A 144,179-nucleotide genomic window follows, 5' to 3' on the forward strand; every position below is an offset into this window, starting at 1 on the left:
TTATTATTTAATTAGTAATCTGCCTTTATGCCAATTAAACAGTTACATGTAAATAAATATACAAATAAATAGGTCTGTGCACCCGCAGAAATATTGGATCAATGCTGCTCTGATAACAATATGAAAGAAAAATATCAGACAGGCCAATAGAACCTTCCCAACATTATAGTTGTTCGATTTGTATTGACCCAATTATTCTTGGGAGCCAGTTTGGAGGGAGAGTCTCTCAAAGTCAGCCCCAGATTTGGATTTAAAGGACTGCACCCCCAAAATTGGGGGTGGGGGCCAAGGCAACCCACCAGGAAGCACCCACTGGGCCAGTAGGTGCTTGCTGGGGGGGTATCTTGGCCCCACCCCTTGATTTTGCAGGTGCAGCACTTAAAAACTGGGTCTGAAACCTACTCGGAGACAGAGTGGCAAAAGGAACCCCCCAGAAAGCACCCAGTGGGCCAGTGGGTGCTTCCTGAGGGATGACTGTTGCCCCTACATCCCGATTTCATGGATTCAGTGCTTAAAACTGGGTCTGAAGCTGGTTTTTAAGGAGGTGAGGGCAACAGTAATCCCTCAGGAAGCACCCACTGGCCCAGTGGGTGCTCTCTGGGTGGGTTCCTTTTGCCTCCTACCCCTCAGTTTCGGGGTGGGGGTGCAGTCCTTCAAAACCAGCCCTAAGCTGGCGTGGAGAAAAGTCTCTCCAAGCAGCAGGGACTATTTCCCCCCTAATATTATTATTGGAAATGGAAGGATTTCCAATAGGATGGCAGGGATTTTAATTGGAATTCTGACTGTCGGGGTTCTCTGCCGTCCTATCAGAAATACTTCTAAGAATTCCCAGTAATGGTCATATCAGTTGAATATTGCCATCAGACTGTACGATTGCACAGCTCTACAAATTACCAAAGCCTCAGTTTAAATGCCTTTTAAAGATATTGATGGAAGTGTGAGATAATTCACACTTTAATACATTACTACTGGTAGTACTTAATAAACAAACACTGCATTCTTTTTTATCCTCCTCCCCTCCACCTTCTTGTTATACTAACACACCAGAACCAAAATAGCCTCAAACAATAAACAAGCGTGTTTTAAATGCAAAGCCCTAATGATTATAATTGGCCCTTAATGGATTAAATGACTGAAGACTTTTCTATTTACTCTAATTAACATTTGTAGCCCAAATGATAAGAAACATTTGGAAGTATTATTACAAATATTTTTTTATTATGAATTTTTATATACCACTCTACCTCAAATTACCTCAGATATTGCTGGAAGGTTGTCCTGTGGTATCTATAAGGATCTGAAACACTGTCCATCCAAAGCTGGCAGTACAACTATAAGTCCCCACCCAGGTTTCAGCAATTAAATTTTAATGTGTTTTTAACAGATTTTAAAAAAATCTTTTTATGAATTTTAAATGTCTTGTGTTTTATGTTTTAATTCTGTACACCACCTCGAGATTTTTATACAAGGCGGTATATAAATTCAATAAGTAAATAAAATAAATAAATAAATTACTAGGAGTGAGCTGAATGTTCTCTAGGTTTTCAGTTTAAAAGTTATGATTTCCATGTGAAGGAAATCTACACACACACACACACACACACACACACACCTTCCTTAATCCTACTTGTTTTGTGGTGGTTCACTCCTGTTCACAGTAACTATTCCCTCTTGCCACTTCCAATTTTATTCTCTACAATTTCTTCTCTACAAATTATCCTAGCCCATCAGGCATCAAATATTAGAAATGATGATATCACAATGCTATATAGCCAATCAGATTTGGCTGTTTGCTGACGTTATGGAGAACAAATGAAGCTTATTTACAGTGAGAGCAATGAGTCCTGCATAGGCCATATCGGTAATTGAGCAAATTAGGGATCACAACACAAATAATTTCACAGACCTTTTACAAGTGCAAAAATGCATCAAAATAGGGTGTCAGCTTTCAATTCTAATTATCCCCCAAAATGCTAAAGTGAGGACTCTTTCAGTTCTGAATTACTTTTTTCAAGAGTGGTGTGGTAGTTTTGTAGGAACAGGGACCAGTTTTTGATTATTGATGTGTTTCCTGTCCTGATCCCTATTCTTAAAAAACTACCACATCACTTTAGCTGAACAATTACTTCTAAACATTGTTGTTGGTCTTTATATCCTGCTGCTGTTCCCTGTGATGACTGGACTTGCTCCAGCCATCTGCAACCCAAGTCCTTCCACTTCTTGCTTGCCTTGCCTGTTTTACCTCAAATGGCATTTTTGTTTCTGCACTCAAAATGGATCATGTCCTCTGTCTTCTCCTCATAAAATCAATACAGGTTCTATAATGTGATGATTCTCTTTATTAGCAGGGGGAGAGTAACTGGCCCTATCCTCTCCGAGCACAGTACTTCCAGTGACTGTTGCTGGTGTCTATCATGTTTCTTTTTAGATTATGAGCCCTTTGGGGACAGGGATCCATTTTGTTTATCTTATTTATTATTTCTCTGTGTGAACCGCCCTGAGCCAGTTTTGGAAGGGCAGTATAGAAATCAAGTCAATCAATCAATCAATCAATAAAATACAATGACTTGACCTGATTGGCTATGGTCATTTTTACTAGTCACACCATGAATTCATTTTTGCTCACAGTGAACAGTTTCTAAATGCAATAGTGGGCGGTGTATTGAAAAGTAGAAGAGAGCCATTTTTAAACTGAACACACTTTCTGTTCAATGTGGCTCTTCCATGTATTTACAACTGAGGTGAAGAAATTCAGATACCATGTTTACAGCCAGAAATCAATCATATCATTTGGCCCTATGGGTTTGTTTACTGTAAATGGCAGGCATGGCGGGGGGGGGCAGAGTTAACTGTTTGTCCCCATCATGTTCCTGATTCAGATCAGGAACCCAGTACATATGTTATATATCTCAGGAGGGAAACTTCCATTGATATCAATGGGAGCTTCCCTCTGAGGGAAAATGGCAGCTGTGCGGAGGGGTGATTTGGACTGGGACTATGATGGGGCAAAGGGTTAAAATTCCCCGTTCCATGCCACAATCTCGATCTGCATCTGTTCCTATGGGGGGAACATCCATATTATATTCCATAAGCAGCATCTGGAGACATAACATCTCTAAATATTTTTGCTAATCTTATGAAATTCTATTGCCTTTCCATAAAATTTCTCAGATATGTCATCTGAGGAGAACCTCTCACATTTGTTCTGAATGTTAGTTAAAATGTTGTTGGCAACTTTACTAACCTACTATAGAACAGTGTCTGACAAATGATCTCCAGCTTGGTCCACAATGCTTCTGCTTACCTGAAGGATGCATTTCCCTTTTATAGGTCTAATTCTTGCACATTATTTAATGTTTAGCTTGCTATTTAGTTATATATCTTGCAGTAAAGTCTCTGAGTGTCACTAAGTGAACAAGGTGATGTCACGACACTACTAGCTGGGGGAAAGTGACAGCAATGTCAATGAATAAGTAACTTTTTTTCCAAGGAATTCCGAAGTATCATTGGACAAGGGAGGCGTTTCATTACTAAACAAGCTTGTGAAAACCAGCAAGTAGTTTCAGCTACAAGCACTAATCAAGAGTGAAGTGAAAATAATTGTAACAACAGTGCTGGTTTGGATACTAAGGGACACATTGCTGTCTACACGTTCTACCACTCCTCCTCCTCCTCCTCTTCTTCTTCTTCTTTGCATTGTCCAATTAGCATCCAGAATCTGACATAATTTTCTATCACATGACAGGATAGGATTGAAGTCACTCCTTGGAGGACATGAGTTTCAACTGGCAGAGGGTAAAGGATGGATAATGAACTGAAGCATTTATTTTGTCAGGACTTCAGCTTATCATTTGTTAGAAAGCATCATCTAATGAATGCCACCCACACACAGCAGCTGTGTCACTGGAGATGATGCCAGTTTCTGACTACTATTGTTTAATTCCCACTGTCATTTACTGAAGAGAAATAGATTGCTTTACATGTCAGTGCATATGATTGCCATAGACATGGCTTTTATTTAATGATCACATATGCCTAACTATGCACACATTTTATCAGAATATGTACTGTTTCATCTGTGTGGGTTGTTGGTTTTTTCCTATTTTTATTTGAAGAAAGAAAGTAAGTTGTCTGGTAACTCAGTGAATTAGTACTGTCTCTTTATTTGAGTGACCACAGGTATGATTTTTCACAGTGTGTGTGGGGGGGGGGGTTCTATTGATGGAGTAAAATGATAGCCAAAATGGAGGTTCTCATAGATACATTTTAAATACCAAGTATATTTTATAGTAAACAAATAATAAATGTTCTCCACACTAAAGGGACTCATGCCTTAGAGAAGCTGAAACTCTGAGAACCTGTGGTTTCCTGAAATTAGCACATGCAAAGCAGTTTATGTAATTTCACTAAATTTGCATAGCTTTCCTGACTAACATGAGTTCTGCAGTTACAGAATGTGAAAAAGGTTAGAGTTGTCCTCTAGGCCCAGTCTCTGCTTTATACTGTTACCTCTGGAAAGGTTTGGATCTCTTACCAATAATATGAAGGAAAGAGTGAGATGTAGGAAAGTCTGGGTAACTAATCTCTCACTTTTTACTACTGCAATGAGTAAGGAATAGAAGAGGTGCCACTGCACAGACATTACAAGGGGTACTAACTAGCTAAAGATGGGATGGCCTCGGAAAAAAACAACCAGGAAAATGCTGGTTTTTTCCCTAGTTTTCCCAAGGTGCCAGAGGTGTGAAAATAGGAAAATTGAGAAAACTGCTTATGAAATATTTGCTCTTTTACAATGATTCATGAAATGTCTTACAGTGCATGGTTTTAAAATATTGTTATCATTTCCTGTCCATTGCTTTTTATATATGTAATATGAAGGTGTTTAATGAAAGATAGCGAACTATTTTAGATAATTACAATTTTAATCATGTCTAATATAGAGTTATACCGTATATAACTCTCAAATCACAGACACATTTTGGCCTTTGCCCCTCAGAGGATTCACTGTCATCTTTGCTAGATGAATACCCAGATATAGTCCCTGCCTAAGGCACTTCTTTCCTTGAGAATGGTTGCTCTCACCCCAGCCTTGCTCTTTAATCTGGAGTGCTGGCTATACTATCCTCCTGATTTGGCCCCTGCTCATCTTGGAGATACTCTCTCATCTCAAAGAACAGTGACACCATGCTTCACTCTCCTATAGGGAAACAAGCAGCAGCATACTTCCCTGACCGCTTGGGTGAAGGGGGTTAAAAGAAAGTCAAAAGAGGCAGTTGCTGCAATAAGCTTGTTATGAGTAGCAAAGGCTCAGGAGATACCTGAACATTTAAATTGGGTAGCTTAGAACCTGCTTCTTCCTGGTTTCATTCCATCTGACTTTTACACCAAGATCCATAGAAGGAAGAGGAGAAACTACATCTTACATAACATTTCAACTCCCCCCTGCCTATTTTTCAACAGGAAAAATATCAGATATGTTCCAGATACCTCAGCTGCAGCAGCTTGCAGGTAGATTTCTAGCACTACATATGTTTTGCACTGTTGTTTTGTCTACTGTGGGCTCTGCCCAGATCTGGCAGAGAAGAAGTGGGCCCTGTTGACCCTTTAGCATGGGTATTGGTTCAGAATGCCCAGGGGTGGATTGCTTCGCCCAATTCCCCTGTGGCCATAGATGTCTTTGTCAGCTTTTGGCCTCTCCCTGAAGGGCCCAGGATTTTCCCACGTAGGCTACTGTCCATTAATCTCTGGCCACCACTACCTTGAAACAGGGTGGAGCATCCTCCACAGCCCTTCCAAGTTCTACCCCTTCTCTGCAGCCAAGCCTTTATTACTACTTCATAGTTAGCCCCCATATTCCCCATACCTTTCCTGGTCTCCTGTGGCCTCTCCCCTACCTCCCCTGAGGGCTCAGTCCCCACCTGCTTCCAGCTGTACCTTAAGGCTGCCTCTGCCTCTGGCAAAGGACTGGCCAGGTGGGAACATCTTCCACTCCAGCATGCAGCTCAGGAAGTAGCTGCTTGTTTTGATGGCTCCCCACTCTTCCCAATTTTCTTGCTCAGCATCTCTGGCAACTACCAGATCTTCTCCTCTTCCTGCTGCTCTTCAACCCTTCACCCAAGTATTGAGGCTCTCAGGGTGGGGGCTCATCCCACATGTACTTATTACATTTTAAAGTTTAAATACCTTAGTTTTATTTTTAAAAAGAAAAATCTTATGTGCTAAATAAACTGTACACCAGGGTTGATTTGATTTAAATAAAATTGATTTAAATCACAATTTAAATCACGTTTTAAATCACTTCACAGAAAGATTCAATTTTAATGATTTTAATCACAATTTAAATTACTAGTCAGGAAGAGTCTACTTAATCATCTTTTTCTATAGAAGTACATTCTTGTTGTCTAATATAACCTTAATACATATTTAGAGATTGAAGTAGGTTTCACTTTTAGAAAGTAGGTACACATAATGCTGTTTCATTCGGGCATCCAGGCCTTGCATTTGGTTGCTGCACTGTTTGCATTTCACACACATGCCTTTCTTACCCAAAGGTACAGGAACGTCATTAAAATATTCCCAAATGGGGACTCTCTTATGGCCTGCTGACATGATAGATGTTTCCCTTCTACAATGGAAAATAAACTTGGAAAAAGCTTCCTCAGGATTGCATGAATATACCTGCCCAGAGCCTCTGGATAGGGCGGTATAAAAATATAATAAAGAAATAATACATTCTGTTCACCTTTGGTTTCACTTTCTATTCCCCTCCCAATCCCATGCATTTATATCCAAACTCCTCCTCCTTGCTCAGATCTACTCCATCCCCCCCAAATTCTCCATTCATTGACCTTTGTCTTTGCATTTTATGGAGGGGAGGGAGCAAAGGCTTGACTGTGTGTGTGTGTGTGCTGCACATACACCATCTGCAGAATAGGACTGATCAGGTCTGTTATCTCTCACCCCCACATACTTCTGTTAACATATTCATAGAATATAATTAGAAGTTAGGATTAATATTCATGATGATATCTTTGACCTAGGTTCATTTTGAATGGTGTTTTAAAAAATCAATTTAAATTAAAAATATCTGATTTAATTTTTTTTTAAACAATTTTTTTCAATTTTAAAATAATCAGTTTTATCAATCCCGCTGTACACAGTTCGTTTTGTATCTTTAAAACAATAAAGTAAGTTTAAATAAAATGCATAAATAAATAAATTAGTCAATGTTTCCCCCCCAAATTCTGTTACCCTTTAAAAGGGGTGTGTGTGTCCCCATGGCTTCAAAATTTCTAGAAATTTAACATCTTTAATACTAGTCCTTTTCTTCTGCTCCAGACAATGGTCTGGAGAATGATTGTGGGTGCTGGCCCTGCCACCAGCTCACCATGTGTAGAGTAGAAAATAGGAAAGGACTCTACATGCTTACAAATGTACATGTATAGCGTCTATATGTACAATTGAGAACCAGGGTCCCCAGTTGTACATAGAGCCCTTTCTTGTATTCCACCCAAAGTGTCTAAATTGGAGGTAGATCAGGAGCAGTTCCATGAACCTCAATCCCACTCCATTCCACATGTTGATTCAATATGTGGACTCATGCACAAGACTAGTGCTGTGTTTATAAAGAACAAATACTTTGGCAAACATCCAGCATCCTCTTCATAATATTAGGTAGGGTTTCGTGTTTTGTATTTTTCTGTTTCAATTTGTACCAAATCTGAATCAACCCCATTTTGTATTTTGTCCAAAATTAAGCCTTCTGAATCACCCCAGTTTTGTTTTGTATACGAATTAATCCGAATCCGAATTAATTCAGATTTAAAAATGGGTCACATGGTCAAAAGAATGGGTGGGGGTTATAGTGCCCAATGAGTGGAAGCTACCACAAATATTTCAAAGGAATTGGGCAAACTGCTGGTTTTTGGTGAATTTTTAAAGTTTGCGCATCTTTCAGATTTTCCCCATAGGCTATGATGGAGGTTTCAGAGTAAGTATAGCTTCATGCGGGTGGGGGGAAGGGTGGCCCAGAGTGGAGTGTGGTTGGTGGTAGTGCCCAGTTGGTACAAGGAAGCTACCACAATTTTTTCACAGGAATTTGGCAAAGGGCTGATTTTTAAAGAATTAATGAAGTTACGCGTCTTTCAGATTTTGCTGATAGGGTATAATGGAGGTTTCTGTAGTCCCATAACTCAACTTGAGGGGGCACTGGGGTGGCCCAGAGCAAGTGGTGGTGTAGTGCACATAGAGTGCCAACCATCCACATGGGTTGCCAACCCATGAAGTACAAGGTTTTGTTGTTTCTAAGATGTTGAGTTTAGATTCTCTGGTAGCAAATGAGATTTTTAATGAAAAACCATGAATCGACTCTCATATGCTACTAGACAATCTACTCTCAGAACACCTCTAGAACAACAAAGCCCAGTACCCCAATGGGTTAGCAATCCAGTGGGGTGGTTGGCACCCTCTGTGCACTACACCACCACTTGCTTCGGGCCATCCCAGTGCCTCCCAGGCGGAGTTATGGGGCTGCTGAAACCTCCATTATTCCCTATGGGGGAAAAATCTTAAAGACGCGTAAACCTCAAAAATTCCTAAGAAATCAGCCCTTTACCCTATTTAGAACCTAGGTGCACCACCCTTGGGGCACTGCCACCCAACCCACTGTTTTGCCCCTGAAGCCTCACATAAACAAGTTGAAAGAGTGAAGAGAATGATGAACAACACCACCACAATTTTTGGCACAGTTATTTGAGAATTTTGCAGCAGGTGGGAGCCTGTCCCTGTGGCACTAGCACAGCAGCACAACCCATTTGTGGATTCAAGAAATCTTTCAATAAAAACACTCCCTCCCCATGGAACAGTGACCAAAGGTCATTTGAGATAGCAAGATAGACCAATGAACTGCCTTGGTACTATGGAACAGCGCCAAATGTTCATTTAACTGAAGTAAAGTGAGCTGTAGCCCAAAGAAATCAGCCTACTGTTCAGAATTGTTGAGATTTATCATCACTGCATTTAAGAAAGAGAGAAGCAACTAAGATTCCTGGGGATGTCAATAGATTGACAGGGATATTCCCCACCCCCTCCTTTTGTCTCCTGTAGTCCCATATGGATGACCTGTCCCTGCAATGGCAAAAGTTGTGAACCACTGGCTTAGACATCATGTTCCACCAAATTACATTGTGGCCTAAATTACATTAGACTGCTCAACTTGGGCAACAAAACTTAGACAACCACTATAACTCATAAAAATCAGAAGAAAAAATAGCTCTTCAAAAGAGCCCTGAACAAGTCAAGATATTCTTTCTAAACCTTTGGAAAGAAAAACCTGTGTAATTTCAGAACTTTCCTAACCAGCTTCTCGAAAAGCTTCTCCACACAATTTAGACCATGGCTTTTAGCAAGAGCTTTGGAATTGCATTGAGCTCCCAAAGATATTTGGGTATTTCGGTCTCAAAATGCTGTCTTCCAAATCCCTTTGCAAGGTCAGTTTGCATTTCAATCACACTGAATACAACACATACTTAACTAAACTGTTCATGCTCAATAGCTTTTTGCATATCTTCTGCTAATCACTCAGTGCCTCAGCTAGAGTGGAGAGAGTCAGAGAAGTCAATTTCAATTGCAATGCTTTTCCAAAGAGCAAAGCATTCTGTCCGAAACACAGTCATTTCGATTTGGAAACAAAAATCTCTATTTTTTACTTCTTGATTTTGTTTTGGTTACAAAACCTCTGAAATTACCATTTTCAGACACAAAACGTTTTGTACCCAAATCAAAATGCACAAGCCTAATATTAGGGATGTGCACTAACAGATTTTTCTATTTGATTTGTACCCGAATCAAATCACCCCTTATATGTTTTGGGTGGCGATTTGTTTTGTCTTCAAATCACCTGAAACAGGTAGATTCGGGAACCAATCAGAAACAAATCACTTTGTACCCGAAGTGATTCGCACAGACAGCATGCACAGGCAGTGATTCTCTCAGCAGCAGGAAGAGGGTAGAAAAAAATTCTCTTCTCTTTTCCTCAATCAGGAAAGCAGGAACAAAAAGCAAAGAATCCACTCTAGGCAGCAGACAGGCAAGGCAAAGCAAAGCCCCACCACACACACACACACACACACACACACAGCAGGAAGACAGAATGGTGGTTTGCTGCCTCAAGTACATTTGAAAACCCCTCCGTAGAACTCCCCCCACCCTTGCCCCTTTTTCGACCCTTCCCCTAGCCAATGCTGGCTCAGTCTCACCTGACAACACAAGAACTCAATGGAAACAAGCCAATCTGGAACCAGGGGGAATCGCCAGCCAACTGTTGCACACTGTAAGTCACCAATCTGAAGCTTGGGAGGGTGGGCTTTTCAAAAAAATTTCCTGACACAAAATGGAGACAGCAAGAGAGATCACCACAAAATGCAGGTCAGAATCTACAAATTCTTCAGGTCAGAAATCTGGGCGATTTGTTTTGTATCCAAATCCGGCCAGCTAACACAGGGGGAATTTGTTTTGTCCACAAATCACCCCAAACAGGTAGATTGGGGTACAAATCCTTGTGTACCTGAATTGATTCACACATCTCTACAAAATATCGGCTTTTGGGCTGAAAATAGTTGCTCTAGGTTTAAATGTGGTGCTTCATTTTTTTTGAACTACAATTCTCCAATGCTCCAAGGTCCTTATCAGCATTGCACTGTCTTATGATACTGCAAGAATGCTCTTCAAGAATACACTTTATTTAAAGGTATACAAAAATATTGCCTCCCCTGAATTTAAAATCATGTAAAAATAATAGGTGCAATAATAATAGGTGGGGCTGCATCTAAGCCCCACCTGTTATTTTTACACCATTTAAATTAAGTTCTGTGACTTTATACAAAGTGTTTGAGGATTGTTTCCATTCTATCTGTTCCATCAAATGTATGCAGGTGAGACATTTTCCTATCATACATTGGAGCAGACATTTTTGTAGGAAAATCTTCATACTTGCTTTCCTTGTCTCACTTTTTCCTCTGGGTTGCTTGTTTGTTTATATAAAACACATTGGTGGTTCTGTTCCTACAAAACTGCTATGGTATCCTACCATGGAAAATGGCAGGAGGGGGTTGATTATGAACATATGAAGCTGCCTTATAATAACACCATTAGTCCATCTATTTTATACTTGGAGAGGCAGCAGCAGCTGCAGCTCCCTGAGGATTCAAGCAGAGGTCCTTCTCCATCCTGCTGCCTAGAGACGAAACCTGGGGCTGTCTGCATGCAAAGCAGGCATAGTAACTGTTGTATTCTTTCCAGTTATGTTTTGCTTTTTGTTGTTTGGATGTTTGCTGCAGTGAGGATTTTGTAGAGAGTGTAGGGGGTGGAGTCAGAAAGGAAAAGGGAGGGGAAGGAGAAGGAGAAAATGGAGTCATTTCTGAATAAACCTTTAGTTAAATCTATCCAGTTTTATCTGTGTATATGAGGGAAGCAGCTATAAAACAGTAACTCTGAACATTTTTTATTGGGGGGGAAAGAGAGGCTAAAGCCTGTGTTAAATCATGAGGTGTGAAGCTAGTGGCACCTACTGACACCATGCAGCAGTGATTCTAAAATCTGGAGGTCCCTAGATGTTGTTGGACTACAACTCCCATCATCTTCAGCCATTGTGGCTGGGGAAGATGAAAGCTGTAGTCCAACAATTTGGGGACCCAAGTTTGAGACCCCTTGCCATGAGCAGAATACTAGGCAGAAATTGTGTTTCCATCCAGAGAAAAAGCCCATTAGAAACAGTACTCACAGTTGTCATGACTTGTCAGATTGTCAACTCTGACTGAAGCTATTCCTGCAGATTCCACACACCCCAGAATATCAAGCTATTAAAATCTCTATGGATGCTTTCAGTAGCAGGGTGGCAACATTAGTCATGAGGATAATATGAGAGGATAAAACAATGCACATCAAATAAAAATATAATAAATATTTTAAAAAACAGAATGATGACCAGCAGCAGCCTGACATATGGAGGAAAATGTATTAAAACATGGAGAGGGCAAGAGATAAGCCAAAGACAACAGAAACCACTCTGGATTTGGTGATTTGAGTGATGTGAACAAGGAAGTTAAATAATGGTGCATGATACTTGTTTTCCATATCATCATCCACAACAATAAATATTATCTCACAAGAAACACCTGTGGCCTTGTTTGAAATACAATATATTGTTGAACGTAGTTCAGAGAAGCACAGTAATTTCAAAAGATTGCTTTATAAAGCAAAATGAATCCAGCCACCAATGGGTTAGTTTCCTGTGGTGATTCTTTTCTTCTTCTTTCTCCTCCTTGTCTTGGTTCATAAAAGTGAGAAACTGGATTCTAGATTATCCTTGTTTTCACTTCTTTTCCCTCTCTGCACTTTCTATGCCTCGGCAAGTCAAGGGTAATAGCAGCAAGAGATTGTGTAATATTTTTTGCATGGTAGGAGCAGGGGGAGGGAATTCATTAGGCCTTGGTCTTGAGCTGTTGCAGAGCCGTGACTAAGATCCCATAAATACTTCCTGTTAGTCTGGCAGCTGCAGGAATTAGGAGCACTCTCCTCCCCTCCTTTCAATCTCCTTCCCAGCCCTTCTTCTATCATTCTTTCTTCAAGACCTGTATTTAAAATGTAAATAAAAAGAAAGCTTTTAGGAGATTTAAGTGTTTCCCCTTGGTATTTAAATTATTCAATTATAACCAAAGCTATTAAAATACAGTTAATTAAAATGGTTAGAGTGTTTTCCTTTGCACTGATCGCAGCGCTGCCCTACTTCTCCCTCTAGCTGTTTTAATTCCTATTAAAAATGATAATGCTCTACTTTATTCATAAATGCGGCAACTTTAACGTGCAATTCTTCAAGGGATCTCTTTGGTACACACTGTGCTGGCTTGCTTCTTTACCAGCAGTCATGCGGAAATTTTGCTGAAGTCTTTAGAGGTTTAATCGGCAGTAGAAAAGGACTCGGAACAAAAAACACAAGGCATTACAAAGTCACGTGAATGAACGCCTGCACCCCATAAATCAGGGTGCCTTATTTTGATGCAGAATAATGTCATGAGAGGCTGCAAGGAAGCCCTAAAGTTTAATAAAAGGTGGAACTCAGATAAAGTCTCCATAATTCACAGTATTGAAGTTACCAGATCAACACTTTTAAATATTTTATTTGAAAGATTTCACCGCATTCTGGAGGGAATAACTTGGAGCTGGAGTACAGATGGATAAGTGCTTTTTATTTTAAAATAAATGAAAAAGAAAGAAAGAAAAGGAAGAGAGGATGCCATAGGAAGTTCATATGTTCATCACTTTAACAATGGGAACTGCAACTCTACTTAGTGTTCAGTGGAGAAACGTTCTCCATTTTGATTTTATCATCTTCTGCTAAATCCCCATAAAGGATGGTACCAGTTTCCTAGGGAATTATATTTAAAATGGGAAAAGGGGAGGATAATATATTCATGCCAATGTTGCATATTTCTGCTAAAATTGAACATTTTAACACAAGGTATGGGCACAATTCAACCATGGTGAGAACTTACATGGATGATGATCCCAGATGTTGTAACAGTGGTGCATAACCTGAAGCCCTCTTTCAATTTCTACCTGCTTTGTTGAACTTCTCCCATGACCCGACTAATTTGATCCATTCTCCATACAATACTCACAGCCAGCACGGAATATACCAAAGAGATCCCTAGACAAACTGCATGTTAAAGTTGCAGCAGTTATGAATAACGAAGAGCATTATCATTTTAACTAGAATTAAAACAGCTAGAGTATGCACTCGACCACTGAGCTATAGCCCCTCCCCAAGTGTTTCCACTTTTTACCCTGTGCATGCATTCATGCACTGAGCATCCCTGTAGCCAGTGCAGGAACCATTCTCCTACTTGGGACACTGCCTTTTGCCAGGCCCTGCTCTGTCACTATATCACATGGACTCTCTGCCTCCAAGGGCATAGAGAGTCCATAGGTCATGTCAACTAGGCAGAGAGACCATGTGATATATGGACAGAGCAGAGTTTGGCTAAAGGCAGTGTCCCAAGTAGGAGATCGGTTCTTGCACAAGGTACAGGGATGCTTAATGCATGAATGCATGGACAGTGTAAAAAGTGGAAACACTTGGGGAGGGGCTATAGCTGAGAGGTTGAGTGCATATTCTTTATGCAGAAGGTCCCAAATCCAATCCTTGTAATCTCCAGCTAGCAGGGTTGGGAAAGACCCCTTTCTGAAGCTGTGGAGAGCCACTGCCGCTCAGCATAGACTATTCTGATTTAGGTGGGCCAGTGGTCTGATTTGGTATGAAGCAATTTTGTATGTTCAACACACACAAACATTTTTTTTTTAAAAGTGTGGCCCACTGGGCAGTTCTAAACTTAAATCAAATTAATACATTAAATCAAACAATATTTTCCACCCCTGCCATGTGCCTGTGGCTAAGAGTTCACCGCTCGTAGAATGTTTATTACATCCAAATAAATGAAAGAAACTCTTGTCACAGCTTTCTACTTTGTGAACTGCATAAATGTTGCTTTTCATGAATAAATGAAGTCATTTGAGTAAGGGCTTAAGGAAATAAAAGGATGTTAGGACTATCGTGCAATGACCAAGGATAATGGTAAAGATAAAATGACCCAAGTTGACAGATATGATGGGGGAAAGGAAAAAGCATCACTACAATGAAAGTTTTCTATTTCATAATGCATTGGTGCCTGCTGTGCTCTGAGTATTGTTGCTAAATTCAGCTGCCCTGATGTTACTTCACCTCCAGCTAGCTGTTTTCAGATTCTCACACACACACACACACACACACACACACACACACACACACACACAGAGTACAATTTGTTCTGCAGAGAATCCTGAGTTCCAGGATGAGCTTAGATAAAGGGAGATGACCTTGCATGGATGCCTAACTTACTTACAGCTTGATCGCTCAAATGCAACATTTGGTAAAAACAAGAGATGAACTTTCTGAAAGAGAGTCAATGTAGTTCAGAACCTGGGCACACACAGAGAGAACTGCAGATTTCCCCATTTATTTTGTTGTTGTTGTTTTTGCAGCATGTGAAGCAGGACCAATCTCACCCACTGTGAGACTTGTGAACTCCAAGGTGATCAGAGCCTCAGAGATCTGACTGTGACTGCAGCCCAGGTAGTGAAACCAGGAACATGGTTGTTAGTAGGTCTGTGCAATATCAGATTTCCAATATCAGAAATGGCCCAGTTTGGTGATATAAGAGATATTGGAAATAGTTCCAATCTGATATTTAGAGGGATATATCAGATCAGAATTATCTGATACAATACCAGGGATATCGGGGAAAATATTGGAAATAACATTGGAATATTGAAACACAAAATTGTGGTGGGAATACTAAATGGAATCAGCATTTTTTTCCCCAGTTGTGGAGAAAAGGACATTTTTTTCTCCCAGTTGTGGAGGAAAGGACATCTTCTGTCATCTATCTGCCTGCCTGCCTATGCATGTCTTTATTTATTTAGCTTATTTTTAATTTAATTTTAATTTACCACTTTAAAAAGCAAGTGGTAGATTATCAGTTGTTACATCACTTCCCTGGTGATTCTTGGATGTGACATAACTTCCCCTACGATTCTCAGATGTTACATCACTTTTTGCTATAATTATTGGATTTAAGTACAATTTCTGAGTTACTTAAAACAATAATTAAAAATCTATGGATGGGTTGATTTGATGAAATTAAACACATGGAGTCCTGCCATTGCCCACAAAGTTTGTGCCAAATTTCAGAGCTCTCTGCCCAACCATGTCTTTCTCTGGTTGTTTGAAATTTCCCCATAGAAATTGAGGATTTTTACTGATAGTTATCAGATCTCAATCAGAATTCCAATAACCATTAACCATTAATAATGCCCACATACATTAATAATGGCCATTAACCATTAGCCACATACCCTGGTGCCATTGTGTAGCCACACCTCCACCTCCTTATTTGGCTCCTTTTATTCAGTGGTATAATAACAGGATTTTAAAAAATCAAAAACTTTCCCTATTCTGCACAGAGATGCACAGAATTATGTTATCAGAATAAATGACACAAATTAACACAATATTAACCATTTTACTATACTGCAAAAAGCTCAAGCTCCAATGGAGCCATTTGCAGACCCTTCCTATCAATTTCCTCATGTAAACATATTGCTTTTGGTGGGAAAACGGAGGTACTCTGGAATTCAGATTCTGCATCAAAAACTTGTTAATGTGAGGAATTCATGTTATACAGAATCAGATAAGACTAGTAGTTTTTGGCCTGTTAATGTCACTTTGCTTTCTTTTAAGTTTTTATTTTTGAATAGAAAAAAAATATTACTTTATACTCATGACGGAGGGTTAGGGCAAAAAGCCAGTTCAGAATATTTGTGTGTTTATGCATGTGTGAAATTTCAGCAGCCAGGAAAACTGCATTTTGAAAGGTGATATCTCAGAGACAGCAGCTTAGAAATAACATTCCAAGTAGTGCTGTTTGAATGTTGCAAGTAATTTCCCATATGTAAGCACTGGAATGTGAAAGCAAATTAGTTTTGAATATTCTAGCCTCTCATTGGATCTGTAAAAGTGAGTGATACTGCATAAAAGCTCATGGCACAAAGCAATTGTTAGTCTTTAAGATGTCAGAGGAATCATAGAGGGGTACTTGGAGGCTATTTAGCCCAACCCCCTGCTTGATGCAGGATAGCCAGAGCTAGAGCATCCCCAACAGAGGGTTGTCCAACCTCTGCTTAGAGGCCTCCAGTGAGGGAGAGTGCACCCAGGCCCACACACCGCTAGGTAATATATCCATTGTCAAGCTGCTCTTAGCATTAAGAAGTTTTTCTATATATTCAACCAGAATCTATCCTCCTGTCACTTAAGCCCACTAAATTGAGTCCTGCCCTTTGGGGCAGCAGAGAATATCTTTTTCCTTTTTTATAACCCTTCAGGTTGTCTGTCATTTCACCTTTCAGTCTTCTCTTCTTGAGGCCAAACATATTCAGTCCCTTTAACCTTTCTTCATATGGCTTGTTTTCCAAACGGCCAACCATCTTCATTGCCCTCCTCTAAACCTGTTCGAATCTCTCAACATTCTTCTGAAAGCATAGTGCCCAGAACTGGACACAATACTCCAGATGAGGTCAGACTAGTACAGCATAAGATGGAATTATTACTTGTAGGCTTGGAAATTATGGTTTTATTAATGCAGCATAAAACCATATGGACCTTATTTGCAGCTGCATCCATGTTCAGCTTGTGACTTTTGATATCCTTCTCACATGTTCTACTGCCAAGCCAAGTACCCTCCCCCCATCCTTTAAGTATGTATGTGGTTTCCCCCCAAGTACAAAACTTTGCATTTGTCTCTGCTGAATTTCGTTTTGTTAGTTTCAGTCCAGTTTTCCATTCTGCGAAGGTCGTTTTGATTCTTATGCTCCTCATCCCAGTTTTTTTGTCATTTGCAAATGTGATGGAGATTCCCTCCACCCCTTTATCTAAGTCACTCACTGATTAAAAAGGTGGGGGCAAGTACTGGGTCCAGGACAGAGCCCGGCAGCATCCCACTCAGTGCCTCCCTTCAGCCTGAAGAGGAACTCATACCCTTTGAGTTTTGAATCTAGCTGACAGTACTGAATCTACTAGTTCTGAATCTACTAGAATCTACTACTTGAATCTACTAGTTCTGAAATTGTCATCTAGGCTGCATCTGAACAATTTGCTAATCAAAATATCATGAGGAATTTTGTCAAAAGCTTTGTTGAAATGAAGATACATTCATTTCATCTATTAATTCTTGTAGATGTACCTCTGTGGGGATGCGTCCCGGCAACCCAGCGGATTGGCTGGGCGGTGGAGGCGCCGGATTGGCTGGGCAGCGGTTGGCCACGTAGGGAAGTGGCCACTTGGGAAGGGAAGGGAAGGAAGGAAAGCAGGCAAGTGGAGCGGAGAACTGAACGGACTGGTGCAGAAGGGGGGGGGGAGCTGAGGGGAGAGAAAGTGGTGGAGCCTGGCTGGGCAGAGATAAATGGCTGGCCGCTTCGGAAGATGCTCTCTAGAGGGAGGGCCATGCAGGAAGGAGCTGGCTGAACCCTAGGCTGCCCGACACCAGGGACTGGAGGAAGGAAGAGGCAGCAACGGCCAGCAGGGAAAACACAAGCAGGCTAAAAAGTGGGGGAGGGGGGGAAGCACACTTGAGAGTGAGAAAAGAGAAAGAGGGGGAAATGGAGGAGGGAGCAAGCTGGGGCAGAAGGCTTGGGGGGGAGGGGACCGGGGCAGAAGGCTTGGGGGAGAGCGGACTGGGGCTGAAGTCTGGGGGAGGGAGGGGAGTAGGGCAGAAGGTGGGGGGAGTGTACTGCCGCACAGATACTCTGTGCGGGATCAGCTAGTTTCCCATTATTGCTTTAAAAGCCGAGGCTGACGAGCCACAGCTGAAGGAGGGAGTGACTGGAAATGAGGCTGGAGGAACTTTGTTTTCATTTCCTGTCTGCTTGTTATATCACCTGCCGGAACATCAAGACAACTGTAACAGACTCTGTTCTGTCTTTTGTTGGTGTCTCTTGTCCTGGTCTGTGGCCTCTCCCTTCTCCAAGCTGATTGCAAGGTCTTTTTCAGCTGGGTCTGCTGGTTGGAGGGGAGGGACTATTGCCACCATTATTGCTTTAAATGCCAAGGCCGTGCGATAGGTTCAGGCCACCAAAAGGGACTGCCCTTGGTGGTGCCTTCAGGGATGGGACTGAGGGTTGGAGTAGGACATGATTTCATCATATATACTTCTTCTGTTACATGTAGTTTGGGCCTGATATAGGCATGTGTTTTGGTTTATCTGGGGATGGGGACGCAGGAGTGGTGTTTGCTGACCCTGGGGTGGCTATTCCAGTGGTGGTGGAGAACAGAAGGAAATTTGGCACTGGCAGGGTAGCAAGCAGGGGAAGGGAGATCAGAAACATAATAGCTGTTACCCCTTCCAGCCATCCCTTGCCAACTCTTTGACCTTGGGCAGCAATTCCAACCACCCAGAGAACCGCACTTTGCTTCTTTGTAATGCCTGGTTGGTTCAAAATAAAACAGAAATCGTTCACAACTCGATTGTGGAGGATGGAACTGACCCAGTATGTATCGCAGAGATCTGTTTGGGGGAGGCAAGTGGTCCAGTCTGGTCCCAGATTCTCCCACCTGGGTACTCTGTTGTGGAGCAAGTGAGATTATGTAGGCAGGGAGGTGGGTTGGCTGTGGTTCATAAGGATAATTTCTCCCTTACCAGGATCCCTGTCAGGAAATTAGCCTATATCAAATGTGTGTACCTAATTCTGGCGACCAGGGTCAGATTGCCCAATTAGATTTGCTAACTGGGCAAAGAAGCACCTTTTAAACATGGTGATTCTCTTTATTTAGCAGGGGGAGAGTAGCTGGCCCTATCCACCCCCAGTACCTCCAGTGACTGTTGCTGGTGTCTATCTTGTGTTTCACTTTAGATTGTGATCCCTTTGGGGACAGGGTTCCATCTTATTTATGTATTTATTTATTATTTCTCTATGTAAACTGCTTTGGAAACTTTTGTTGAAAAGCAGTATATAAAGTTTTGGTGTTGTTAGGACTTCTGTTGGTATACCATTCACCCCATTGCCCAAGAGAATCTCTAACTGAGCTGATTGACTTGGTTGCAGAGTTGGCATTGGAGTCACCCAAGTTGATGGTGGTTGGGTACTTCAGTGTTGCTAGGAAGTAAAGTAAGGAGTCATAATTGTGTGCGTGCGAGCAACTTGTGCCAATGATGCACTCTGTGAGTCCAGCTTGTTCCAGCCACAGGGAACAATGGGGAACTCCCCATGAGTAGCTACTAGGGATACCAAATTGGGTTGGGTGGTAGAATATTACCTACCACCTAACCCACAAAAGAAAAGGGCAAGCAAGCAATTTTAAGCAATTTTTAAATCTTCCCCCAAGCCCCACATAGGATCCTATGGGAGGTTTGGGGGGAAAGTTAAAAAATTTGTTAGAATTTATCCACTGCAGCATGTAGCCGCTTGCCCATTTCTTTTGTGGGTTAGGTGGTAGGTCGCACCCATCATGCCCTACCACCCAACCCACTTTGGTGTCTCTAGGAGCTACCCATGGGGAACATTGGGGTATTTACAGTTCCCCATTATTCCCTATGGTCAAAACACTCAAAATGTTTCAAGTTTCTTTGGTCAAAACAGCAGTCTTGACTGCTGACAGGATGTTTTGACTGTTTTGCAATTTGAGCTCAAAACAGAACACAAAATCCATTTCATACACATCCCTATGTATTATGATGTTCTGTTTTTTGATAGTGTTTTATTATATTTTATTGTGAGATTCATTTTTAAGTTTTGATTGTTTATTTCATTCTGTTGTAAGTAATAATTTACAGACCACTTGGATACCGTAGGTGGTATTCTATGCTATAATTTCAGATAAATTTTAAAAATAGTGTTTAATATATAAGATTATGAGATGTCATGTTTGACATTTTCCTAAATCTAAACAATCAAGAGCTACTAATGTTTAACTTTGAATATGGGGCACAGATTAGGTTGCCAAATGTCCAGATAATGCTCAACAGCATGATCTATATCCCCCAAATTATTTCTGATGCTCATAGGAAGGGGATCTGCCCATCACTGCTTCTTGACCTACACCAAGGGGCTTTCTCTATGTTTGCCTTCTGGCTAATCCACCCCAAGCAATGTGAGAAAATTAGTGTTGGGATGTGTACGTGTTTATCTGCTCTCAGATACTTGCAATAACTCCATTTTGAAGGCAGGGCTTGGAAAGGCTACCTAATTTATCCACTGCAGCACGTAGCTATCCAGTGTGTACACAAGAGAGAGTGTGACTAAAGAGCATCTGAAAGAGATTATCGGTGCTTGTCTAGGCACATTCCTAAAACAGCTAGAGAACACAAAAAAAATCCAGTTCTGGAATGATCCTCTTAGCTAATTGCTTCTGCTTTCAATTTAAAAATGTATATTTTGGGCTAGTTGGTGGTTGAGCTCTTGAACCAGGAATGTAAGGAAGTGGGGGCAAAAAGAGATTCCCCCTCTCCACAGTCTGCCTTCCACGTACCTCTAGACTGTGCCACAACAGCCCCATCACTGTGTTGGTTAAAAGCTAGTTTCCCAAGCAAGCCAGGAGTCAGGAGAGGACAAGAGAGCTTCCCTGTCCTTGTATGCACTGAACAGACAGCTTGGACTAGCAAAGGCATTGCACCTGTTGAGAGGGTGTAATGGAGAAGTTTGCCCCATGCTCTTCAGGGCTCCAAGAGACATTATTATGCATGGGAGTCAAGCATGATGCCCTTGGGAACTATTGATGTACTGATGCCTCTTCACTGAACCCTCTCATTACTACAGACTGTTCCATTCATTTACATTTATAGCCAGCTGTCTGCAGCATGCTCAGGAAGGCCTGCCATATTCAGTAGCAATTGCAACAGCAGTATTCTTTTATCAATTATAATAAATAATCTGTATATTCTTAGCAAAATAAAAGCCATTTTTCAATTAGGGCACTTACTATAGCTGTAAGAGAAATTAATGAGTGATCCCATTTAAAACACAGAAGTGGTGTTTTTTAAACAAAAACTCATGGTTTTGCCATTTTTCAATAAATAAATAAAATAAAATAAAAATGAGAATAAACCTAGAGGAACTCAACAAAAGAAATAAAGAAAGATAGATGCAGGTTGGCGGTTTTGTTACCTACCTAGTTATTGGCAGCAAGTACACTAGTTTTGCTTAAAATGAGTCCCCCATCCACAGACACAGCTGTTCAGACATTCACCAAGTTACTGGAAATGGTACGTTATGGCACGGAATGTTAATGAACAATAGCCCAATTCACAAGAAATCCCACCTCATTCAGAAAATGATGGGGGGGCAACCTCATCTGCTGGTCATGTCTGTGCATGCTGATCTGCTTGCAGCCCCTGGTAGCTGCCTATTTCGTATCTGCAAGAGGCAGAGCATGACTTTACAAAAGGTTTCTCCATGTTATTTGGAATCCTAGATGATCAGGGGGCAGTTTTCATTGGGAACATTGTTCAAAGGGGAAAGGGTTAAATAAAAACCTTTCCCATATGCTCTGGTTCAGATCCTGACTAGTGGCCCTACACCTGTTCTTTTCTTTTATTTTTTTTAAATCCAAAACCAATAGATCTAATGACAATTCTTGCATTACACATAGGGCCGGGTCTCATGATCCGTGAGACCCGGTTTTGGGCGGTGAACGGAGAGGGAGCCCTGGGTGGCCGGATCGGCCACCCACACGATTGCCAGCTCTGTCACAGAGCTGGCGCGGGATGGGGGGAGCGGGGGCCACGTGGCCCCCGCAAGCCCCAGTATAGCCTGCGTGAGTTCGCAGGGCATACTGGGGAGACCCCTGGAGACGGGAGGCAGCTTTTTGCCTCCCTTCCAGGGGTCTACTCATGAGTAGGCGTGGCGCAAAGCCATGCCGCGGCTACTCACGATACTAAAAACCAGGTTTGCAGAGCGGTTGCTTAATCGTTAATCATGATAATAGTCCCATAGAGTCTCTTCTCATGACTAGGGAGAAGGGCTCTGGAGCGGGCTGTGGGGAAGGCAGGTTATACTTGCCTTCCCCGCAGGTGATCCAGAGTGTGCTGCTCCCAGATGATTACCCACTTGGCCAGGCAGCGGGGAGGGTCAGGGGACAGGATGTGTCGTCCGGTCCCCCGGAACTATCAGGATGCATCATGTGAGTCCTTGGTGTACCCTGGGAATCCCCCTCCCCTCCCCGGGCTCCCTGCAGTGTGGCAGCCATGGCTGCACACGATTTAAAAAGTGGAGTTAAGGGAGCACGCCCAGTTAAGGGAGCCTGCTTGCTCTCTTAAACCCGTTTTAGAGGGTGGCTTCACAGGCAGGTTTGCTGCCGTGTTGCTGCCGGGATCAGGCCCGATCACAGAGGATCATATGCACGTGTAAAACCGGCCCGGGCTCCCTCAGCCCGGTTTTGCGTGTGTGTGTGAACAGCCTCCTAGTTTGGCCCTGGAAGGCACTCAGCCTTGGTGAATGCCTCAGAAGAAAACAGATCTAGGCATGGCCAGCCCTACTATGCAGCAGGCCAACACAAGTCACCCCAGGCAGCAAAAATGGGGATTTGTAGCCATTACTTTGCTCACTCATCTCTGCTGCAGCTGGCTGCACCACAGATCCACTGGAGGGACCAATCTAACTAGCCAAATTTTATGGGCAGAGCCCCCCCTTCCCACCTCCACTTTTGCTTCCTCTCCCTCCTCCATGGCTTTGTCTCTGCCTCAGTGCCAATTCAGCAGTGGACTTGCAGTGCTATGTAGCTCTTGGTGCCCCTCTCCCAGCTACTGAGCAGCCAGATAAGAGCATTGGAGATAAATGTCTATGGGTAGGTGAAATGCGGGGTGGGGGGAGCATTTGGTACTCTGGTTCCAGCAGCAAAATATCTTGGGCCTCTAAGGCAAGGGGATCAAAATTTAAAAGGCCTTTCTGTGTTCCAAATATAAATAATGTGGGAAGCATCACAAGCAAAAGATGTATCTCAGGTTTAAGGTTTATTGGCCACTAGCAAAATGCCCATCTTTATGCAGACTAGGAGCTGAGGTGGAAGATGGGTCCTTATATTTCAAAGTATGCAGACAATTGACACACTTTTCAATGCGACTGACACACAAAGAGATACTGACACACTTTTTTCAATGTGATTCCTGTAAGTGATGGCCAAACCACCCACTGTCAGATATAAGAGGCAGATTTTGCCCCTCCTCCTCCCACACACACTGCAATGGAATTGTTGTATTCTATTTAGCAGTCTTTTATGTTTTGTTAATTAGAAGTTTGCCCCTGTGGGGATCCTGTAGAGGATGTGGGGGATGGCGTCAGAAAGGAAAGTGGGGGGAGGAGAAGGCGAAAGATGGAGTTGTTTCTGAATAAAGCTTAGTTAATCAAACATAAGATTGCTTTGCATTTGTGAGGAAAGCCGCTATAAAACTTTAGTGATGAGCTTTTGAACCAGCTATGCATGTGAGCCTGCAAAGCTTGTGAAGCTTCCTACATCTTCCTTTGGTTGCATAACTGGACCTACATTCCTGAACTGCTTTCTACTATTGCTGCTGCTGCTGGTTTCTCCAGCTTCCTGACCTGCACAACCTCTGAAGGTTCTTTTTCCTTACCAATCCTGGACTCTGTTGTTCACTGGATACCCACGGCAGTATGGCTCAGATCCCACCACCACCATTTTTCTTGTCCATCCCAGGAGAACCTGCGCTTCCTTGAATACAATGGAAGTCCTATTTCTGCAATTACGTCCGCACAATACAGACCCCTGATTTTACCCCAGCAAAGCAGAAGGCCATATTGCTTCACTGCCTGGGCCCTGCAAGCCAAAGATAATATAATCATTTGCCATTTCCTACTGTCCAGCAGGGCCAGCTGTCCTTACCTCTGAGGATGGAGTGGCAAGGCACTCCAAGGAGGTTGGGACAGGCGGCAGCCGAGGAGAAGTGGAGGAAGGACCACCAATGGTTGGGCACTCGGCTCCAGCGGTCCTCCGTGACCTGCATCAGGCCCAGGCTTTGGCCGCAGACCTGACAGAGGATGGGCAGAGCCCTGAAAGCGCCGAAGGTGAGGTCCGTGAGGATGGTACACTTGGAAAGTGTGTATATGTAAAAGATGTGAACTCCAACATGGTGGTAGATTGTCATCCATTACCCAATATCATTGAAATGCTGCTTACTCTGAAAGAGGCCTGCACGTTCACAACTTTGGACTTATCTTCGAGCCATCATCAGATTCCTCTGCTCAAAGCTTCTCACAAATATACAGCCTTCATTAGCCTAGAGGGTAATTTTCAATTCAAAAGACTGCCCTTTGGATTAGCCTCTGCAGCTTCGGTATTTCAACAAATGATACATGCAATTTTGGGGACTATAGATGGCATCAATTACTTTCAGGATGACATTTTAGTGTATGGCAAAACCATTGAGGAGCATGATGCTAAACTGACAGAAGTCTTAAGAAAACTCTGACCGCACGAACTTACTATATCTAGAGAGAAATGTCACTTTTGCACACATTTGGTGATGTGCTTGGGACACACAATATCTCAGAGTGGTGTACATCTCAAAACAGATTTGGTGAAACCTATTCAGGAAGCACCAGAGTCACACATCAAGGATGCATGTAGATCATTTTTAGGACTATGTGAGTATTACTCTAAACGAGCTAGGCTGGGCACAGAGCATCTGCGCCTTTAGTTTTCTTATTTCCCCTGCCGGCCGGCCAGCCACACACCTGCCTGCCGCCCACCTTGGCCCGCCGGTCCACCACTTCCTCCTGCCAGCCACCGTGTTTCCTCCTGCTAGCCGGCCAGCCCACCGCTTCCTCCCGTCGGTTGCCGCACTTCCTCCCATTGGCTGTCCAGCTCGCTGCCTCCTCCAGCCCTCCACCGGCCACCATCACTGTTTTCTTCCCTGTCGCTATCTGGACAGCTGCATGTGAACTCTCGTGAGAGCTGCCACATATAGGATTAGCCCCAGGTATGTCTTAGCGAATTATATATAAAGATTTGTTAGATAATTTGCTCCAAGGTTGTTCCATTACATCTTATTTTTATGGAATGTAGCATTTAGGCGGCGGCAGTGTCATCATCATCATCATCATCATCATCATCAATTTTATTACAGCCATTGGCCAGCAGAAATAGAAATAACAAACATATCCAATACAACAATATTAGCATACCTGCAAGGCTGCATCCCAGTGTGATAGTCTGATTTCAAATGATCAAATCAGCCATTGCTGAAAGCCCTACTCTCACTTCTTTTGACACCAATGGACACACTATTGCAACCACTGAGGCTTCTGAATGTGCTTTGGGTGCACTCTTGACCCAGCAAAAAGAGGACAGGGTTGCCTTACTGTTGCCTTTGCTTCCAGAGTGCTTACTGTGTCAGAGAAGATTGTGAGCCCTTTATTTGTTATTTCTCTGTGTAAACTGCCCTGAGCCATTTTTGGAAGTGCGGTATAGAAATCGAATGAATGAATGAATGAAGATGTATTTTGTCATTGAAAAAGAAGCTCTAACATGTTCTGGGTTGTGAGGCACTTCAGGACTCACTTGTGGGGCAGAACATTCACTTTATGGTCTGACCATAAAACCCCATCTGCTTTATTTACTACTCAGGGACCAAGGTGAGCAACTCCAAGAATCGCCAAATGGATCACCACATTTATGGGTTTTTATTTCCAGATGGAATATCTGCCAGGTATTCAGAATACAACTGCAGAAAGTTTATCTCGACTTCCAAGCCAAGAGGAGATCCCAGAAGATGAGGATGAAGGAGTAGTAATTGTGCAAATAGCTTCATCCACTCATGGAGTGTTCATGTCTTCATGGAAAGCGGCTTTCAGTGCTGATAACTGTTCCTTCTAAGGCATACGCATGTGCGCACACTCACAAGTTTTTGGATGTCTGCTCAGTTCACTTTAGATCCCGCTCAGGTTGAATCAGGAAGGCCCCATTCTGAATGCAGGTGCACACACACTGCCTTAATACTGCTGCCCAGAACAAAACTCATTTCGCACAGTGATGAAAAAAATTAGAGGGACTGGTGCTGATCAAGTTATTACTGAACTTAAACTTTCCATAACTAATGGATGGTCATACAAAAACAGGGGACCTGAACATTTTCAGCCATACCTGCATGTAGCAAGTGAGCTGTCCCTTCTCAATGAAATGGTGCTGAGGATTAACTGGTGGTACCAGCCTCCTTACAAGCAAAAGTGATCAAAATTGCCCACAAAGGTCGCCTGGGCATGAGTTTAACTAAAAGGCAAATCAGATAAAGTTTTTGGTGGCCAAACACATTCAAGATGTAATCAGGTACTGTATGGCTTGTGCTGTATCTGACAGGTTGCAGAAGACCTTGACTCCAGTAGGGTATCCCAATAGTCCCTGGGGAAAACGTGCTCTGGATATAAGGGGGCCTTTAGATAACCAACCCACAAAAGAAAGATTTGTTATAGTGAAGGTGGATTACTATGCCAGGTGCTCAGAGGTTTTATTTGCTGACAACATTGCTACAAACAAGGTAATCTTGTTTGTAAACCACCCTGAGCCATTTTTGAAAGGGCGGTATAGAAATTGAGTGAATTAATTAATTAATTAATTAATCCAGTTCCTGGCTGAAGTTTTTGTGAGAGATGGTCTTCCTAAAGAACTGGTGACTGACAATGGGACACAGCTTACCTCATCTGAAACGGAGCAATACTTGCATGACCATGGGATAAAACACAAGACTTTTTCCTTGTACCATCTTCAAGGAAATGGCCTAGTGGAAAGAATGAACAGTTTAGTGAAAGTTACAACTGGCTACTGCGCAGCAACAACCCTGGAAGGAGGCAATCCATGAAACTCTATTTGCTTACTCCTCATTCTACTACAGGAAAATCACCTTTTGAACGACTGACAAAACTATCACCACACCTAACCTCTGGCAACAACTGATAGGGCTTTCTGTGCCATCTCATCCTGAGGATTTGGAGATCCATTATCAAGTAAGGAAAAGGCAACAAAAATATAAATTGTATATGGATCAGAAACAGTGTGCCGAACAGCAAACATTTCAGGTGGGGGTCTTTGAGTACAGCTGCCTTATAAAGTGAGAAAGGAAGGTGACTGACATTCTGGACCAAAACAAATAATCACAATCTGAGGAGATTCTGTCATATTGGAAGATGGAAAGAAATGGAATAGTTCGAGACTTTCAAGCATACATGCTCTGAGAAAAGCAGGAAGAGAGTCTGATCTCAGGAGAGGAACTGGAGAGGAATTTGACCTTGCCTCCAGCTTTGACCTTACAGATGCGGCTGATGAAACTGATGAATAATTCTCTGTACCAAAAAACAGACCACAAACAGCTCCTGTGCCAGAGATCCCAAGAATTGGGAGAAGTGTGTGTGACAGGAGACCACCTAAAAGTCTCCAAGATTGTCAACAAAATTTTAAATGAATTCCATTCTGATTGTTATAAAGGGGAGGGATGTGTTGTATTCTATTTAGCAATCTTTTATGTTTTGTTAATTAGAGGTTTGTCCCTGTGGGGATCCTGTAGAGAGTGTTGGGAGGGAAGAAAGTGGAGTCAAAAGGAAAGGCAGAAAAAGGAGGAAAATGGGGTTGTTTCTGAATAAAGCTTAGTTAAACAAACATAAGATTGCTTTGTGTTTGTGAGGGAAGCAGCTATAAAAAGGTATTTCCCCCAAATGTTTCTCAGATTGGAGCCCTCACCATATACTTTATCCTGCACAATTCAAGACACGCATTTAATACCAAATGTGACTTAACTGCATAGTTACGCTCTCTCTATATAAACACACAGACAGACAGACAGTCACACACACACACTCAAACAGCTACAGGTGATTCATGCCACATTGAGGCTATTCACACGATTGCAGAAAATTGGGCTAGCCTCTGCTAGCCCGATTTTCTGAAATCATGAGAACCACCAGGCTTGGCTATGAGCCTGGTGGTTCTAGAGTTGGTAACCCGCTCAAGTACCCCTCCCCTAAAACTCCGCAAACCCGGGTTTGCTCCTCAGCTCTGCACTGTGGCTAGTCATGAGGAGACGCCCGTAGGGGAGGCGAAAAGGCGCCTCCCGGCTCCAGGGGTCTCGCCAGCATGCCCTGTGCACTTGCACAGAGCATGCTGGAGCTTTCGGGGCCAATCGGCCCCCACTCCCCCCCAGTCCCCGCCGGCTCTGTCACAGAGCCGGCAATCGTGTGGGCGGCCGATCCGGCCACCCAGGGCTCCCGCTGTAATCGTCTGCGGGGAGAGCGGGCTTAGCAGGCTCACCAAACCAGGTCTCACTGATCGTGAGACCCGGCTCATTGTATAAGTGAACAGTTTTATTGATCAACTTTGTGCTTCATCACATGACTGCAAAAACTTTCATACTAGCCAAGAAGTTGGACAGACTAGCCTATGTTGTAAATATATCTCATCTTTGAATATGCTGCATTTTTAAGATATATCTACTGTTAAAGGTTTTTTAAGGGTTGTTTATGTTTGAATATGCTGTTCTATAGCACATACTGAGGCTATTCCCACAATTGCCCAAAAGCGGCCTAAGGGAGCCCAGCCTGCTTTTGGGCGATCATGTGTTGCAACGGGAGCTGCGCAGCTCCCACACCTAGCCTCATTAAACCCCCCTCCCCTTAAATGAGGTTAACGGAGCGATCGCTCTGTTAACCTTGTTTTTTTGCTCGTGTGTCACCGTGACATGTGGTGACACACGGGTAGACCCCCGACCAGGAGGCTGCAAGCAGCCTCCTGGGCTTGGGGGGTCTCTCCAGGATGCCCCATGCACTCATGGAGCATCCTGGAGCCGTGATGGAGCCTGCAGCCGTGAGGTCGACCGATCTGGCCACCCAGCTACGAGCGGCTGCTCATCTGCAGGGAGAGTGGGCTAAGCCAACTCTCCCCGCAGAACCCCTTCAGGTGCTTCACACGTGTCATGTGAAGCACCTCACAATGTTTTTCTTAGCTGCACTTACTCATTAAGTCTGTGATTATGGTCCCTGCATTGTGTGTTTCTATTTTTATGACTATCTATCTATATGTATATATTGCTGAAAGGCTAGTCGCTCAATGTGAGATTGTACTTTACATTGCCTTTCCCTGTGCTAGACTTCTGCATAAACACCTGAAAGAATAAATGCTTTCATATAGTTCTCAATTTGTTGTCATTCAAAAACATGCTTGCTGCAACTTTTCACTGCCTGCTTTTCAAGTGTTCCCTACTTAGCCTCCACCCACCTCTCTCTGGCTCTCTTTCTCTGTAGCAAATATGAAAAACCAAGAATTATAGCAAGGCTGTGAATCATTTTCCCCTCTCTTTGGGTGGGCCTTTTTGGCTCTCATTTACACTGTTGCCTTTATGCCCCTGGCAGGCTTCCTGTTATCCTCTGGATCTTTGCCTTTTTTCTGCAGTCATGGACTTTTTTCCATTACACCAGAGGAAAGGGTGTCATGTTTAATTATCAGAGGCATTCTGGGTCTCATGTTTTTATCCCACAGATCAATGTCCCCCTCCCCTTTTTTTTCCTGAATCAAAACTGGAGATACAATTTCCTCTTACACCTAATAGGTTTCAATTTAAAATATGAAATTATAAGAATGAACTGCCAGAAAACCCACCTTTCTGTTTCAGCATTAATGTTACTGTTTCGTGCTCAAAGGATGCATCTCCAGAGAAGTGACTCAGAGACACATAACAAACACTCTTCTCTCAAGGTGGGCAATATTGCTTTGGGTGGGTAATACTGCATTAGGAGTGAATGAGTGATCTTCACACCTGAACAAGGTACAGCAAAATTCCCAACCCTTATTTATTAGAAGGGCAGAGCAGTAAATCATCCAGAGACAGACTGGGCAACCTCTTCTCGGTGTGTGGGATACTTTAATTATTTCATCCATTTCTTTCTTGTAACCATTCTCCTGAGGCATTCTAGGGTGCCCCAAAACAGCTTTTGTGAATTCCTGCCATATATCTTGTGCATGTAACCACTGACTGTGACTGATATAGATATAGATAATACACACACACACACACACACACACACACACACACACTTGATTGTTTTCTTAGCCCTAATAGTGAGTGCAGCAACAAACCCTTTGATATTGTTATTGCTTGAGCTAAATCAATTTACTTATCAAAACTGAAGGATGACAGATAGGAGGTAAACAACAGGCTTGCCAAAGGAACGCATCTATTTATTAATAAGGCTGGAAGAGCACATGCCCCTTATTTTTAACTCAATTAGTACTAATTAGGCAGCATTTGTTTATTTAAACCATGACTTTCTATTATATCAGACAGCAAATCTGAAATATGTACCATAGATTCCCAGTAATTATACAGCCATCAGGTTCTCAATGATGGGGAGGCACTCGCCTTCTGTCTCATTATCATAACATTAGGTACACAAAAACAGAAGGCGTTTACTTAATCATTGAACAAGAAGCAGGAATCTGCTCAGGGTGGGGTGAAACAGCTGCTGTCCATCAGGACCACCAGCCTGGGGATCATAAATGAGATATTCTCTGGAAACTGACCTGGAGCCTTGTTCTCTAAGTCACAGCCTCTCTTTTGAAAACTACAGATTCCCTAGGCCCCAAACAATGTCCTTAGATTTGCTTTGTCAGATCTCCGCATCCATAACAGTTACACATTCTGAAATAAATTTTTCCTCCAGACTTGCATTTTAGTTATGGGGACAGGGTGTATGTTCAAAAAATGTCCAGTGCACCTCTCACCATGTCAGTACTGGTTGACATACAGAACAAGGATGCACCAATGCAGTGAGAGAGCAGCCTAAAAGAACTTCTCAACAAACTGCATCAGGAAGTGGCAATGTTTGATGCCTTCCCCAGGAAGCCCTCTGTGCCACCCAAAAATATGTTCCTGATGGCTTTGCAACTCTCTGGGACATATTTTTGGATGGTGCCGAGGACTTCCTCAAGAAGGGGAGGGCATCAAAAATTGCTGCTTCCTCACTGCACCAGTGCAGTTAGTTGGGAAGTTCTGTTAGGCTGCTCTTTCTTGCACCTGTGCAGCCTTGCTCTGTATATCAGTAATTGTACTGGCTGCTTGTTTTTCTAGCCAAAGTATCTTTCAGTCTGAGGTGAGCAATGCTCAGGCAGGCATTGTCTGTGTCAGAGAGAGAGCGGGGGTCAGGCATAAAGCATCATGACTGAATAATAGTCTTCCGGTGGAAGAACACTTAAAGGTACTTTAAATGAAGTAAAGGTTGGGAACAAAATTTCAAAAAAGTGAGATTTGAAATGAATCTCAAGGTTCCATTCAAGGTAAAACATGGTCAAGGGGAGTCCAATGAGTTTCTATAAGACAAGTGACATTTCTCATCTTGGCTGCAATCTGTTTTCCCACCAGAAAAAGTTCTCTGTTTTCAAAGAAAATATGTTTTTCCTCACCTTCTTACAAAGCTTTGTTGGGACTGATGTCAGCTTGGTTTCTTGGCTATGCATCTACCTCATCCCTCAATTAGATGTCTCAGTCTGGCTCCCCCACTTCGGAAAATCTGCCCAAGCAGTACTATCTGTCCTGGTGCTCGATTGTCATATCTCTGGTTTCGTGGATAGTCTTGTTTGTCTTGGCAGAACTCAAACGTGTATTCCTGTTGATAAACTCTTTTCTTTGGATCTAGAATCCAAGGGAAAGAGTTGTGGTATGCAAGGACAAGGCAGTGGAGTGGAATCAGGAATATCAATAGTTTAATGAAATAGATACTACAGGTGAAACTCGGAAAATTAGAATATCGTGCAAAAGTCCATTAATTTCAGTAATGCAAATTAAAAGGTGAAACTGACCTCTGAAAAGTATAAGCATGCATATGTATTCAGTACTTGGTTTGGGCCCCTTTTGCAGCAATTACTGCCTCAATGTGGCGTGGCATGGATGCTATCAGCCTGTGGCACTGATGAGGTATTATGGAAGACCAGGATGTTTCATTAGTGGCCTTCAGCAATTCTGCATTGTTTGGTCTAATGTCTCTCATCCTTCTCTTGGCAATGCCCCATAGATTCTCTATGGGGTCAGGTCAGGCGAGTTTGCTGGCCAATCAAGCACAGTATACTGTATACTTTTCAGAGGTCCAATATTGTTCTTTTCTTCAATCCTTGTCTTCTTGGTTCCATGTAATATTCTAATTTTCTGAGATTGTGAATTTGGGGGTTTTCATGAGCTGTACGCCATGATCATCACAATGATAACAAATTAAGGCTTGACTTATCTCGCTTTGCATGTAATGCGTCTGTCTCATATATCAGTTTCACCTTTTAATTTGCATTACTGAAATTAATGGACTTTTGCACAATATTCTAATTTTCCGAGTTTCACCTGTATGTATAGAGGCAAATGCAGACTGCTTTCCAGTGCTCTTGCTGCTGCCTGTTTGTTAGCCCCGCCTCTACTCCAGGACTGGAATACAAGTAACTAAAGCCCCATTGAAAAGCTGGCCTGGATCAAGGAATGGATTAAACAGAAACACCACAGTGAGGTAGAACATGTCTTATGACACAATTCATTTACTACATTTTTGGGATAGACTTTGTGTTGAACTTTTTTTTAATGTTGTAAACACCTCTTTAAAAGTATTTCAATGTTCTCCAAAGCCACTTGGGCCTTAGAAACTGACCCCCTTGTATATTCTCCCTTATATGTCTAACTCGGAGATACCAATGGCCATACTTCAAATATGTATTTGGCTTTCTACGCATTGAAATAAGAAGTTTGCCACATTCTTTTTTGGCCTATTAATATCTGCTGTAACAAATTTTTCCAACACTACTACAAATATTTACATACAGCTTCAATAAAACTTCTCACAGCCATTTATATAGAAAAATAAATAATAAATGCACAAGATGGTTCCCTGTTCAAAAAGAGGTCGCAGTCTAAACATAAATGAACAGCACTAGAGATGGCTCAGCTAAGCCATATTTTAAAGATTATTATTTAAGTGTTATTTGGATTTCAAAATAATCTCAAACTTCACATGTATGATGAATCTCAGTCCTTTCCCTTAATCTCACCTCTCCCTGCATTTATAAAATGGTCCCTCCAATCCTCCCTATTAACTCCATTAGCTATTAATTTACTTTGTTTTGGAAATTTAATATTGACAGTGGCTGACATCCTAAGGAAGCATCAGTGCTTCTGAAAAGTTCCACTAACTCAGCTCCCTGCTTGTTCAGAGGTGGAGGCAAATTTTGATGACCTTCCTTTCCACAGGAAGTAGCCTATGCCACCCAAAATATGTCCTTGAGGATCTCACAGCCCACAGACCTCAAGGACATATTTTAAGGTGACACAAAGGGTTTATGGGTAAAGGGGAGGTTGCTGACATTCCTACACACACACATTATTACTGATGCAGTGTTAGTCTATAACTCTTTGCAAACACTAGTGCTACACTGGTGCTTCTCCTGTTGCACTGAAGCTTCATCAGTCAGGATGTCAGCCATTATCACTATGTAACAAAACCTCATTATGCATACCAAGGGCAGGCATGAAAAAATGGGTAAGACATATAGGGATGTGGACAAATCATGATTCATGCACAGATTCAAAGAGCAGTTGGAGCACCTATAAAAGTTTGCAGAGCAGTTCGGTACCTGCTCCTCCCCCACTTGCCCCCCCCCAGCACCCTTCGCATGGCGGCAGCACACACATGGCCTTCACACATGCATGGTGGCCATGTGTGTGTTGCCATGGTGTGAGGGGTGCTGGGGGGCACACGACCACAGTAGGAAGCTGCGGCAAGCAGCAGAGGAACAAGTATCGACCTGCTCTGCAAACATTTATAGGTGCCCCAGCTTCCCTTCGAGTCTGTGCACAAATTGTGATTCGTGCACATGCCATAAAGACAAACAGGACTAATGAAAATAAACTGGAAGAAGGGGGAGGGAATAGGCTGAAGAACTATAATGAGAAGATGAATTTAGAAAACTAATTCAGCCAATACAATGCTAGCAACAGTATCATACATCATTATGTATTGTACTAATGCAAGCTTCTAAATAGACTGCAGGCTTGTAAACAGACAAAAAGCTTTCAACAAAGATCCTCATCAAAGACTCTTGAGAAAACTTAGCAGTCATGGGATAAGGGGACAGGTTCATGTAACTGGTTGAAGAACAGAAAACAGAGGGGAGGTATAAATGGACAGTTCTCTAAATGGAAGGAAGTGAGAAGTGGACCCCCCTCCCCAAGGATCGATACTGGGATCAGTGCTTTTTAATTTATCCATAAATGATCTAGAAATTGGGGTAAGCAGCAAAGTGGCCAAATTTGCAGGTGACACCACCAGCATGTAGTGTAGTGGTATAGTGGTTAGAGTGCTGGGCTAGGACCGGGGAAACCCGAGTTCAAATCCCCATTCAGCCATGAAACTAGCTGGGTGACTCTGGGCCAGTCACTTCTCTCTCAGCCTAACCTACTTCACAGGGTTGCTGTGAAAGAGAAACTCAAGTATGTAGTACACCGCTCTGGGCTCCTTGGAGGAAGAGTGGGATATAAATGTAATAATAATAATAATAATAATAATAATAATAAAATAATCCTCCAGTGAGGCACTACCTTGGCGTGGTTGTGGGGCTTGCGTGCTCTGAGGAAGGTGAGAGCTATGCCGGAGGTCCAACCATACTGGACAGATCTCACCAGAGGAGCCAGACAAAGAGTGCCTCTCCCATCAACAATATGGTGAGACGTAACTTTAATAAATCTATACTGGATCGGTTGTCGCCCGGGTCAACAAGGACTGTGCCAGGTGCTGGAGTCCCTGGACATCTGGTGGCAAGTGGGCAACAGGACTCAGGATCTTCAGTTGAGCAACCAGGGCTGGAGACTGCAAGGTTACTGGAAGAAATGTCACTTAACCGAAAAAATATATACGAAAAATGCCAACAAGGAAATAATGATCTGCTATTACAAGTCTAGTCCAACTAGAAGAGGTTATTTAAAAAGAATGTACCAAATTTGGAAAGAGAAGCATCCAGATACAGAAATAACAGAACAAAGGCTAGCAGACCAGAGAAGATACATAATAAGAAATAAAGTATTCACAGGAGTTGAGCTGGAAGAACTGCAAAAAACAACACAGGCTCAAGATATGGAAGAAGAATTACCACCAATTGAAGAAGTTGCTCAGGCGCAGGTGGAGGAGGTGTTGGAAATAGAGGATGCCACTGTTGCTGAACTGTTTCAAAATCAAAACCAGGCAACCGCCCCTTTGCCTTCACCTCAAAAACCCAAATGCAATTTAACAGAAAAGCAACAAAAACTAAAGCAAAAAATAACTGAGCACATGAACCAAACAACCACCAGGGTTCGACTTCCAGCTCTAAAAACAGTTGCCAAAAAACAACTTGCTCAGGTATTAAAAGATGTCAATGCTGCACTTGCAGAAAAAACAACCAAGAATTTGCAAGAAACAAACCAACTAATGTACAGTGCAGCAACAATAACAACACAAGAGCTCGGATATAAGATCAATGGACCTGTCAAAAAAGAAAGTAGTACATCACCTAAATGGAAGATTAGATTAGAAAATAAAATCTCCGGGCTTAGATCAGATGCTAGTAAATCGAAAGATATGAAAGACAAGAAGCTGAAGAATGAAAACACAAAACAGTATCTGATCCAAAAATACCACCTAGATTCAAGGAGAATTAGAGAAGTCCTGGAAATAATCAAGCAGCAAATAACAGCAGTGTCAAAGAAGATTAGCAGATACGAAGCCAGAACTACACAACACAGGCAGAATCTCCAATTCCAGTCAAATCAGAGATGTTTCTACCAAAGCATAGAAGGAGAAACTGCAAGAAACCTAGAAACACCAAATAAAGAAAAAACGGTGCAATTCTGGTGGAAATTATGGGACAATCCAATAGATTATAATTAAAAAGCAGGCTGGATGAAAGAGGTCAAAAAATGTAACCAACAAATGCAAGATCTAATAATAACACCAGAATTAATAAGTGAAAGAGCAAAGAAAATTAAAAATTGGACTGCTCCAGGCGACGATGAACTGCATGGCTTTTGGCTTAAACACCTAACAAGCCTTCATAAACAACTATCAAAACAGTTCAATCACATTTTGCAAGGAGGTGATATTGAACAATGGCTAACAACTGGGAAAACTCATCTCATCATGAAAGACCCAGCAAAAGGTGCAGTTCCAAGTAATTATAGACCGATAACCTGCCTGCCAACCATGTTCAAATTATTAACTGGTATAATAGCAGATGAAGTGGCGCAACACTTATTAACTAACAAACAGCTTCCAGTTGAGCAGAAAGGAAATTGTCCGAACACCAGAGGCACAAAAATCCAGCTGCTGATTGACAAAATGATTTTAGAAAATTGCAAGAGAAGAAAAACCAATCTAAGTGTTGCATGGATTGACTACAAGAAAGCCTTCGATTCATTGCCTCACACATGGATACTAAAATGTTCAGAAACAACTGGTGTCAGCAAAAACATTCAGATATTTATTTAAAAAGCAATGAGCATGTGGAGTACACAGTTAACAATCAATGGCGAGACACTTGGACAGGTTAGCATTAGAAAAGGCATTTTCCAAGGGGACTCACTAGCCCCTCTGTTGTTTGTAATCGCCATGACCCCACTTTCACAAATACTAAACAAAACAGGCCTCGGATACCAAACATCTAAAACATCAAGTAAAATCAACCATCTGCTGTACATGGACGATCTGAAGTTGTATGGAAAGTCCCAGTCAGAAATCGAATCACTGCTAAACACTGTCCATATATTCAGTAGCGATATAGCAATGGAGTTTGGACTAGACAAGTGTGCTGCATTAATAATGAACAGAGGAAAAATAACACAAACAGAAGGAATAGAACTGCCCAATGGAAGCAAGATCAAGAACCTGGAAGAGAAAGAACCTTACCAATACTTGGGCATTCTCCAGGCTGATAACATCGCACACACTGAAGTTAAAAGAAAAATTGGAAGTGAATACATCAGGAGAGTTAGAAAAATCCTCAAGTCCAAACTCAATGGCGGGAACAACATACAAGCCATAAATACCTGGGCTATACCTGTTATCAGATACACTGCAGGAATAATAGACTGGACCCAGGCAGAGCTAGAGATGCTAGACCGTAAGACCAGGAAAATCATGACCATCAATCATGCTCTGCACACCCATAGTGATGTCGATAGGCTATACCTCCCTTGCAGCTCAGGTGGAAGAGGAATGCTGCAAGTCCATCAAACAGTAGAGGAGGAGAAAAGAAGCCTTGAAGAATATATCAAGGACAGTGAAGAAGGTGCACTTCAGATGGTCAATAATGCGAAACTATTCAACACCAATTAAACAAAGCAGGCCTACAAGAAAGAACAAGTCAAGAACCAAGCAGAAAAATGGAAAAATAGGCCACTGCATGGTCAATATTTGCACAATATAAGTGGAAAATCAGACATCACCAAGACCTGGCAATGGCTTAAGAATGGCAACTTGAAGAAAGAAATAATGAATGGGTTTAATACTGGCTGCACAAGAACAGGCACTAAGAACAAATGCAATAAGAACAAAATTTTAAAAATCCACAACAAACAGCAAGTGCCGCCTTTGTAAAGAAGCAGATGAAACCGTGGACCACCTAATCAGCTGTTGTAAAAAGATCGCACAGACTGACTACAAACAAAAGCATGACAAAGTAGCAGGGATGATACACTGGAACATCTGCAAAAAATACAAGCTACCTGTAGCCAAACATTGGTGGGACCATAAAATTGAAAAAGTGGTAGAAAATGAAGATGTAAAAATATTATGGGACTTCCGACTACAAACAGACAAACATCTGTCACACATTACACCAGATATAACTGTAGTCGAGAAGAAAGAAAAACAAGTGAAAATAATCGACATAGCAATACCAGGGGATAGCAGAATAGAAGAAAAAGAAATAGAAAAAATCACAAAATACAAAGATCTACAAATTGAAATTGAAAGGCTGTGGCAGAAAAAGACCAAAATCATCCCAGTGGTAATTGGCGCCCTGGGTGCAGTTCCAAAAGACCTTGAAGAGCATCTCGACACCATAGGGGCCACAGAAATCACCATCAGCCAATTACAAAAAGCAGGTTTACTGGGAACAGCCTATATTCTGCGACGATATCTATAACAATTGACAATAAAATTCTGGCATCCCAGGTCCTTGGGAAGGACTCGATGTCTGGATAAAACAAACCAGTCAATAACACCTGTCTGACTGTGTTAACAAGAAATAATAATATTACGGTATTAAAATCCAAAAGAGATTGTGAGGAGCTCCTAAAAGATCTCTCCAAACTGGATGAGTAGGCTACCAAATGGCAAATGCGGTTCACTGTTGGCAAGTGTAAAGTGATGCATTTTGGGGCAAAAACAACAACAACCCCAACTTCACATATACACTGATGGGATCTGAGCTGTTAGTGACTGACCAGGAGATGGATCATGGGGTCATGGTGGACAGCTCATAGAAAGTAGGGATGTGCATACTGGCTCAAGCGCGAGCTGGTTTGACATCGAACTCGGCCTGCTCTCAAGGGCTCGCCCCTGGCTTACCCTCAAGCCGAACCAGACCCAATTCTGCTTGAACACGAGCTGACACCCCACCCCCCCACTGATCCAGGGGTTCTAATGAAGTTTTTAAAAAACTCATTGCCTCCAAGGGGAGGCCGGTGGGGGAACCACTGGAGACTACCCCCCAGTGGCCATGGCAGAGCCCACTGGAGGCAGTGAGGTTTTGTTTTGTTTTTTAAAAAAATCTCATTAGAAGCCCCGGATTGGCTTGAATTTGAGCCAAACCATGGGGGTCCGTTCAGAGGTATAGGGCAGGCTGGGGGAGACACCAAACATGCCTGGTTCTGTTCGAGTCCAGTTCAGACTCGAACCAAACCAAGCATACTGTTTTCATGCACTCCCCTAACTGAAAGTCTTTATTCAATTTGTGGCAGCTATTAAAAAGGCCAATTCCATGCTAGAGATCATTAGGAAAGGGAATGAAAATAGAACCGCTAATATTATAATGACCTTATATAAAACTATAGTGTGGCCACACTTTGAGTACAATGTACAGCTCTGGTCACCATACCTTAAGAAGGGCATTGTAGAACTGGAAAAGATGCAGAAGAGCACAACCAAGATGATCAGGTGCCTAGTGCACTTTCCTTATGAGGCTTTTTACATGTTTAATCAACTTGTAGAATTCTCTGCCACAAGATGTGGTGACAGCCAACAATCTGGATGGCTTTAAGAGCTGTTTGGATAACTTCATGGAGGAGAGGCCTATCAATGGCTACCAGTCTGAGGGCTATAGGCCATCTCCAGCCTCAGTTGCAGGGGAGTAACAGCACGAGAGATGGCATGCTCTCAGTTCTTGCCTGTGGACTTCCCAGAAGCACCTGGTGGGCCACTGTGTGAAAAAGGATGCTGGACTTGATGGGCCTTGGGCCTGATCCAGCAGGACTGTTCTTATGTTCTTATGACTCTTGCCTGGTCACTTAATGTAAATAAGAATCATCTTCAGAGAAACAGACAGGGAAACTTAATTTGAAAAGGGATGTGTTCACTCCTGCTTTAGGTCATTGTTGTGCAGGAAAGGATGAACATAGGCATGTGTGAGCAGGCATGCTACTAAAAAAAGTGGGGGCTAGTAAAATTTATAAATTTATTTACAAGGCTGCATAAAGTAAAGGTAAAGGTAAAGTGTGTCATCGAGTCGATTTTGACTCCTGGCAACCACAGATCCTTGTGGTTGTTTTTGGTAGAATACAGGAGGGGTTTACCATTGCCTCCTCCCGTACAGTTTGAGATGATGCCTTTCAGCATCTTCCTATATCGCTGCTGCCTGATATAGGTGTTTTCCATAGTGTGGGAAACATATCCATAGTGTGATCCATAGTGTGGGAAACATATCAGCAGGGATTCGAAACGGCAACCTCTAGCTTGATAATCAAGTCATTTCCCCACTCTGCCATTAGGTGGCTACAAGGCTGCATAGAAGTTTCTAATTAGATTGCAAATGGCAGACAGTATAGCTCTTGCCATATATCCACCATAGGATTCCATAACTATTAAGTATTTAATTATTTTCCAGTTCTGCCACTCAAAATTTGAATTTAAAAAGTGACTTTGTTCTTTGATTAGGAAATTCTAACTCTATCCAAAATCTCTGTATATTAAACTTGTTGGAATGTCTTGATTGTTTAGGCAGGCATCAAATATGAAATCTCATAAGCTGTCAGTTCTCAAATGCTATCAGATCCTAAATGCCATGATTATGGTAACCATCAAATACCGTCAAATATTAAATACTGAAAGTAAAGTTCATTAGATGTTGAATACAAGTATCAAACATTCAGGAGCTACTTGAGAATGAGAGAACCCACAGGGAGTGTTCAGCATCACAATTTGCAAAGGAAAATTTTGGGCAGCAATATTTGCTTCAGGTCTACAGTATTGCTACCAAAAGACAGACTACCCTATGAGCTGATATAGCTGTGCCAAGTTATTACTATATGTTCCTACAAACCATTACAATATGTTCCATACAAACAGTGGTATAATGCTTATGAAGATAAAACTGTAAAGTTGAAATTCCTGATCCTTGGCTGTAATCCCTGCTCCAATGTAAAGGTGTTATGTCACCTCTGGAAGATGCTTGAGCATTGATGAAGAAATGGAGAAAACATTCCAGATTCTTCAGAATGGATCACAAGAGCAGTAATGTGTTCCTGCTGCTCCACAACATCACAAGGCAAAGCAAACAGGGGCACAAAATTATAGAGTCACAAAGGAATAGAAGAGGAAATATAGCATGAGTGGTAAATGCCTCCCTGAATCAGGGGGTGGTGCCCACTGCAGCTGAAGGAAATGGCCTAAGGCCCCAGGTCTGCTCAACTTTGCCCCCTTAGCTGCTTTTGGACTACAACTCCCATAATCCCCAGCCACAGTGGCCATGAGCCAGGAATTATGGGAGTTGTAAGCCAACATCTGCAGGGGGGCCAAAGTTTAGCAGCCCTGGCTTGGCCCTTCTTTTTAAAAACCCTCACTGGACCCAGCCATTCTATACAACTTCCAGCCAGTTTCAAAGCTTCTGTTTTGAAGCATGATGTTAAAGTGCACAGTGGCATCTCAGCTCCAGGAAGCTCTGGATGAAGCTCATTACAGTAAAACCTTGATTCTATGGACCCCTGACTTCTGGACTTTGGATTTTACATTCTGCTGGTGCAGGGTTCAATAAGCAAGAGTGAAGTCTGTCCAAAGGAGAAATATTTGACCACTAGGAAAATTTCACCCCCAAATCAGTAGTGGTTGCTGGGCAGATTTGGCACAGGCTGGGGCTGAGGTGGAGGGTGGGATATCCAACCAAGCAGAAAAAACGGTTTCCTAGTCCATCAATAATTCCTAGGCAGATCTTGCACAGGCAGGCTCTGTTGAAAAGAGGTACAATCCAGCCAATTATTTTTAAAAAACTGTCCAATTCTGTCAGTGGTTGCTAGGCAGATGTTGTGTTAGAGAGAAGGAATGGTAAAAATACTTACATAAGTAAGGCATATTATATTGATCTATGATTGTAATAAACTGAATCTGAGTCAAAAACTTACTTACTTTGAGTGTTCATAATGTAATTTATGTGATTGCCTCAGTCTTATGGACTGTCGCTAACAATCTTCCCCTGAAACTGAAGACCCTGGAGAAGTCAGACCTGACCACAATCATCCATGCCTTGCTAACATCCAGATTGCATTACTGCAATCCACTCTATGTGAGGCTGCCCTCTCCCATGGGAACTTCAGCTGATCCAGAGCGCTACCTCAAGAATGCTTGTGAGTGCTAGTAACTTTGCAAGTATTATACCCTTTCTGCAACAGCTTCACTGGTTATCAGTTTGCTCCCAGGCTAGATTGAATGTGCTAGTCATGACCTTTAAAGCCCTACAGGCCTTGGGACCAGAGTGTCTGCTGGACCGTATCCACCCATATGAACCTGCCAGGGCCCTCCACTCTGCATCTCAGGCACTACTCATGACACTGCCATTGACTGAGACCTGTTTGGCAGGGACCAGATATGGCCATTTTGGTTGGAGCCCCTTGGCTTTGGAATGCCCTCCTGGACGAGCTTCACCAAGGACCCCTCCTTTAAGTGTTTTTAAGAAACACTTAAAAGACCCATCATTTTAAAAGCCTTCTTCCTTCTGATGAGTTTTTTATTTTGTGAATTTGGTTTTAATTGAGCCTTGTTTTTATTGAATTTTATTAATTTTATATATTTTTAATTTGATTTGTTCTTCTCAGCCACCCGAAGCAGTATAGCTCTGGTGGGGTGGGATACAAATATTATAAATAAATAAAATTAATTGGCCTCCAAAGTTAGTAGTGCCAATTTATGAGAACCTAAGAAGAGCCCTAATGGATCAGCCCCAAAGTCCAACTATTTTCCAGCAATATCCAGCCAGATGCCTCCAGCAAATCTACAAAAAGGCCATGAAAGTAAGACCCAACCCAATATATGGTATCCAGAGTTATATTGCCACTGAATGTGTATTATTATAACCATTATTATATATGTGGCTAACTCTTGCAATTACAGTTGAAATTCTTAATGAATAGCCAGTCAGAGTTTGAAATTCAAATTAACAGGAAGAGCTATCAGGAGAGGATATGAAAATGAGAAGCCTCTTTGGCAACCTACATAATCAGGTTGTGGGCAAACAGAGATGTCTGGCCTCAGCTTTTATTAGATATTTCCTTCCTGTCTATATCTGAATTGGACCGAATCCAGTTGTGTTCACCACATCTGTGATAATCACTGCATACTTCTTATCTTATTTTAAAAATGTCTTTTAAATTGCTTTGTATTGTATTTTGTACGTGCTTCCTCCCACCTTTTGTTTGTTTGTTATCATTTAATGTGATGTGTGTTTTTATCTCATGTTCTTATGTTGTGTTGCAAGACAAATAAAATTATTATTACAAATCAATAAAGTTATTGATTGATTGATTGATTGATTGATTAAGTGCCATCAAATCAGTGTCAACTTTTAGTGACCACATAGATAGATTCTCTTCAGGATAATCTGTCTTCAACTTGGCCTTTAAGATCTCTCAGTGGTGCATTCACTGCTCTCATAATCGAATCCATCCACCTTGATGCTGGTCATCCTCTTCTTCTCTTTCTTTCAACTTTCCCCAGCATTATGGACTTCTCAAGGGAGCTGGGTCTTCGCATAATGTGTCCAAAGTATGATAGTTTGAGCCTGGTCATTTGTGCCTCGAGTGAAAATTCTGGATTGATTTGAATTGGATCCATTTGTTTATTTTCCTGGCTGTCCATGGTATCCTCAAAAGTCTTTTCCAGCACCAAAGTTCAAAAGCGTCAATGCTTTTTCTATCTTGCTTCTTGAAAGTCCAGCTTTCACATCCATAGAGTATCACAAGAAAAACCATTGTCCAAATGATTATAATCTTTGTAGGTGTAGACACGTCACAGCATCCAAATATCCTTTCCAAGGCCTTCATTGTAACCTTACCAAGTGCTGGACTGCAGCATATTTCTTGACTGCTGGATCATTTACTGTTGACGGTTGATCCTAAAAGGCAGAAACTATCCACCACGTCAATGTCTTCATTGTCAATTCTGAGGCGGGTTGCTGTACCTGTTGTTATTAGTTTAGTTTTCTTTACATTTAGTTGTTGTTCCATTTTCTCACTGTGCTCCTTGACTTTCATTACTAGAGCTTGCAGATAGATCATCTGCATTCTCAGCTATCAAGGTGATGTCATCAGCATAGTGCAGGTTATAGATGCTTCTTCCTCCAACTTTAAAACCACGCTCAAAGTTATTACAACAAATAAATAACAAATAAAATTATTATGATAATGATTATCATCATCATCACCCTATGCTTAAAAAAAAACATATTGAGGCTATTCACATGTGTATGCAAAACTGGGCTAAGGGAGCCCAACCCGGTTTTGCACACGTATGTGAACGGCCGGGATCGATCCCGATCCCACCAGCACCATAGCGGCAAACCCGCCTATGAAGCCTCCCCTCAAAACGTGGTTAGGAGAGCTCTCCGTTTGAGCGATCATGTGTCAGCCACAACTGGAAGACTCGAGGTGGGGGGATCCCCATAATGCACCACACACTTGCGCAGTGTGCTCCGGGGCATTATTGGAGCTCCTGGGCATGGGGCAGCACGTCCCAGCACCCCAACCTCCAGAGCTACCGGTAGGAGCCAGTGCTCATCTGGGTGGATGATCCGCCTGCCCAGGTAAGGCAGCCTGCTCATGTGCAGGGAGGTAAGCGCTTCTGGGCTTCCTCCTCACAAACTGTTTGTGAGAAAGGGCTCATTGTCTTAGATTGTGTTGTCCATTTGCTCAGAACAATGCACAATTTCTCTATTATTATTATTATTATTATTATTATTATTATTATTATTATTATTTCAATTTCTATACTGCCCTTCCAAAAATAGCTCAGGGTGGTTTACAAAGAGAAACAACAAATAAATAAGATGGCTCCCTGTCCCCAAAGGGCTCACATTCTAAAATGAAACATAAGATAGACACCAGCCACAGTCACTGGAGGTACTGTGCTGGGGGTGGATAGGGCCAGTTACTCTCACCCTGCTAAATAAAGAGAATCACCACGGTAAAAGGTGCCTCTTTGCCCAGTTAGCATGTTCTATATGAACACAGCTGTTTAAAAATATTATTAATCTTCATGTCAGTAGCATTGTGGCAGGCAGGTTAGAAGAGGGTCTCTTTTTAACGTTAACACCATTTAACACTGAGTGATCAGGCTTGTTACTGTGAGTACCTGTGAAGTTCATTGGATAAGCCATAATGCCTGGCAATGAAGGCATGCAAGATGTACAGAAGAGGCTGCTGGCCACCTTCCTTCCTCCTTGGCCCCCATGCCTCTTTCAAAAATTGCATGGGTCAGTTTTGAAAGGTGGCTGGCTCCCACCAGGGAAGGCATTGGGCAGGGCAGCATTCGGCATCTCGCCTAAGGTGCTGCAATATCTTGTGCCACCTCTAGGAGTGTACATGCACAGGAGTCTATGTTTATAGGCCACTGGATACATACTTGATCAAGGATACACATGCTTGATCAGTTAACCCTACCCTCAGCGTCTTGATTTCTCCATCACCACATTCTGTATAGGGTCAGCATAAGACAAGTTTATGTGTTGAGATATTACGGAATATTTTGGTTTTGGGCTACTTCAGCTGAAGGTTTGTTTCAAGACTGCCTTATAATACTGGGATGGGGGAAGAGAGGTATATATTATTTAGATGCCACTAATAATTATTTAGTGACAAAATTCTAGAGCAGAGGTAACTCTCGGTGTAAATACTCCTCATATGCATTCCCATCAGCAATTTTATTGCTATTTGCATTTGGCAGAAGCTGTAAAGAAAGCAAAAGTGTTATAATGCAACAATTATGTGTAGCTTCATCCCAAAATGATTTTTCTCCATTTAAGCCTGAACATTTAGAGGGCTTCAGGGCAGAAAGCAATATAAAGTTTTGTATAGATAAGTGGATGATTATTGGGTTGTGAGGAAACAGAAGGCAATGGTTTGATCTGGAGAATTTTGATTTCTCTCTCTTTTATGAACTTTTGAACTAGATTTCATTACATCAGCTCACTGCCACACTAAAATGGCTGTGACGGATCCCTGCATTTAGGCACAGAAATGCCCAATCACATTAAAAGAACAGGTTAGGTGGGAATTCAGTTTTAAAAGCTGCCCCAAATCCCTAAGCACTTTTCTCTCAGCCCAGCTCACTTTCAGGCCGCCTTTGGATGCAACACCAAACCAGAGGCAAATGTGCCAGCGGTTCAAATTTGTGGTCATCCAAATGCATGAAACCGCAGTTTTGTCACCCAACCATGGCTCAGTTTTTTTATCCAAATCCTGAATTTGAACCTTCTGTTTGTAGTGAGTTTTGCTGCTGAAACCTCAGGTTCCAACAAGGGCTATTGTTCCATATGAATTCTGCCACCTCCGTAAGCTGGGTTTTGTGCTGTGGCTCCTCCCATAACCATAGAGAGGATGGCTCAAAGCAGCCCAGAAATAGGTCATCTCTATGCTGGCCACAGTTCTTGCTGGCTGCCCCTCCATGCTGTTGCTCCATACTCTGCCGTCTCCTCACTCTTCCTGTCATTGCCTGGCAACAGGGATACTGCATCCCTAGCATTTAACCATTTAAAGGGAGAGAACCACTTGAAGAAAGTGGTTCCCCTATGTCTTATGTGCAACCCTTGTCCATCCGCACAAAAAGAATGGGACGACAAGACAGGCACAGCAAAAGAGGGATCCAGCAGTTCAGGACTGCAGAGATATGTGCACAAACACATGAAGCCCCGGTAACATCAGAAACTGAGCAACTGAGTTGTATCCCCACAAAGGGCACATATGCCAGGGAAGTGTTACCACATCATTTGGCACAAATGCCATTGTGCGAACCCTGTGCATAAACCCATGGAAACACCAGTTGTGGAAACCTTTCTGTTGTCCAGTCAGATAAAGAAAGAGACAACACATTGCCCCACAGATCTCTGTCTCTTCCATTGGATTGGATTTCTTGAGAAACCTGTAACGCACACCTTGAGATGTTGCCCGGCATGCAGGTCCTTTACTTGGAATTACCATACCAAACATTTTGACAGCTTCCATCTGGGGAAGGGGAGAGGGGACACCTGCAAGGCGACCTTTTACCAATAACACACCTGTTCTAGCGTGGCTGCCCAGCACAGCATCCTTTCAAAAGTGTTGCATGTGCTTTCTGGTTGGGCAGCAGAGCAACCTGGATGCCTGGGCAGTGTCTGCATTCTTAAGGTTCCTGTGGATGCTGCTGCTCCCTCCAATTGTATATAGGTGTGCCCTCGACATGTGTGTGTGTGTGTGTGTGTGTGTGTGTGTGTGTGTATCCAAACGTTCAGCCTTGGCCCCCGCCATCTTGAAGGTATCTCAGTCTGGTGCAGCACCATGTGTTGCACCAGACTGGGGTCCCTCTAAACTGGGGTTGGGGTGGGGGGACAAGCCTTGGAGGCAAAGGAAAGTCTACCATCAATGGGATAACCCAAAGTTTGGGTTAAAAGTCCCTAGATTTTTTAAGTGGTTCTGTTTTAATTTTTTACCAGTTTGTAAGGGAAGTGGGGGCCAGCCCCTTTCCTTGTGGTGCAAGCATGCTGTTTGGGCCATAACTCACGAGTGGAGCAATCTAACAGAAATGGAACAAGCTCAGGAGCCCTGTGTGAGGATAAAACATGTGGTAGATGAACACTCCCTTCTCCCAAGGACTGTTCTCTCATGAGAGTACTTGGCCCTGGAGACATGCATGTGGGCCGGAGGGCTGTTGCTGCCCAGCCGTTGCTAGTTCCATGCAACGCCCAGGGAAGGGTACCCCAGCAACACCTTTTCCTTGTGACTGCCACAAAGGACTCGTCCAAGCGCCCCCTCTGACAGACTGGTCTCCTCACAGCATGTTTCTATAGATTTATTCATTCATTTATTTATTTATTTAGCCATGCATGGCCACCTGGCTTGCCAGGATCACTCAGATCCATGCATACCCTGCTCTGAGATGCCCCACAGTGGCCAATTTCCGTACACCACAATACTGGTCCCAACACGGCCTGTTTGGCTGTGGACATAGGATCCATCTCCATTCTTTCCCAACTCTGCCTACCTGAACCCACTCAGACACATGAAGCAAACCAGACTGCTTGGCAGTCTTGAAGGATTGAGTGGAGAGGGGCAGGTATGGAATATGGGTTCTATTATTAACCAGAAATACGAGGAGCCCCACATCAGCGGAGGGCCCTATAGTTGGATGGCTTACCTCAAGAGGATGCAGTCCAATGGAGACCCGAAGCACATGGCGCCTCTGGTTTTCCCCAGTGGACTGTCCCTTTCATGAGAGGGCTAATCCCTGGCAGCCAAGCCAACATGGGGGCAGGGGTGTGTTGGGCTCCCTGTATTGTTTGGCCTGGGTCTGTGAGTCCAAGAGCATCTTGTAGTGTCAGAGCCTAGCTGGGAGAAAAGTAAAGTCGACACTGAACATTTGAAAAAGTGAAATTTGAAATGCTTTTCAGGGTTCCTCCCAAACATCTGTTCATTTTCAAGGGAACCAAAATGAGTTTCTGGAATACATGTGACATTTGTGGATTGGGGTTGGCAGAGTGCTAGACAGGCATGGAGGGAGCCAAGTGGTGGCGCCCCCTGCGTCTGACATATGATGCAGGGCATGTTTAGCCACGCCCCCCACTTCAAACGTCAGATGCATGGGTGGGGCTTCGCTCCCAAACAGGGCCATGCGGTCCCATTAGGAAGCGAAATCAGCCAGCACTGCATTTTCAGCGCAGCCACAGTGACTCTCCCCCGTTCTGGCCGCACTGTGAATGCAGTGCTGGCTAACCTAACTCCTAAACAGGGCCACGCTGCCCCATTTGGGAACTAAATCGGCCACATGGCCAGAAGTGGCTCTCCATACCTTTTAAAGGCAGGGAGAGTCACTCCGGCTGCGCTACCAGCGCAGTGCTGGCCGATTTCACGTGCAAACGGGGCCACGCAGCCCCATTTGGGAGTAAAATCACACCCCTGAATCTTATGTCAGACATGGGGGGGGGTGTCCAGGGCTGGAAGGCGTGACTCCTGATTGGGGGCAGCCCATGTTCTTTGAACCCATTTGCCCAATGGTAACTCCGCCCCTGGTGCTAGAGAAAGGTGCCTGGAGAGGGGGGCTGTAACAAGGTAAACCACTTCAGCTCCTGCCCTCCTTTTCCATTGAACCCTTTTTATTTTAAAATCAGAACACCCACCTTTCTACGTGATTGGGGCAATTCTCTGTTTAAACGTATGGAATTGCCACCATCACATATAGTTTGGATCTGCATTTTCAGGGTTATCAAAAAGATATTAGGGTCCATCGTATGAATTACCAGTGACTTTTCGAGGGCCAAGGTTACTATTAGAACTTCTAGTTCCTTTCACAAATTAGTGCTGGTAATTATACAAAAAGCCTTTGATCTTACCTTTACAGAAATGCATATAGTGTGCTAGCCATTCTACTAAATATCTTTAATCTCTGAGAATATCAGAACTGAAGCCAGATTTTAACTGCATTGCTTGTCATTCTTTACTTGAGTCCTTGAAACCTGCTGTTCCCAGCTCATTGGCTTGAATTTACAAAACAAGTTTTCAAATTTTAAAAAACCTACTATAGCTCCTGACATGGCAGAGCTCTTTGAGGAATGCAACAGAAGCCTCCATATGTGCATATACATATATGCATTTATTCTAAGGCAAAGAATGATCATCTGTAGGTCAGTGCTTGTTCCATCTCTGCCACAAAGAACACATAGGATCGTATCGGGGTTCGGGGGAAAGGTTAAAAATTTGTTAAAGATCCTTTTTGGCGGGGGGGTTGGATTGTAGGTAGTAGGGATGTGCGAATCAATTCGGATACAAAATGGTTTGTACCCAAATCTACCTGTTTGGGGCAATTTGTGGACAAAACAAAACACCCCTGTAGTTGGCCAGATTCAGGTCCAAAACAGATCACCCAGATTTTCGACATAAAAGATTTGTAGATTTAGACCTCCATTTTGTGGCAATCTCTCTTGCTGTCTCCATTTTGTGTCAAGAAGGTTTTTTGAAGATCCTGCACTCCCAAACTTCAGATTGGTGACTTAGAGTGTGCAACAATTGGCTGTCAATTCTCCCCTGTTTCCAGATTGGCTCGTTTCCATTCAAATCTTGTGTTTCCAGGGGTGACTGACTCCGTATTGGCTAGGGGAATGGTCAAAGAAGAGACAAGGGGGGAAAGTTAGAAGGAGGGATTTTCAAATGTACTTAAGCTGGCAGCCCGCCACCATTCTGCCTTGTGGGAGAAGAGAGAGAGTGCGCTAGATGAACTTTGCTTTGCCTTGCCTGCCACCTGGAATGGATTCTCTGCTTTTTGTTCCTGCTTTCCTGATTGAGGAAAATAGAAGAGATTTTTTTTTTTTTGCATCCCCTTCCTGCTGCTGAGAGAATCACTGCCTGTGCCTGCTGTCTGTGCAAATCAATTTGGGTACAAAACGATTTGTACCCAAATCGAGCTGGGTACAAAACGATTTGTACCCAAATCGAGCTGTTTTGGAAGATTTGTGGACAAAACAAATCGCCCATGAGCTAGCTGACCAGATTTGTACCGCAAACAAATTGGGGGTGATTTGATTCAGGTATAAATCATATTGGAAAAATCTATTCATGAACATCCCTAGTAGGTAGTGCCCATTATGCCCTACCACACAACCCACTTTGCTGTTCCTAGGATCTATCCATGGGGAACAATTGGATGTTTCAAGTTTCCCCATTGTTCCCTATGGCCAGAAGAAGCTGCACACTCTGGCCAGACATAATGGGAAACCTGAGGCAAATTCACCTCAGGTTTGCCCGCTGTGTTGTCCAAATGATTGGAAGCGTGGTTCCTGGACCCAACCTTGGTATTGATCTAGCCGCCAAAACTTGGAATGAACCCTCAGTTTGTAGTGAGTTTCACTCAAACAACCGAGGGTCCATTCCCTGCAGCTTGGCATCCAGATATAAATTAACTCCAAACCAGAGTTAAGGGAGGATGCTCCCTCCATGGGCTGCCATGCTATTGGCTGGTGCAGGCTGTCCTTCCAGGGTCATAGGAAGCCCACACAGCGAGTTCTGACCTCTCTGCTGGCTCCCAGACTAGGAATTTTATCATCTTGGAGCATGGCGGGTGGGGGGGGTGGAGACATACCACATTGGACCTGTGGTTTGCCATGATGTCCAAAGACAGCCACAGAGTGCATGCAAACAAGTTATGCATTGCAATGTGCAATGCATTTTGCAACCCTGCATAGAAAAACACAGCAGAAGCACCCAGTAAAGGGGAATCTGTCCCTCCCAACACAGAACACACATTTCAAACACAGTCCAAAGATGGCGAAAAAAAGAATCACTGGCTCAGAATCCAATGCCAGCCATAGTGCCTGCACTGCAGTAACATAATTGGCACAAGTTGCTTTCTCACATATAATTATGACTCCTTTGCATTACTTCCTAGCATTGCAACAGCTGTCACAGCAGCACCCTTACTTAGCAGCAAGCATAGCCATAAGCTCAACTAGAGCAAATTCAGCCACATTTTTTTCACTGAATCCACCTTATATACTCAGTCAATGCAGATTGCAGAGCAGACCAGAGCAGTGAGAGATCCAACAAAACCAGAAAGTAATAGCAGCAACAGCACAAAATATTATACACAGTGCTGAGGGGGGGGGAAACCACCTTCTTCAAGAGAGAGGTACAGTCAGTATAAGGGCCTAGTCCCTTTGAATACATTTTTAAATTCCCTCCTTTTATGTTCCCCCTCCCTCCTTCCAGCCAATGGGGATAGAGTTGCCTATAACAACACTTGATTTGTCTAATGACAAGCCAATCAAGAAGCAAGACAATCACAAGCCAGTTGAAAGCCAGTGCCAGAAAAACAATCATAAAGGGGAAAACAGGCCTCCAATGTCCCTCGATTCACTGAAACATTTTGATCAAAATGGGGTTCTTCTGCTCAAGCTTGAAACAGGCCCTCTATTTAAATGGTGTTCTGTTTTGAGCTGAAGTTGAAATGTTTAGACATTGAAATGTTATGCACATCCCTATTTCAGGCTAAACCATTTCCTGCTAATAAAGCATGTGGTGATGGTGCTGTCTCTCATTCTGTAGGAAAGAAACGAAATTCTGCTTTCTTTAGCAATAAAGCATTTACCTCTGTTTTGATGATGTAGATATCTAAATATGCTTGTCAGAGATCAAAATAAAGATATTGATATATTGATATCTGAAGTTTTCACTTCCTTTTTCTGGAATAGTACAAGTTATGTTCTTTATCTTGCATCATTCCTTACATTGCAGCACAATCTTTGTTATGAGTTTTTGGTAAACTTGGTGGAATCTATGATTTTCTTTTTAGCTTTTCTAGATGATTCCCAAAATGAAAGTTGTCTTATTGCTGTAAATTTGTCTGGCCTTTCCTATTCAAGTTGGACTACTTCCAGGGTGAAGATACTTCTACAGGAAATGTAGTATCTTTTATTCTACTGTCTCTAGAATTCAGCCTTGGCAAAGGTTATTTACAGAGCAAAAGGAAAGAAGTGAAATAATTGGGTATTTAGAGATACTGAAATACTTGCCTCATTTGCTGGATTGCTTGGTTTCAAACTGTACCCATCCACTACAAATTCCTGTTCTAGAAGAGAAAGATTCTCCTGACCTGAATGCCTTACCACTCATTCATATATTTTAAAAGAGCACAACTACTTTGGCACAATCATCCCATCTACTCTTGGGATAGGAGGAGGAGAACCAAGCTGCCCTTTTGAGATGCTGCTGCTTCTCCTGCATCTTCCACACAACTGAGCCTGACCTTTGAGCTTCAGCCATTACCAAGGAGACAATAAGTGCATCATAACAGAGAAACCACAGGTGATGTCATAATTGCCACCTGCAGAGGTGAGCGCAGTGTCCATTGTTCAGCACTGAGGGAGATGTAACTGGTGGGCACCTATCTACACTGCAAACATGTACATATTTTATACCAGCCCTGTCCTGGAAGTTTTAGCGTTCTGCCGGCCATTCAGCAGTTATTAACCTTTTTGTTTCCCATTAATCCCTATGGGGAAATTATATGATGGGGCCCATGTTCATTTCTTGCACACAGGCCCCTTTAGAGCTTGTTATGCCACTGCTGTACCAGATGAAACACATCAGATCATGGATAAAGCATTCTTTCTTTCTCACAACCCTACATTTAAGAAATTCTCAATGAGCATCTGGTTTTTCTTGATCTACTGTCACCTAGATCAAAAGGCCTTCTTTACATTTCATGTTCTTTGAATTGACATGCTAAGCAACACAAATAAGAGAACTTGAATTGCGTTTCAAATTAACAAAGTGATTTACAAAAAGAGCTGTTTCATTTTGACTGGAGTGTTTCTTTCCATTCCTTAATCCTTCTATATACTCATTTTATTTTTGGTACATTGAGATAAGGCCTAGTCCTGTTATCATCTCTGGCAAGCTTTCACTCTTCTGTAGGAAATATGCCTTATTTCTAGCACATCGTCTGTCTCAAAATTAGAGTGGGGGGAGGGGGGAATCTATCTGCATTAAAAGTTTTAGAACATTCACTACCAAGTTATGTTTAGGCACATTTGTGATAACAACTCATTGTGACTATGACTGTACCAAACATTTCCTGGTTTCAACATTCAGGCAGAAACTAGCAATTTTTGATGGGGTTGATCCTGCCCCCCTTGTGCTAATTCAGCTCCTTCCCAACCATATTTGTGCTTCCCTTGGCAGCTTCTTCCTCTTCCTTCCCACAGGGATGATTGATTCAGCAAAGATAACTCCAGCCATCTTCAGGCATTATTTCCTCCACATATAGTGAACAAGCCAGGAGAAATGGGAATACACACTGGCTACGGCTAGTCACATCCCCTATTCAGCATACTCATTGGCTATAGCCTACTGTACCTCCATGCTTATTATTATTATTATTATTAATAATTCAATTTCTATACTGCCCTTCCAAAAATGGCTCAGAGCAGTTTACACAGAGAAATAATATATAAATAAGATGGCACTTGTTTGCAGAGGGCAGTACCAAATGCAGGGAGCAATAAGGGTGCCTACAGAGGGAAACCTCAAGGAATAACTTCTCTATTCAGTTTTGAGGAAAGAGGAAAAGATGGGTTGTTTGTTTGTTTTTGTTTTTTTGCGGGGGGCATTTCAGTAAAATGATGGGAATTCTCAAATGCTTGGAGAGGATTTGCACTCCTGGGAAGAGGAACCCTCCATGTAATCAGTGCTGTCATCTGGAGACAAGTGCTGGATCTCAGATGCACAGGGACATGATCAGTGAGCACGTGCACAGCACAGAAGGTGTTACTAACCAGCACAGTCCTGTTTCCTCCTCTACATGTTTAGACACAATGCCTGAGTTGGGCTATCATGATGCTAAATCTGATGTGGTGACATCACGGAATAGAACTAATTACAATCATAATCAATCAGATTAAGTTACATCATGAGTGCAAGCGAGGAGAATTTAAACAAAATATGTGAATATTTTCAGGAGGGCAAAAAAGAGTGAGTTTTTCAGCCCCGTGCGAATGTTCACAAGAAAAAAGGAAATAGGCTCAGCTCTAATTATGACAACTATAGGAAATAGAAGGATACATGCAATAACACATCTGTCAGAATGGCACTTCTCAGTCTAGAGCTTGCATACTGCCCGTGTTGGGGTTCTAGGACCACTGAGGCAAATTTCAATATAGCATAGGATGCAATGGGGCTTAAACTTAGAAAGTATGACTAGAGCTGGCTTCAGGTTTCAGAGGGGCCTCAGCAAACTGCCCCCTCCCTATAATCCCTTCTACTGGAGAGAGTTGCTCCAACACTATCACATGAAGGCTATGGGCACAGAAGAAGAATAGAAGCTTTCTTGAGGGCCCTTGGCAGTTGCCCAGTGATGCCAGGCCCTGATGCCAACCCCAAGTGTGATTGTAGTACCTAGATTGTCATAAAGATGATGATCAAAACCAAAATATTTATTGGAAAACTCACTGTGACAAACTGTGTTTGTTCTTAAAATATATATCCTTTGTATATATCAAAACAATTTCTATTTTGCAGCAACCCCATAAGGCAGGACACTATTTTATTTATTTATTTTTCAGTTTGGTGAAAATCACCCTCCTGTGGTAGCTTTCATTGTAATTATGGATTTTGCATGATGAGTAGACTCAAACCTTCTGTCATTAATGGAAGTTAGAATTATATTCCATCAACCTTCCAGTAGATCCTTCTGAGACACCATTACCTTGGTACCAATGGGTTCATGGGTTGCCATTTGGAACTTACTTGAGTTTTGACATCTGTTCTTCATGGCGGATTGGTTGTCCCCTTGGCTTCTGCAGATCCAAGCAATTCTGAGTTTCTGGACTTGCTCCAGGTTATGTGAGTTGACAGCATGAAGTTTCATTATTTCACACCTGTTCTTTTCTAGAAACCAGGTTGGCTAGGCACTGGGGATAGAGAAACAAGCAAGAGAGAATTAGTATAGCAATACAAAACCTATCTTGGAAGCAGTGATTCCTTTTTCTCTACTGCATGCCTACCCGAAAAACCTTATCAAATAAACTGGTTTCTGAAACACATATTAGAAATTTTTGTGTACATCACTTAGGCAATTAGACATATGCCCACATGTCACAGTATTACACAAGCATTTCTGGTTGCAGCTGAGGGTGATCCCATACTACTGATGGCATCTAAGGAAGCACTGGTGGTCCTACACAAGAGCACAAGTGCGCAAATATTTCCAAGGCAAGTTGCACTCCTCAAGTGCAAGTGCATAACTTTAAGCATTTGCATGCTTGTACTCTTGCACAAGATTGTCAGCACTTCCTTAGATGCCCTCAGCAGAATGGGATCACCCTCATGATCAGCAATGCCTGTGTAACACTGTGCCGCCATGCAGGCTGATTGGAAATGCTTGTATAAAGCTGCACAACATGTGGGCCAATGGTTGTAGACAAATGCATGGATGCTGAGCTGTTAACAGCTATTAGATGAATGGAACGTCCATGTTCACAGGCAATATGCCTTTGAATACTAGATACTGGAAGGTAAAAAACAAGAGAGGACAACTGCCTTCATATTCAGCTTGTGTTGTTCCCAGAGCAGGGGTGTAACTACTATTAGGCAAGGGGAGGCGGTTGCCTGGGGGCCCCACTGCCTTGGCCCCCCCCCGAGACACCTCACATGACTCCCCATTGCCCCCTGCCCAGCCCCAGGTCCCCTCAGCCACTTGCCCTGTTCGCCCTCTCTCCTGCTTGTCCTCCTGGCCAGCAATCTAAGCAGCAGACAAGCTACCTGCAAAGAGCTCCTTTTCTCCCTGCCAATCAGCTGATCGGCGGGTGGGCGGGGCTTCCAGGAAGGCCTCTGTGTAGGCCTCAGTGAAGCCTGAACTGGAGTAGGCTTGCAGGGAGGCCCCAAGGAAGGAGGCAGGCAGGCAGGCAGAGTGGCCCCCACAGTTCTCTGCAGGAGACCCTCTTCCCAGCCCAGCATTTGCCAGGTAGAATGTGAACTCCTTTTTGTGGTCCCCCCCCCAATATATAGGGGTCTGCTTGCCATAGGGCTTTGATATGGAGGGGGAGAGACTGAGAAGTCTCTGAATATTTAATTTAAAACAGCTTGGAAAATTTGCTGGCTTAAATAAAAGGCCTATAAGTGGCTTGTTTTATGGCAGAAAATTATAAAAACTTCTGGAACAAACAATATTATATTCATTCATTCATTCATTCATTCATAAATGCACTTATGCTCAAGTTGTTTTGCAACCCAGAAGGTCTGAGTGAGAACTGTGAAGCATGTGTGGTGCTTTTATTTTATTTTATTTTATTTTTCTTGTGTGTGAACTGCTCCCCAATAACTCACAGGGACTTCAGGGTCAATCTGGCCAACATGTGAATGCAGCACCTCCATTCCAGAGGAGATGTGTGTTAAAGGGCTTTAAAACCTCCTGTGAAAAGCCTCCTGGAATCAAACTTTACTGAATTTGTTCAAAATTCTAAGAAAACATACATAGGCTAACACTGCATGGCTGAGAGTCTCGTTTGCTAATCTGCAGCAAGGGTCCCATTTTAATAATTAGTGTTTCTAGTGTGTTCTAGGCATTAAAAGTAGCACAAATATATAGTACTCAATGTATATCACTATATATTGTGAAGTGTGTATGTGTGTGTATTCAGTGAAACCAGAGGACCCAGAGGTATCTAGCTGCAATTCAGATTGGATTGGATCCAATCCAATCCAAAATCACCGATGTCAATTTGGGGTCCTTTGGGCCCTTCATAGGGTTCGGAGCTGGGATCAGCTTTTTTCTGGTGAAAATCCCCATAGAAGTCTATGAGGAAAGCAAATAAAAAAATTGCGGGGGGGGGCACTTAAAAGAGAGCTCTGAAAGTCACCACACAAGTAGGTAAGGTTGGCCAGACTCCTCCATACATTTAATTACAAGTGAGTCCAGCCATCCTTTGATTTTTAATTAATATTTAAAAGAAACCCAGAAATTATATACAAAGAATGATGGAAGAAAGTTATGAAACATCCCAGAATCTCAGGAGAAGTGATGTAATATTAGTTAGTGATGTAAGTGATGTAATATCTCGGGGGAAACCCAGAAATCAGCTAGCTTCGTTTTAATACTGTAAGTAAAATATCTGGGTAAATGCTTTTAAAATTAAGCAATAAATGCATGGGCAGGCTGACAGGCAGGCAGGCAGGTAGGCAGGCAGAGAGGTTTTCCCTACTCAGCTGTGATATCACACACACACACACACACACACACACACACACACACACACACACACAGCAGACTACCACCACAGCCATTTGGAGTTCTGAAATGCTTCAAACTTAGCTGAATCATGGACAGAGAACTCTGATCTGACCCCAAATCAGCTTCTCCAGGTCAGGGTCAAACTGTTCCTGATGCCCTCTGAAATGGGCAATGCCAGGCCATGACCAACCTTCCTGTTCTGACCTCTGACCTAGTTGGCCATGTTGGAAACAAGATTCTGGAATATTAGACCTTTGACCAGACTAAATAGGGGCCTTCTTAACTTTTAACGTTAAAATATGCAAGCAATGTTTTACAGATTTCTCAGCTCCAGCATGCATCTGTCATAACTGTAAGAACCATAATGAATCAAATCAAGTGATCATGTAAAAATAGCAATTTGACAAACTGCTATGATACAGCTTCCTATGTTGGGAAGCATCGCTTTTGTACATTTGTATATTTTAAAAATTTTATCAAGACTTTCTGCTACAATAGTCCACCAGACCACTCACAAATCAATACAAACAATAAAATATCATAATATATCAATAAGAATAAGTTAAACTGGAATAAACTACTGCAGCAGCAAAAAATATAAAATAAAAAGAAACAGAGCCCATGAAAATTAGCTGCTATTAAAAGCATAGGCAAATAGGACAGATTTTTCCTGGCATCTAAAATGAAAGTAAAGAAGCAAAGCAAATTCACTGGAGAGGGTATTCCAGACAACTGTGGTGCCACCACAAAAAAGGCAACCACCCACCTAACCTCTGAAGGTGGAAGTGTCTAAACAAAGGCCTCAGTACATTGATATGAAAGCAAGAAGTTCTCTGGATAGCCTGGACCTAGACCCATAGAGGCATAAAAGGTCAAAAACAGCAGTTTAAATTGTACCCGAAAACAACCTGGGAGCCAGTTCACATACCTGAGTAGTGTCCAAATATGTCCCCCATAGAGACTCCCAGGTAACAGTTCAGTTACCATATCCTGGACTAGCTGATGCCTCCAAATCATGTTTAAGGCACATCCATATGCAGTATAAAGCATTGCAGTCATCAAACCTGCACATTACCGGAGCATGGATAATGGTGGCAGGATAATCCCCTTCCAGAAGAAAGTGCAACTGGGAGTTATTCACACTTGGCTTTATGCTGCGGGGTAAATGTTGAGTGAAGGCACTTCGAATTACATTGGAGGCATCTGAGGGAACAGCCCCTCCCCTCTGCTCTCGGGTTTTCTTTTGGAAACAGGTTCGCACTGCATGCCTCCATGTTTTCCTTCTAGCCAATGGTGGGTGGGGTGGGGGGGAGAGAGAGAGAGAGAGAGAGAGAGAGAGAGAGAGCTCCTTGGGTAGGAACACAATGATTCTACGTCAGTGCCTCTCCCTATTTGTGTTTTCAGAAAAACTCTCTTGAAACCAGCAATTTAAAAACCCAGAAATACTTAAAGGTAAGCTAGAATTCAGAAGACAAAGCCTGATTTGTGTATAGAGAGCTTCCAAGGATCTCAAATGGACTTCGGGATAAGTTTGGCTGGTGTGTGAATGCACACACTCTCTTCTGGAGGAGATTTGTAGTAACAGCCCTATCAGTAAAAGCTCCTAGCGAATCTACCAAAATTGATAAAAGACAGTGATGGGCAAGCTACCTCTAGCTTACATTGTATTGGCTTAGAAATAAGCAAAGTCATTTCCTCAGTCCCTTGCTCCCAGACCTCTATCACACAAATGCCCCACTCCCTTCCTATTAAACTGCATGTATTAGCTATCTTGCATTTATTGGCTATTTATTGGCCCATGGTTGCAGCAGCAGTGGTAGCTGTACTTTGGACACAGTGAAAGAGAGGTCTGTCATTACAGTAGCCATTTGGAAAACTACATTTCCTAAGGGCCACAAGGACCCATGAAGCATGCCAGTGCCAAGGGTCAGCTGGAAGCAGAGAGGCCTTCTTTCCCCCCTCTTATGGCCGACAAAGCACCACTGCCAACCCAACCAGTAAGCGCAGTTTAAAATGAAATGGTGGTCGCTTTGAGAGATTAAGGAACAGGTAATGCTATGAATTCTTATCTGGCTGAGATTTTAATCCAAGATGGAGAATAATTCAAGGGCCTTGAAATGCTTAGCTCCTCTTTGAGGTGAGCATTACAAACTCCTGAAGACTGTGTCCGGGTTCAAGCCCAGCACGCTTCACCAGTATTGTTAGTAAAAGGTACAAGGTGCTACAACTGCCACCTGTGCAACCATCTACAAATCTGGATCTCAAAGTACCCCCCCCACACACACACACACAATTGAGTTGGCTATTTGGGGAGTGTGCAAGAGTTACTATGGATTTTTGCATAAAGTCTGAGGTGGATCTAGAGGTTTCGTAAAATCTCTGAAGAATTTCATTGTAAGCCAAAAGAGTTTCACTAAGACCAACGTAAAACCATGTCCAGAGCAAAAATTGAAACCATAACTCTCAGCTTTATCTCTTCTTCTCACTGGATTTTTTTTTAAAAGCCAAGTTGGGTATCCAAAAAAAAACAGTGGGTCTGGCGTGGGGGCAGCAATATCACGGGTAGCAGGCAGAGGGAGATATGGCGGTGGGAGTTGGGCAGGCCGTTACAGGGGGAAACGGTCCAGGCAATTGAGGCCTGTTCCTTTTTCCGGCCCTTCTCCCAACCCTCTGACCCTAGGGAGCTCTGTGAACACACCTTCGAGGATTAGGGTGCTGCTGCTGCTGAATGCCAGGTCAGTTAACGCAAAAACATCTCTCATCCACGATTTGATTGTGGATGAGTGTGCTGACCTGGTATGCGTGACGGAGACCTGGTTGGATGCGCTGGGCGGGGTTGGTCTCTCTCAGCTCTGTCCTCCAGGTTTCCAGATCGTGCAGCAGCCCCGCCTCGAGGGTCGGGGAGGAGGCATTGCAGTCATTTTTCGAGAGACCCTCCCCGTTTCCAGGTGCCCGGTCAGGCAATCTCAGAATTTTGAGTGTTTGTCCTTGAGGGTGGGCCTCCGAGATAGGCTGGGGATTCTGCTGGTGTACCGACCACCCCGCTGCACTTCAGTCTCCCTACCTGAGCTGGCGGGGGTGGTCTCGGAGGTGGCCTTGGGTTCCCCGAGGCTTATTGTCTTGGGGGATTTCAATGTCCATGCTGAGGCCCCCCTAGTGGGTGCGGCTCAGGATTCCATGGCAACCATGGGCCTGTCTCAATTGGTATCGGGCCCTACCCACGTGGCGGGACACACTCTGGATCTGGTTTTTGCCGACCAGGAAATAAATGATCTGGAGGTGGGGGAATTTGAGACCACTCCCTTGTCATGGACAGATCATCACCTGGTGGGGTTTAGTTTGACTGCTCCGTCTACCCTCTGCAGGGGTGGTGGGCAGATTAAGATGGTCCGCCCCCGGAGGCTTATGGATCCGCTTGGATTTCAGACGGCCCTCGGGGAGTTTCCAGTGTCCAGAGCTGGTGACCCTGTCGAGGCCTTGGTTGATTTCTGGAATGGAGAGATGGCCTGGGCTGTTGACACGGTTGCCCCCAAGCGCCCTCTCCGGCTTGGTGGAGCCCGTTCTGCTCCTTGGTTTTCCTCGGAGCTTAGGGCGATGAAGCAATTCGGACGACAGCTAGAACGACGCTGGAGGAAGAGTCGTCACGAATCCGACCGAACACGGGCTAGAGCCCATTTTAGGGACTACTCCGTGGTGGTGGGGGCGGCAAAGAAATGCTTTTTCTCCGCCTCCATTGCGTCTGCTCAGTGCAGACAAACAGAGCTGTTTTGTGTGGCGAAAACCTTGCTCCACACATCCCCCCGGACAATGGGGGAGGAGCCATCTACAGCTCTTTGTGATCGGTTTGCCTGTCGCTTTGCAGATAAAGTCGTTTGCATCCGTGCTGACCTGGACTCCAGAGTTTTGGCAGTTCCGGCAGACGTGCCTTTGGTACCATCTGGTCCCGTTGTGTTGGATTCTTTTCGGTTGGTGCGGCCTGAGGATGTGGACAAGATCCTGGGCAGTGTGTGGGCGACTTCGTGAGCTCTTGACCCTTGCCCTTCATGGCTAATAAAAGCTGCCAGGGAGGGGACAGGTAGATGGTTGGAGGTGATCGTTAATGCTTCATTAAGGGAGGGCAGGATGCCATCGTGCCTTAAGGAGGCGGTGGTAAGACCTCTATTAAAAAAGCCCTCCCTTGATCCCTCCAACCTGGACAACTATAGACCTGTGTCTAACCTCCCCTTTTTGAGTAAGGTGATAGAGCATGTGTTGGCGTCCCAGCTGCAGAGGGTCTTGGATGATACGGATTATCCGGACCATTTTCATTCTGGCTTCCACCCCGGATATGGGACTGAGACTGCCTTGGTCGCTCTAGTGGATGACCTACGCCAGGAACTAGACAGGGGGAGTGCGTCCCTGTTGGTTCTGCTGAACCTCTCGGCGGCGTTCGATACCATCGACCATGGTATCCTTCTGGGCCGCCTCTCGAGTATGGGAATCGGAGGCACTGCGTTGCAGTGGTTTCGGTCCTTTCTTGAGGGGAGGGTTCAGAAGGTGGTGCTGGGGGACTACTGCTCGGCCCCGTGGCCGTTGGCCTGTGGGGTCCCGCAGGGATTGGTCTTGTCCCCCATGCTGTTTAACATCTACATGAAGCCGCTGGGAGAGGTCATCCGGAGATTTGGACTGAGTTGTCAGCAATATGCGGATGACACTCAGCTCTATCTCTCCTTGTCATCTGATCCTAGGGAGGCGGTGGATGTCCTGAATCGGGGGCTGGAGGCCGTGATGGGTTGGATGTGGGCTAACAAACTGAAATTGAATCCGGATAAGACGGAGGTACTGTTGGTCAGTAGGAGAGCCAATCGGGATGAGGAGATTCTACCGGTTCTGGATGGGGTTGCACTCCCCTTGAAGGAGCGAGTACGCAGCTTGGGGGTACTACTGGACCCGGCTCTGCTTTTGGAAGCTCAGGTGGAGGCGGTGGCCAGGGGTGCCTTTGCACGGCTTCGGCTGGTGCGCCAGCTGCATCCCTTTCTCGAGAAGGCAGATCTGGCCACGGTTACCCACGCCTTAGTCACGTCGCGGCTGGATTACTGTAACGCGCTCTACGTGGGGCTGCCCTTGAAGAATATCCGGAAACTGCAGCTAGTGCAAAACGCGGCAGCAAGGGTTTTATCCGGAGCTGCCCGTTGGGAACATATCACCCCCATTTTGAAAGAGCTGCACTGGCTGCCGGTTCGTTTCCGGGTCCAATTCAAGGTGCTGGTTTTGACCTTTAAAGCCCTAAACGGTTTGGGCCCGGGGTATTTGAGGGACCGCCTGCTCCCAGGGTTGCTGCCCACTTGACAAGGACATCTGAGGGGGCCCTGCTCCGGGTGCCGACAATGAGGGAGGCCCGGCTGTCATGCACTCGGGACAGGGCCTGCTCTGTTGCTGCCCCCAGACTCTGGAATGCTCTCCCAGTGGCCGTTCGTTCCTCGGACTCCATCACGGCTTTTAGAAAGCTTTTAAAGACTTGGCTTTTTACCCAGGCTTTTACATGATCATTTTCTACTGCGGCTTCTCTGTGTTTCTATTTGTTGTATTTGTTGTATTGTTTTTATGCCTGTTTTTATATGTTTTTATACTTTTAACATGATGTTTTAATTGTCTTTTTATTGTATGTTTTAACTTTTGTAAACCACCTTGGGGTTATCTTTTTAACGAAAGGCGGTATATAAATGCAAAAAAATGAATAAATAAAATAAAATAAAACATGAATACATGGAACTGGATAAGAAGAGTTAATGTCTACTCCTACAGTGTAAGTTTCCAGATGAGATCAGTAAAATTAATTTCTTCTTCTCTGATGTTGGTTTCTACTGGAAGTGTACGCTGGAAGTTTAAAACCTGCCATTCCAGACATACAGCACTGGTTCTGCCTGTTCCTTGGCAGAGAACAATTTGTTACGGAGCAGCTAACAAAGAAAGTTGTTTGTTATTATTTTATTATTTTATTTCCCTGATGAAAGTAGGGCATGAAATGCCAAGATTGCTGAGGAAGGCTGACTGGGGACAGGAGGGCCTTTGTAAGCCTCATCCTTATGGTCTGAATACTCCTGAGCATATCCTTTGCTGCTAGGGTACATGGAAGTGGTAGGGTACATGTAGTTTCCAACATTTCCCAATTCAGTGATTTGGGTTGGGAAGCACTAGAATGTACCCAACACTAAATTCTGGGATTTTCTCTCCAGAGACCATCAGTTCCAGTTAAAAACAGTGCTCCCCCCACCCCATACCCATCCCAGCAACATGCCCCAGTGGAATATCATGGTAGTTGATACCAGATAAATTGATCTGCATTTCCTGAATCTTTCTCCTGGCACAGATCATCTACTGGGACAATCAAAGCAGTCCCCAAACCAGGCTAGAAACCAGATCGAATTGATCCAGATAATCAGTCATTCAGACAAGTGGTAACGGTTCTGCCTAATTCTTGAATTAAATGCAGCCTTCCATGAATTAGGCTGAGCTGTTTAGTCAAAGGAAATAACAGTTTAGTTATTTTCATGAATCAAGCAAAGAACTTGATCTCAAAAGTATGCAGCAGTAGTAACACATTTTGTAAGCCCAGGAAAATGTGTTAATGTTCACAGAAAATAGCTTCCTACATGCAACTCATTCCGTCACCTCCAAATAGTTTAACAGTTCAGGATTGTTTTCCGCATTCGAGGGGGAAGCAACCCTTCTTTGCTGTTGTTGAGAGGGTTTTCCCCCCTTACTCTTTACCTTTTGAAATGAGAACTGGATATTCTGTTATTCTGTTCCAATGAGTATCCCAAGGCAATGTGAGAAGGCATGTATGGAGCCCTTTCACACATTAGGTCAATCTGGACATTACACTAAACTGCAGTTAAATGTACCGAAGGTTGGCATTTCTGGCCATCTGAATGCAGAATGTCTTCCCAACTGTGGTTAGTGCCTCAAAACCTGAATTTGAACCTTTGGTTCGAGGTTGGTTAGGTTGGTAAAACAAGTCCACTGGCCCCATTGTGTCCTTCAATTTCAGTGCCTGCTGTAACCTGGAGTTAGTCAGTGCCCAACCTGTAACCTGTACTGAAGCTCCTCCAAGGACCACAGAGAGGGAAGTTCTGAGCAGCTCCAAAATGCATCAGCTCTAGGCATGTCTCGCTGGCTATTTCTTGGAGTGAACACTCCATCTTCTGCAGCCTAGCAACTCATCACCTAACCCCTCCTTCACTGCCTGGCAACAGGCATTCCACATTCCTAGATTTTCCTCATTTAAAGGCATGAAACCAGAAATCACCTGTGTCCTTTACACTGCAATCACTTTTAGTAAAGAAACAAACAACTCTTGTTTACTTAAGGGTTTTATAAGTGGGGAATGGAGCTTATGTGCTGACAGGTTGGGAGAGGTAAATAATGCGGATTCTGTGATGGTGAAATGGTAGTCCTTGGTGGGTATAGACAAACTCTGGGCTTGGGCCAGTGGGCAAAGCCTGGCTGAGTTCTTAAGGAATTGGGATGGGGGTTGGAGTTGGTGCAGTGTAGAAGGCTGGATTTCCCCCACCCCCAGAATGAGGGCATTTGAAGCCAGGACCATGGTTTTCCCCCTCATACTTTGTGTGCCTTTTGTGGTTTCCTGTTTCATACATGGGTGAAACAGTTTCAGCCTTGGAGCTAAGCCATATGAATGTTGGGAGGAAAGAGTTAATGAGTCAAGTCTCATGATCAGTGAGACTCGCCAGGAAGAGGTTTGCAGGGAGAGCGGGCTTAGCCTACTCTCCCCGCAGACGAGCAGGAAAACAGCCCTGGGCAGCCAAATCGACTGCCCACACGACTGCTGGCTCCATCATGGAGCCGGTGGGAGCTGTGGGGATTGGGGGCTACATGACCACCGTAAGTTCCAGGATGCCCCTTGTAAGCACATGGGGCATCCTGGAGAGACCCCCAAGGCCAGGAGGCTTGTTTCAGTCTCACGAAGGGGGTCTCCTTGTGTGTTGCCGTGGCGCGGAGCCACACTGTGGCAACACATGATCAAAAAGATGGGGTTAATGGAATGATGCTCCGCTAACCTCATCTAAGGGGAGAGGGAATTAGGAGGGTTTGCTGCTGGGAGCCTCGCGGCTCCTGTGGCAGTAGACGATGGGGCAAAAGTGGGCTAGGCTCCCTTAGCCCGCTTTTGCCTGATCGTGAGAATCCCCTCAGTGTATCTTTGCTCTGCTGAAGATGGCCAACAGATGATGAGAAGGCATGTGTGATGAGCATCCCCCCGCCACACTCACACCATAGCAAATGGTTGATGGGTGAGTGATGCACTGATACCATGCCCACAGTCTGGCAGTGCAAACAGCACCATGAGTGGTGGGATTGGGCCTGGAAGGACTAGGAAGAGGGAGGGACAATTCTAGCCAGCAGGAAGATGTAATGAAACTGCAGTTACTGCATCCTCTCTGGTGGGATGCTTCAGTGGTTAACCTCAGGTACGCCTATCTGCAGTTGGGCGTTATGTCCAAATTGGCCCATTGAGCTGAATGTATGCAAAAGGAATTTATGCAAAGGCTGTTGGCCCTACTCCCATCCCATATGCATATTCAGATGAAAGTGTGAAAGAGCCTATGCACAGTGCATGCAAGCTGCCTTCTCAAGCGCGCACAGTTACATGGACAATGCCTGCACATGTACAGTTTGTACATGCATAGGCTCTTTTGAAACTTCACTTAATGCACTATAGAGCATGCTTCATTGGCATGAGTGGGTGACATGTGTTGTACGCTTATGACCCAAGCCCTGGAGGCTTCAGAATGAAGAGGGCCATGTGAAAACTGGAAAAGCAGTTGAGTGGTTTGGCATGTATGATATCCCCAGAGGCCTGAACAGCCTGAGGCCCAGATGGATTAGAGATTAGAAACAGTACACAGATAAACTGTGTTTGTAGGGTTTTTTAATCAACCAAAGTTTTATTCATTGGGATTTCCTAGCAATAGTTCTCTAGTAGGGAATAAATATTTAAGTTATTATATGCTGCTGTTGTTCTGACAGATCCAATGCAATTCTGCTCCTCCTTAAATGCAGATTCAGTTAAATGTGGAAGGACTTTTGATAATAGAGAGACAAATTGCAGAGCTCTTGGAGAAAAAAATAAAACAGAAGACTCTAGTCTCTGGCTAAACAAATTTAAAGGATGAGAATTAATTACTTGGTCCGTTAACTGGTTAAAAATATATCAACATACAACCTTTTAAAAAATTAAATGACGCTCAGCAAAATGCCCGATTAATCATGTATAAAGCTGTATGGCTGTTCTGTAATCTTTTAGTTGTTGATTGATGAAATGGTCAACTAATAGGTTAAAGCAAAAATGGTTATGTCATAACAAGCTTTCCACTGAACATTCTCCTGTTACAGTGTGGACCAAAAGTACTATTTCAGGGAAGAAATATGTCCTTAGAAATAGTTCCTGTGATGTTTACTTTGTTTTAATGCTGCCTCCTCCACTGCATTGTTAAGCAACATTGTCTCCCCTAGCTGCAGTTGCACCACATCCTTGCTTCTTATCCCTCTCAGAATGAGTCATATGTGACCCTAGCTAATCCAGATTAACAGTGAGCTAACTCAGATGATCTCATCTGCTGGTCCCACCCACCATGCAATGACAAATGAGTTTTCACGTGTCCCACCTCCTCACCTGGTGCACCATTCTACATTGCACTCTCATGTGGGGGACAAACCATCTAAACTGCCCCTAATCAAATGAGCTGACATACAGAGCAAAGATGCACCAGTGCAGCGAGAGAGAAGCCTAACAGAACTTCCCAAATGCACCACTGCAGATGGTGTGATAATTTTTGATGCCCTCCCTCATGGCACAGTGGGGAAATGACTTGACTACCAAGCCAGAGGTTGCTGGTTCGAATGCCCGCTGGTATGTTTCCCAGACTATAGGAAACTATGGGACAGACTATGGAAAACACCTATATCGGGCAGCAGCAATATAGGAAGATGCTGAAAGGAATAATCTCATACTGCACGGGATGAGGCAATGGTAAACCCCTCCTGTATTCTACCAGAGACAACCACAGGGCTCTGTGGTTGCCAGGAGTCGACACCGACTCGACAGCACACTTTACCTTTACCTCTTCTCCAGGAAGTCATCTGTGCCAACAGAAACTATATCCCAGAGAGCTATGCACCTTCAGGGACATGTTTTTGGGAGGTACAGAGGGCTTTCTGGAGACTGGGAGGGCATCAAAAACTGCCACCTCCCTGCTGCACCAGTGTAGTGCAGTTAGTTGGGCAGATCTGTTAGGTTTCTCTGTTACTGAAACAAGTTGCATCCTTCTTCTGTATGTCAGTGATGGTCAGAGGTGTCGAATCTCACCATCAGGGATCTCTCTATAATTGAAAAAGGGGGAAGAAATGAACCTAAAGGTCTGAAGGAGGAATGGAGGGAAGGGAGGGAGGGTGAGGCCACAGCCTCAGCATTTGCACTTCATTTCCCCTCCCCAGTTCATTAGCACACTGTTGGTTCCTGATTAGAGAGTTTATCTCAGCTTCAAGCAACAGGAATCTTTTATAGGAGGCGAGTGTGTCAAGAAATGAAAGTGGATTTATTTTCAATGACAAACAATGAATCTACTCTCATTTGCTACCAGAGAATCTACTCCCAGAACACCTCAGAAACAACAAAACCCAGTACCCCATGGCTTGTGGGTATGGGTATGGTTGGCACCCTATGTGCACTACACCACCACTCACCCTGGGCCACCCTGGTGCCCCCCAAGTGGAGTTATGGGGTGGCTGAAATCCCCATTATTCCCTATAGGGAAAAGCTTAAAGACGCACAAACTTCAGAAATTCTTTAAAAATCACCTCTTTGCCCAATTCCTTTGGAATCTGCTCAGTGGAATCCATTGGGGCACTAACACCTGACCCACTCTTCTGCCCTCAAAGCCCCTTTTCTGTCCCTTTTCTGCCCCAAAGATGTGCAAACTTCAGAAATTGTTTAAAAACCAACACTTTGCCCAATCACTCTGAAACCTGGATGGTAGCAGGCACCCACTGGGGCACTACCACCTGGCCCATTGTGGCACTCCTAGGAGGCACCCACAGGCAGAAATGGGCACTGTCTGTCCCCATTATCCCATAGGGTGTATGCAGCACACATCAACAACAGCAGAGCTTTGCAAAGAACAAGGTTTCCAAAGGTCACGCACATCCACTGTGTCCTACCATCCCCGCCAACAGAAATGCAATTGATCTACACACAACAGTGTGAAACAACAACAATGAAATGCATTGCCCCACACACCCCCTCCCAATGCAGAGTAACAGCAGCAACAAGCAAGCAAACAAGTATGATATCACAGATGCAGCAGACCAGGGCAGCAGACTAGGGCCAACAACAGCATCAAATGTGCACCGTCCTCCTGCCCCCAAGCATTTTTCATCCACAAGCAACAGACAAAGCTACATCTGTGGCACTCAGCCATAAAAGCGGGCTAAATAAGGAAAGGTGCAAAACAACATTCTGCCAGTGGAACAGTGAGGTTTGGCCCCACTCCCACCTACACAAGTAGAAGAGTGATGATGACAACAACAGCACACATTTTTGGTGCATTTTTTGACATTTCTGCACGACCAATTGTAGATGCAAACAATCTAGTTTGAATAAAAATGATGATGATGCTAGAAGTCACAATATTTATTATTATTATTTATATTATTTATTATTTATTTATTCAATTTCTATACCACCCTTCCAAAAATGGCTCAGGGCAGGCTACACAGAGAAATCACAAATAAATAAATAAGATGGATCCCTGTCCCCAAAGGGCTCACAATCTAAAAGAAACATCAGATAGACACCAGCAACAGTCACTGGAGGTACTGTGCTGGGGCTGGATAGGGTCAGTTACTCTCCCCCTGCTAAATAAAGAGAATCACCATGTTAAAAGGTGCCTCTTTGCCAAGTTATTGCAAAGAAGTCCAGAGAGAGAGAGAGAGAGAGAGAGAGAGAGAACCTGACCAGTGCCCATCCATGAGGTCCTCAGAATACAGGAAGAACAGCAAACCATCCAAGGCATTTGAATTGCATAATATATATACTGCTAGACTTGAGAATATGTAGTGGGGAAGCATAGTATACCTGTGTGTGTGCGAAAGGGTTAGTGAGTTTAGGGTTAATTTTTGCCATGGCCTCAGAATGCTGCAGTTGGGGGTGGGGGGTAAATGGGCGCTAGGAGAAGGCTAGAGTCTGTGCCTTCCTGCCGCCTCAGAGCCTGTAGGCTGCTGGGCAGAAAATATTAATACTGATATATTATGGGCACAGAGGGCTGGAGGACATGCTTCTGTTTTTTAAAAATGAAAAAAAAAAATCTTCGGAATGGAAAAAAAGGCAGAATTGTTTATTAAAACCATGAGGCTATGCTACTCTTATAACTACCACTAGTACTAGCTAACGGGGCTCCCTCCCACACACAGAACCCCTGTTTCTTTTAAATTAAACAATGCACAACTTTTTAAATTCAATTACAACCCAAAACTCTCCAAATGGGAAAAAACCCAAGAATACACAATTCCAGAGACGTGTGTGTGTGTGTGTGTGTGTGTGTGTGTGTGTGTGTTAAAATGGGTACTCACTCAGTCTAGTGCTTCACCCACATTGTGTCCAGTTGTCCACTTCTGTGGTCTGGTTTCTGCTGAGTCTATGCTTTCTTCTTCAATCTTCTCCTTCTTCAGTCTTCAGATTGGAAGCGGGGGTTGGGGCAAAAGCCTGGCCAATCTGGGGGGAGGGGTGGCTGGCCGGGTGGCCAGTGGCCACAGGGGCTCTGGGGCTGGTGGGTGGCACAGACAGAAGGCACAAGCAGACAGTGATTCTCTCAGCAGCAGGAAGGGGATGAAAAAAGAATTCTCTTTTCTTCTCTATTCCTGAATCAGCAGCAGAAAGAAAAAAGCAATTCAGCAGAGAATCCACTCCAGGCTGGCATGCAGCAGGGGCAGGCAGGCTGGGTGGCAAGGGAGGCTGGGCTCAGGCTGTCAAGGCAGAAGGCAATAGGCAAGGCAAAGCAAAGCTCTCTCTCGCTCTCTCTCTCGCTCTCTCGCTCTCTCTCTCTCCTCCCACAAGGCAGAAAGGCAGAATGGTGACTGTTTCCTCTTTAAATCTCTTTGAAAATCCCTCCTTGAACTCCCCCCACCCATGCCCCTTCTTCGACCTTCTCCTGGCCAATGCAGGGACAGTTAGCACTGGCGAGGAGGGAATCAGCAGCAGATTAGCCCATGCTTTTGTTCACCAATCTGAAGCTTGGAAGGGCGGGAAATTCAAAACTATGTCAAAGCACAAAATGGAGACTACACGGAGATCGCCACAAAATGGAGGTCTGAAACAACAAAACATTCAGCTCCAAAATTCGGGTGATTTGTTTTGTATACAAATAGCCCGAAACAGGTAGATTCAGGTACAGATCATTCTGTACCCAAAACATTTCACACATCTCTATCAGCCAGTCAGTCATGAGGGGAGAAAGAGGGAGGGACACTGCCTGACACTGTTTCCTCTCTTCCCACCAAAGCTGAGACAGATGAAGAAATTTTCAATTGAAGAAGCTTAGGACCCCTTTACAATCTTGCTCTTGTTAAAAAGAACATAGTAGAACCACAATATTCATGTTATCCACTTCCCCCCTACAATGTTCCTTACTAACTTGGTTCAATTTACCCCTAAATGCTGGGGAGAATTCTGGGATCCAGTTTCTCATGGAAGTGGAAAGTGTGTGTGTGAGAGGCGGGGGAGAGGGAGAGGGAGAGGGAGAACTCAGATGAATATGTGTTATTTATGTTGTATGAAAATATGAGATAATTGCAGAAAGCATATGTGTTCTAAAATGTTTCTGAGCCAGGGGAATGCATGTGTGCAAGTGTCTGCATGCCTGGGAAATGTATGATATTATTGGGTTAGGAATGAGAGAAAGGATATGCTGAAAATCCACCCCCCTACCCGCCAAAAATTGTCCTTATAGTTCTTCTGCAACAAAAATGTGGGTGTGAGGAGACAAAAGAAGTTGGAAGACCAGGACAGATACCGATCTTAACTTCTTCGATCCGGTCTGGGGGGTTCACAAACATTTTTTTAAAAAACTCTTTAAACTTACCCCCTCCAGGGGTGGGGGTTCTCTGAGGTGGTGGGGATGTCCACAGAGGTTCCCCCTCTGACCTTCCTTCCTTCGAAAAGTGGCCCATTCAGCCATTCTTTGGCCCTTTCCCCTAGCAAAGTGACCATTTTGGAGGCCACCATGCCTTCGGAATGGGCCTCTGTGCTCAGGCCATGCAGAGGCCCATTACACAGGCCACTGGCCACTGCACCATAGGAAACGGGGCCATTTTGGAAAGAAGGGAGGCCATTGGGGGGAGGGGGACTTCCATGGGACCCCTCACCTCGGAGAAACCCCCCAGGGGGAAAAGTTTTTTTAAAAATGTTTTTTACATTTGTGAACCCCCCTGAATGGGCCAGGATGGGGTTCAGTCCAGGGTCAAGCCAAACCAGAGGTAGTTTGGCTCAACCCCAAGCCTTTGAACCCAACTGATTTGACTTTAAACCAGTTCAAAACTTCAGTTTGAAACCCTTCTGCACATCCCTAATGGCATTCTAAACCTCTAGTTGCATACTTGTGAAGAGGACTGGGTTGAAAGCAGCTCTGCTTAAGCAGGCTGACATTTACTCAGATCTCACAAGTAGGGGTGTGCGGAACCAATTTGAATCAAACCTGGTCTGATTCGAACCAGCCCAATTTGACTGGTTTGAGCTCAAACCACTCCCCAAAAAGAATGGGCCCTGGTTCTGGTTTGGGCTCAGTTCGGATCGAACCAGTTGGGACCATTTGACTGGTTTGATTGCCCTGCTTCTAAAGGGGAATCCGTTAAGGTGGTTCCCCTTTACAAGCAAAGGGGGGTTGCCTATGTAAAACTGGGTTGTGAGAGGGCACCTTACTGTCTCGTACAGTTGCTGTTGTGGCAGCGGCACCAGGGCAGCAGCCCCTCTCAGGCCCACCAGCACTCCCCTACCCCTGGGCTGGCAAGTGGCCCAGTTCCAGCCTCCATGCATGCCGCCCCCACCTGGAAGCTGCCGCCACAGTCACCGCTGCAAGAACCGGTAAGGTGCCCTCTCACCTGCCCTCCCCCAAGTTTTACAAAGACAATCCCCCTTTGGCTGTTAAGGGGAATCCTTACTGGATTCCCCTTTACAAGCAGAGCAATTGAGCTGGGTCAAACTGGGTTGACCCAGTTCAAGAGCTTGAACCAAACTGCTGCCAGTTCTAATGAACTGGCTCATGGCCTGGGCGGTTCAGTTCAAAATCAGTTCAGACTCTGTGGTTCAGCGCTGTGGTTCCATCACAGTTCAGCGCTCAGTTCAGCGCTGTGGTTCCATCACAGCGCTATTCATGAGCCATCTGCCCAGTGGCATATCTAGGGTGGGGCAGGCAGGGCACGTGCCCCGGGCGCCACTTGAAGGGGGGGCGCCATTTCTTAAAATTATTATATATTTTTTTTAAAGGCTGCCGAAAACAAAATGGCCACCGTGCATGCTCAAATGGCCTCTTTGAGGCCCTAGGCCATACCAAGCCTCACAGAGGCCATTTGAGCATGCGTGGTGGCCATCTTGTTTTCAGCTGCCATTTAAATATATATATATATTTTAAAAAATGGCCACTGCACATGCTTAAATGGTCCCTGTGAGGCCCTAGATGCCAGCAGGGGGGAGGGGAAACCTTTGCAGACCCCCCCAGCCTTTAGAAGCCCCCCAAAGGGGCTACAGGTAATATATATATGTATTTTTAAATTAATATGTCACTGTACACATATTCAGATTTGTGACTTGTATGTGACCTTCAGACTTGTATTTTTCCGCTGATATTATGGTAAAGTTATCTGAAAGATGGGTGTCAGATGTTTGGACAGGAGGCGCAATTTCAGTGCTTGCCCTAGGCGCTATTTTCCTTAGATACGCTTCTGCATCTGCCTCCTCTGCTTCTTCTTTCCCCTGCCCCAAGATCGGTATCTGAGGGCCTTGTGGTGGAAGAAAGGAGGGGCAGCAGTAGTCACAACAGAAGGAAGGGGAGGCAAAGTGGTGGATGGCAGGCTGAGCATTTCCCTCCATTATAATGAAGAGTGAAAGCCAGGGTGATGGAGTGCAGGGGTGGGCAGACTTAAGGCTTCCATGAACTACTCCTTTCTTTCTTTCTTTCTTTCTTTTTTTTTGGCAGAGCCTTAGGAGCTACTAGCATGAAATAGGGACTTGCGGAGGAGGAGCCAGCCACAAAATGGCAGCTTGGGGAGCCAGAACCAAAATGCAAAATGGCAGCTTGTACAAAAATTGATATCAACAGAATAAGGGATTTTCTAGGAGAATTTCCCTACAGAACAGGAGGGGAGTAATAGATGCTATTTTGCCGGGGAAGAAACTGGAGAGGAATTAATGGGAGAGGACATAAAAGCAACCCTGAGTAACCAAAAATAAATAAATAAATAAAGAGTTAAAAAGTTGTGGCCATGCCCCCACTCAGCCAGCTGATCAGATCTGCAGTACAGGATGGAAAAGAAGGATGGGAGAAACACGTGGTTGCCTTAGGAAATGGCAAAGCAGTGTAAAATTCCCTATCCTCTCCTGTTAATGTGTAATTCTGGCAGTGTGTGATATATTGTGCACATCGGGCATTATGTTCTCTCCCCCATGCTCCAGCAGCGGTCAATAAGCTGGCCCTGGGGAAACACACAAAGGAATGAAATCATGTCATGCATTTCCAGAACTATAGATTTCTTGGGAGAGGACTCAACACAGAGGTTGCATTTTGGGCAGTAATCCTGTATTACAGCATCACACTTAGTTCTGTCCTGATGCCTTAAGAAAAAGGGGAACCCTTTCCATTTTTCTGTCCTGCAGCAGAATAGACTGCAGGATAGTTAGCTTAACATGTGGAGCCTTGAAAGTCACAGGATAGACATGACGCGGGCATACTATATGCCTCAGAATGATGGATTATAAATACACACGAGCCAGAGAAAAGCTCCTGTGTTACTCTCTCTGATCCCAAGTGACAACTCTGCTTTCTAAATACAAGAAACAGTTTGAACTGGGCTAGCTGTGGAAGCAGCTTTGATGTCCTGCCATCACACTGAGTTGAGGAAAGCCTTGTTGTCTTACGTAGCAAGCAGTTGAGGATATCAAAGAGAAGATGGGATGTTAAATTTTTATTGATGAATGTTTAATAGTCTGGGTTGTAAGATGTCAGGAGCAATGCTGTAAAAGCATTCCGCGTGAATCTTGCTGTTTGCTATACAGTGCCTGAAAATGATTAGTCTTTTAAAGAGCTCCAGTCATTTTCTCTCCCCCCACCCAACAACCACAGATGATTAAAAATAACTTTATTGTCATTATTAGGCAAAATGCAAATGGGTAATCAGGAGCTCACTGCACCTGGCTTTTTCTAAATACTGCTGTTGACGTTGATTAATTAATTATTTTTTATTCCTAGAGCAGCTTTAGAATGTATGCTCGTAATAATAATAGCATTTATAGCAATGCGTAAGAGTGTTCAAACAGTTTCACATATGCATACCTGCCAATATGTCCCTTTCCCCCCATTCAGGTGAATGGGAAAATAGGGACATGTTGGCAGGTATGTATATGTTATCTCAAGAATTCGTACAACAACCAGAATTATTGTTCTAGTCTGTTATCCTGGCAGCCAGGATTTGTATCTCCATAATGCAGATAGCAGAGGTAAGGCTAAGGAAGTAGCTAGCTTAAATACACTTAGTGAGTTAACGGCTATGATGGTACTTGAATGTTCCACTGATGAAAAGTAACTCTTTTAAATGTCGTTTAACTACAACTACTGTCTACTACCTAAAAAGTAGATTTACCTACTAGTTTAGTACATTTTAGTAAAAGGAATTAAAATTAAAATTTTAATTACTTTGAAGTAGTACTGATATATATATATTGAATTCTCAGTATTATATTGAATAATGAGTTATATTTTTTAAAATCCTGGTGGATGGAAGTTATTATTGCTGTTAGTAGTTTAAACTACAGTAGTTAACTACTAACAAAAGTAGTTTGACTAGGTAGGTTGAACTATGTTCATAAAGTAGTTGTAATTACTATTCAACTACATGAAAAGTTATATAACTAGTAGGAGAACTACTTGTAGTTTAATTACTGCCCATTACTTGGGCTTCTAGGCTCACACTCTAAAAACTACTATGCAGAGATGGGCAGTATCTAAAATACATGTTTTTTAAAATATGTATTTTCAATACTTTTGTAATCCGTATCTAAAACACTTTTCAGAACAGTATTTTGTATCTAAAATACATTTGTTCAGGTATTTTGTATTTTTAAAATACATTGCTGAAACCAAAATACATCAGCTTTGCTTTGGGGTTTTTTGCTTCAGGAGCTGCCTTTTTAATGCAAGCAAACAGCCTATTAGCATCACCAAGCTTCTATGCTCAAGTTCATCAGTCAGTTGTACAACCCAGTCAGTCTTGTGTTATCTTTGTAGCAATTCAGCAAGCAAGTTCTTAGGAGGCACACCCTTTCACTCTAGGATTCTCTGATTAGTAGTATAACAAGGAGAAAAGCAAGTGATAAGTGGCTTGACCAGTTTGAAATGACCAGGCTAATGTCTTTCAGTGATCAGTGACACCCACACTGGGATGCAAACTCCATCCCCACCCCTTTGGAAAGTGAGAAGGTTTGCAGACATATGGATTAATTGAGATTTGCCTACACATTGTCCTTCTCTCTTCTACTGTACACCAATCAGCAAAGCATAGTTAGGAGGGCAAGAGGTAAATAATTATCATCTTCTTTAAAACTCTTTGCAGACACTTTGGGCTCTGGGCTGGCTGGGAATCAAAATCTGATTCCCAGCCAGCAGCTACCCTATTTGTTAGGTATTTGGGGGCGGGGGGGTACTATATTATTTTGTAGGGTTGTGGTGGGGGAGAAAGTAGGAGATTTTCATTTGCTTCCTAATTGCAAAGAGATGAGAGAAACTGAGAATGCTTAAGTTTATGTTGCTGGGAAAAGGTTCTATGTTTCCTATGTGTAGGGGCCAGTGTCAATCCAGTCCAGCATCTGGTTTCACACAGTGGCCCACCAGATCCCTCTGAGAAGCCTACAGGCAATAGCTGAGGGCATATCCTCTCTTTTGCTGTTGCAACTGGTATTTGGAGGCATCTTGCCTCTGAGGTGCTTGGAGCTGGCTACACACAGCCTTGTAGGAATAAGATAAATGCTTATATCTGTTATGGTAGATTGCTGAAAATGCTTTGCTATGCTTTTTGCATGCTCGTTTTATGGGAAGTGCTTGGGGATCTGATCCTGTGTATGTTTCCTACTTTTTTGTGCTATTCCTAGTTTGCACCATAGACTATGTAGGCTACATGATGAGTTAAGAGTCTAGTATTCCCCAAAACTCACTGGTGATGTTTAAGCCACTCTGACTCTTTGAATGTTGTGTGTTGTCCCATTTTCAGCAGTGTCCAGCAGCAGAACACTTTCCCCACTGGAACAGGTTGGTAGGGAGGAGGGTAGGATGTGACAGAATGAGCCTTTGTTTAGCTTTAAAACACATTCCAGTTTCATATCAGAACTTCCCTCAATTCCAAAAACCAATTTTGGCCTGGGCCCACACCCACCACGTTTGTGGATTTCTCTCACTTGTTTGTCAGGAATCTTTTTCCTATTGTTCAGAAAGCTCTATCTTGAGGGAGAAACATTAGGCTTTTGATTGTTTTGCCTGTCTCCAAGAGGGGATAGTTAACCTCGAGTTAGATGAGGGGAGGGACTCTTGCCAACATGCTACTTTGGTATTAGTTTAGCTTTCTTAGCTGAGTCCAGGCTGCATGGCTCCTGGGAATGTGCAGATTTCACCACAAAGAAAGCTTTTGTTCTCTGAACTGCAATTTGAGACCTGAGCTACCAAGTCTCCTGTCTAACATAAGGGATGTGTGAACAGTTCAAGGGGGGGGGGGTTGGTTCTACGTTGAACCAGTTCGATTTGACAGTTCCGGGGTCAAACTGAACCCTCCCTGTTCAGACCTCAGACCAAACCCCCCCCCCGATGGTTCGGGCGGGTTCATGGTTTTTTTAAAAATATAAATAAATTACCTTTAGCCCCTTTGGGAGGCTTCCTCTAGGCTGCGTGTGGCGGCCATTTGTTTTAAAAGTTTTTTTAAAAAAAATGGCCACGAGGCATGCACAAATGGCCTCTGCCATGACAGGCCTTGCAGAGGCCATTTGTGCATGCATAGCAGTGGTCAAAATGGCCTCCGCACCAACATACGGAGGCACGAACGGGCCGAAAAAGGTGGTAGAATGGGCCACGGCGGTTCTAACCGAGGCTGGCAGGGAGAGGGGGAATCTTCATGAACACACACACACACACACACACACACACACACACACAGCCTAGAGGAAGCCCCCCAAAGAGGCTAAAGGTTAAAAAAAAATAAAGAAAAAATTGCAATACGCCCCCCCCCCCCAGACCGAACTGGGTGGGAGGTTGCCGGACCAAACTGCTCCGGTCAAGTTCAAGTCTGGTCCAGACTCGAACCAAACCAGGCCAGCTGGTTTTGTGCACATCTCTATTTAACACTAGATAGGAAGAAAGATATCTCGCTTGTGCATTTTAACCATTTTGCTTTGGTTGCCTGTGTACTGTCCTTCTTTTTATATCTACTTAAATAAACTAGCTTTTGATTGTTTTAAACTTGATCTGGCTGGTAGCGTGCTCAGTTCTGCCTCCTTATGTGCCTGCAACGGCTACATGTTCCAAAGAGGTCTTAAGGCATTTTGGCTTTAATCTTTGAAATACACATATTGCTTAAAGAAAATGGAAACAAGTTTGGATAAGTAATGAACATCTCAAAATTGTTTCCTTTTTTCAGGTTTTGTATTTTGTATTTTAAGATGTATTTTAAAATACTATTTGTATTTTGTATTTTTATTGGTTTTTACCCAGTATTTTATATCTTCTTAAATACATTTTCTCAGCTATTTGGTATTTTGAATCTAAAATACCTTTTCTGCATATTTTGCCCATTTCTGCTACTATGCTATACTATGCTATATCAATTCACTCTACAATGCTATATCAATTCACATTGTAGAAAGACAGTTGGTCTTTTGACAGTTGGTCTCCCCGTATTTAGCAACTAGTTTTATGTTGTTTTTCCAGGCGATGCCCAAATACATGATCTTTGCCTTCAGATGCAAGGGGTGAATTCTGAGAGTTGAGTGCCAATATCTGGAAAATCAGGGAGTGGAGTCTGGCAGGTTAGCTGTAGACCAGGGCTGCACAACTTTGGACCTCCACTGGCTTTTGGACTACAGCTCCCACCATCCCCAGCCACAGCAGGCAATAGTCAAGGATTATGGGAGCTGTATTACAACATCTGCAGGAGGGGCAAAGTTATTCAGCCCTGGTGGAGACCCTAATGGTGCTGGTGGGGGCAAAAGATGGAACCTGGCTGCTCAGGGAAGGAGACTAGCTGTGTCTGATGCCTGTGAACCTGATGGATTTGATGGAGTGGATAAGCATAATTCTAAACTTCTTGTCATACAGTCAACATACTGCTTGCATTTAAGAATTTATATTTACTTAAGTGAGCAATTGTGAAATCCATAGTTTCTGTTATGGGGCACAAAGCAAGATCACTTAGGACTGGATTAGACAACATGCTGTCCACCTTCGGATGTAACATGGAACTGTGGAATGAATTGACCCATGGGTCTGCTCCACTAACTCCCCTCCCACCCAAATTCAGACGCTCAGGAGAGTTCCCACTCTGCAGTCTTGCTGAATGAAGAGAGGACGGGTAACTGACTGCCTTGGCTTCCTTCCAAGGCAGCAGCCAATAGTAGTCAGTACAAGGGAGAAGCTTCTTCCCTCAACTCCAGTTGCAAAACAACCAGACTCCAGTGCCAGTGTTCGGATGTAACACTGACACCATAGAACTGGGGATCCAGGCAGTAGAACGCACTTCAAACCAAAGGTACAAATCACTGTCAGGAGAGGACAACCTTGGGTACATTTTTCTGCAAAATAACAGTTGCTTGCATTTGGATGTACTGAAAATGAAAATGGAGGTCCCTTTGCATCTGGTTTCATGTTACGTGCGAATGCAGCCACTTACTCATATTTTACTCACCAGTGTGTGATGGGGAGCAAACACGTATCATCTCTCTCTGCCCACCCATGCATTGCCCAACTTCATTGCTACAGGACATCCACACCAACCTGGGCATATGCATGCATGAAAGGCTGAGATCATACCATCAATTCCCAGATTCTTGTTTAAGAACCTTGCGGCCACATGTGGCTAGCTAATGGCACTGAAGGGAGGACAGGTGCCCAGGGTGGGTGGGGAAGGAGCATGTGCTCTTACTCCCCACTATTAACAGAGAAGCAGATCCGGGCAAGGGTACTGAATTATTCAGCCTTTATTTGAAGACTTACGGGCCAAGAATTTCCCAGAAGCATGAGCTGGTAGTTACTAGGGAGCTGTCTTTGCCCATGACATGGAAAGGAAATGTCCAGGCTCTTTGGCTGACAGACTAAAATATTCATAATTTGTACAATGATAAATAGAATTAATTACTTGTTGTGTCATATTTATAATGCTTGACCTCAAAATTCGCATAGTTTTGCCCTTCTACTTTTCAACGAAAAGCAGGCATCTGTGTAATAGAAGATTGTGGATTCAACTTTGACTTTAATATTCTAGCATTATATTCCAATATCATTTCAAACCAGGCTGTTTTTCAGGGATGCTTAATGCAACTGATATATAAAATTGGATCTTAAAAAAAAAAAAATTAAATCATGCATTTTAACTTGCTCTAGTCCCAGGATGCTGAATAGGCATCAATGTCATTTGCATCCACATTGCTATTTGCCTGGTGGCAAATATATTAGAATAATGTTAAATTGTTGGTATTAAAATAATGTTAAATTACATCATGTTTTCTTTTAAGCTTAAAATAATTAGACATGTTTAAAGATGATATTAAAATGCCATACACCAGGCTTAAGTAAGCCTCCTTACTTGCAGGATCACATTAGGGCAGCGGCAGCCCATCCGGATGGGATTGAAAAGAAGCCACATGCGCTGCTCCCTCCCATCCATCTCCCCTCACCCCAGTTGCCTCACTCTCCCTCACCATGCCCCATCACTGTGCTAACCCCAGGCACAAGGGCTGGTCATTCGCCTGGTTCCCCAACCTGGCAAATTACCAATCCATGTGACTTGGATTAATGTGGCAGTGGAGAGGAGCAAGGTGAGGGAGAGCAAGGCAGGTGGGTCAGGGCAAAAAGAGTGGGAAACAACTGCACCTAAGGCTGATTTTCTGCCCCCCCCCGATGTGGATGGGCCGTCATTGCGTAAGAGCAAAAAGCCAAGCAGAATAACACCATTCCAACTTCTCATTGGCCCTGTGCCCGCAGCATAAATGGTATATCAATTTGAGCCACTAAATACTCCTGTTAGTATTCAATGGCTAACCATAGAGATGTAAATATCAGGCGGTATAAAAATATGATAAATAAAAAATAAAATAATAATAATTAGTGGGGAGAAGATTGGAGAGAGGTGTAGAATCCAAAGGAAAGAGTTGTCGTATGCAAGAGTTGTGGTATGCAGTGGAGTGGAATCAGGAATATTAATAGTTTAATGAAATAGATATTATGTACAGAGAGGCAAGTGCAGACTGCTTTTCCATGCTCTTGCTGCTGGCTGTTTGTTAGCCCCGCCTCAACCCCAGGACTGGAATACAAGTAACTAAAGCCCCACTCAAGGAATCAAGGCTTGGATCAAGGAATAGACTAACCAAAAGCACCACAAGAGGTAGCTCCAGGTTGCTACTGATTGGAATACAGCAATCGGCTCCCTTTTTGCATACCTCACCTAGAGCCAGAGCAGTTTGCCTGAGCAGTGAGAACTTAGAACGTTTTACTGATAAAAATTTGAGTGGCTTGCGGATGTTAATTCAGTCTGAATGGAGAAAGTGGCAAGGGGGGCATGAAAAGTAGCTGGGTTTTTGTGAACATTCCTATTGAATGCTTGCAAACCCCATTGAGGTTGGTTTTTTCCTAGCATTTGGCAGGAGTGCTCACAACAACACAAAGATGTTTGAGTACTGGGTGGGGTGAGGAGGAGGGAGCAATCTACAAATCACTAAATTTCAGAAGCAATACCTTAAAGATTCAAAAAATGAGATTTTACCAATAATTCCTAAGATGGGTCAGTCCAGGGATAACTTGTTAACTTCATATCCCAGGAGCTTTTTCAGACAGCAACTTTACCACAACTTTACTTTGGGATGGTGGGCATGTGTTCACATATAGGGATGTGCAAAACGTTTCGGGCACAGAACGATCTGTGCCCGAAACGACCAATTTCAGGTGATTTGGAGCCGAATCGAATCACCCCCGACGATTCCCGAAAAATATCGGATCTGAAACGAATCACCCCTGTTTCGGGTCTGAATTTTTTGGGTGTTTTGGGTCTCCTTTTTGGGTGTTTTGGGTCTCCCAGAAAAGTGCCAGCCTTGTCTTCTTCTTCCCCATCCATTTCAGTTTGATGTCTCTTTGAATTTCCCGCCTTTTTGCCTCCATTGATTTCAATGGAGAAATTGCTTTCCTGTCACTTTAATTGAAAAGGCCCTGGGGCCAAAAGAGTGGGGTGGGGTGGTAGTGCCCAATGGGTGGAGGCTACCACCTGAATTCCAGGGGGATTGGGCAGAGGGCTGATTTTTGGTGAATTTCAGAAGTTTAAGCATTTTTAAGGTTTCCCCCCTTTAGGGATAATCGCTTCACTTCAGGAGGAAAGGGGTGGCCTAGAGTGGAGTGGGCTTGGTGGTGGTGCGGGGTAGGGCAAGGAAGCTACCTGAATTTTTTCAAAGGATTTAGGCAGAGGGCTGATTTTTGGTGATTTTATTTGTTGGAGTTTTGTTGCTTCTGAGGTGTTCTGAGTGTGGATTCTGTGATAGCAAATGAGATTTTCAATGACACACCATGAATCCACTCTCATCTGCTCTCTTAGAATCTAAACCTTAAAGACATGTGAACTTCAACAATTAACCAAAAATCAGCCCTCTGCCCAAATCCTTTGAAAAAATTCAGGTAGCTTCCTTGCCCCTACCCGGCACTACCACCAACCCCACACCACTCTAGGCCACCCCTTTCCCCCCGACGTGAAGCGATACACCCTCCATTCTACCTAATGGGGGAAAACCTTAAAAACGCGTAAACCTCAGAAATTCACCAAAAATCAGCCTCTGCCCAATCACTCTGCAATTGGGGTGGTAGCCTTCACCCATTAGGCACTACCACCCCACCCCACTCTTTTGGCCCAGATCCCACTTTCTGCCCCCGATCTGCCCCAAAGACACTAAAACTTTAAAAAAATCACCAAAAATCAGCCCTTTGCCCAATCCCCCTGAAATTTGGGTGGTAGCCTCCACCCATTGGGCACTACCACCCCACCCCACTCTTTTGGCCCCAGGACCTTTTTTTTACCCGAATCGATTCGGATTCGGGTTAATCCGAACCGAATCAGGGGTGATTCGGGTGGGCAAAATTCGGGCACAGAACAGAACAGGGGTGTTTTAGTTCGGGTCCGAACTGAAACACGGAAAATTCGAATTGCACACCCCTATTCACATATTGGCCAGATTTACCCCAAAGTCCATGTGATATGTCAGCGAGCACTTCACACATGATCCCCCCCCCCACACGCTCCGTATTGAGACCTAGCCCAATTTATGTCCATGGTAAAACAAACAAACAACCCAATCTCTTTTTGCACTGGAGTATCCGTTCTGCCTCGAACTCGCAGTAAAGCCTCATAAAAAACCCATGGTAAAGACTTCTGTCTGAAAAGCCTCCACCTGCACCTGCTCCACCTGCACCTGTATGCACCTGCTCTCCATTTTAAATATGCCAGTGATATGCTGCAAACTTGTCCTGGAGGTAGAGATTGCTACTTCATCACCTGAACTCATGTTTGGTGATAGATTGATGGACCAATGTCACACTCGGTGGGAGCCTAAGGAGCCTTTTGATATGGTCATTGGCCTTCTAGCTGTCCAGCTATCTAAATGGACAACATAATGCTGTTTGGGGGTGGGGGGATAAGAAAACAAGTTAGAGCCAGTGGCTGACATGATGAAAATCTGTCAAAAGTATTCCCATTTACATTAAAAGGACAAGTTAGGTAGTGCCTAACTTGTCCTTTAGATTTCAAAGGGACTAATTTGACTAATTTGACTCAGATTGACTCAGCCTTCCATCCTTCCGAGGTCGGTAAAATGAGTACCCAGAATGTTGGGGGCAATATGCTAAATCATTGTAAACCGCTTAGAGAGCTCCGGCTACAAAGCGGTATATAAATGTAAGTGCTATTGCTATTGCTATTGCTAATTTTCCTCATGCCCCCCAGTGTACTGTAAAATGTAGGGCTCTGAGGACCCAGATTCAGGTCCTATTTAGCTATGACACCCAATTTGTAGTGTTGGGCAAGGCAGCCTCACCCATCTCACAGAGTTTGTTGTGGGGCTAAAACACTATTCTGAGTTTGTGGAAGACTGCTGACAAACAGGTGTCAGGAATCTGGTCCTTATCAAATCACTAAGGATGTGAATGAATCGTGATTCAAAGCACATAGACTCCGGCACCTTTAAAACGGAGGAGAGTAGCTACTCACCTGCTCCTCTGTTTGTTAACTGCCCCTTCCTGTATTGGCAGTGCTCCCTCCAGCTATCATTGTGTGTCAGCGGCGCTCTCCCCAGCTGCCCTCACATGATGTGTCCGCACATGCACAGCAGCCATTTGCATGGTCGGCATGGTTGTAACTGGGGAGCAGCTGAGGAGATCACCGCCCGCATGTGATGATAGCTGGGGGGAGCGCCACCGATACAGGAAGTGACGGTGAGCGACTGGAGAGCAGGTATGCACCTGCTCTCCATTTTAAATATGCCAGTGATATGCTGCAAATAATGCTTCAAATTGCGATCCGTACACATCCCTCAATTAACATCTGTGTAGTTGGAGGAGAAGAAAAAAGAAGAAAGCTTGCATTTGGAAAGCAAGAGACTCAGCTGATGCTGCAGATTTTTAAGAGCACGTTCTACTCATTGAAAACATTTGAACCTTGAAATAGAAATATAGACCTCTTAATTAATTTCTCTGTTATTGTATAATGTGTAAAGAAAACTAATGCACAGAATTTTCCATTTTAATTACAAAAGGGAAAAATGTGTGTGCAAGAGTGTAACGGGGAGAAGGGTGTGGACTGGGGCAACACAACATTGAATTTCAAAAGTAATTATGTAGGAGGGGAAGGTTTATTAGGCTTCAATAAGCCTGCATAGATGCAGAGAGAATATATAATGGAGCACAGATTCTTACTATTACTCTCATTAGGGCTGAATTGGAAGAATGGACACTCCAAATCAAAATGTTTGCATAGCTCTATACCTAACCTAAAAAAGTAATCTCTGCTGTGGGTGGGCAACCTTTCAACACTGAGGTTTGCATTATAGACCCTCAGCAGACATTGATTAATAATCATAATTGTTTTAATTGTTTTTATTCTGCTTTATATTTGTTGTTTTAAATTGTGTACACTGTCTAGAGTAGGGATGTGTGAATCAATTTGGGTACAAATCTATTTCTACCCAGATCTAGCTGATTCATGCAATTTGGAGAAAGAACAAATCACCCCTGTGGTCCATTGGCTAGATTTGGGTCCAAGTCGAATCATGCCAGATTCAATTCAAAATGATTCAAGATTTGGATTCCTCCTATTAATTCCCCCATATTCACAGCTTTCATTTTTTAAAAAAGCATAGCTTTACCCCTTGTAGATGTGGCGTTATGGTGCAAAATGTGTGATCACTATTTTTCACGTATTTTGAGTCTTTGGTGTATAATAACTTTTCCTCAATGAATCCCTATGAGGATTCATTACACACCTTCATTTCTTCTATTCATTTTGACCGACTTTGGACAGTGCCAACTGTTAACTGCCATGTGCCAACTACAACTCCCTCCCACCCGCAAGGCAGTGGGGTGCCACTCAATTTATGTTCTAGGAATTTTTTCAATTGTTTAGACTCTTTGATGTCTAATAACCTTTCCCCATAATAAATCCGTATGAGGATTCATTACACACCAAAGAGTCTAAACACCTAAAAAAAATTTCTAAAATATAAACTGAGTACCCAGTGGCTTGCAGGTTGGGGAGTAGTTGGCACATTGGATGGCACTAATTCCCCACCCCACCCCCACAAAGCAGTGGGGTCAAAATGAACAGAAGAAATGAAGGGGTGTAATGAAGACTCCAAAGAATCTAAACAAAAATTCCTAAGAAATAAACTGAGTACCCCAGTGTGTGTGTGTGTGTGTGTGTGTGTGTGTGTGTGTAGTTGACACATGGCATTTGGCAGTTGTCAAAATGAACAGAAGAAATGAAGGCATATAATGAATCCTTATAGGGATTCATTATGAGGAAAGGTTATTAGACACCAAAGAATCTAAACACTTCAATATTCCAAAAATATAAACTGAGTACCCCAATGCCTTGCAGGTGGTGTGGTGGTATGGTAGGCACATGGTAGTTGACAGTTGGCACTGTCCAATGACAGTCAAAATGAGCAATGAAGGTGTGCAATGAATCCTCATAGGGATTCATTATGAGGAAAAGTTATTAGACATGAAAAAATCCAAACACTTGAAAAATAGTGACTGCACATTTTGCTCCATAACTCCACTTCTACAATGGCTAGAGCTTAGTTTTTTTGTTTTGTTTTGTTTTGTTTAAATAATAATAATAATAAAAAAAAAGCAGGGCATCCATGTAGGGTTAGGATAGGGAGACTCTGAATCCCCATTATTTCCTACGGTGGAAATATACAAAATCATTAGAAATCAACCAAGTGCTCCACTGCCTTGAAATTTGGGTGATAGGTGGCACCCATGGGGACCTACCAACCACCAAAATTGGGTGCTCCCAGGACCTGTATAAATGGTCTTAATCAATCCAAATCAAATCCAAATCAAATCTGGGGTGATTCAGGGGGTCAGATTTGGACACAAAACAAATCAGGAGTGACTCAATTTGGGCACAAAGCGAATGGGAAAAAAATCAATCCATGCACATCCCTAGTCTAGAGATACACATATCAGGTGGTATATAAATATGATAGATAGATAAATAAGTAAGTAAGTAAGTAAATAAATAAATACATTATTATTTATTATTTATAAGCACCTCAAGCACACAAAAATGTATGGAAATAATGTTAAGAAGAATGAACCCTACCCACAAGCTTACAGTCTTGGAGGAAAATAAGACAAATAGGAAGGGGAAAGGGAAGGCGAAATCAGAATTTAATGCTCAAGATCAAACTAGACATGATGTGGGAATTCCTTGATTAAAACTCATTACATTTTTTTCATTTTTCAAGATGCAGTCATGTGGTGTGCGGAGGAACTGATCTGAACTGTAACTGTAGCACAAGGAAGTGGGGTTAACGCTTTGTGGCTACATTAATTCTCCAACTGAAATCCCCACTGAAGCTGCTATTAACTATGGAGGAGGTGAAATGGAAACAGTTATGGGCACTGCTCCCTCAACACCATGGCCCCATTTCCAATCCCCCCGGCACTTTCAAAAATAGAAATAAATGTTGGGAGTTTCAATTATGGACTTCAGGAGTTAAGAATCGTTTCCAAACTCTGTTGAAACACTTGCAAGGAGGACAGGGGTGTAGCGAGGTTGTAGTGGACCAAGAGACAAGATTTTAAAATGGGCCCCCAACTCATGAAGTAAAGAAATCTTAAATGAGGCTAAATAGTGGTAACAAAAGGCATAGTAAATCTTAATACTCACATCAATTTCAGAGGATGAATACAACTGAAGGAAGCCTGAGCGGGTGCGCAGCTGGAGGAGTCAGTCATGTGACTTGCCTCGGGGGGGGCAAGGCAGTGGGCCCCCATACAACTGTCTCCCCTTGCCCTATTATAGTTATGCCCCTGAAGGAGGAAGAGGAACACATTTTTAAGGGCAATGAGTTCCAGAGAAAGAGAACAGCAAGAAACAAAGGCTGAAGCTGTGAATTAGAAGGAACTTCTAATTAGAATTAGAAGAAACTTTCCAAAGAGAAAATTTTGGAAGAGTGGAGAAGACACTCTTTCTATAATAAAGACAGAGCAAGGGTCAAAGAGGTAAGAAATGTAGTAAGTAAAAGTGTATCGGGTATGGAAAGGGGAGTCAGTGAATGGAATATATAACAAAAGAGAAATGTGGGCAAAATGAAATACAGGGGAAACAATTAAGACAGCGGTGGAATAAATAACAGAAAAGAGAGAATGAAGCTGAGAAAGAAGCATATCAGAAAGAAAAGAACGACAGTAGTAAAGCCAGGAAAGCATGAGAGAACCACCCAATGTCTTTGTAGTAGAGAGAGAGAAATAGAAACAAGAATTAAGTGAAATTTAAAATTTGGAAGTGTCAGGTTTTTGTGGTAGCAAAAGTTTTCTGTGCATAAAAAGACATTTTTGAATAGAAAGAAATATGTTTTCTTTTGATTAGGAAGAGATGAGTCAAGGGAGATCCTAAAGCTTTGTAGAAGGGGGAAAGGAAGAACAGAAGCATTACCTCAAGTGTGGGGAAAGGAAGAAGGTAGAGATAAAGAAGATGGAGGACTGATCAACAACTCAGTTTTGGATAAACAAGATAATGGGAAGACATTCAGTCAGAAATAGCTACAAAGGAAGCAAAAATGTTAGAAAATGAAATTGTTGGATCAGAAGAAGAAAAGTAGGTTTGTTTGCAGGACATTGGCATAGAAGTGATAAGGAATGTTAATGAACAAATGACCAAGGGAAAAGAAAAGAACTATGACAGAGCCTTGAGGCATTCCAGCTGAGAGGAGGAAAGAAGCAGTGCCATTAATAGATACATAAAAAGAATGCATGAGAATAGAATGATAAATGCTATTAAAGGCAAGTAAAAGAGCAGAAAGCCAACCCTGTGTGTTGGCAAGTAAAATGCAGATTCAGATGCAGAGTCATTTCAGGAACTCACTCTGTTCTTCTAGAGAGGTGGTTTTGGTTTTTGCTTTTACTCATAAGTGGGATAAAGCTGAGTATATAAAATTAAATATTTTTATTTCAGTCTTTATTTATTATTTGAGGCTGAAAATCAAAGTCAATGTTCCCAAAACAAGGGTGTTCCACCCCCATTATATCTTCTGCTAAACAGAGTAGAATTATCTCCAAGCATAATGGATATCAAAGTGGGATTCTTGGATCTTGCTTCCTTTTTGCCCCACACAGAAAGGAGTGAATGACACATTGGCCGCATTCTCACATAACATGTAACGGAGGGTCCAATGGAACCGCAGTTCCACCCTCCTGTGTATTGACCTGTCTGCATTCAGATGCAAGCACCAGGACCTGAACTGCAGTTAGGGAGACTGCAGAGAGGAGGGGGGTCTGGCTGCATAGGTGGGGAAACTGGCTGCCAGGCTTCCTCCTTTGCATGAAGTACAGCCACAGCAGCCAACCAGAATGGAGAGAGGGAGGATCTTCCTTCCCTGAACTCCAGTCCCCAAGAAGGCTGCCTCCAGTATAGCATTCAGATGTAACGCTGCTAAATACAAACCTCAGGTCGGAGCAACGAAACTCACAACAACCTGAGGGTTCAAATTGGAGTTTGGGGGTGAAAACCTCAGGTCTCTTTTTGAATCAGACAGAGGTTGCATGCATTCGGACGTACAAGAAATCCAACCTCTGCTCTCTTTAACTCTGGTTTCCCATTACATGCAAATGTGGCATATCAGTTACTCTGCGCAAAGGGGAGTATGCTATCAAAGGAAGTGTACTAGAAGGATAATTAAAAGAAATGGCCCTCCATCTTTTTCATTATGTCTATAAAGAGAAGTGAAGTTTCCTCACAAGGGTTTCTTTAAAATGTTTGAATCTAATACATCAATCTCTGCTTATTCATCTGTTGTCTGTGAATTAAAAGGTTCTTTGGACCCCATATTATTGGTTGCTTCTCAAGATTAATTTGTCAACATTTTTCTCCCCTGGTTTTCTTTTTGATAATGGTATCTGTTTCTCTTTTTAAAAAATATACTCCCTCTACTTAGAAAATCAGAGTAGCGCATCCTGACAAGAAGGGCTCACTCCTGAAGATGTTAGCTGCATGGAAGATCCACTGAAATCAAAGGGACTTTATTTCGTCACAACTAATCTCATTCCCTTCCTTCAATGGGATTTAGTTAGAGAGGCTAACATGTACTGGATTGTTTCCATTGTGTTTCTGGCATGGATGGGCTGGCCATTAACAGGATTAGGTCAGAGCCCAGTGGACTGCTTCCCACAATGCCAAATGTTGATGCAGGCTGGTTGCCTGCTCTCATTGGGGACAGAAAATTCTGCCTCACAAGGGTATCACATCAGTTCTTATGACCAATGGAATCTGCATTATCATTACAGCTGCACTGAGTCACTAGGTCAAAGAGAATCTGATGTGCATTGTTTATTGTTTGTTTGTTTTTAATACAAAGTGCTGGTTATTACCTATAAAGCCCTTAATGGCTTGGGCCCATGGTATTTAAGAGAACACCTTCTTCATTATGAACCCCACCTTATTAAGATCAATCAATCAATCAATCAATCAATCAACTTTATTATTGCCCAAGGCCAGCATAAGATAGAGCAGTAGAGCATGATTAATTCAAATTATGAAACCATAAAGCTATGTTATTTTAAATTTCTACCATAATGTTATCAAGCCATGATACAATATTAAAAGGCTGCTACCCTTAAAAGAGAGGGTATCTCTCTTTTAAGGCTTTCAATTGGGATCTCTCTGAATTTGCCTTCCAGTACTGCAGAGGGAAGGGCATGACCATGGGTGAAGGTATAAGCCCTTCTGTGGCTTGGGATTTCTAGCTGTGACAGGTAGAGGCAGAATACCTGAGCCTTCCCGAGGACAGGAAGGATGGACCCCTGCCTAATTCAACCTGGTGTTCTGTGTTCATTATCCTCTGTTTGATTGCTGGTTTTAGATGCAAATGAAGAGACAAAAGTCCCACAATGCTGTAAACTTGTTTATTTGAGCCCAACACATATCAGCCAAAGCCTTCTTCAGGGGCCAAATATTATCCAATGTAATCCTGTCACAAAAACACTTCTTCAAAAACAGGTAATATCTTAGACTAGTCAAAGCTAATGAAGCACATTTGCTGCTATCTTCCTGCTGTGAGCTTGGACAGCTCCAGCTCCAAGGGAGCAAGATTGGAGGGGGGGCCCAATTGGGCACCATAGAGGAGTTGCGCCAATATCTTGACCTAAAATAGTTTGAGCACTGTGACAACATACTGGCCCCCTCTAGTCTGTAAGGATTTTAGAATGGCGGCAGAGCTCCTCAGAGCAGTGAGGGCAACATAATCGCAGGGGGCCTTTCTTGAGCAAGAGGTGTGTAGGTCCACTCCCAGATATTTGAAACTAGAGACCTGTTTGACCTTGTGGCCATTTATACGCCAGGGACGGGTCTTGGGTCTTCTGGTGGAAGCCATAACTTTAATTATTTGTTAGGTGATTTCTAGTTGATCATTCCTTCAGTACTGAGTTAGCATGTCAGCATGTGCCTGCCAGGCGTGCGCACGTGAGCCCGCCCAACGTGCATGAGCACAATGTGCAGGCTCACACGTACCAGCTACTTCTGGCCACTTCCGGCCAAGGAGCAAACAAGGTGGCAGGGAAGTACTCTGCCGCCCTGTAGGACATTAAAAATACCAAGTGCCGGCAGGGGGGGAAGCAGTGGGAGGGTAAATGCACCCTCCCCCATACTTAAAGTGAGACCCTCTCCCCACCATTGAGCCACCCCCACCTGGTTCCGTTCACATCCCTAATCAGCTCTTCTCTGGTGGCCTTCCCTGCTCTGGATTGGGAAATGAGGGACTCAATCCCAACCATAGAGAACTTCCCCGCTCCACGCTCTGATGGGCCAGTATCAGATTGGTTTGATTTATAACTGCATTCCGAGATGCTGGCTTGCATGAAATGGTCTCCATAGCTGAAAAGGAGGGACACTCTGTGCCCTAGCCTGTATATCTGTTCTTGGTACTCACAGCATTTGCTTCCCCTGCTGTTGTTGTCTCTGGGGACAGAGAAGAAAACTATTGATTTGCAGTTGCTTCTTCTTTCCAGTGTGTCCTCCACTGTCGTCAGCAGGACTCTTGTTGGCAGGGTTCTTATGAGATCTTTTTTTCCCCTTGTGAGGAGGCAAGCCCCTGGTAGACATGCCTAGCGGCGGAGGTGGGGGGAGCCCAGGCTGGGGCAGGAGCTTGAGAGTTGAGTTATTAACTGGTCACCATCTTGGCTCCACCTCCTCTATTAAGATCTTCAGGGGAGGTTCAACTGAGGGTGTTGCCAGCTCATCTGGTGGTGACTCAAAGGCATGCCTTCTCTGTAGTTGCCCCAGGACTGTAGAATGCACTTTCTGCTGAGATTAGAGCTGCTCCATCCCTGTGGGTGTTTAGGAAACAACTAAAGACATAGCTCTTCAGCCAAGCTCTTTAGTTAGCTGGTGTTTTTATGGATATTTTGATCTGGTTTTTATGTTTTAACTGCTAAATGCTTGGTTTGTTTTATTCTTGGTTTGTTTTATGCTGTTAAGAACCTAGTGAGTTCGGTACAGGGTGATATACAAATAAAATAAAATAAAATAAATAATAAATAATAAAATAATAAAATAAAATAAAATGATATATGATTTAAAAGCAATCTGAAGAGACCAACATCCATGTAGGCAGGCATAGACCATTCAGATGACCTGCAGTTTTTCAAGTTCACTTTGGAGTGGGGATGGCTTTTAGCTACAGCTCTGGAAAGAATGGCTGTTTTCGCTTCGAGGCTAGGATACCAAGCCTCGAATACCAAAAATTTGATGATACCAAAAACATGTCAGCCCCCTCTCTGAGCCGTACTGTGAAGCAAACAGCTTGCCCACCAACAAATTCCTATATTAATCAATGATATAGCATCACCAATGTACCTGGTATTTTATCTGCCCCAAAGATCTTATAATTTAAATTTAGGTTATATAGAGGAGAGAGAGGCAAATGTGACATAACAGCCCTGCTCAATCAGGCCTAAGGCCCATCTAGTCCAGCATCCTGTTTTCCACAGTGGCCTAACAGATGACTCTGGGAAGCCCACAGACCAGAGATGAAGCCATTGATAGACCTGCCCTCCATGAATTTGTTTAAGTCCCTTTTAAAGCCATCCAAGCTAGTGGCCATTACCACAATCCATGGCAGAGAATTCCATAGATTCTCATAGAATTCCATAGATGTGCTGTGTAAACAAACAAACAAACCAAAAGTACTTCCTTTTGTTGGTCTTAAATTTCCTAGCCATCAGTTTCATGGTATGACCTCGGTTTCTAGTGCTGTGAGAGAGGGGGAAAATGTCTCTGTCCACTCTCTCTAATCCATGAAGAATTTTATACACCTCTGTCATGTCTCCCTGTAGTCACCTCTTTTCCCATTTTTTTTAAAATAAGAAAAGAAAAAGTAAGAAAATGATTACATTATCTTCTCTTGAACTTCCAACAGTTACATATGACAATCCGGGATTCCTCTTCCATCCTTTGCCAACCTTCCCCATCACATCAGATATTATAGAAAGATATAAATAATGTGTTAATCAACCCTCAATATATATATTTTTAAAAACACCCAAATCTTGGGTGTGGATGTTAACCCTGTACTAAACTGTAATTTATGAAAGGTTCCCAGGTTAACACAAATATTTCATCTGAGGTATTCTGTAAATAAGCAGTGATCTTAGCCATCAAGGCATATTCCCATAGCTTTAGTAGCCATTCATCTAAGGTTGGGGTTGCCTGTGATCTCCAATTGGCAGCATAGAAAATCCTGGCAGCCATAATCATTTATAAGGATAACTCCATGTATTTAGTAGGTATATAAGGTTTAGTAATATTTAACAAAAAAAGCTCACGTGAATAGGGAAAGTTTATATTTAAAATTTGTTGCATCTTAGAGTGAATTTTTTCCCCAAAATTGTTGTGCTTTGCCACAAGTCTATCACATATGATAGAATGTCCCTGCATGATTCTTACATTTCCAACAGTCTCTAGAATAATTACTGTCCATCTTTCTAATCGTTGTGGGAGTAATGTACCAACGAAAATACATTTTGTACCAATTTTCTCTTAAGAGAAAATTTCTGCTGTAAATTTAATATTCACATTCCATTGGTATTCCAGGATCAATTGTCCTGTTTAAATTTTGCATCCACTTAATAATGCAGTCTTTTATCTGTTCTGTTTCTGAATCATATTTCAACAGCAACTTATATATCAATCCCAGTAAATGATCAGTATTTTTGCTTATTAGTACTCTAAATTCCGTTAAATCTCTTAAGTTTACCACCTTGTCTTTGTATTTCTTTCTGCACTATAGAACTAATTTGTAAGTACTGAAATCATGAAGGTTCCTCAGACCATTCCAAAGTGAAGGTTTTAATAGATTTAGGTTTTGTTTTTCCAGTAGTTAAGCTTTGCATATTATATGCGTTCTCTCTCCAAGGATCAAACTTATTCGATTTTTCTTCTTTATGGAAAAAAATATTTAAAATAGATGCCAAAGTTGATAGATCTGGGCTGATCCTTTTCTTATACTTGTCCCAAACACTTAGCAGACTATTTCTGATTGTGTGGGATTTTATGTCCTGGTCATTTATTTTTATGTTACTCCATAAAAACTTATGTAACCCATCTGAAAGATCTGATCCCTCCATATCCATAATTGGACCATATCATTCTCTGATCCAATCCAAAATCCATGTCAAACAACTGGCATGGAAGTACAATTTCAAGTTACAGACAGCCAATTCTCGCCATGCATAATCCTAAACTTGATTCTTGGTTTCTTATAAGCCCAAATAAAGGAGTTTATATGCCTCTGCCACATATTCAACGTCTTATCTTCAATCTTAACCAGAGTAATTTGAAATTAAAAATTCATTCTGGGTTAAATATTCATTTTAACTGAACACTTTACACTAGCTTATACTGAATGGCATTTGCCATTTTGTTGCCCAGTCCCCCAGTTTGGTGAGATCCTTTTGGAGCTCCTCACAAATTTTTTTGGATTTCACTGCCCTAAATAGTTTAGTGTCATCTGCAAATTTGGCCACTTAGCTGCTTACCCCAACTTCTAGATCATTTATGAAAGAGCACTGGTCCCAGTAAAGATCCGTGGGGGACCCCACTTCTTCCTTCCCTCCATTGTGAAAACTGTCCATTTATTCTTACCCTCTGTTCCCTGTCCTTCAACCAGATCAATCCACACATGAATCTGTCCCCTTATCCCATGATTTCTAAGTTGCCACAAGAGCCTTTGGTGGGAAGTCCAAGTGTACTATGTCAACTGGATCACTTTTATCCCCAATGCCTGTTGACACTCTCAAATAACTCTAAAAGGTCAATGCGGCAAGACTTGTCCTTGCAGAAGCCATGCTGGTTCTCCTTCAGCAAGGCCTGTTCTTCTATATGTTTAACAATTTTGTTTAACTGGCCTGTAGTTTCCCAGATCCCCCCTGGTTCCCTTTTAGAAAATTGGAGTTGCATTGCCTGGAGTCACATTAGAGTTATACTGTCATGACCCAGGCCATGCAGAGGCCCATTTGGAACGTGTAACGGCCTCCAAAATGGCCACCACAATGGAGGGCAGGCCTGAAATGGGCCGGAGACTGCCTGAACCAAAAGATTTGGACCAAAAAAAAAGGGAGACTGGTGGGGGGAAGAGGGAATTTCTCGAGACCCCGCCCCCCCCCATGGCCGAATCTAAGCCCCAGGACCAGGTGGCAGTAAGTAAAATTTAATTTTTTAAAGATTTTTTTAAAAAAATTGCAACCCCCACCCACCAAAAACTGGGAAGGTGTTTGAGAGTGCCAAAACTGAACATGCCCGGTCTGGTTTGAGTCCAGTACAGACTCGAACCAAACCGGGCAACCTGGTTTTGTGCACACCACTAATGGTTCTACAACTCTGGCATCTCACACCAGGTCCTGGGCAGCACTCGGGATTAAATCCAAGGTCACCTTCTCTCTAGGGGGAACTCCTGGAAGGGACCATCTGGCAAGTCTCCAGGACATGTTTTTGCCTTAGGACATGTTTTTGACCATAAGAACCCCCTTCAAACATGGGATCATACTTTTGCTTTTGGGATCACACTTTTGCTGCTGCCATTGTTGGAGCTATACTTGCTGACTGTACACCCGCATGCACCTTGCCATCGCACACTGCCCAGGTGTGTCCATGAGCTTGCTCTATGCTTGAGCTCCCCAGAGCAAAGGATTCCCACCAGTAAGATCAAGATAGATATGACACACAGCTTTCCTCTTCTCTCAATCTCTCTCTTTCACCCTTAGATCTCTATTCCCCTTCCTAGTATAACAACGTGGTAATGTGCCCAACCAACCACTTATTCATTTATGTGTGTGTGTGTGTGTGTGTGTGTGTGTGTGTGTATGATATTTCTATACCACCTGATTTAGACAACTTTTGGCAGTGTACAAAGTTACCCCTCAATAAAGCAACTCTTTGTTTTCAAAGTCACATTTCCACCCTTTCTTTCCAGTGCGTCCACATGACAGCTACCTCTCCTGCACAGCTCTTATTTTTAGTGCTGTTCATGGATCTGCACCATCTGACACTAATTTCCCCCACTTGAACCAAAACATAGTCACGGAGGGTAGTAGCTGACATGCCTCTTGCAGACTTCATAACATAATAGAGATTAGCATCTTTCTTCCCCAGCCCGGAGTAATGTTACGGGTTCTACATAACTGAGTAAATGCTGTCCCAGCTCACATGCTACCAGTCCTAAACAAAAAAAAAGACTTTTTTTCCTTACTCACTCATCATTAAACTTGGTGAAACTGAAAATGAAATTAAGTGGAAGTAGGTGACGGATATAAAAAAAGAAATTACACACAATTTATAATTACTGCATAGAATTCTCTGGGGTGATTCACACGATTGCCCTGGGAAGGCGTGGTGTGCGGGGGGCTGCTTTCATAATATCTTCCCCCGCGATGACCAAGTGTGCCTCCCCCACACCCACATGGGCAGTCCGACTCTGTGTAGCTCCCTGAAGCATGGAGCACAGCACAGTGATATGGGGGCTGGAATGTCTGAGGGGCGCATCCTTCAATGCAACACGCAGCACGTGCGTTGCATTGGGGATTTCCCCCTCAGAAGGGCACTTTATGCACCCGTCTCTGTGAATCTTCAGGTTGCCCACAGCCCAAGGAGTCACATGATATCTGGTAGCCAGCTTAAGGGTGTGAGAGCCCCCTTAACCTTGGCTAAAAGCTGGGTTCATTAAGGGGGTTAGGCAGACAGGGAGCAGAGGGATCTGTGAGGATCCCACCACTTTCATTGAGCAGCCTAACCCTGCCTGGTGCAGCTCAAGCAGGGTTAAGCTGGTCTTGAGAACTGCCTCTCTGCCTCATGGTATGATGTGATGGCCATTAGTTTGGATAGGCAAGGGCTACCTTTTCATGAGGTGAGATGAGGCAGTAATCTCAGGTAGCAGATTTTTGAAGTGCTAGCAAGGTGGCAAGTTGCTGTTCAAACCCCGCCCCCAAAGAGGTCCTGGACCAATAAGAGGTCTTCAAGGGCTCATGCCAGGGCGGGCTGAAACAAACCACCATCCCTGCAGCACGAGGCCTTGGGAGGGGCATTCTGCCTGCTGCTTTTAAAGGGGAGGAAGATGCACACAATGGGAGGCGGTATTTGACTACCACCACATCGGTTTTTAAAAGATTACATGCATTTGGCTATTAACAATGATAGCCAAATGGAACCTCCATATTCTGAGGCAGTATACCTCTGAAAATCCTATGTTGAGTGGCAAAGAAGGGCTGTTTCCTTTGTGTCTAGTTAGTGGGCTTTCTGGAAGCACCTGGTTGACCACAACTGGAAGCAGGATGCTGGGCCTTTGGTCTGATATAGCAAGCTCTTATTATGTCATTACTCAGAAGAAATGTCTCATGGACTTCTGTGGAACATCTACCCATGCACAGGATTTCGTTCATTGTCATGAAAACAAAAGCACAAATTTAAAAACACAATGAACAACTTAGAAGAACCACTGTTTATTGGCTATCATTATTGGACATCTACCTGTATAGACAAATACATTCCAAGCTGTTTCTATTAAAAGTCTGTGTGCATGTGTGTGTGTGTGTGTGTGTGTGTGTGTGTGTGTGTGTGTGTGTGGGTGAAGGGGTGACTGTGTGTGTTTAATATGTGACTGAATTGCCGGTTGGTCTACATTTAGGTGTGTCTTTGTCTCTGTGTGCAGGTTTATGCCTGTATATGTATATTTACATACACATTCTCACTAACCCAAATATATATATTTAAGATTTACTGTTCTGGAAAAATCTGGTGAATAATGTAGATGATTGAAGATGATGCCTCCCAGAAATATATTGTTCAGGCCTTCCTCATTTAAATTCAGCCTCTCATTCGCACTTGGTAATACACTCTGCCATATGAATTATGGATTCCTGTTTTTATCTCTCACACAACACATGAATGTTTGATAAAGATGGGTTCCAATATTATATTGGGTCAAAATGCTCTTCTGAAATGCAGCCGGGGGTGGGGGGAGATGGTTTCCTAGTAATTATGCATGAATTTAGCAGAGGGGGGAGATTGCTTTTTTTTTTTTTTTACCCCCAAATGTTTCTGCTGCACACGAGTAGGAGATTGTGAGTGTTGGCTGCCAAAATTCCTTATTTATGCTCATTCTGAAACAGCATGGGAGAGGCTGCAGTACATCTTCTTCACTGCCCTACAAATGCCTCAGCCTTACCTGATTGTTTTCAGAGGGAAGAAGCTGCTTGACGTTCAATTATTCATAATGCCTTTGTGAAGCCGGTTAATTTCCACAAGGAGTCTGGAGTCATGCCAGAGGAGTATCTCATTCATTCATTCCCTTTGGGCATCAGGATAGTTTAGACAGAGGCCCTTGGTTACAGCTGGATTAACTACTGTAACTAGTGAAATGCCTACCAAATGGTGGGAATGTGTAGAGTACATGTGCAGGCTGCTGCTTGCTTCTGGATGTTAGCATGGCAGTCTTTGCCTTTTTTCTTAGCATGTGATTATTTGTTAGGCATGCAGATAGGTCTGAGTTTAGACTAAGGATTGATAATGTGGCTGTTGATGTCACAAGGGCACAGGGAAGGACCATTATCTTGTGTTGGTAATACTCATAAGGGTGAGCTGGATCACATAGCTCCTGCCCCAAACCCTCCAACATTTTGCTGATAAAAACAGGAAAACATTTTTAACAATCAGTTCTATTCCAGAGTTGTCTACAAAAGCATGCTCCCCAGTCACTATTGTGCATTGCTGAAGACTGGATTCCACCCACTATATCAAGTGTAGGTAACATGCAGCACTCCAAATTCTGCTGAACTACAACTTCCATTACTCAGCCACAATAAATTACAGCTCAGAATGATGGGAGTTGTAGTTTATCAACATCTGGAGAGGCGAATATTGCCTACCCCTGCATTATATATTGTGCACAGCATTGTGACTTTGTGCTGTAGTGTGCACCCATTTACATGCAAGTGCACTAAAGACACAATGCATCCACCCACCCACCTACTTGGTGATTTAATATCTAAAGTAGGGTTGTCAAACTGTGGCTCACCAGTTGTTGTTGGCCTACAACTCCCATCATCCCCAGTCAGAGTAACCAGTAGCCAGGGATGATGGGAGTTGTAGGCCAACATTTGCAGAATGGCCACAGTTTGACACCTCTTATCGGGCGACTCTGTGGAGGGAGCTGAATCTTGAAGAATAAACTCCATCAACTGGCATGAAAAAAACTAAATAAGGCATCCAAGAGGCAAAAAACAGAGACAATGAAGCTATTCACACGAGGAGAAAACAGGGTGACCTACTGAAAGCAGATAGAACCCTATTTTTCCTCATAGCAAACAGACGAGTACATGCTGCTGACTCGGCAGGGAGTATGAGTGACAAACGATTAACTTTTTAAGGTTCCCCAGCCACAGCTAGTATTGTTGGTCCTCCAGCCCCGCCCCTGGCAATAGCAGCTCCATGAGTGGACAGGGCAAGCATGTGACCCAAGGAGACCACTCAGAGGGCTCCAAGCTGAAGTCCTGCTTTGCTGTTCCCTGATTGGTAGCCTCAGTTAACCCTTTCCTGGCAACTGCAGCACTGTCAAAGGCACAGAACTCTGTCCCCATGCCCAAAACTCCCTGCTCACAACAAGGCAGGAGAGAGAAGAGAGCAGCTGCAGCTGCTAGCAAAGGAAAAGCCAACATGAACACACACAAACCTCAACACACACCCCAAATCCAGGAGGGACACAGCAGATGCCCCCTGGAGCAGTTGCCAGATGCCAGTGAGAGCAGTTGGCAGATGCCCCCACAACTAGCCCAGGCACTAAGCTGGTGGCAAGGGCGATGACATGTGTCTCCTACCACCCCTGTCCAATTGCCCCCCTCACAGTGGATGGGAAGACAAGCAGGCAATGGAAAGTGTGCACCTGCCCTCCTTGCCACATGTGCCACCACCACCCTTCACTCTTGCTGTGGCAGCCCCCATCGCCCCATCCCACCGTACAACAGCATGGTTTGGGAAGGCAGAAGGAGGAAAGTGCCCCGTCCCCTCACCCTCCCCAAGCTGTGGCCTCTGTGGCACCCCCCATCCCACTGTATAGTGTGTGTAGACGGAAAGAACCCCCCTTGCCCCCCACTGCCACCATAGCCAAGTGGCGACTCTACCCCCCCCATCAATCTGCCACTGCCATCCCCTGCCAGCCTCCCAAATAACAGGTAAGTCAATCTGCAACCCATTTTGGTCCTCTGTGCGTGCACAGACGCCACTCACGTTACCAGGTGAGTGGGTGTAGGAGCTGCTCTGCCCACTGCTGAGCCCCCTGCTGCCACCGGAAGCCCCCCACTGCCGCTGCCATTGCCACCATGAGGCTGAAACACTTTGCAAGTATCCCAGTCACCATGTGTGCACCGCTTCCCCCCATCACCAGGGCAGTGGCGGTCAGACCAGGAGCGGCTGCTGGGCTGACCCTCCACCTCCATGACCCTTGTGTGGACAGTCTGTCAGTCCAACAGTCACTCCTGCTCCACCCCCTGCCACCATGGGAGCCTGCTCCAGCCCGCCCCCCCCCACACCTCACACATGGTGGCTAGAATACTTGCAAAGAATAGCAGTTTGGCTTCACAGCAGGTGAGTGATGCTGAACATCTGTCCACCCACCCCATCCACTGGCCATATGCTACGGTCCTGTCTGTTCAAGGGCCCCACACTCTCCTCGTATGGAGTGCATTTCTGCATCCCCTAGCAGGGTGCAAAGGGCTCCCTCTCATGCAGCGGCAAGGTGTGAGGGCAGGAGCATGCCCAGGAAGGAGAGCAACATCCTCCAATGGGGTGCTGCAGAACAGCCCTGGAAACTAGTGTGACAGCGGGCCAAACCTCTGGGAGTCTTTGGAGGTGGGATATGCAGCGGGCCCGTTGCGCTTCGAGAACTCTCCTGCCTGCAGGAAGGTTGGCCATCCGTCCCACCCGCTCCCTGCCTGTTGGAGACGTTGTCGGACCCACCCGGAGCAGCCGCCGTCTGCTTGGGAAGGAGGAGAGCGCTGGCAAGGAACACTCTTTGCTGTGTGCACTGGCCCTGCTACCTCTAGGAGGGGATCACTGGTGGGTCTCCACTAATGGAAGCTGTTCTCCCCATGGCAGCTGCTCTCTCCTTTGATGCTGCCACCCTGCTGCAGGCTTCTTCTTACCATATAGTGGACAAGCATGCACTCCCTCCACCTCCCCTCACTGGCACCAGCAAAGGGAGAGCAGCAGCCCCATCACCTATGCAGTTTCCACCTGGAAAGGGCAAGGATGCTGTTGCCCTTGCCTTGGCAGTTGGCGGGGGGGGGGGGCGGCGGTGTGGAAGCGTCTCCTCTGAGGCAGCAGATGGAAGGAAGAACCGGAGCCCAGAATCACCCAGCAAGTCTCATGGCTGAATGGGGATTTGAACTTGGGCCTCCCCAGTCCTAGTCCAGCACTCTAACCACTACACCACGCTGCAGGCAAGGGCAGCTGCAGGCAAGGGCAGGGACACTCTTGCTCTTGTCCAGTGACTTGCAGGGGACAGGAAGGAGCACAAAAATCCCCATTCAGCCATGATACTTGCTGGGTGACTCCGGGCCAGTCACTTCACTCTCAGCCGGACCTACTTCACAGGGTTGTTGTGAGGAGGAACTTGAGTATGTACTGCATTGCTCTGGGCTCCTTGGAGAAAGAGCGGGATATTATATATTATTAATTCTTCTAGACAGGCCATGCCCCCTGCGGGGGGCTTTAAATCAGTTTGACAGTTGGATCGGGGGTGCTGTGAAGCAGCAGGGAGCTTGGAGGCTGGGGGCAGCTTCGGGAGCTGGACAGTTGGCTCTGGGGGCTGCGGGCAGCAGGCAGTTGGCTGAGCTGCGCCGTGAAGCAGCAGGGAGCTCAGAGGCTGTCAGGCAAGCAGGCGACAGTCCCTGGCAGTGGCAGGGGGAAGCAAAGACTGCAAGACAGAGATAGAAAGACGGAGGACAGAGAGCACGAGTGAGAGACTTGGTGGGGGGGAGACTTGCGGGGGGAAGTGGGGCGTGGCAAGAGTGTTGTGGGGGCAGCGAGAGTGAGCGAGAGCATTGTGGGGGTGGCAAGAGTGAGCGAGAACATTGTGGGGGGCAGCGAGAGTGAGCGAGAGCATTGCGGAGCCTCAGGAAGCCACTGCCAGTCTGTGTAGACAGTACTAAGCTGGATGGACCAATGGTCTGACTCAGTGGAAGACAGCTTCTTATGTTCATATTTTCCCTTGGGCTCATTTGCAAGGTGCTTGCCACTTTAAGGAAGCTCAGTGCTGTTTGCTGGACAGGCTTTCCCCAAGCAAACTTCTGTTTGCTTTGCAGCCCACTCTGGTATGCAGACTCTATGGTAGCTCCGTATAGGCAGCCTTCCGCAGCGTCCCGTGGCTCCACACAAGCACTGGGAGAGGAAGGCAACCTCCCCTACTTGCTAAACCTGGTTTTAGAGGAGGGGCTGGGAACTGGGTGACCCTCTTTTGACAGAGCCCTGTTTGAGAGCTTGCTGAGGTTTCACATGGGAGTGCTAACCCCACCTTCAGACCTCAAGCCCTATTTTTGTCTGTCGTGAGAATAGCCTGAATGATTTACTAGGGACAGATTCCAGAAAGCAAGGCCTGCCTGGTAAATAAGACCAGTTAGAGCCCATGCTGCCCACACAAGAGATAGCTGCCTTAGTGGGAAGTGGCAAGGGAAGGATTTTCCTCTTATTTAGAGCTTCTGGATACCTAACAACTGACACCAAAACTATTAAAATGTAACCGCCCTGAAAACCAGGGTGATGTAAACCTCCCTGAACCATTTTTGGAAGGGTGGTATATAAATCAAATAAATAAATAAATAAATAAAATATCTCAATGCTTCTTCTGGAAGATGGTCTCAAAACTGATAATTGAGCAACACAAACTGCCTTTTTTAGACTGAGACCCAAGTCTTGAAATCAAACTTTGAGCACTGACAAATGCAGAATATCATGCAGCTACGTAAAAATTTGGAAGCTGAAAATCTGCATTGGAATTTGTTTCATTAGTTACAATCTCCTGTTAGGGCTGACCTTACCATGTAGCAAGGTGAAGCAGCAGTTGATTTGTCTGGCACAATTTCTGGCCTCAAACATCTGTTAGTAGAGCTGATATGACATTCACAAATATTAAAAATATAAATTTTCACTATTGTCATTCCATTTTTAAAATATATTTTAGTTGTGAAGTTCAGATTTGAGTTCAAAATGTGGAAAAGAAAATCTCTCATAATGTGTTTTACATTCATTTCACTCTCTTGTTTGTAGATTGGGAGGTTGGCAAATGTAATATCTCATAAACTGTCACAATTTGATGTTATAAAATACAAATACTATCAGATACAATGTGTTTTTATTTAGAATATTATATTTATCACTTTTCAATGGATTTCAAAACTACATTTTTAAAAAATCACATGCATTTAAAATGAAAAAACAACAACCCTGAAACAAATAAAACAATCATAAAAGGAGCAAAAGCAAATATCAATAGGTGGTTCCATTTTGGTGATTGCTTGGGGATGGCGACATTTGTCCAAAAAAGAAAGAAAGAAAGAAGTGGAGTCTTACTGAAATGGCAGCAGCAGTAATGGTAGTCTTTTATTATTATTATTATTTATTTACACAGTCAGACAGGTGTTATTGACTGGTTTGTTTTATCCAGACATCGAGTCCTTCCCAAGGACCTGGGATGGCTGAATTTTATCATCAATACTGTTGGTTATTATAGATATCGTCGCAGAATATAGGCTGTTCCCAGTAAAGTTGCTTTTTGTAATTGGCTGATGATGATTTCTGTGGCCCCTATGGTGTTGATGTGCTCTTCAAGGTCTTTTGGAATTGCACCTAGGGTGCCAATTACCACTGGGATGATTTTAGTCTTTTTCTGCCACAGCCTTTCAATTTCAATTTGTAGATCTTTGTATTTGGTGATTTTTTTCTATTTCTTTTTCTTCTATTCTGCTATCCCCTGGTATTGCTATATTGATTATTTCAACTTGTTTTTCTTTCTTCTCGACTACAGTTATATCTGGTGTATTTGTGGCAGATGTTTGTCTGTTTGTAGTCGGAAGTCCCATAATATTTTTGCATCTTCATTTTCTACAACTGTTTCAATTTTATGTTTGTTGTTATTATTATTATTACTGATATCCCCCCCCCCCACTGCTTATTTAGTAGCCGTACTGTAAGCGAAGCTGTTCTCAGCAGCCACCAGCTAGAGGTAAAGTTGTGCCGTCGAGTCGATGTCAACTCCTGGCACCCACAGAGCCATGTGGTTGTCTTTGGTAGAATACAGGAGAGTTTTACCATTGCCTCCTCCCACACAGTGTGAGATGATGCCTTTCAGCAACTTCCGATATCGCTGCTGCCCATTATAGGTGTTTCCCATATTCTTACAGCTGCCATTTTCTGCCCAAGGATGCCACTGGATAATGTTATATATTGAGTCATATTCATGCTTTATTCACACATTATTCTTCACAGAAGGTTGTGAAGAGTTGAAAGGACCAGTAAAGGGATTCTGGAATAAAAGGAAGGGTTGACACAAGAGGGGAGTGAGGGGCAAATTGATTAAACGAAAGCATTCTGAATGCTATTGGTCCCTCCTGGTGTCCACTTTTAGACTGGCAAATCTTTATGTGATCTTTGCCCTCCCTCTTCAAAGAGCAAGAAAAATCCAGAGAAATGAAGACCCAAGTATAGATGCCTCTGTCAGTTTTGTCATTAACAGATTAAAGGGTTTGGCATTTTGGGAAAAAGAAACTTTGCTAAGTAATAAGTGCAGGAAGTTTTGGGTGTGATTTCCAAATGTAACTCTTCCAATAATATGGGCTTTGAAGAATGTACAGTTTCAAAGGCTTCCCCAGCTAACCGGTACACTAAGGACAAAACTGGACACTATGTTAATCATGTCAAGTTTATCTTTGCCTGTTGTTGTTGTTATTGTTGTTGCCCCCAGCCCCAAGAAGACACAGAGACAGATGTTGGGTAAATTGGCCACAACTTAATTTTAATGAAACAAGCGGCATAGTGAACTGAATGGGGTAAACACACACCCCTCGACAGTGCGGGTTTAATAAAAGGCCGGGTTGGACTCCACTGTCCTTGACCCGTGCCTTGTATGGGTGACCCACCCTGGCTCAGGCAGAAAGCAGGTGAACCTGCTCTCTGCCTTCACAGCCAACCCCCTCATAAAGTGGGGACCTGGACCCTTTTAGGTCTTTACCCAGCCCGGACTGCACAGCCCAAGGGTTAGAAGTCTCGAAACTGGTATCTTGGCGAATCGTCCTCCCTGGGCTGCACAAACCAAAAGGGACCGATTTACCAATCAGACTTCTAACTGTCCAAGGGTGCTCACCAACATTCAATGCCTTCTAATAACCACCCAGCCCGCACTGTCCCTGCCCGCTGTGACCTGCCTAATTAGCTAAATACTGGTGTAGCAGAATGGAGTAGGCGGGGAGAAACCCCAACAACAGCCAATTATGTTGAGAGCAAAAAATTCCTACTCGGCCCCAGCCAGCGACCAGCCTCTTGGCTCCCAGGGAAGGGAGGGTGAGCGATCCCAGAAATGGACTGAGGTTTGGGGTGGGGAGCCAGGAGAAAGCGGAAACAAACCTCACCCCACACGTGCACTCTAGACCAATCATTGGTCTTCTTGGGCCTCGTGTAGGAAGGCCTAGGCCAAATCACCCTCCCCTCCGCATGAGGCCAAGGGGAGGGGCATTCTTAAATAGCAGCCATAGGGAAGCTGATCAGGATTGGGACCACAGTGAGCGGGGAGGGTTTTTAACCCTCTACCCACACATTGCAGTTCCAATTAAAATCTCTCTTACCGTTATTTGCATTGGGAAGGAAGCTGCTGTTGGCATCAAGCTTCAAGGGGCTAATTTTTGGTGGGATCATGGTGGTGGGAAGAGAGTTGTAAAATGTTCTCCAGGGGTTCTCTGCAGTCCTGATCCTGACTGATAGCCTGACAGCTACTATTTAAGAAAAAATCATTTAAAAGTGCAAAGGCAAATTATATGACTAACATCACATCAAGTTTGGCCATACGCTTCCTACCATTATTACTGCGTATCAATGATCAAATATATTATATACCCTCTGTATGCCAACACTCAGATACTGTCAAATAATAAATATCATAGAATGTCAGCTATCAAATATTTTCAAATACTATAGCCTATACCGTCACCAAATATATATCTGATTTTGACATAGGAACATAGGAAACTGCCATATACCGAGTCAGACCATTGGTCCACCTGTGTATTGTCTACACAGACTGGCAGCGGCTTCTCTAAGGATATAGGCAGGAGTCTCTCAAACCTATCTTGGAAATGCCAGGGAGGGAACTTGGACCTTTCTGCATGCAATCTCTTCCCAGGGCAGCTGTTGTGTAGTGCTTACATATATAGTCTCCCTTTCATATGCAACCAGGGTGGACCCTGCTTAGAAAAGGGGACAATTTATGCTTGCTACCACAAGACCAGCTCTCCTCCCCAAAATTTTCTCTCTACCTACTCTTCACACCATGCATAATTGTGTTGACCTAGACATAGGAGGCTGCCATATAGTGAGTCAGACCCTTGGTCCATCTAGCTCAGTATTGGCTACATAAACTAGCAGTGGCTTCTCCAAGGTTGCAGGCAGGAATCTCTCTCAGCCCTATCTTGGAGAAGCCAGGGAGGGAACTTGGAACCTTCTGCTCTTCCCAGAGCGGCTCCATCCCCTGAGGGGAATATCTTAGAGTGCTCACACATATAGACTCCCATTCAAATGCAACCAGGGCAGACCCTGCTTAGCAAAGGGGGAAAGTCATGCTTACTAACACAAGACCAGCTCTCCTCCCATATCAACTCTCCTCTCCATCTGACAATATCTGATTTCAACATTTAATACTTGACTGCTGATGTTCAACAGCATGCCAGACATCAAATTCTGCTTAAACATCAATATTAAATACCAAAAGTCGTGTACTACTGTTGAAATCTACTGAAATTAGGTGTCCAAAAAAATCAACTATTTAAAGATTATGTGGCATATATTCCAATATTCAAACAGCACCCACAGAATATATGGCATCAGGTCCTCAGATGAGGATATTGGGAACAAACTGGTTTCCTTTCTTATTCGCAGCTGTAGTTTTAGGGCAGTCTTGAAAGGCAGCTCCACATTCAACAAATGCAAAATAGTCCAGGGCTGCACAACTTGAACCCTCTAGCTGCTTTTGGACTACAGCTCCCATAATCCCCAGGTACAGTGGCCAATAGTCAGGGATTATGGGAGCTGTAGGCCAACATCTGCGGGAGGGCTGAAGTTGTGCAGCCCTGCAGCCCTGCAATAGTCTAATCTGGCTGCAACTGACACATATGCCCTGGCTGGTAAAACCTGGTGCTGTGTGCAACTTGAGCCTCCGGTGACAAATCTGGATCCCAGCACCACCTCCAGACTGTGATCTTTCAGGAGCATCTTTGGGGGGCAATGTAACCCTGTCCACAGCAGATTGTGCTGCATCTTCAAAGCAGTTAATATATTTGTTTGGGCACCTGTGCAAATGGGAATTTCGAAACGTGGAGGTCAGGGCTAGCAGGTACGATCCCAGCTTCTTCCACCACATGCCACCTGTTCATTTGTATGCTCACTATCCATCTGCTCAAGGTTTGTGTGTCTCTTCTTCTTGTATGTTCTCCAAATGTGTGGAAGAGGATTGGCTTTTCATGACAAGTTCAGAATTTTGATGCCTAAAAGGGAAACTGCTTGGGGGCGTGGGTCACAATGACACAATGGCCACATTCACACATAACATGAAACTGGAGGTTGCCAAACCCATGGTTAATTTTTGTAACCATGAATCGCATTACAGACATTCATCCAATTGTAGCCCGGCAACCTCCGGTTTCAGGGTAGGGGAACCACTTCCTCTTCCTGGTCTGTCGAAGCCACATCCCAGCAAGCTCCATTGCGCTCACATTGCCAGACTGTGGGCAATGCATCAGAACATCTGCAGGGCAGCAGCCATTGGCCACAATCTTCAAGGGGGCATGCCAAGTGCAATTGTGCCTTTTCAGAATAAATGGATGACCTGCCCTCAGCAGGGAAAGGGAATTTAAATCCCTTTAAATGCCGTGCAAGCCCTTCTTCAGACAGCAATTGCACTGCCACCCTCTTAAGAGCCCCGCAGCAAAACTGTCTCACACAAGCACCATTTATGGCAGTGGGAGGATGCCAAGGGACACGATTATTCTCTTACTCTGGGAAGGGAACATGATGACTTGCTGGGAGGGAATATGTACATGAAGGAGGGCAAAGGATCCTGCGGTCTGGTCCACTGTAACCATGGATGCTCTAACAATGGTTCACCCTGCTCATGGAGACCAAACTACACTCTTTCCCCCATGTCGGCTTGCCACCCTCATGAGAGGCCCAGTCCAATGCATAGGATCAGGGGTTCCAAGACCTTCGCTCCTCCATCAGACTGCAGTCTCATGAGTTAAGCCATCGAAACAATGGATGGCCCCACTTGGGTTGGGCCCGTTCTCTCGGGTTAATAATAAAACTTTTACACAGCAAACCCCTCCTCTCCAAGCAACCCTCTCATACACCCAGAGGAGCATTTGAGTCTCCATGTGTCTGGGTGGCACTGGATGGGCAAACTTGGAAAACACCAGGACCTAAGATAGATCTTTACTCTTATTCAAACCTCCCAGGTTTGGACCGGCATTGCAGCTTAAGCAGATCGGCCATCATGGGGAATCACAGGAGAGGGAGACCCAATTACCCGTGATTCTGGGAGAGCAGAGTCTCCATGCAGGGCTAAAATAAACATAGATGTGTTCTAATAGGTGACTGGAGTGGCAGAGGGACTGCTTGGACTGCTTCTTCATGGCAGTCGCCAAGACAAGCAGAGGTGTCGTCGGGGTACCTGTCCCTATGGCTTGCTTGTGTCAAGCAACCAGACTGGGTGGCATCTGCCATCATCCAGCCCACCTGTTTGTCTCCATAGCCTTACACTCTCATGAGAGAGTGGTCTGTGGGAGAAGGGCTACCATCACACATTATTAGTGATTCAGCCCAATTCCAGCATACCCGCAGATGGTTCTCCTCATGAGTTGTGAATGGGTGTCTCCATGGCCTTCCACTCTCATGAGTGGTCTTCCACTCTCATGATGCTCCAGAGCAGCATCCATCCTCATAACAGGAGGAATCTCTCCTTTCACTGGAGGCAATGCTGCTCCTGTTGGATGATTATACACATAGGGACCACACACATTAACCCAAGGGGAAAGGGCCACCCCACCCCAACAACTTTATTGTACAAAACATAGAGCAGAGCCATTTGAGAATTCTTGTGTGGGTCAGTCTTTTAAATCTGCCCCTGGGAATCGCTGCCCTGCCATATGTTGGGTTCACTGCTATCTTATCTGGCTGCCTGGCTGATGGTACCACTGTTCTTTCATGTGCTTGTGAACATGCTTATTCATCCGTTTATTTTGGGTGAACAAAAGACATAGTGCCCATTTTGTCATCCCACCTCCTCTTTCTCCTAAGTGCCAGAGGAGGGAACAAAGTTCACAGTGGGAAGTGGGCATCCTCCCATGTGACCTTTCTGTTTGACAGGCTTAGAAGCTTGGGATGAGATGCAGCAGTGTCCCTGTTGCCAGGCAGCAGCTTGAGTAGCTTAGAGACAGGGGCAGGGCAAGTGCTTGGAGAGGCAGCTACCACGAGGTGTGGCAGGCATGGAGTGGTCACATTCCTGGGTGGGTCTGGGCTGCCATCTCTAGGATTTCAGTTACAGAAACAACACAAAACCATGGTTATGGCGGTCTCTGCGTTTGGACATAATACTGCCCCCGCCCTGAAAAAAAAACCACCCTCAAGTTGGAGCGGTGGAACTCACTACAAACAGAAGGTTCAAATTGGAGTTTGTTGAGGGAAACCACAGGTTTCTTTGGGCATGAAGCCTCCGTTTCATGCGTTCAGACATACAGAATTCCAAACTCTGCTCCATTTAACTGCAGTTTGATGTTACATGCGAATGGGGCCAGTGTGTATATTACTCATCACAGCTTTGTGACCTTTTGCATTCTGTGTGTCTCTGTTTCTACATGTGCTTCATGACTTCATACATATAGTTGCTCCACCTGAGGGATCTTTTCTGCCTGACATAGTCATTTAAATGAATTTCAATGAATTTCAGGGGGAAAGACTACTTCATTTGTGGGCTTGGGCATAGGGCATGGTATATGCAATAACATTCATCACCATGGCTAGAAGGCTATGCAAATCTTTAACTCTTGGAGGATTTCTCTCTTGCAGTCCAAGGAGAATCTTAAATCCTGCTCCATATTCCTGATGGGGTCTCCTATTTAAAAGTTTCATGTTTCCTCAAACTGAAATGTGTGTGTTGTGTGTATATATTGGCTGACATATTAACTAATGCATGCTGTTTCACATGCTCTACTGCTGCCTTCTAATCTAGACTAAAGCTACATGCATTTTCATGCAGGGGGGCAATTTTCACCAATTTCCCTCACTCCCCAGAAGTGCTTTCTGCAACCCAGAGTTGAGTCCCTGAGGGCAACATAGTTCTCAGGAATCCACTTCTGGGTCATCAGGAGCACTTTTGAGAGTTGGGAGACAGAAATAAACAACCCCCCGTGCAACCAGCCAAACACTTCTAGTCTGCAGTGCTGAAGCACCCACACTCCTCACAGAGTATTGGTGTTTCATTAGTCAGGGTGTTGACCACTGTTAATTCACGTAAATGAATTTACGTAAATGGCACGATCCAGTCACCTGCTACATCCTTCCTATCCATGCATGCCAATAGTCCTCCCTCTCTATTATCAGCCCACAGATAGCTGCTTATATTGTGCATGGCTGCATGCTTTGTGGGGTGTGCATAAGAGACTGCCCAGATCAGCCCAAAAGTTAATTTTATTTATTTGTTTGTTTGTTTGTTTGTTTGTTTATTACATTTTCTATCCCGCTATTCCTCCAAGAAGCCCAGCGCAGTGTACTACATATTTAAGTTTTTCCTCACAACTACCCTGTGAAGTAGGTTAGGCTGAGAGAGAAGTGACTGGCCCAGAGTCACCCAGCAAGTATCATGGCTAAATGGGGATTTGAACTCAGGTCTCCCCGGTCCTAGCCCAGCACTCTAATACAAAGCAATAAATTGATATATACTATAATAGGTATATCACTCACTTTTTAATCATTCAAACATCCTAGGAATTTCATTTAGAATTACTTCTTTCCTTATCATGAAGAAGTCTAAGCTTCTTACTTTCCTCCATTCTGAGAACTGTCCATTTATTACCCTCTGTTTCCTGTCCTTCAACCAGTTACCAATCCACACATTGACAGAATGAAGAAATGAATTAACAGTGGGCTGGATTAGCTCTTTCCCCTAAATCAGTTCCAAAACCAGATTACTCAGTCTAACATCCTATAGTTTATCTGACAAAATCTTTCTCCCTTTGCCAATTCCCCTGAACTAAACTAACTTGACCCCGGTTCAACTCACAGAACCTGAAGAATTTTTATCTTAGAGCCTCCTTGAACTCATAAGAACATAAGAACAGCCCTGCTGGATCATGCCCAAGGTCCATCTAGTCCAGCATCCTGTTTCACACAGTGGCCCACCAGATGCCGCTGGAAGCCACAGGCAGGAGTTGAGGGCATGCCCTCTCTCCTGCTGTTACTCCCCCGCAACTGCTACTCAGAGGCATCCTGCCTTTGAGGCTGGAGGTGGCCTGTAGCCCTTGGATTAGTAGCCAATGATAGACCTCTCCTCCATGAAGTTATCCAAACCCCTCTTAAAGCCACCCAGGTTTTAAGACTAAAGCCATGTGAAGCTCATACCTTCACAGGACAAAGCTGTAAGGTTTCTTTTCCAGAGGGACTCTAGGGATGTGCACGGACCGGTTCAGAGGCCATTCTAAAGGCCTCCAGACCGGTCCAGAAACGGGGTGGTTTTGGTTCGGATGGGGGGTTCCAAAAGAGTACGGGGTGGGGCTTTACTTACCCCCTCAAGAATGGCGCCGTATTTCATTGAGTAAGCGGGCGGCATACCTCCCTGCCGCCCACTTCATTCCCCCTCCTCTCGGCGCGGCTAATCCTCCTCCTTTTGAATACTCAATCGGGCGGCACGGTATCTCCCAGTCCCTGCCGCCCGGCTCTTCAATTCCCCCGGCTCGGCTGGCGGCCACCCCCCGTAGCCCCAAGACCGCTGCTGCCCCTTCCCTTCCCATACTCAAGCGGTCGGCAGGAGAACTCCCCTGCCGACCCTGTCCCCTTCGCCAGCTGGGCTGCAAATGGCTTCTAGGAAGAAATGGCTTCCTAGAAGCCATTTGCAGCCCAGCCGGCGAAGGGGACGGGGTCGGCGGGGGAGTTCTCCTGCCGACCGCTTGAGTATGGGAAGGGAAGGGGCAGTAGGGGTCTTGGGGCTGCAGGGGGCGGCCACCAGCCGAGCCGGGGGAATTGAAGAGCCGGGCAGCAGGGACTGTGAGATACCCTGCCCCCCAATTGAGTATTCAAAAGGAGGAGGATTAGCCGCGCCGAGAGGAGGGGGAATGAAGCGGGCGGCAGGGAGGTATGCCGCCCGCTTACTCAATGAAATACAGCGCCATTCTTGAGGGGGTAAGTAAAGCCCCACCCCGTACTCTTTTGGAACCCCCACCCCAGTGCCGGACCGCAGCTCTGCGGTTCCATGCACACCCCTAAGGGACTCCTTCCCTCAGGCCCTTCCTATTGCTGCTCCTTCTCAGTCTTGGTCAGGAAGAACACAGCCTTTCCTGGCCGGACATCCTCTTCTTCCAGCCACCTTCTGGCCACCTGCCAGCTCCCAGATGCGCACCCAGATGATCCACTGCTGCACCAGGCAGCATGGAAGTATGGGGGTCAGGAGGCATTATCCCAGCCCCTGAAAACCCCACAATGTACCACATGAGTGCACAGTGCATTGTGGGGATCCCTCCGGTGACATGAGTAGCTGGTGCTCGCACACAAGCAGTTAGCCCAAGTTAAGGGCATGCTTGCGCCCTTAACTTTGGCTAACTGGCAAAGTAGGTGAGGTTTACTGCTGCCACTCTGCCAGGATCTGCGTGGATCCCAGTGGTTCTCATGGGCAGCCAAGCCCACGCTTGGTTGCCTTAGCCCTTTCTTGCCTACTCATGAGAACAGCCTCCAAGTTTCTTTAAAAAACAAAACAAAACAACCAGCATAATTAACAAATTAACTATGTAAAAACCAGGCCAAAGTGAATTCTCCACACCCTGCAATATATTGTTAACAGCTATAAAACAAACAGACAAACAAACCATAGAGATTGCCTTTAATCAGCCAGTTTCAAACCAGAGATGTTTACCAGGTATAAACTTGTCTCCACTTTAGTGATACTATTTTAGTAATGCCAGAGATTGGATGTAGTTCATCGTGGTTTAACTGACAATTATTATTTGTAAGCTGTTTGGACAGCCGTTGGGGTGGGGTTTCAGAATGGGATCAGAGTGTTTAAAATAAATAATAAACAAACAACTGCAAAGATCTTTTGAATGCAAGTCTCAACATGCAGATTGTTTCTTCTCTCTGTCTTTCCATTTTGTACCAGTAGCCCTCAGAAATCATTATTAGTTGCTGTACTCTAGCATTTCCTTACTGTGGTTAAAGATGAGTTATTGCATGGTTTTGGTTAATGGAGGCATATTCCCTGGAGACATGAGTACATGCTAGCTTTAAAAATGGGACTGGGTACTTTATTATGGCAAACGACAGATTTCAGCGCTGCTTTATCATCTGCTAGCGTGCGCACACAAACTAATCAACTATTCACTGCTTTTTGCCCCCCCGAGGGCACCTTTCAATGAAGAAGACCATTGATTTTTACCATCAGACACACAAACCGTGAGCCATTCCATGCATTATGCTATCCCCGGTGGTACATTCTGCAAGGAAACTCGTCATTTCGGTTCAACACGTGCCCACCACGCAGACAAACTAGCTCGTAATAAACTGCCTCAGAAATTCAGCTGTTTACCTTTCTCCCCCATGAGGGATACATTTTATTTAAACTTGGAGATCCTCTCAAAGGGTCCTTATTAAATATCTTTTTTATATTCAGTGGTTTAAAAAATGCTCTGTAACAGAGCTATGACTTATGGGTAAGATCATATGTGCCCAAACTAAGCAATTATAAATTTCTATGTTTGAACTCTCCATGGCAGCCTGAGGTATGTCCCACAAATTTATGATCGGAAAGCAATACAAAGCCTCTGGATTGGCCAGGCCCAGGAGCCTAAGCGACTACCCTTGCCTCATCAAGAGTGCAGTGCCTTTTGCCTGCTGCAGGTCAGATTCCTGTTTTCCCCCCAGCTTTGGCTCTAGCAATTCTTCACCGTCTCTGTCTGAGCTACACCTGGACATGCCCTCAAAGTTTAGATTCAGGTACAACTACTCAGGGCCATAGTATCGCTCTGACAGTAACAGCCATGTATATCATATGCAACAAAGTCCACAAACATTATTAGCCCACAACACGTTTTACCATTTAGTCTGCACACACATGCCTGTTTTAGCCATTGCTTGTATAAGTGAACATAGAAAACACTTTTATAAACATTCTGTCACTAGTCACATGGGGCTGCATTTGACATAGCAGTGTAAGTGACCAGGCAAGCAGCTAATGACAAGGCTGAACTTGTGTGTTTTATCACTTCAGCGTCACACACAGCTGTTGAGCACTGGCCTGCTCTTCATTATAACAAAGAAAAAGAAATATGGGTTATCTTTATTTCCTTATAATGCAGTGGTTGGTTAAAGCAGCAGCGGCTGCTGCAGGCGGCGGCGGGGTGTGTGTGTGACGGGAGGCATCTTTAACTCTAAATTACCAGGTACTTACCTCGCCTCCCGCCGCACCTAAAAGCTGCTGTGAGCAGCGGCACAAAGCCCAGCTGTGGCGGAGCATCCGCATATGCATGGAGGACATTTGCTGGCCATGCAAATGGCCTCCGCCACCTGAGTGGCAGAGCCGATCCTCCGCCACAGCTGGGCGTTGTGCCGCTGCTCACAACAGCTTTCAGATGTGGTGGGAGGAGAGGCCTTCCATTTAAACCCGTTTACACTACAGTTTGGGTTGAGTGTAGAGTGGTGGTATGGATGAACCTTGTCACCACACAATAAAGCAATGCACTGGGAGGATGTCAGGAAAGCTGGGGAAGATGGCAGGATGTGCACACGCTCAGCATGCTTCCTTTCCTGATACTATGTGCTGATTCAGGTGTGTGTGTGGGGGGGGGGGAGTATAATCTGAACCAAACCACAAGTAGGGCCTTTGTGGGGAAGGGGGCTTATATTGTGTTTGGCTTTGCCGCTCAAATTCCCAGAGGAATTTGGCTTGGGTCCATTCAGTAGGAAAAGGAGCTGCTACAGACCAACCTGACTTCAGAATAATATCGCTGAACATTTGTCAAACAAAACAACTTTTGCCTGGCTTGCTCTGACAATTGCTATATAGGCTGGTATGATACACCTTCAGACAGATCAGCAAGACCTGGCAGGCGAGAGCCTCCTACCTTTAAAAGACTGGTGTGTGTGTGTGTGTGTGTGTGTGTGTGTGTGTGTGTGTGTGTGTGTAACACTATTTAAATCTCCTTTCTTGGTGCTCCATATAACATTGGAACTTGAGATCAGATGGGTCCATCTCCAGTAGATGCCTAAATGTGACAACTGAAAAATACTCACGACTCATAATTCAGGCACTTCTTTCCCCCTCCTCCCTGCCACTGGTGTTAGGCTCTAGCCCAGAGATTTACAGAAATACCTCACAGTGTTCACGGGGTGGAGAGATGGATTCACGTTGGTAATGAAACACTGTTGTTTCAGCATCATGAAAAACCCTCCAGCTACTTTTCACACAGAATTAATTACCAAAAAGCCAAACATCCACAGTGTGGAAGAGCCCTTAAGTGATTTCCAAAATTTAATTAGGCTACTTTCCCCCTTATTTTAATACCACTTTATAATAAATGCAATCATTAATTCCTTCAGCATTGACAGTAATAATGTTAATCATGACAAACTCTTTGGAAGTAATGTGTTTGTAATACTTTGCTCTAGTGCCTGCTAATACTGATATGAAATTAATGTATAAAATATTGTATACATATGACACAACATATTACAATCTCAAAAATAATACTTGATAATGATTATGTCAGCTTCCTCCCAAAAAATACGCTCCTGATTTATAAAGATCCTGAGGAAAGATGTAATATGATACATTTATCATTCAATTCCATCCCAAGTTTTTCTCAACTAGAATCATTCCATTGTCCCCTTCTATGTTTTTAAAAGGATCCATTATTCCCTGTTCCCATTTTGAACAGGGTTCTTTCAATTAACACACACATACATAGACACAGCACACACACACTTTAAAAAAACATTATTCCTCCCATTTTACAGGGAACCTTCCATTAACTCCCACCACCTATTTTTAAAAGGTTGTTGACTTGATTTTATCATATAACAGATACTAGAGAGGCTTGTTAAGAAATTTATATTAATTGCCTGATGGCTGCATCATCAAGTGATGACTTACATTCATGAATGGGCCATCACAGATTGAACACCACAGTCCCAACGTTCATATCTCTTCACATCACTTGCAATATGGCACATGATTGCAATTAAAAGGAGAAAAGGTCATAATACTACTGGGTGCACACATGCCCTGGCCAGTAGTAGGTCTCTGGGTCCTAGTAGTTCTCAGGACCCTAGTCTAAAGGTGATAAGCAATCTATTAGCTTAATTGGACTCTCCTCAAAATGCTATCCCTCTGTTGGCATAATTGATACCCAGACATCAGGTGCACCTCTTGTTGCCATAGAGACAGGCATGAAGATACACTGCCATTTTCAAGAGGTCATTCTTTATTCTGTGATCCTGTGCTGAATATTCTTCTCACCATGTTTGAAGTAGGAATGTGTGAAGCCTCTTGGAGAAATGTTGCTTATCTTAACGAAACTCTTGTAGCTCCTCCTGGAATCACTTGGATGTTTTGCCTGAGGAGGAACCTTCAAATTTGCTTTGAATTGTATTTTAGGATAAAATCCAGTGACACTCTAGGGTTGTGCAAACATCTTTTAAGAAATTGCACTAGTCTTATAAAAATGCTTGTGTCTTCCTTCAAAATGCCTCAATTTTTTTTCAACCAGAAGAAGAACCCTCAAATTAGTTTCATATTTTGTTTTGGACAACAGTTCAGCAGAAGTTCTAGAATCAAATAATGGAATAAGAGAAAGGTAATTTTGAGTTCAATCAGCTGAGACGTTCCACAGTGTGAGGAGAGGAGAGCAATAACTGCACCCTGACTGAGAGACTGCTGCAGAGTTCTGCAGAGACTTGTCCCACAGGTGAATACACATGGAAGGAAAGTGGGGAACAATTTTAGCTGTCCTCTCTTCCTCCAAAAGTATATTATGGCTTCCAGAATATAACCCTGAGGATTGTGCTACCCTTGGAGACATATTTCTGGAAAGCGAAAATTACTTTTGGAAGGACAGGAGAGCAGCAAACATCACTCCGCAATCACCTCTGTGTGTGCTTGGCTGTGGGACAAGACATTGACTGGGCTCCACTGAAGCCTCTCTGCAGGGTTGCAGCTCTTGCTCCACCCTCCTAACACTGCAGAACATGTGGGCCATTATTATTAGCTTGGCTCACTATTATGAGATACTCCAGGTATGTCCTGAAGTGCGGCTATAGTTTAATTCCAGCACTACTACTTCAGTGCTCTCAGTTGTATGGTTGTGTGCAGAATCACTTTCTGCAGTTTGGCTCCAATTCAAACTGAATTTGAATGAGACTGCTGGTTCACAGACTGGTTCAGTTAAACTGACTGGCTGATCCAGTCCATCTGATGAACCAATTCAAACCGGTTCAAGACAGATCACCCCCAGGGAATTACTGTTAACCAGCGAGATTGTGAACCACCCAGGGACTTTTTTTGTAAAGTCTGGTATAGAAATGTATTACATGAATAATAATAATCATAATAATACCCCCAGTGAGGCACTACCTTGGCGTGGTTGTGGGGCTTGCGTGCTCTGAGGAAGGTGAGAGCTATGCCGGAGGTCCAACCATACTGGACAGGTCTCACCAAAACAGCCAGACAAAGAGTGCCTCTCCCATCAACAATATGGTGAGACGTAACTTTAATAAATCTATACCGGATCGGTCGGTGCCTGGGTCAACAAGGACCGTGCCAGGTGCTGGAGTCCTTGGACATCTGGTGGCAAGTGGGCAACAGGACTCAGGATCTTCAGTTTAGCAACCAGGGCTGAAGACAGCAAAGTTACTGGAAGAAACGTCGCTTAACCGAAAAAAATATACAAAAAATGCCAACAAGGAAATAATGATCTGCTATTACAAGTCTAGTCCAACTAGAAGAGGTTATTTAAAAAGAATGTACCAAATTTGGAAAGAGAAGCATCCAGATACAGAAATAACAGAACAAAGGCTAGCAGACCAGAGAAGATTCATAATAAGAAACAAAGTATTCACAGGAGTAGAGCTGGAAGAACTGCAAAGAGCAACACAGGCTCAAGATATGGAAGAAGAATTACCACTAACTGAAGCAGTTGCTCAGGCGCAGGTGGAGGAGGTGTTGGAAATAGAGGATACCACCGTTGCTGAACTGTTTCAAAATCAAAACCAGGCAACCTCCCCTTTGCCTTCACCTCAAAAACCCAAATGCCATTTAACAGAAAAGCAACAAGAACTAAAGCAAAAAATAAATGAGCACATGAACCAAACAACCACCAGGGTTCGACTTCCAGCTCTAAAAACAGTTGCCAAAAAACAACTTGTTCAGGTATTAAAAGATGTCAATGCTGCACTTGCAGAAATAACAACCAATAATTTGCAAGAAACAAACCAACTAATGTACAGTGCAGAAACAATAAAAAGACAAGAGCTTGGATATAAGATCAATGGACCTGTCAAAAAAGAAAGTAGTACATCACCTAAATGGAAGATTAGATTAGAAAATAAAATCTCCAGGCTTAGATCAGATGCTAGTAAATTGAAAGATATGAAAGACAAGCTGAAGAATGAAAACACAAAACAGTATCTGATCCAAAAATACCACCTAGATTCAAGGAAAATTAGAGAAGTCCTGGAAATAATAAAGCAGCAAATAACAGCAGTGTCAAAGAAGATTAGCAGATATGAAGCCAGAACTACACAACACAGGCAGAATCTCCAATTCCAGTCAAATCAGAGACATTTCTACCAAAGCATAGAAGGAGAAACTGCAAGAAACCTAGAAACACCAAATAAAGAAGAAACAGTGCGATTCTGGGGGAAATTATGGGACAATCCAATAGATTATAATAAAAAAGCAGGCTGGATGAAAGAGGTCAAAAAATGTAACCAATAAATGCAAGATCTAATAATAACACCAGAATTAATAAGTGAAAGAGCAAAGAAAATTAAAAATTGGACTGCTCCAGGCGACGATGAACTGCATGGCTTTTGGCTTAAATACCTACCAAGCCTTCATAAACAACTATCAAAACAGTTCAATCACATTTTGCAAGGAGGTGATATTGAACAATGGCTAACAACTGGGAAAACTCATCTCATCATGAAAGACCCAGCAAAAGGTGCACTCCCAAGTAATTATAGACCGATAACCTGTCTGCCAACAATGTTCAAATTATTAACTGGAATAATAGCAGATGAAGTGATGCAACACTTATTAACTAACAAACAGCTTCCAGTTGAACAGAAAGGAAATTGCCCGAACACCAGAGGCACAAAAGACCAGCTGCTGATTGACAAAATGATTTTAGAAAACTGCAAGAGAAGAAAAACAAATCTAAGTGTTGCATGGATTGACTACAAGAAAACCTTTGACTCATTGCCTCACACATGGATACTAAAATGTTCAGAAACAACTGGTGTCACAAAAACATTCAGATATTTATTTAAAAAGCAATGAGCATGTGGAGTACACAGTTAATAATCAATGGTGAGACACTTGGACAGGTTAGCATTAGAAGAGGCATTCCAAGGGGACTCACTATCCCCTCTGTTGTTTGTAATCACCACGACCCCACTTTCACAAATACTAAACAAAACAGGCCTCGGATACCAAACATCTAAAACAACCAGTAAAATCAACCATCTGCTGTACATGGACGATCTGAAGTTGTATGGAAAGTCCCAGTCAGAAATCGAATCACTGCTAAAAACTGTCAGTATATTCAGTAGCGATATAGCAATGGAGTTTGGACTAGACAAGTGTGCTGCATTAATAATGAACAGAGGGAAAATAAGAAAAACAGAAGGAATAGAACTGCCCAATGGAAGCAAGATCAAGAACCTGGAAGAGAAAGAACATTACAAATACTTGGGCATTCTCCAGGCTGATAACATTGCACACACTGAAGTTAAAAGAAAAATTGGAAGTAAATACATCAGGAGAGTTAGAAAAATCCTCAAGTCCAAACTCAATGGCGGGAACACCATACAAGCCATAAACACCTGGGCTATACCTGTTATCAGATACACTGCAGGAATAATAGACTTGACCCAGGCAGAGCTAGAGACGCTGGATCGTAAGACCAGGAAAATAATGACCATCAATCATGCTCTGCACCCCCGCAGTGATGTCGATAGGCTCTACCTCCCTCGCAGCTCAGGTGGAAGAGGAATGCTGCAAGTCCATCAAACAGTAGAGGAGGAGAAAAGAGGCCTTGAAGAATATATCAAGGACAGTGAAGAAGATGCACTTCAAATGGTCAATAATGAGAAACTATTCAACACCAATGAAACAAAGCAGGCCTACAAGAAAGAACAAGTCAAGAACTGAGCAGAAAAATGAAGGAAAAAAAAAAGCCCCTGCATGGTCAATATTTGCACAATATAAGTGGAAAATCAGACATCACCAAGACCTGGCAATGGCTTAAGAATGGCAACTTGAAGAAAGAAACTGAGGGTTTAATACTGGCTGCACCAGAACAGGCACTAAGAACAAATGCAATAAGAGCAAAAGTAGAAAAATCCACAACAAACAGCAAGTGCCGCCTTTGTAAAGAAGCAGATGAAACAGTGGACCACCTGATCAGCTGTTGTAAAAAGATCGCACAGACTGACTACAAACAAAGGCATGACAAGGTAGCAGGGATGATACACTGGAACATCTGCAAAAAAGACAAGCTACCTGTAGCCAAAAATTGGTGGGACCATAAAATTGAAAAAGTGGTAGAAAATGAAGATATAAAAATATTATGGGACTTCCGATTACAAACAGACAAACATCTGTCACACATTACACCAGATATAACTGTAGTCGAGAAGAAAGAAAAACAAGTGAAAATAATCGACATAGCAATACCAGGGGATAGCAGAATAGAAGAAAAAGAAATAGAAAAAATCACCAAATACAAAGATCTACAAATTGAAATTGAAAGGCTGTGGCAGAAAAAGTCCAAAATAATCCCAGTGGTAATTGGCACCCTGGGTGCAGTTCCAAAAGACCTTGAAGAGTACCTCAACACCATAGGGGCCACAGAAATCACCATCAGCCAATTACAAAAAACAACTTTACTGAGAACAGCCTATATTCTGCGACGATATCTATAACAATTGACAATAAAATTCTGGCATCCCAGGTCCTTGGGAAGGACTCGATGTCTGAATACAACAAACCAGTCAATAACACCTGTCTGACTGTGTAAACAAGAAATAAGAATAAGAATAATATAATGGGAACTAGGGACACCAAAGTGGGTTGCATGGTAAGTCATAATGGGCGCTATCTACCACCCAACCTGCAAAACATTCGGCAATAAGGTGTTTTTTAATGAACTTTTGAATGTTTTCTTGGTCAGTAGGTCAACCCTAACCCTAGTTAGGATGTGCATGGACTGATTTTACAGTTTGGAACAAATTTTAAGTCAACTGCTGGTCTGTGAACTGGTATGGTCAAACTGACTGGCTGATCCGGTCCATTCAATTGAACCAGTTCGGCCTAGTTTGACCCAGTTTGGCAGTTCAAGGGGATATGCTTTTAAAGGGGAATCTGGTGAGGATCTCCCTTTACAAGCAAAGGGGAATCCTGATTTTAAAATGCTTCTAAAGGGCGCCCAAGATGCAGTGAGAGGGCACCTTTAAAAGTAGTTGTAAGGTGCTTACCAGTCCGGCTCTCCCCGCAATAGCCCACCCATGTGGCACGGTTCCTGAACTGACCTGGCCTCCACACATGCACAAATGCCATTGGTGTGGCCACACAAATTTGCATAGTAATGCTGGACCAGTAAGCACCTTACAACTACTTTTAAAAGTGCCCTCCGGCCACCCATTAAAAGCCCTTTAAAGCCAGGATTCCCCTTTGGAATTTCATTTCAATTCTCTGAACTACTGGTAACTTGGTAAAACAAATAGCAGTTGGTCCTGTGAAAGAAAAAGAAGAAATGGGAGATAAGCCTCTTCCCCCACCCGCCTGCCCACTCCCCACCCCCAGCAGAAGGCCCAGCAGAGTAGTGTCTGCTACAGCGCAGAATCAGTGATTTAGCTCAGTGGGCACAGCAGGCAGCAGGTCCAGCAATGCCCAGCAGCAGGGGTCCAGCAGAGCAGCAGGCAGGCACAGCAGGGCAGGACAGAGGCCCAGCAAAGGCAGTAGACACAGCAAGGCAGCCAGTGTTCTTCCTACAGATCCAAAGGCAGAATGACTGTCTGCCTGAGCTTTAAGTACAGTTCGAACCTTCCTCATTGTTGCTCCCTCTCTTGTTCCTCCCCCCACCCCCAGGCAATGGGGGCAGAGTTGCCCTGACAACATTTCATTTGGAATGATCACAAGCCAATCAGATGATGAAAACCAACTAGCAAGGGAGAAAAGCAAGTAAACATGCAGGCAAAATGGTGGCTGACATAGCTGCTTGAACCTTCGAACTAGTTTGAACCAGTTCACATTGAACTGGGTTTGAGTTGGTTCAATCATGCACTGGCCACCCTTCTTAAGGGCCAGGCCATTTCATAATTGAATCAGACAAACTGACCCAGTTCGCAGCGAACTCATTCATTGTGAACCATTCTTGCACACGCCTACTCAGTTGCTTGGTCTACTGAATTATCCTCCTTCCTCCCCTCACTTTTCCTATGCCTTTTCACTCTTGTAATTTACATCACTTTACATCACTTTCATGTTGGCTCCCTGCATCTCTCTCATTCATCCTAAACACAAATTTTAATATCTCTTTCTTCTTTTGTACGTTTTTTTAAAAAAAAATTCTATTTTTATCTGTGAACAGACCTTGCTATTTCAACGCTTAGTGTATAAAACAGACACTCCTACAACCATTCTTACATGAACAGAAAGGTTGGTTTTTTTCTGTATTATTTTAATGAGTAACAATGAGCTCCCAACAGTCTGATTTCAGCCAGCTCGTTTTTTTAAAAAAAAAAAGCTTATATTTTACCATTCTGAAGCTTTTAAGATTGAATCTGAGTACAAATTAGCATTCCATTCATTTTGGAAAGAATTCTCTTGTGAAAAAAAATGGAAAATTGCTAATTTAAGGTGTGCTTTCAGTATGATAGCATGGTCTCAAACATGAAACATTAGAAACCCTGCTAATTCTATATTTTTACCACAAACAACAACAAACATTTCATCCATAATGGTTGTTTTTTAAAGGATCAACCGAATTTTTCTTCCACTGCTGGCAAAACAGGAGAATTTAAGCTGAAGTCCAATTGATGTCACTTTAAGGATAACTCAAAATTTGTGGCTTGAGGTAGGCTGCCTGAACCTGCCTAATAAGCAGAAGGACTTTCTTCGCCAAACTAGCATGTCAGAGATTAGAGTTGTAATCTAGCCTTCTCCTTGACATGCTAGTTTTGAATATGCAAGGAGGGGTCCCATCCCCCTCCCCATTTTCAATGAAGTGGGAATTTACAAAACAATTGAACCCCCACCTGGAGCCAGAAATAGTACAGCCCAGGAACAGTTATACCATGTCAAGTCTCATTTTATTTATTTCCCCTCTAAAAGAAGCCCTTTGGGTTGCATTTAGAGGAGGAGGCAATTGGAAGGGTTAGGGGTGACACTGGAGGTATCTTGCCTTGAGTCTCTAGAAAGCCTAGAACCATCTCTTGAATGTTTCTATTAAAACATTTGGATGCATGCAACTTTTCAATCTTTTCACATGCTCACTGAAAACATTTTATAGATGTATTTTGATATTGCAAAAGCAGAAACTTTTCCATTCTTTCCCTTCAATGGGTAAAGTGAACATGATGCTCTATTGAGGACCAACACATTCTCCTCAAAAGCAAGTGCTTTCGTTGTTAACATTTGACCATAAAAAAATGTTTAGAGCTACATTCGAAGCACATTGTGTGTGTGTGGGGGGGGGGCGGCGGCTATACTGTGCTGCCAGTTGTATCCTACTGGCTAGATTTTTCAAAAGGTATTTGTCATATGTGACTGCTTCAAAGATGATTGAAATTTATTCCTCTTTATGAATTAATGTGCTAATTGGCTGACATTCTGCCTAATGCTGTTAGGATTCTTGATGCAGCCTTAGATCTCCCCCTCTACTGCTATGTCTGCATGCAGGAAGGAGAGATTTTTGGAAGTCTTCGGAAATGTTATGCGCCTTCCAAAAAATATGTCCCTGAGGGTTGTGCAACCCTAACGGACATATTTTTGGAAGGCAGAGCACTTCTGGAGGCCAAGAAGATAAGTGAAAATTGTTCTTTCACACACACACCCACGCACATGGGTGCAGTAGCAATAGGAATCTGTCCGTAGCATGGATATATCTTCCTGGCACATCCATGCTGCCTTAGGATATCAGCAGCTGACTTGGAGGAACAGAAAACAACTACTACTATGATGCATATTTATATGCTACTTTCCAACAAAAGTTCTTAAAGCAGAACAAGACAGTCAGAAACACAGATGATAGATACTCCCTGTCCCCAAAGGGCTCACAGTCTAAAAAGAAACAAGGCAGGCACCAGCAACAGCCACTGGAGAGATGTTGTTCAGGGGTTGGATAGGGCCAGTTGCTCTCCCCCTGCTAAATATAAGAGAATCACCACTTGAAAAGGTACCTTTTTGCTTAGCGTGGTAATTCCCAGACTTTCTATGGGCATTGGATGGATGGATGGATGGATGGATGGATGGATGGAGATGATAATTAATAAACAACTTTATTTGTTAACCATCCCATAACAAATGAGCCCCTGGTGGCGCAGTGGTAAAACTGCCGCCCTGTAACCAGAAGGTTACAAGTTCGATCCTGACCAGGGGCTCAAGGCTGACTCCGCCTTCCATCCTTCCGAGGTCGGTAAAATGAGTACCCAGAATGTTGGGGGCAATATGCTAAATCATTGTAAACCGCTTAGAGAGCTTTGGCTATAGAGCGGTATATAAATGTAAGTGCTATTGCTATTGCTAAATTGTTCTCTACAACACACAACATTAGAGCATGAGATAAAAACACACAACATAAGACAATGTCACTCTCAGAACCTTCACTGCAGAGATACAGAAACTTAGGAGAGACCAGGGTTATGCAAATCCTGTTTTCTACCGTTTTCTCTTCTCCCACACAACTTGTAAGTTTGGGGAAATGTGCCGAAAGAAGGAGAAGAGGAACACAGGCAGAGAAGACAGCAAGTGGTGCGAAATAAGCTTCTCAAGACTGGGTCTCTCAGAGTTTTGGATAATCGTTGGAAACCACCCATCCATTCTCAATTGAAATGGGTAGGACTTGCCCATCTGTACTTACTATTGTTGCAGAGAGATGAATGAAATCAGTGCTGGCTTAAGCACTGGCACTGCCTGTTACACTGGCCACACCCTTAATGCAGACGCTAGCATTAAGGGGCTGGGCCAACTAGGCCAGCCCCAACCCACTTCCCTAGCATTTTCCATTTTGCTTTCCTCTTTTCCTGCCACTTACTCCCTGAGCAAGCTCAAAAGGTAAGCTGTGGGAGAAGGGGAAGGCAGCATGGGGTTTCAAAGATTCATCTCCACACACTCCGAAGGAAAGTGTCAAGAGAAGGGGAAGGCATTGTGCAAGGGAAGAGGAGTGGAGCTGGCTCAGTTGGTCCTGCCCAAGGGGCTAGGCTAGCCAGCAGAACTCAACCCTACCTCCTTTGCATGCTGCCTTCTTCTATCTCTTACCTTCTGAGCATGTGAGGATGGGGTTTTAAAGCCGCATCCCCATGTGCCCAGAAGGCAAATGTTGAGTAAAGGGAGAAGGGGGAAGTGGCATGCAAGACACGTCCACTTCTCCCACCACTTACCTTCTATGTGCACAGGGACAGAGTTTTAAAATCCCTTTCCCATGCACCCATTCCTAGAAGGTAATCAGGCAGGGGAAGGGGAAGGTGATGGGCAGCATGGGGAGTGGCAGGCAGGTGAGGTGATGCACATGGGCAGTGAGTGGGATGTCTGCAGTTGCTCCTCCAAAGTTCAGATGCCATCTGAGGCTCTCACCTCACCTCACCTCATTAGCAAACTCCCACTGAATGATAATTCATAATTAAGTACACAATTTAGAAATAGTATTATATTTTATGAATGTGTGTAAATTTCAAAAAGAATTATAGAAAAAAGGGTTTTATCTCTGAAAGATAAACTCAGAAAAACAAAAACAAAAAACCCATGAGCTGAACACAGGATGTAGTCTTTGAACCATCCATTGTTCTGGCTTCAGTTGATTGAAATGAGCCCTCTATAACCATCGGCACAAAGACAGTGATATGATGGCACATTCATCAACAGAATTCACTTTTTACAAACATTTTTGATGGTACTTAAAAAGCCACCCTTTGCGGTAGGAGAGTGCAGAACTGATTCAAATCAAACCCGGATTCAATTCAAAGCAGCCCAATTCAAACTCAAACCAAACCAGCCTCAAAAAAGGTAGCTGGTCCTAGTTTGAACCAAACCAATCAATTCAGGTACCATTTTGAGGTCCATTGTTCTGGGGAAATGGGCCTCAAAATGGCACTTCTTTGGGGGGAAAGCTGGTCTACCAATTGGGTTCAGCGGGTACACCTGTCCTCCAAGGTGGGCTGATGTGCTAAGACCTAAGTAGACCGGCTTTCCTGATTTTCCAGGGAGAGCTGGTCTACCAATTGGGATTGGCAGATAGGCCAACCCTCAATTCTGGACTTAGTGCAACCCACCTAAAGAGAACTGGTCTACCTGCTGATCCCAATTGGTAGACGAGCTCTCCCCAGGAAGAAGTGCCATTTTGAAGCCCATTTCCCCAACAAAACAAACCTCAAAATAGCACCCGAATCACTCAAATTGATTTGGGTCAAATCAGGGGTGATTCATTGAGGCAGCTGGCCAAGGCAGCTGCTTTCAAGAAATCAGTTCAGGTGTCTGCAATTCAATTTGACCTTGAATCAAATTGCGGTTCTTGATTCATGCACACACCTAATATAGACAGAAACGTTAGTTGGGCTATTACAAAGTACAGTATGTATGAAGTGTGAGTGTGTGTGTTTCTGTGTGTGTATAAATATCACACGAATGGCTGACATCTGGAATAAAGAAGTGCTAGTACCACATGAGAAGCAGTGACTTCCCAACTTACACAGCATTGGAGCTCCCACAGGAGAACCAATTTCAGCAGCCCACCCTTTCTTCCAGTAGTGCTCTGTGCCAGACAAAAATATGTCCTTGAGAACTGTGCTGAGGGACATATTTTTCTGTGACACAGAGTGCTTTCAGGTGTCGTGGAAGTTCTTGAAATCTCCCCCTCCCATGACTGCTGCTGCTGAGCTAATCAAAGTCATTGAGAGGGCTGTTGTTTCTCATGTAGCACCAGTACTTCCTTTGCCAATATCAGCTAATATTTATTATACTGCGAAGATAGACAAAAATTACAGATATAATGTCTAATTATGCTAATATATTATTGTAAGTTTTACATTCTTATAAGATTATATTCAACAATTCATTTTCAAAACCAGCCATCCAGATGGTGAGGGGGAGATAGCAATCCATTGACTTTAACTTCTCCATACCTCCATTGCTTACATTAACCTGATATTATATATCCAAACCAATGGTACTATATTTTGTAATTATAGTTTGTTTCCAAGTTGAATATATAATATAAAACATGACCAGGTTCCACATGCTCAATTTTTTAAAATAATTGCTACTTCGTCTTTGATAGGATGTTAATTTTAATCACCTGTAACGTTTTACTTAACGACCTCAGGGACACCTTTGCTTTATGTGGCCCTCAGGGACATATTTCCATGATCCACAATGGGCTTTAGGGAAGCAAAGATTGTTGAAAATTTCCCCATGCCTTAGTCATAGTCTTAGTCATTTGCCTTAGTCTGGAACTCAGCACTGCTGCATTAGCACAGTGCTAATTTGGATGTAAAGTGTCTCTCTGAAACCAGACTCTCTGTCAATATTATTATTGTCAATAACTACTACTACTACTAATAATAATAATAATGAATTTTGTTTGTAAATGCTTGTTTTATGATACATTGTCCATATTCTTGTTTGGTTTTTTTTTAATGGAAAAATTAAAAATAGTTTTAAAATAATCTGTTAGACAAAAAGTATTTCTCTAGGTCTGGTGCTCTCAATCTTCCTTTTGTATATGTTGTTTAAAAATTGAAAATTAAAAAAAAATACAAGTTTGTATATGTCATTTATCCTTGGCGTCTTTTTCTCCAAGTAAACTTTGCTATCATTCCTTGCCACTCTTCTAAAACATTGTCAGTCATATATGTTGGGACATTCTGAGAGAGATAAATAAGCAGACATATATTTATAATAGGACCAGTAACTGCCAAATGTAGAAGACTTGTAAGAAGCTTAATGTGCAACAGATCTTGACAGTAGAGGTGAGCAATAGGGCAGTTTCTCTGATCTTTGCATACTTTTGCTTTATACAATGCTAGATTTCTCTCTCTCCACAGTATGATATATAATAGCTTTCTGAATGCATTTTAAATTATCCCAAAATCTTAGAATTCTGCTTCCATAGCTCAGCCTTGTGATTTCTAAAGGAAGTGTTGCACACTGTAGGGTTGCCAACTATGGACTTTTATAGAGGACATGCAACTGTTTCGGGGACCAAATGACTCCCCCCCCCAATTAGGAGGAATAGAGACTATTGGGGGGGGGCAAACAACTTTTTTGAATGTGTTGTGGTATCCGAAGTTCTGGGGAGAAGTTGGAACATTTTGTTCACCCAGAACACTTTGCTCTCATGAGCAGCTTCTCTTCCTCTGTCTCCTTCCCCTGCCAGCATCTTACTGACCATCCATCCAATGGGGAAGCCAGAAGGGAGGTTTTGTTCACTGACAGGTTGCAGAGCCTGGGCCTCGCCCCTCTGTCCCTGATCAACATGGGATACGATCAGGCAAAAGCTACCATCACACAGCGCATCACAGACACTGAGCGCCAAGAGTCTCCGCAGTGTCCCAAAGTTTTGTGTAAGTGAGGAGCTTTGGTATATCGCCTAGACAGACAGAGAGAGCAAGTTGTGGGGGAGAGTGAGTTGTGGAAGGAGAGGGCGGATGCCACAGGCTCAGTGTACTGCCGCACAGATGCTCTGTGCGGGTTCAGCTAGTTATATAGTGCAGGGAGGAGAGTTTTGTTTTAACATAATGGCATGCATCCAAATCAAATGATATAAACTGATTCGTAAACACCCCAACAGTGTTGGAGATGGACTTCCAGTGCATTGACCTTTTGCGCCAACTATCCTAATGGCCACTAGGGGCATTGGGAGCAGAGACAGTGAGTAAGGGTCTCCCTATCTGCCCCTACTCTATGACCCCTGATCTGACTCTTCTGCACTTCCTGTGCTGAGTCACAATCCTTCCTTTCCTCCTAGAGAGCAGATGGAAACATCTCTCTCCCTCTTCTTACCTATCCATCATGTAGTCCTTTAGATTAGGTTTAGGCCTTTCCTATCCAAGTGTATTTAACCAATAAATATTTAGTATTTTGTTCTACAAGGATCTCCATGTGTTTTCTCTGAATAGCTGCAACAGCTAAACCATCCTCTGCTATCTACTCTGTAACAGAAGTGTGTGCTCATTCCTTTGTACTCTGCTGTTTTACCTATTGAGGGTAAAAAATTAACAACCTCCAACATACAGAACAATTCCCTTTAGACCTCTTCATTATTTTTGTTTGTGTGTGTGTGTTTGTTTGTTTAAAACTGACACTCAACATTCCATAGCTCCTTAAATCTCACAGAACTGTTATTGGATTTTATTTTTAAAATGTATTTTTTCTTTCAGTTTACAAAGGTTCCTACTGCTTTATACTTAGGAAGTCTCTTAACTTTTAAACTACTGTCTTATTTTGGGGTAGCTCTGTTTAATGTCCAGACATTCAGTCTCCCAAATTTGCTGATAGAGGGAATGATAGCCAGGTTTTAACCTAGCAAAAAGCCTACAGCTTTTTAATCTGTCAGTGATGCAAAAATAATTAGGATATCAAAGGCTTATTGCAACCATTGCATCGGCATGGGTGGCATATTTAGTCCCATCATTTTGAATATTTTAGTTATTAAATATGGCCTTGGAAAACTGATTATAGACTGGTTATAGACTTTTATTATCCCTCATAATCTTTTCGGGTTTTTCAAATAGCACGGACATATAAATTACTCTCTCTGTTACATTGCTCCAAACCAGCTCAACCTTTAAAAAAAAACATAATTACCAGTGTGCTTGCTTGTCTCCAAAGCCATTTTTAAAAAACAAACATGTTTTGAAACAAAAGACATTTATCTTTCCACTTTAGGAAAAAGATAGGGCTGAATGAGGTTTGTTTGACCGTACAATTCTGCCTTCACAAATAACATGAGGAAATCCCATCCTCATGTTATTTGTTTTTCAACTTATTATGAGAATAATTCTTGGATTATGAACAATACAGAAATGAAAACTTGAATGAAACAGAATGAAAACTTATACACATGGTATTCACTATGGGGGATTCAATTTTAAAATACTACATAGCATTTCTCAAGATATGGTTTTATTTTAGATAGTTACAAAGAGTTGGAACCCTTCTTAATATGCCACCGAAGAAGACCCTTGGGAGGTCGAAACACGTAGGACAACTAAGAAACACTTAGAGGAGGAAGAAGAATCTTTTAAAAAAATTCTCTACAAATTAACTGTTTATAGGATCTTGCTCCCTATACATGAAGATTGCACCATACAAACTCCTTTCATGTGGATTGGACTGGAGGACTTTTAAAATTTGTGACCTCCTTGGCCTCATTTTGAAATATAGTTTTAAATGTTGATCATTTATATTTGAAATACAATATCTAGCATTTTGTATATGATATTTTAGGACTATAGCATTAGGTGATATTCTATTGTGAGGATTTTTTCCCAAATATAGATGTTTAGAGCAATGGTTTTATGATCTATAAGGGCAATATATTAAACATATTTCATATACTGGGAATAGTCTGTTTAGTGGATGCAGGATTTTGGTTTGTTCGTAGTTACAGTGAACCCTTCTAAGTTTGTTTATTGTCTTTGACAGATCATATAGTGGAATTTTTTGACAGGGAGCTTCCTTAGAAAGCTATTTATTTATTTATTTATTTATTTATTTATTTAGGTTGTGACAGCAAAAATGGTTTGTCGCACACACACAGGTGATACTTCCGGCCACCAACGGGGGAAGGGGACGGCAGGGAGGTACGCTGCCGCCCCATGGATTACCTTAAAAATGGAGCACTGGGGGGGGGAAAGTGGCGGGAGAGGTGTGCACCTTCCCCTGCCCTTAAAGAGCCCCCCCCCGGTCTCAAACTGCACCTCCACGGTTCTGTGCACACCACTAGCAGGGACCGCTCAATTTTTATACTGAGCTACTTTCCAAGAATACAGGTTGGGGTGTGTGTGTGTGTGTGTGTGTGTGTGTGTGTGTGTGTGTGTAAAAATAAAAATTGTCTTTACAATTGTTAATTGTAAAGCGCCCTGAGCCATTTGTAAGGGTGGTATAGACATTGAATGAATGAATGAATGAATGAATGAATGTATGAATATGGAGAGAGAGAGTGAGAGAGAGAGAGAGAGAGAGTTCTTGAAAGCACTTGACACTATTTGGAAAGATTTTTAGCAGTGCCAAAGTACATCTCCTCTTTTCTGTGATTTTTTTTTTTATTCCTTGCCAGATGCTTCACTTATTTCCTTCAATTGCCCTCAGTTATATCATCACCCAGAGTTATTGATTTATGTCATTGTTATCCCACCTCTCCTCCAAGGTACTCAGGACAGTGACATCCCCCCCCCCCCACACACAACCTTTTTTAATCTTCACAGCAACCCTATAAGGCAGTATTAGCTAAAAGAGAGAGACTAGCTTAAGGTCACCCAGTGAGTTTTATGACTGAGTGGAGATTTGAACCAGGAATTCCCAAGTCCTAACCTGACACTCTAACCACTACGCCACATTGACTACCCTGTCCTTTCAGAGTCCTTTCCCCTTTACAAAAGGTCTTTTTTTTCCTTAGACACCATGAAAGTATGTTTTAAACTTAATTTCTTAATTTTATATGATTAATGAATAAATAGAAATCAAATGAATAAATAAATAATAATAATAATGTTATTATTGCTTTAGTTACAATTATATCATCCAATCCACTCTGTGATCTCTGAATTGGTGGGATTGCCCATTTAACTAATCCAGGAAAGAGAAACAAGAACCAGTCAGAATTTTATTTTATTTTATTTTATTTTATTTTATTTTGTTTTATTTTGTTTTATTTTATTTTTAAATCGTGTCACCACTAGCAGCAGACTGGAAAAGCACTTTACGCAAAAGGATTTTTGAAAAGCTGAATAGACTTTTGCAGGGAGAAAATTCCATCTCACCAATTTGCACCCAGGTTTGAAAGTGGGAAATATTGAGATGAGATTAATGTCCATAAAGCTACTTAATTATTTGAGACTGCAGAAATTCCTTTCTGCCATCAAATAAGCAAAATTAGATGAGGAAATGTGAATGTTAAGATGCAAATTTAGTGATTTATGCAATAGACCCAACATAATAGTTGAATCATTCATGCCAGTTCTTGTCTTCTCCTGCATGATTCTTCCTTGCATATCAAGTACATCTCCTCCTTCCTCTTCTTTCCCTAACCATTTATTTCCAGAAACCTCTAATGAAGTACATCTTGAGTTTCCTTTTCATGGCTAATGAGGAGACAACAAGAATTTGACTAATACTAGTACAATTACTGAAGCAGTGAAGCGTGCATCCCTGATTAGATGTGATAATTTGCAAGGCTGGGCTCTTCACATTAAGTTTGCAAACAGTTTAAAAATCACTTCCCCCTATTTATCCAGCTAATCTCTGGTAATGACTCCCAATCCCAAAAAGAAAAAAGAAAATGTCTTTAAAATCCTGTATTTTGTTCAGGAAACTTGTGAACAGAGCAGAAGTAGAACTTATGGAAATCTTATTCTGAGGATTCTCCGGTGAATCTACACATAGCTTGCTTTTTAGAATACTTTGGTATGTATAATAACTTGAAAGCAACAGACATCTCTCTCATTGATTACACATACACACACGTATGTGTACACACGCATACTTACTGTAATCTTTGCTGTGCTGGTAAAACGCACTTTACTAATCTAATATTGGTGTAAAATACCCCTAATGAAGTCATAGTTTAAATGAGGTGGATTTGTCACCAATTTAATTTTAAAAACACAGAAATATCTTTATTGTTTATAGTACAAGGGGAGAACTATGGGGGTAATTCCTGGAGTTGATGACTTCCAATGACAATTCGTATGAGATCTCTCATCCCTCCAGTACATATTCTTCTATTTTTCTTTCAACTCAAAACTAGCTGGAGATATGAAGGGGAAAATACCAAATGTTAATACTATATAATCAATTGTTAGCATTATAAAATCATTGTTATTAATATAGTGTCATCACATGAGAGTTTTCATCATTTGGGGATCATTTAGACCCTCAATAACTTGAGTGTGCTGTGTGTCATAAGAACATAAGAACAGCCCTGCTAGATCAGGCCCAACGCCTATCTAGTCCAGCATCCTGCTTCACACAGTGGCCCACCAGATGTCTCTGGGAAGCCCACAGGTAAGAGGTATGTGCATGCCCTCTCTCCTGCTGTTGCTCCCCTGCTACTGGTATTGAGAGACATCATGCCTCTGAGGCTGGAAGTGGCTCACTGCCACCAGACTCGTAGCCATTGATAGACCTGACCTCCATGAATTTCTCTAAGTCCCTTTTAAAGCCATCCAAGCTGGTGGCCATCAACACATCCCATAGCAAAGAACTCCATAGATTAATTATGTGCTGTGTGAAAAAGTACTTTGTCTTGTCAGTCCTAAATTTCCCGACCTTCAGTTTCATGGGATGACCCCTGGTTCTAGTGTTGTGTGTGAAAGAGAAAAATTTCTCTCTGTCCACTCTCTCCACTCCATGCATAATTTTATACACCTCAACCATGTCTCCCCTTAGTCGCCTCTTTTCCAAGGTAAAGATGCTGTAGCTTAGCCTCATAAGGAAGCTCAGATACTGTAGCCTAGCTTCATAAGGAAGGTGCTCCAGGTCCCTGATCATCTTGGTTGCCCTCTTCTTCATCTTTTCTAGTTCTACAATATCCTTCTTAAGATACGGTGACCAAAGCTGTACACAGTACTCCAGATGTGGCCGCACCATAGATTTGTATAAGGGCATTATCATATTAGCATTTTTTTATTTTCAGTCCCCTTCCTAATTAATCCTAGCATCGGATTAGCCTTTTTCACAGCTGCCGCACCCTGAGTCAACACTTTCAATGAGGTGTCCACCATGACCCCAAGATCTCTCTCCTGGTCAGTCACCGACAGCTCAGATCCCATCAATGTATATGTGAAGTTGGAGTTTTTTGCCCCAATATGCATCACTTTACACTTGTTTGCATTGAACTGCATTTGCCATTTTGTTGCCCACTCCCTCAGTTTGGAGAGATCTTCTTGCGGCTCCTCACATTCTGTTTTGGATTTTGCTACCCTAAATAGTTTAGTGTCATCTGCAAAACCGCCCTGAGCCATTTTTGGAAGGGCAGTAGATAAAGCAAGTAAGTAAGCAAGCAAGCAAGCAAATAAATAAATGAAATTTGATCACTTTGCTGCTTACCCCAACTTCTAAATCATTTATGAACAAGTTAAAGAGCACTGGTCCCGGTACCGATCCCTGGGGGACACCACTTCCTACTTCCCTCCATTGTGAAAACTGTCCATTTATTCCCACCCTCTGTTTCCTCTCCTTCAACCAGTTTTATTTATTTAATTGATTTTATTTATTTATTTAACATATTTTTATACCGCCCAAAACATACATCTCTGGGTGGTTTACAACAAAAACAGAAATGCTAAAACATTAGTTAAAACAGATAAATGACAACAAAGAAATTAAAACATTGGTTAAAATAAATGACAACAAAAAGTTAAAACATTACAACAATTTAAAACCTTAAAACAATATTTTAAAACCAAGTTAAAACTATTAAAACGGTATTTATTTAAAAGCCTGGGTGGACAAATGTGTCTTTAAAGATTTTTTTAAAATTGTCAGAGATGGGGAAGCTCTTATTTCAGCAGGGAGCATTGGGGCAGCAACTGAGAAGGCCCGTCCCCGAGTAGCCACCAGACGAGCCAGTGGCAACTGCAGACAGACCTCTCCTGATTATCTCAATAGGCGGTGGGGTTCATGATGAAGAAGACATTCTCTTAAATGCCCAGGGCCCAAGCCGTTTAGGGCTTTATAGGTTATAACCAGCAGCTTGTATTTTGCCCAGAAACTTATCGGCAGCCAGTGTAGCTCTTCCAATACAGGAGTAATATTGTCTCTCCGAGATGACCCGGAGACCAACCTGACTACCACATTCTGAACCAGCTGTAGTTTCCGGACTACATACAAAGGCAGCCCCACATAGAGTGCTTTGCAGTAATCCAGTCTGGAGGTTACCAGCATATGTACCACTGTCCTGAGGTCATTTATCTCAAGAAACAGATGCAGCTGGTGTATCAGCCAAAGCTGATAAAAGGCACCTCTGGCCACCGCCTCAACCTGGGACAGAAAGGAGAGGCTCGGATCCAGAAACACCACCCCCCTAGACTGTGCACCTGTTCCTTCTGGGAAGTGTGACCCCATCCAGAATAGACAGATCAAACTCATCTCCCGAGTTTCAACCCCACATAATAAGTACCTCTGTCTTATCTGGATTCAGCCTCAGTTTGTTATCCCTCATCCAGCCCATCACCGCCTCCAGGCAGGCATTTAGGGAGGTTATGCCTTCTCCCAATGAGGCTGACATGGAGAAATAGATTTGGGTGTCATCAGCATACTGATAGCACCCTGCACCAAATCTCCTGATGATCTCTCCCAGCAGTTTCATGTAGATGTAAAACAATATCAGAGACAATACGGAGCCCTGAGGGACACCATATGAAAGTTCGGATTTTGAAGAACAACAGTCCCCAAGGAACACCATCTGGAACCCGCCCAAAAGGTAGGAGTGGAACCACTACAAAGCAGTGCCCCCCACTCCCAACCCCCTCAGACACTCCAGAAGGATACTGAGGTCAATAGTATTGAAAACCACTGAGTGCTCCAAAAGGACCAATAGAGTCACACTTCCTCTGTCAATTCCCAATTGGAGATCATCCATCAGGCCGACCAAGGCAGTCCCCACCCCATAGCCCACCTGAAAGCCGGTCTGAAATGAGTCTAGATAATTGGTTTCCTCCCTGACCGTCTGGAGCTGGGAAGCCATGACCCTCTCAATTACCTTGCCCAACCATGGAAGGTTGGAGACAGTCCTGTAGTTACTCAACTCTGAGGGATCCAAGGAAAGATTCTTTAGAAGTGGTCTAATAATTGCCTCCTTAAGACAAGGAGGCAATCTTCACTCCCTCAGAGAAGCATTTATGATCTCTACCAGGCCTCCTATAACAATCTTCATGCTAGATATTATAAGCCATGTCAGGCAAGTGTCAAGAGAACAGGCCGCACCACTCCAAGCAGCTAGTCCACGTCCTCAGGAGTCACAAACTGAAACTGATCCAACCTAACTACACAAGAGGAGTCGCTGGACACCTCCTCATCAGACACTTATTAATTGTGGAGAATGAGTCTAGGTCGGCCCGAATGCAAGAGATTTCCCGCACAAAGATTTCATAAAACAAGTCACAGCGGGCAATTGATGGTTCCAGATTCTGATTCAAAGGAGGAGGGGCACATACTAGCCCTCTCACAACCCTGAACAACTCAGCCAGACTGAACTTGTGGATGCAATACAGGCAGAAAAGAATATCTTCTTGCCACTCATATCGCCTGTACTCTATGTTACAATCTGTCGGATTCGAGTAGGGTCTTTCTCCACTTGTGCTCCAGTTGTCTACCTTGCCGCTTCAGCCCCTGTAGTTCTTCTGTATACCAAGGGGCCAATTTTGCAGTGATTCAGAGAGGACGCTTAGGAGTAATCATGTCTACTGCCTCGGTGAGTTTGGTGTTCCAGTTCTACACCAGAGCATCAACAGGATCGCCGGCAGAGCCAGCACTAAATCCCTCCAAGGCTTCTTGGCATCCTATTGGATCCAATAACCTTCTCAGGTGGATCATCCTAATAGGCCCTTCAGCGCTGCGAAGGTGAGAAGTGATTGTCAGTCCAACCTTAACCAGATAGTGGTCCGTCCATGACAATGGGGAAATCTCAGGAGTCCCCACCCTGATCAGAGTGAAAGACCAAATCAAGCGTGTGACCGGCAATATGAGTTGGTCCCGAGACCACTTGGGATAGGCCCATAGTCGTCATGGCTGCTGTGACCTCCTGAGCCACCCCAAACAAATTAGTCCCGAAATGAACATTGAAGTCCCCCAACACCACAAGCCTGGGGGACTCCAACACCAAGCCCGAGACCAAATCTGTCAGCTCAGTTAGGGACTCCGTTGAGCAGCGGGGCGATTGGTACACCAACAAAAGTCCCAGTCTATCCCTGGTCCCCAAACCTAGGTACACACATTTGTTATGGTCCGACACCTCAACAGGGATCCTGGTAAGGGAGACGTTGTTCTTATAGACCACAGGCACTCCACCTCCCTGCCTGCAGTCCCTCACCCGCTCCTCAACTGAGTACCCAGGAGGAAGAATCTAGGACCAAACCAGGCCACCAGCCTCCCCCAACCAGGTCTCCGTACTACAAACCAGGTCAGCTCCTGAATCCAGAATCAAATCCTGAATGATTTCTGATTTGTTCTGGACCAACCTGGCATTACAAAGGAGCAAGTTGAGGTTCTGAGGGTGGTTGGCACTGCTCCCCGAGGTCAAAGAGCTGACAGGGCAGCCTGAAGGGGGAACAGCTACTAGATTTCTGATCCCCCTTCCCCTGTAATTACCAGGAAACTGCCAAGTCAGCCCTCCACAGGCCCCAGTCCTGCAAAGCCGCGCCTCAGCACAGCAACCAGTCCTCGGGGGCAGATAACAAACAGCCAAAAATGGCTCAGGGTGGTTTACACAGAGAAATAATAAATAAATAAGATGGCTCCCTGTCCCCAAAGGGCTCACAATCTAAAAAGAAACAGAAGATATACACCAGCAACAGTCACTGGAAGTACTGTGCTGGGGGTGGATAGGGCAAAAATCATTGGAGCTTTTAGAGGGCAAAATACATTGGAGGGTTAAGGTTTTTTAAAATCTGTTTGCTTGCCCTTGAAGCCAGCATTGTTTCATCACTGCCTTTGATTGCTTGCCATTTTTTTTCTATTTGATACCTTGTCCACAACAAAGACAAGGCACATGTTTGACAGGCAAGTATGATACTGTTGCTTACCCGCCCTCTGCTCCCCGTCTGTCTGCATCTTTAGACAGGATTTTTTCCATGACAGTTTTGCAAGACTGACAGTTACCATTTTCAGATCTAACTTGCTTTTCTTCAGAGGCAACGTGTGTGCTTTCAACAGTCATTCAGATCTGAAACAGGTAATTCACCCTTCTACCTGCCAGAGAGGCCTTTGAAGCTTCTCTGTCAGAATTTGTGTCAGAATTCACAAGCTAAGTAGGATTAGATCTTGATGGTTGTTGTGACTTGGGACCTGATCTCACCGACACTGCTGGGTAGATGGGTGTACTAGGACTTTCCTTGCCTATTGGCTATGGTGGCCACTTTTTAACTAGACCTGGTCCTGTATCATTAGCAGCAACTTGCCTTGACAAGCAAAGACTTTCTGGTACGGACACAAAGTGGTAGGGAAAATGTCATTATTTATTGCAATTTCTTGCTTGCTATTATTAAAAGTGGAAGCACAGGTTGGGAACCTTTAGTATGGCAATTTGAATAATTAGGACTGGCTCTAGATTTCAACATGTCACCTTAAGTGGCACAGTGGGGAAATGCTTGACAAACAAGCAGAAGGTTGCCAGTTTGAATCCCCGCTGGTACTGTATTGGGCAGCAGTGATATAGGAAGATGCTGAAAGGCATCATCTCATACTGCATGGGAGGGAGCAATGGTACACCCCTCCTGTATTCTACCATAAGAAAACCGCAGGGCTCTGTGGGCGCCCGGAGTCAAAATCGACTTGATGGCACACTTCGCCTTACCTAGGTTTCAACGGGCCCTCTGCAAACTACCTTCCTTGGGCCCTTTTCTGCTTAGGTCAGGCCTGCTCAACTTAGGCCCCCCAGCTGTTTTTGAACTACAGCTCCCATAATCCCCAGCCACAATGGCCAATAGCAAGGGGTTATGGGAACTGTAAGCCAATATCTGCAGGAGGGCTGAAGTTGAGCAGCCCTGACAGGTGGTTCCCAATAGAAAGTTGTTCTGCCACTACTACATAAAGGCTATGGGCACAGATATGGTCTCAGGGATCAGCAGAGGATTCTTCTGAGGGCTCTTAGCCCTCGGCAGCTGCCCAGCTATACTGTCCCTTGATGCCATCATGCATGCCTTCCGTGATAAATAATTATTCTTTTCACTTCAGATACAGGTTCCATGGCTGGTTTCAGAGGGAAATAGGGTAGGGCACCTGCTGGGACCCTGAGGATGACAGGGAATCTGCTTAGAAGGCTGGGTGAACCTGCACCAAGCATTCAGAGCCATCACATGGTAGCTGCTTTCCCATTAGGGTCAATTCCAATATTACTGGAGAGGTGAGTGGGCTACAATTTCAATTATGGCCAATCTTAGTTCCCTCGAAACCAAGGTTCTGGAGAAGCTCAGAGAGTCAGAGAGGTACATGCACAAGACCTTCAGGGAAGTGATAGAGGCATCCCACTTCCAGGCTGATGGCTCCTCTGCTGTCATGGAGAATGGAGGTGTTGGGGAAGGAAGACATCATTCCGAGAAAGAGGGAAATGTTCCCTTAGAAGGGACCCCATCTGTGGATGATAAGCCCATATCCTCTCGCACAGGGGATACTCCTACAGGCGTGGGGGGGATGCTCCTAGTAGTAGGCAATTCAATAATAAAGGCTATAGAGAAATACATTTGTGACCCGCGTGTAGACCACAAGCAACTTGCCTGCCAGGTGCAAAGGTTGTGGACATCACACAGCATGTAGATATGCTGTTGAATGTTGAGTATAGATTCTCTGGTAGCAAATGAGAGTGGATTCATTTTCAATGACAAACAATGAATCCACTCTCATTTGCTACCAGAGAATCTACTCCCAGAACACCTCAGAAACAACAAAACCCAGTACCCCATGGACTTGTGAGTAAGTGGGTGGTTGGCACCCTATGTGCACTACACCACCACTCATTCTGGGCCACCTCGGTGCCCCCCAAGTGGAGTTACAGGACTGGTGAAATCCCCATTATTCCCTATGGGGGGAAGCTTAAAGATGCGCAAACTTCAGAAATTCTTTAAAAATCACTCCTTTCACCAATTCCTTTGGAATCTGGATGGTAGCAGGCACCCATTGGGGCACTACCACCCAACCTACTCTTCTTCAACTGAAGCCCCTTTTCTGCCCCAAATCTGCCTCAAAGACTTGCCAACTTCAGAAATTATTTAAATATCACCCCTTTGCCTAGTTCCTTTGGAATCTGGATGGTAGAAGGCACACATTGGGGCACTACCACCCAACCCACTCTTCTGCCCCAAAGCCCCTTTTCTGCCCCAAAGACGCACAAACTTCAGAAATTCTTTAAAAATCAACACTTTGCCCAATCACTCTGAAACCTGGATGGTAGCAGGCACCCATTGGGGCACTACCACCCGACTCACTGTGGCACTCCTACAAGGCACCCACAGGCAGAAATGGGCACTGTCTATCCCTATTGTCCCATAGGATGGATGCAGCCCACATCAATAACAACAGCAGAGCTTTGCAAAGAACAAGGTTTCCAAAGGTCACACACATCCACTGTGTCATTCACCACATCCACTGTGTCCCACCATCCCTCTCCCAAAAATGCAATTGATCTACACACAACAGTGTGAAACAACAACAATGAAATGCACTGCCACACGGGCCCCCTCCCAATGCAGGGTAACAGCAGCAGCCAGCAACAAGCAAGCAAGTGTGATATCACAGATGCAGCAGACCAGCGCAGCAGACTTGGGCCAACAGCAGCATCAAATGTGCCCTGCCCTCCCTCCCCCAAGCATTTTTCATCCACAAGCAACAGACAAAGCTACATCTGTGGTACCCCGCCGTAAAAGCGGGTTAAGTAATGAAGGGTGCAAAACAACATTCTGCCAGTGGAACAGCGAGGTTTGCCCCCCTGCCTACACAAGTAAAAGAGTGATGATAACAATGGCATACAATTTTTGAGTGCATTTTTTTGACATTTCTGCAACAGATTGGAGCCTGTGGCACCAGCACAACCTATTGTAGATGTAAGCAATCTAGTTTGAATAGAAATGATGATGATGCTAGAAGTCACAATATGACCCAATCTTCATTGCAAAGAAGTCCAGAGAGAGAGAGAGAGAGAGAGAGAGAGAGAGAGAGAGAGAGAGAAAGAGAGGCTGACCTCTGCCCATCCATGAGGTCCACAAAATACAGGCACAACAACAAATCATCCAAGGATTTGAATTGCATAATATATATACTGCTAGACTTGAGATTATGTCAGGGGGAAGCATAGTATACGTGTGTGTGTGTGTGTGCACGCGCGTGCGTGCGTGCGTGCATGTGCGTGCATGCTCTGCAAAAGGGTTAGTGGGTTTAGGGTTAATTTTTGCCATGGCCTCAGAATGCTGCATTGGGGGTGGGGGTGGGGGTAAATGGGTGCAGGGAGGAGGCTAGAGTCTGTGCCTTCCTTCCCCCTCAGAGCCTGTAGGCTGCTGGACAGAGAATATTATTACTAATATATTATGGGCACAGAAGGCTGGAGGACAGGCTTCTGTTTTTTTTAAATGCCAAAAAAACAACAACACCCCAACCTTTGGAATGGGGAAAAAAGAATTGTTTTTTTTAAAACCACGGGGCTACGCTACCCTTCTAACCACCTTCTAGTACTAGCTAATGGGCATCCCTCCCACACAGAACCCCCGTTTAAACTTCTTCTAAACAACACACAACTTTTTAAATTCAATTGCAACCCAAAACCTCCCTCGAACAGGAAAAAAAATGCCAAGAATACACAATCCCAGAGACGTGTGTGTGTGTGTGTGTGTGTGTGTGTGTGTGTGTGTGTGAGAGAGAGAGAGAGAGAGAGAGAGAGAGAGAGAGAGAGAGAGAGAGAGAGACTGGGCACCCACTCAGTCTAGGGTTTCACCCACGTTGTGTCCAGTTTTCCACTTCTGTTGTCTGGGGGGAAAGGGAGTGGCTAGCCAAATGGCCAGTGGCCACAGGTGCTGGGGCTGGTGGCTGGCACAGACACAGCAGGCACAGGCAGGAAGTGATTCTCTCAGCAGCAGGAAGGGGGTGAGTCATCAGCAGATCAGCCCATGCTTTCGTTCACTGATCTGAAGCTTGGAAGGGCAGGGAATTCAAATAGACATCAAACACAAAAAGGAGACTACACGGAGATCGCCATAAAATGGAGGTCCAAAACAACAAAACCTTCAGCTCCGAAATTCAGGCGATTTTGTTTTTGTGCCGAATCTTTCGGGACTTGCAGAGGGGAGATTTGTATTGTGCACAAATTGCCCGCAACTGACAAGTTGGGATACAAATTGTTCTGTACCCAAAACGTTTCACACATCCCTATCAGCCATACTCAGGCCTCCACTTTCACCAGGTCCACCCA

At 43.7% G+C, this 144,179-nt stretch overlaps 2 long non-coding RNA genes across 3 annotated transcripts; one reads left to right on the forward strand and one right to left on the reverse strand.

Moving 5' to 3' along the window:
• The first annotated feature begins 10,385 nt into the window (after positions 1–10,385).
• LOC128348830 (uncharacterized) lies at positions 10,386–90,183 on the forward strand. Of its 2 annotated transcripts, XR_008318362.1 has the most exons (4): positions 10,386–10,425; positions 15,076–15,166; positions 59,488–59,535; positions 87,602–90,183. It is a non-coding gene; the product is annotated as an uncharacterized LOC128348830 (long non-coding RNA). The 2 variants fall into 2 exon arrangements; XR_008318363.1 differs by lacking the exon at positions 59,488–59,535.
• LOC128348831 (uncharacterized) lies at positions 12,229–65,384 on the reverse strand. Its single transcript, XR_008318364.1, has 4 exons — positions 65,149–65,384; positions 55,602–55,765; positions 27,287–27,368; positions 12,229–12,629 (listed from the first exon to the last, which is right to left on the reverse strand). It is a non-coding gene; the product is annotated as an uncharacterized LOC128348831 (long non-coding RNA).
• Positions 90,184–144,179: the final 53,996 nt, after the last annotated feature.

This window comes from Hemicordylus capensis, chromosome 3 (assembly GCF_027244095.1).
Source record: "Hemicordylus capensis ecotype Gifberg chromosome 3, rHemCap1.1.pri, whole genome shotgun sequence".
Taxonomy (NCBI): domain Eukaryota; kingdom Metazoa; phylum Chordata; class Lepidosauria; order Squamata; family Cordylidae; genus Hemicordylus; species Hemicordylus capensis.